General features: G+C 41.8%; 1 protein-coding gene and 2 long non-coding RNA genes across 4 annotated transcripts; all 3 read right to left on the bottom strand.

Annotated features, from left to right (window-relative positions):
• Nucleotides 1-9408: 9408 nt before the first annotated feature.
• LOC123331986 lies at nucleotides 9409-17225 on the bottom strand. The gene is made up of 3 exons (XR_006548790.1): nucleotides 17017-17225; nucleotides 11995-12173; nucleotides 9409-9540 (listed from the first exon to the last, which is right to left on the bottom strand). It is a non-coding gene; the product is annotated as an uncharacterized LOC123331986 (long non-coding RNA).
• Nucleotides 17226-20665: 3440 nt separating this feature from the next.
• Nucleotides 20666-21683, bottom strand: LOC123331985. The gene is made up of 2 exons (XR_006548786.1): nucleotides 21499-21683; nucleotides 20666-21082 (listed from the first exon to the last, which is right to left on the bottom strand). It is a non-coding gene; the product is annotated as an uncharacterized LOC123331985 (long non-coding RNA).
• Nucleotides 21684-45149: 23466 nt separating this feature from the next.
• Nucleotides 45150-143519, bottom strand: CDK15 (cyclin dependent kinase 15). 2 transcript variants are annotated; one of them, XM_044937298.1, is made up of 14 exons: nucleotides 142740-143519; nucleotides 141877-142026; nucleotides 141581-141675; nucleotides 131834-131913; nucleotides 123253-123347; nucleotides 122057-122119; nucleotides 116322-116445; nucleotides 114420-114540; nucleotides 98851-98944; nucleotides 87256-87319; nucleotides 65793-65841; nucleotides 61774-61913; nucleotides 50572-50713; nucleotides 45150-46946 (listed from the first exon to the last, which is right to left on the bottom strand). In XM_044937298.1, exons 1-13 carry the CDS (start codon nucleotides 142860-142862, stop codon nucleotides 50604-50606), a joined length of 1308 nt encoding a protein of 435 aa, XP_044793233.1. In that variant the 5' UTR covers nucleotides 142863-143519; the 3' UTR covers nucleotides 45150-46946; nucleotides 50572-50603. The 2 variants fall into 2 exon arrangements, with proteins under 2 accessions (XP_044793233.1, XP_025133790.2); XM_025278005.2 differs by having other exon boundaries at nucleotides 45150-47815; nucleotides 142740-143518.
• Nucleotides 143520-144179: the final 660 nt, after the last annotated feature.

The raw sequence follows: 144179 nt of genomic DNA, 5'->3' as shown, positions 1-144179 counted from the left end.
CTCCAATTCTTTGGCCATCTGATGCGAAGAACTGACTCATTGGAAAAGATCCTGATGCTGAGAAAGATTGAAGGAAGGAGGAAAAGGGGACAACAAAGCATGAGATGGTTGGATGGCATGACTCACTCGATGGACATGAGTTTGAGCAGGCTCCGGGAGTTGGTGATGGACAAGGAAGCCTGGCATCCTGCAGTCCATGGGGTTGCAAAGAGCTGGACACAACTGAGCAACTGAATTGAACTGATAGCTTCTCTCCTCATCTGCCAACACAGTGTCTAACAAACTGGCTTGCAGGGAAATTAATCCTCAGGTTCCTGAGACCCAGCTGGAGTAGGATCTGTTTCCTTCATGGGCATCTGTTCATTTGTGAGGTTGTTGGGTGGGGGCCAGGGTACAACTGCATGGAACTTAGTGGAGCTAAGTCCAGAGGTCCTGTGGGAAACTTACAGGGGCTCAGAGGACCAACCATCCTAAAGAGGGGTTGTCAGCTTCTTGGAGGGAAGCTCTAGCCTTTTGTTAGGGTCCAGGACAAGCAGCCTAATCTTTTTCTGGGTCTCAGATTCTTCCCATGTAAAAATGGGTAATAATAACAACTGTTACTATAGTGTTACCTACAAATAAGGATTACATAATGTTGTCTATGTGTGACGCGCCTGGTACCCATCACTAGGGCAGTGATGAGACTGGATAAGCAAATGAAGTCCTGTTGCCCAAGGCAGATGTTTTCAGCCCTCAGTGGACAGTGAAAGTATTAGTCGCTCAGTTGTGTTCAACTTTTTGCGACTCCATGGACTGTAGTTTGCCAGGCTCCTCTCTCCATGGAATTCTTTGGGCAAGATTACTGGAGTGGGTAGTCATTCCCTTTTCCAGGGGTTCTTCCCAAGCCAGAGATCAAACCTGGATCTCTGCATTGCAGGTGGATTCTTTATCATCTTACCATCAGGGAGGGAACTGTAAATGATGGGCAGTGGGGAGAGGGCATGTCTCTTAGTGGATGGGAGGCAGCTGTGAAGTCAACCCAGCTGGAGCAGAGTTGAAGCTTGAGTTTTTAAGGAGACAATTACTGTCACAAGGGAAGGCATCTGGGGGTGGTCCAGGTGGAACATCCCTCCTCCCAAGTTTATTCACTTACTGACTGTGGCCATAAGAAGGACGGCATCTATCCAGGCATCCTGATTGTCATTATCATTATCCAGATTTGGAGTGTGGTTTGCACACATCTATGTTCATGAATGCATTTGATCCTCAGAACAACCTATGAAGTTCACATTTCCAGATGAGACAATGAGGCTCAGAGAGGTTGTTATTTGCCTCACTTGGCCACAGGCCTGGGTGAGAAATGGGGATTTGAAGTCCATTATTTTCTGAGTCCAGCAGTGCATTATGCCATCGTGATGACAGACACCTCTAACATTGCTGAGGGCATGGGTTGCTTATGACCCTTCTAAACATTGCTGGGAGAAGTTGCCATCGATGTCTGATTTAACTCTCTGTCCATAAATGCGCAAGTCACCAAACTCCACTGCTGGTGAAAGAAAGTGCCAGCCCTGCCATAGATTGAATGTGTGTGTCCCAGCAAAATTCATATGCTGAAGCATAATCCCCCAAATTATGGTATTTGGAGGTGGAGCATTTGGGAGGGGATTAGGTCATGAGGGTGGAACCCTCACAGGGGGATCAGCGGCCTAATAAAACAGACCCAGGAAGGAGCTCAGTCCTCACCTCCCAGAGGTATTACTGGGAGGTGGATGTGACACACTCCTCCAACTGGACTCTGGGAGTCTGTAGAGACATCTTGATAAGCCATACTAATATCAGTACTGATTTTGAAGAAGCATTTCTTCTGTTTTCTAGGAAGGTGAATACTCATTATAGTCTTTTCACAAACTCCCCACCTTTAATTCAATATGTGAAATGGCCTCTGGGTAGACTTGGATTATGACAACAGAGCTGTGAGATTCCATGATGTTTTCAAAGGTTCCCTTGTATATAGTTTCCTTCCTTCCTCCTTTTCCTCCTCTCTGAAGCCTTAGAGCTCCATAATTGTCAAGTTCTGTGACCATTTATTTGAATTTCTCCTATGAAGAAACTGCTGTCCTAAACCCCACATGTGAGGCCACGTGACTCAGACACATAACTGTCTCTAAGCACATTGTAATTTAATGGAAGATAATGTTTGTATGCCAAAGAATGTTCAAACTACCGCACAAGTGCACTCATCTTACATGCTAGTAAAGCAATGCTTAAAATTCTCCAAGCCAGTCTTCAACAGTACGTGAACCGTAAACTCCCAGATGTTCAAGCCGGATTTAGAAAAGGCAGAGGAACCAGAGCTCAAGTTGCCAACATCCTCTGGATCATCAAAAAAGCAAGAGAGTCCCATAAAAATGTCTATTTCTGCTTTATTGACTATGCCAAAGCCTTTGACTGTGTGGATCACGACAAACTGTGGAAAATTCTGAAAGAGATGGGAATCCCAGACCACCTGACCTGCCTCTTGAGAAATCTGTATGCAGGTCAGGAAGCAACAGTTAGAACTGGACATGGAACAACAGACTAGTTCCAAATAGGAAAAGGAGTACGTCAAGGCTGTACATTGTCACTCTGCTTATTTAACTTATATGCAGAGTACATCATGAGAAACGCTGGACTGGAAGAAGCACAAGCTGGAATCAAGATTGCCGGGAGAAATATCAATAACCTCAGATATGCAGATGATACCACCCTTATGGCAGAAAGCAAAGAAGAACTAAAGAGCCTCTTGATGAAAGTGAAAGAGGAGAGTGAAAAAGTTGGCTTAAAGCTCAACATTCAGAAAACTAAGATCATGGCATCTGCTCCCATCACTTTATAGCAAATAGATGGGGCAACAGTGGAAACAGTGTCAGACTTTATTTTTTTGGACTCCATATCATTGCAGATGGTGACTGCAGCCATGAAATTAAAAGAGGCTTGCTCCTTGGAAGAAAAGTTATGGCCAACCTGGAAGCATATTAAAAAGCAGAGACATTACTTTGCCAACAAAGTTCTGCCTAGTCAAAGCTATGGTTTTTCCAGTAGTCATGTATGGATGTGAGAGTTGGACTATAAAGAAAGCTGAGCACCAAAGAATTGATGCTTTCAAACTGTGGTGTTGGAGAAGACTCTTGAGAGTTCCTTGGACAGCAAGGAGATCCAACCAGTCAAACCTAAGGGAAATCAGTCCTGAATATTCATTGGAAGGACTGATGCTGAAGCTGAAACTCTAATACTTTGGCCACCTGACGCGAAGAACTGACTCATTTGAAATACACTGATGCTGGGAAAGATTGAAGGAGGGAGGAGAAGGGGATGACAGAAGATGAGATGGTTGGATGGCATCACCAACTCTATGGACATGAATTTGAGTGAACTCCGGGAGTTGGTGATGGACAGGGAGGCCTGGCGTGCTGCCGTCCATGGGGTCACAAAGAGTTGGACACGACTGAGTGACTGAATGGAATGTTTGTATGTTTATAAAATGGCATGACCATGTTGAATGTAGAAATTTGTTAATTAAATTTTCTTTAATTAAAAAAAAGAGAGAGACCCCCCCCCCCAAGAACTCCTGTCCCCTTCTACCACGTGAGGACATAGTGAAAAGACCAGCAGCCATCTATGAACCAGGGATGCGTCGGTCCTCCTCAGACACCAAATCTGCTGGAACCTTGATTTTAGACTTTCCAACCTCCAGGACTATGAGAAACAACTGTCTGTTTTGTATATACCATCAGTCTATTTTGTTACAGCAGCCTGAATAGACTGAGACAAGCCCCCAATCCCGACTGTCTACCCAGACTTACAGGCTGAATGTGGAATGCGTGGACTACACTTGAACACATTTCCCTCAGTTTCACTACTGAACCTCAAGCCGCTGAGTTACTCTCACAAGATGACATGAAGGAGCTGGGTCTTTCTAATCTTGGCTCTTCTCTCCTACCAATTCCAGTGGTAGTCGAATTGGAAGTCTGTTCCACCAGGAGTGGTCAGGAGAAAGATAAGTCCAAAGGAAAATGACTTGTTTTTAGATAATTGGGAAAGAATGTTCTTTAAAAAATAGATGTCCTTTTCTCTTTTGTTTGAATTTGGTAAGGAGACATGAAAACCCAGAGGCGGTCATCAGTCCTTATCCAGCCCTCAAGAATTAAGAGGAATCAGCTAGATGAGGGTGGCTGGTAGAAATAGTGATCAGATGCTCAGTGAAGGTCTCTGGTTTGCTGGAAGGGGTGCCTGCTAGTTCCACCTTGCCCCCGACCCCCTTTACTTTGGTTACCAGGTTAAACAAGTGTTATTGACTCCCACACACTAGGAAACTGAGCTGTGGGGTCTGAATTCTCCATCTGGGAGTGGATTTGAGCTCTTATCCTTTCAATAGGTCTTCCCTCCAATCAGAAAAAGAAAAACAAATATCATATATTAATGCATATATGTGGAATCTAGAAAAATTGCATAGATGAACCTATTTGCAAAGCAGAAATAGAGACACACACACAGAGTAAATGCATGAATACCAAGGGGGAAAGGACAGTGGTGGGATGAATTGGGAGATTGGGGTTTATTGATACTATATGTAAAATAGATAACTAATGAGAACCTACTGTATAGCACAGGGAACTCTACTCAGTGCTCTGTGGTGACCTAAATGTGAAGAAAATCCAAAAAAAGAGGAGATATATGTATACATATAGCTGATTCACTTTGCTGTACAGCAGAGGCTAATACAACATTGTAAAACAACTACACTCCGGTGAAGGAGAGAGCGAGAAACCAATCATCTTGATTTAAAAAGAAAGTTTGTTTTAAAAAGTTATTGAGATGCTTGGGAGCCGTTTGAAATGTCTGGGTATCTGAGGAATGTGCCTTTTCTGGAGAATTCAGCTGTTTTCAATATCTCTAAGAAGGATCGGGTAAGGGGTGGAAGAGGCTCACAAAGGGGTGGAAGGGGTTCACAAAGTTATCACAGATCTTGGAAATTTAAGGTAAATCTCATGCCATCACTTCTTTTCAACTTCCTCCTCAAACATTTTTACCAGGGTTGGTAAGAAGCTAAACTGGCTGATTAAGAGTTCCATTTTCATTTCTTTTTTTTTTTTTTTACCCTATCTTTTCAGGCAGGTTTGTTAATGAGCAGGGGTTGACTAAAAGGCAGGCAGGATGTGGGAAGAAAAAAGGAGGAGCCCTGATAATCCACAAACTAGATAATTGGGCTGTGATTAATCAAGGGCAATATTTCAGCACTGCTTCTTTTAGGGGACATGCAGAGCTCACAGAGGGAAGAGTTGGCATCTAAAAGCCTTGTAGCCTTAATGAAAAAGAAATCTGGTCACCGGGGTGTTATGGAGTATGTGATATTATAAGTACTAAATTAAGGAAGACCTCGCAAGATTATTTACTCTGAGGAAGTATTAAGGGTAGAACATTTGTTCATTTAAGATCAAAACAACAACAAAATCCTATCAGTTTTGTAGACATTTCATAGACATTTTTTTTTTTTTCTGGTTTGGATCTCCAGTATCATCCATTCTTCTCTTCCCTTTCTTCATGACAACCCCAGTTTCCTGTGGGGAATCACACTCCCCTTCTCAGCTATGATTCCTCCCCCAGTGCTATATAGGGAGCATGTGATCAGCTCTAAAACATCAGTGCATAACAATTCTCCTGGCCTCGACTGGCTCCCAGTTGGCAACGTCACCCTAGCCTGCCCATAAGAGCCAACCAGACTCAGTTTTGGGTACTGCCAGCCACTCTAGGGGGTCATGAGAAGAGAACTTCATATGGGTAAGAGTCTGATGAGGAAACAAAGCTGAGAAATGGAGAGAAAACAAATGGCCTGGCTGCATTGCTTGAGGCACTAGAACAAGCCTCCCTAGAAACCAGCCCTACTGCTAGACTTTTTCAGTTAAATAGAGCCAATAAAATACCTTGATTATTTGAGACAGTTTGGATTGGATTTTGTTATTTGAGACCGAAAATATCCTATGTGAAACAACCAACAAGAGAAGACCAAACAGGACACAAAGTCAGCACCATTGATGGGAGAGGACGAAAGAGAGAGAGACATCCAGTCAAAACTCAGAAGAGCCTTCCGGGTCCACACCTGAGGGACGGAGCAGTTGATGCAACTGCAAGTCTTAGGCCCTGCACTGGTCTCCCATAGAGCCTAAAGTCATAGAATAAGTCCAGGTGAACTCTGGATCAAGTGTAGCAGGTGTGATCCACTGGCCACAGACTGTGTCCCTAAACTGATCATTAGTCAGAACTCACCCCTGGTGGGTGGGGGTGAAAACCTATGTGCACCCCCAGGAAGGTGCCCTGAGTGCAAGACAGGGGCATTCCTTGTTCTGACAAGTCACCAACAAGGCCAAGTTTTGGCTCCTTCCTGGGAAAACAAGAGAACTCTCCTTGTGGACTGTGAGTGAGCCTTTGTGCCAACCGTCCTTGCCTGAGGTGGGCCGTGGGGTTTTCAGAGGGAAATGACAATACGACTTGTGTCGTAAAAGTCTGCTCCTGGCTTGTAAGTCGGAGAAGGCAATGGCACCCCACTCCAGTGTTCTTGCCTGGAAAATCCCATGGGTGGAGGAGCCTGGTAGGCTGCAGTCCATGAGGTTGCGAAGAGTCGGACATGACTGAGCAACTTCACTTTCATTTTTCATTTTCATGCATTGGAAAAGGAAATGGCAACCCACTCCAGTGTTCTTGCCTGGAGAATCCCAGGGATGGGGGAGCCTGGTGGGCTGCCGTCTGTGGGGTCACACAGAGTCGAAGACGACTGAAGCGACTTAGCAGCAGCAGCTTGTAAGTGGACTGCAGCAGATTGTCGCTTCTTTTCCTCCAGCACAGGACCTAACAATTGGGAGGTGCTGGCTAAGTGTTTAGTGAATGAATGAATGAACGAGCTCCTCGGAACTGTAGCCACAGCAACTGCCTGCCCCCATCTCTCACTGTGGAGGGTCCTTAAGGAAAGGGCACACAGGGCGGAGGAGTGGGAGCAAACTTCCCTGGGGAACTGCAGCTGATGAGCTGTGACCTTGGACAAACGACCAGAATGTCAGCTCAGTGCTCTTCACCAGAACCTGGAGTCCTAACATCTACCTCACCAGGCTGCTGTGAGGCTTAAATATGGTGCTCAATAAACGCCAGTTCTCTTCCTCCACCCCTGCCCCATGCATTCCCAGCATTGGCCAAAGAGGCATGGTGTTTAGGCTGGGGTGTATCTGCCCAAAAGTGCACTGACCCTCCTTTTTGTCTTTCAGGAATTTCTCTGCCATAGAAGAAGGCCCTGCCACTGGGGCATCCCCTACTCTTGGGAACGTTTGCAGTTTCCTATTGCTGCTGAAACAAATGGCCACACGTTTAGTGGCTTAAAACAAAATGAATTTTTACTCTTACAGTACTTACCAGAGGCCAGGAGTGGGAAATAAATTTTATTGGGTTGAAATCAAGGTGTTAGTAGGGCTGGGCCCTCCTGGAGGCTCTAGAGGAGAATCTACTTCTTTACCCTTTTGGTTTCCAGTGGCTGCCTTACTCCTTAGCCTGTAGCCCTTCCTCCATTTTTTTGGCCATTATCATGTGGCATGTGGTATTTTAGTTCCCTGACCAGGGATTGAACCTGCACTCCCTGCAGTGGGACTGTGCAGTCTTAACTACTAGACGGGAGGGGAAGTCCCCTTCCTCCATTTTCAAGAAGCGTCACTCCAATCTCTGTTTCAGGCCTCGTATCACCCTCTCATCTTCTGTAGTCAAATCTCCCTCTACCTCTCTAAGGACACTTGTGATGACATTCAGGGCCACCCAGATAACTCAGGGTAATCTCCCCATCTCAAGAGCCTCAGTTCAATTGCATCAGCAGAGTCTTTTTCACCAGGTAAGGGGATGTTTTCAGGTTCCAGGGATTAGGACCTAGATATCTTTGGGCGTCACCCTTCTGCCTATCACAGGAAGCAAGTCATGGGGAAGTCTGGTTGACCCAGGCCACTCTTGGGGGCCTGCTTCTCTCTGCCTTGGTGATGGCCACACCACTAGGGGAGAAAAAAGGCACTTCTTAAAGGGCTCCATAGCTGCCCTGTGAGTTGTGTTTTCTTTGCTGGTGAATTCATTCTGCTGACCATGGTCATATGTCAAAGGCAGTGGGCAATAAATGTCCTGGCCACATTCATCTTACTCCTCCCCACCCCTGGATGCCGGTCCATGAGTGCCACCCCTGCCGGCCCTGTGGCTCTCCCACACCCTCTTGACGTCTCTGAGGATACCCAGTCATTGGCCTGGCTCCACTTCAGGTTACCAGCCCATCCTGAGCGGCAGGGCTGAGCTCTCTCCAAGGCTTGGAAAACACTGTTCTACTGGTTGGATGAGACTGGTGGTCTTTTGAGCCTGTGGTATGTGTTCAAACTCCAGGAAAGTCTTTCTGACACAGGCCTGGGCTGGGCTTCCCAGAGCATGTCACTGGGCATTCATGTCAGTGAAAACACAGGGCCCTGCTTAGTGGGGCTTTGTTCTGCCAAGTCCTTCAGGCCACACAGCTCTGCCCCACCTCCCCTCTTCATTGGGCTGGGATGTTCTGACATTCAGCAGGAGCAGTACAGCTGGTACACAGGTGGTCGGAGAAATGGCTTCAGAGAGCCATCCTTTCTAGAAGGATGGGGAAAAAGAAAGGGAGAGAAAATTCTCCTCAAATTCTGCAGGAGGGAGATGGTTCTTGTCAGGACCAGGATTAAATTGAGATGTTGCTCTGGCTGTTATTTCTGAGAGACTATATGGGTTGAGATATTAATTTTTAATAGCAAGAAGGATGTACATGTTATAACCACCTCTAAAAAAATAGAGCTAGGTAAGAACAATCCTAGGTGCTGGGAAATCACATTTTATATGTATTTCTCATGGATGAATACAATGTATTCATCCAATGTTTTTATTCAATGTTCTCATCTGGAAAGAAATGAACACATTTTACTAATTCAGACTAATTGGGTGGGAGGCCTAAATGAGATGTCTGAGTTACTATTTTTAAAAAGAAATGCAGTTCTATTATTTTCAAGGGCTTTGAGCAATGAAGCTAACAAGATGTTACCTAGGAGACATATTTACGGATTCATTCTTGAGTTATAAAAGCCTCTAATTTAGAATTCAGCTACTGGGAGGGCAACAACGGTGAGTTGAAGATATGTTCTTATGGCAAGTGGGATGTATTGGGTGTTTTGACTCAGAGAAAACATTAACTCCTTTTGTGTTAATCGTCCTGGAAATCAGTGATGCAGATGTAGGCACCAGCGACCAGGCACACACACCTCATACTCCAATTCTAATTCACAAAGCATTCCATGACATCTTAGAGCAGGAAAGATCTCTGTAGTCATCTGGTCAACCACCATCTCTTGATCCATGAAGAGTTTGAGGACCAGAATGGTGAGGTGATTTATCCAGCAGGAGAACCAGGACTGGGATGTGAATTTCCTGCTCCCAAGTCCATTTTCTTTCCTCTTTTACTGTTCCCTCTTAGACTTCTATGGCCATTTTAGAGATGGGCTGATAGAGAAGAAAAAAGGAGGTACAGATTTTGAGAAAACCATGAATCATCTGAGTGTGATTTCTAACTGGATTGGGAGCATGTTACTGTTTATGCTTGCTCTTTGCTGGGAAGCAGACCCTGGACTGTGGAGTGAATACAGCAGTAACAGCAGCAGATGCCATTTCTCCAGTTGCTTGCTCTGTGCCAGGCATTTTACTAAGCACTTTACATGTATTAACTCATTTGATCCTTAAAATAGTCCCATGAAGTACATACTGTTATTCATCCTATTACACCTGTGAAGAAACTGAGGCAAGGAGAGATTAAACAACTCACCTAAGACCATTAGTGACTGAGCCAGGACTCACATTTAACCCATCTCAGAAAACTAAAAATAGAATTACCATATGAACCAGCAATCACACTCCTGGGCATATAGCCAGACAAAACTATAATTCAAAAATACATGCATCCTTATTTCACAGCAGCACTATTCACAATAGCCAGGACGTGGTAACAACTTAAGTGTCCATCAACAGAGGAATGGATAAAGAAGATATGATACATATATACAATGGAATACTACTCAGCCATAAAAAAGAATGATATAATGCCATTTGCAGCAACATGGATGGACCTCGAGAGTATCATACTAAGTGAAGCAAGTCAGAAAGAGAAAGACAAATACCATCTGATATTACTTATATGTAGTATCTAAAATATGCCACAAAGTCATGGGTTTATCTATGAAACAAACAGAATCACGGACATCGAGAATAGACTTGTGGTTGTCAAGGGGAGGGGAGTGGGAGATGGATGGATCGGGGTTAGCAGATGCAAACTGGTATATACAGAATGGATGAACAATAAGGTCTACTGTATAATACAGGGAACTACATTCAATATCCTGTGATAAACCATAATGGAAAAGAATATGGAAAAGAATGTATGTATATGTTTATGTAACTGAGTCATTTTGCTGTATAGCAGTAATTAACACAACATTGTAAATCAACTATATTTCAATAAAAAAAATCCAACTCATCTAACTGCATAGCTGTCCCCCACCTGGTACCACTCTGCTCTAACCACTGTGCTCTCTCCAGAGCCTCCCAGTAGGTGGCACAAAATATTGGTCCTTCACCCATTGCAGGTCCAGGAACGGCCTGGAGTGGCAGGAGCCACCTGATTGCTTGCAAGCAATCTTATCTGCTTTCTCTGGATTATTATCATGTTATCGTTATGGTGCGTGATTGTTTCTATATGCCTGTTTGTGAGAAACGTTGGGAGACGCTGCTCTATTGTGTACCAGAGTTTCAGTCAGTGATTCGATTCATTTCTATATCATTCATGCTGTCTGGTTAGCGCAGGTTAAAATCAAGCCACAGGTTCAGCCCCAAAGGCTGGCAGTTTAGTTCCCCACTTGCTCCTCAGGGAGCTGTCTCACAAGAATGAGGGAGGGAGGGCCAGAGTGTGTCTGGATCTGTGTAAACCATCACCTCCCAGAAAGGCTATGGAGCACCTGCCCTCCGGGTACAGATCAGCCTCATCTGTGCGTACGAAGGGCAGGAACTTCCAATCCATGGAGGACAAAGTATAAAGTCAGCGTCACAGAGCACCTTTTATTTCTCTCTTTGTTGGGTGTTATTTCCATTAAAAAAAAAACAAAACTTCTCTATCTGTCATGCAGGGTCATCTGCATTTTGTACTGGTGTTACAATGATATATTCTTTGAAGGAGAACTACTTGTTCTGGAGATGTCAAGGTTAGAGGAGTCAGCAATTATGAGCTTATGAGATAATGACATGTGTGTTTAGTGTGATGGTAAATTATACTGTAGGAAAAAACTTTAAGATTTGGAGTAAACTCTTTTCCCATATAAACTTACTGCCTCAGGAAAACTGTGGTTAAAATGATAAATTACCAGGAAACTTCAAATTGCCCCTAGAGAGCCAAAATAGAAGTACAAGAAGAATCATTGTTGAAATCATCCCAAATTAGAAGTAACGATTATTCAATTAAAAATAAGTGAGTTATGCTTTTTGTTTATATGGTATCTTCTAGCAGTTGTTGGCCATAAGGCTCAAAGGGAAATCTAATAATCCTAAACTTCAGTTTCCTCATCTCTATGATGGGTATGCTACCCTACCCAGCAACTAACCAACTTGCTACAAATCTCCGAAGAAGCAGCATCCTCTCCTCTTTTGAATGAGTCTATTTTAGTGGTCTTCATGGTCAGACCATTCTAATGTCTACCCTATTTCTTTGCGTCATGACATAAACCCACAACTTCTTGCCTTGTCCTAGGAAAATGACAGACACAGTTAACTCTTCACATTCTTAGAGAGTATGTCTTAGGTCAGCCTCTAACCTCCCTTAACCCCCGACCCTATCTAACAAGACAGCTAAGGCTTACTTCCCATGGCTTCTATTTGGGGAGAGAGTTATCTCCATGCCCTCTTCAAACCCACCTCACAGTGGAGTTCCAGGGTCCACACCCAGATATAACGCGGTGGTGGACAGGGTGGCCTCCATGGGTTCTACTTGTCTCCGTGATTCACTGTTCCGTCTGCAGATGGCCAGTGCCAAGTAACGTGGGAGAATAAACTTGTGGCTGCTTCACTTCACAAACACCGAGGAGGTACGAGGTCTGCAGGAAGAAGTAGAAGAGGCACCCTTCTGAAAGGGCAGGACTGGTCCGGGTACCACTGCATGCTAGCCTGGGATCTTGGGCACCTCAGGCATGCCTTTGGAACCTCTCTGTATCCTTATCTGTGTAAGGGAAAATAGCACCTACCTCACACAGCCTCACAGGGTGTTGTTAACATCAGAGATGTGGATGTCATTGAAAAGCTCACGGTTCCCTCAGCTCAGCCCAGAAAGGTTAAACTGGTACTCTTTGGCCAGAGCCACTCAGCCAGAGCCCAGTGCTGAGTGTAGTTGGGGGAGAAGATGGAATTAAATCTAGTATAGAGTGATCCAATTATTGGGCTATGCTTTATTGAGTTAAAGATTACTAACTTTTTTTTTTTTTTTGGCCACACTGCTTGCTATTCCCAGACTAGGGATTGAACCCAGAACCCCAGTGGGGTAGTGTGGAGGCCTAACCCCTGGACTACCAGGGAATTCCTGCTGACAGCTTTATAATTGTGTGATATCTTCCCTTCATTTCATGTGGTCATAGCCTCAACGTGTGTAACAAGTCTTCCACAGAGAAGGAAAAGCAGTCACCTAGAGGGTTATTCTAATTCCCTCAGCATAAGACCAGAAAGTAATTCCTTTGTGTTCTGTTCAGTTCAGTTGCTCAGTCGTGTCCGACTCTTTGCGACCCCATGAATCGCAGCACACCAGGCCTCCCTGTCCATCACCAACTCCCGGAGTTCACTGAGACTCACGTCCATTGAGTCAGTGATGCTATCCAGCCATCTCATCCTCTGTCATCCCCTTCTCCTCCTGCCTCTAATCCCTCCCAGCATCAGAGTCTTTTCCAATGAGTCAACTCTTCACATGAGGTGGCCAAAGTACTGGAGTTTCAGCTTTAGCATCATTCCTTCCAAAGAAATCCCAGAGCTGATCTCCTTCAGAATGGACTGGTTGGATCTCCTTGCAGTCCAAGGGACTCTCAAGAGTCTTCTCCAACACCACAGTTCAAAAGCATCAATTCTTCCAGTCAATAGAAGATCCTCATCCAAATACAAATATTTACCTTGGGAAGGGTAAGCTATTGACAGCTGCTTCTGCATTGTCACAGGTAAATTGGTTAATTTCCTAGCAGACAGCCCTGGAGAGATGGGAAGTGTTGTCTCGGAGAGGGGATGTGTATGTTTTCCTTCTTTCATGGCAGGGTGCTGAGCAACAGGGAGTTTGCAGTGGCAGAAAGGGCACTGAACTTCAGTCTTGGGTCTGCCATTTGTACAATGTGTGACTTTGGGCACCTCACTTACCCTAAGCCTTCACTTTCTCTTCTGAAAATAGTATGGATGCACATATACCCAACAAGGCAGCTCTGAGAATGGAGAAGTGGGATGTGGATGTGTGTGCTTCATAAGCCAGGAAGGGAAACGCAAATGCTGGTTGTTGGCATGACTACAATCTCCATCTGGTTTGGATACGGGGTCAGCATGGAGAGAAGTACAAATCATAAGCCAGTTACTTTGCTAGGGACCCTGGGCGTGTCAGGCATGGTGTGTGTGTGTGGAGGAGGGGACGGGCTCTGTGAAAGGCATCAGCCACCCGGCACAACGTAACTGTAACGGCTTCCATTATGGAGCCCCTACTGGGTGCCAGGCACTGTGCTCACCACCTGCTTACATTACTTTGAGCCCTCATAACAACCCTGATGTTATTGTGTTTTGGATGAAGCGACTAGCTTAGAGAGGGAAAGTAGTGGTCCAAGGTCTCACAGCTAATGAAGGCTGAAGCTAAGACTCAAACTGAGGCTGGGTGAACTCCAAGGCTCATGCCCTTAGCACTCCCTCCTCCTATGTCTCTCTCTCTTTATTTTTAGATCTTGTGCTTCTCAAACCTTCCTCAGGGCAGCCTGGGTTTATACAGGATACAGGGATCCTGTATCTGCCGATCCCAGCACTGTTCCAACTCTGTCAACAGAGGCAGCAACATGGCCCTGAAATCAAACGGGTTCCCTGGATATTCACTGGGCGGGCGGGAGCTCCCAAGTGAGAAGTAACCATCCGTGCTTGATGTTACCCTAAAGCGCCTGTTCCTCATTTGGGGCATTAGTGGTTGTAACAGAAGTAGTAATATTTCAACAACACTGGTGATTAGTTACAGAAGGAGCCAAGTGGCAGCTCATCTCCATGTAAAAAGTGCTGCGGGCCTGTGAGGCCCCCTGGCCTGTGCTGGCCCATGTCAACAGGGTGCATATTCCCTGCCTGGTGCCCAGCTGGCAGTGCAGAGCCTGGTGACACAAACCTCTTCTAACTCACCGAGTTCCTAATGAGCCTTCAAGATAGAAGAAAAATGGAAGAAAAGCAACAGGAAAACAGCAACAAGCAAACCAGTGGGGGTGTAGAATTCCAGCCTCCCTCCATGAGGGGAGTAACCCTTTGTGCATGCAGGGACTGTTCCCAGCTCAGTATCTCCCCACAGAGAAGAGTGTGGCAATGGAACCGGAAGGAGACAAACAAGCCTGAAAGTCCAAACACCTATTTTTAAATTCTGGGGTCTTAGTCCAGCCTTAATTGGATGTCACTTGCTTGCTAACTCAGGCTCTGGGCTGGGCGTGTGTGACTTGGGAAGAGGAATGGGGGGCGATCTGTTTCCATCACATAATCCTTCACCCACAGGAAATGGAGGGACTGCTGGCTTCCTCCTGAGGCCTCTTGGACCAGAAGGCTGACTTTGGAGGTGTGCACTTTCACACCCTAGGCGTCTACCATCAGGGAACCGTGGGGCAGACGGGAAGGATAACATCCCGCCATCAGCTGGGCTTGCCTCCGGCTCTGTGGGAGGGGTGGGGACCAGCCCAGGCAGAGGCCTGGCCAGGACACGGAGGGGTGTTACTGTGTGGCAGAGCCAGGAACAAATGTGGGTGAAGTGGACGTGGTTTAATTTAGCAAAGGAAGTGTCATAACTGTCTCTTTAGTAACCACAAGGTACAAACTCTGGGAAAAATGACTGCACGTCTTATTTAAAGATATATATATATATATGCACACATACACACACACACACACCCATGAGTATGAATAATGCAAACAAGATTCTTTTTTTGCTTCATGCTAAGATTTTTGACCTACAAATCACTGTTCACGTTAAAGTTTCTTTTGAAGGCACCCAGTTAATCTCAAGATTAAAACAATAGTCTGCCTTTATTTTCCCAATTTTGAAGCTCCCTATCTCTTCTCTTAAACCTTGATCATGCCTGGGCTACAGTTTCTGTACATTTCTGCCTGTGGAGAAAGATCTCAGATCAATCAAGTGACTTTATTGATCTAATAGACACTACCAGGTCTGCTACCTGTCAATGCAGAAGTATGCCTGTATTATAACAAGGTGGTCCCTGTGCTCCTAGTGAAAAGATAAAACAAAGTGCCCGAAGTCAATGCTGAGAGGGCCAGAAGTCTGGGAAGATCTGAGCTCCTTCTCTCAACCAGGGTGCTTTCTCTATGTCGTTCTTAGAGACTACCTACATTTAACGTCTTTTCTGTTCTTGTGTATATTATTAATGCCAATTGCTAATATTATTGAGTGTTTTCCTGAGCTAGGCACTGTGATAAATTGATTACATTTCCCCTACATGTCTTCCTGTTAAGCTGGTATTCTTCTCCCATTTTTCAGATGAGGAAATAGGGCCTCAGAGGCACTGACTGCCTCAGAGGCCCACAGCTCATGATTGGTGAGGCCTGCGCTTGAGCCTCCACAGCTTGTCTTCAAATCCTATGCACTTTTTACTGCATAAATAACTGTCTTCAGCAACCTGTAAAACAGGTGTGGTCATGGAACTCAGCTCAATGTTATGTGGTAGGCTGGATGGGAGGGGAGTTTGGGGGAGAATGGATACATGTATATGCAAGGCTGAGTGCCTTCAAGCTCACCTGAAACTATCACAACATTGTTAATTGGCTATATCTCAATATAAAATAAAAAGTTAAAAAAAAAAACAAAACAGATGTCATTCATCCTGTTGCCAATAGAGAAATTAAGGCTGATGGAATGCAAGCGATTTGCCTCTTTCCCAAAGTTTTGCCACTGGGAAATAGCAAAGCTGGAACTTGAGTGTTTTGACTCCAAATTCAGTGCTCTTCCTCTGACCCTTGCAGCAGCCCTGGGTTGCTGGCAAATTCAGAAAGGATAGAAAGCTGAGTTCCTGGTTCCTCCAGGGTCCCTTGCCTCGGCCTGTCACTACCTAAAAGCCCTGGATTCAGGTGCTTAGGTCTCTTAGGCCTTGGGCTGAGCAAGCTAAGTCATGTGACCCTCCAAGTCCTCTTTCAGCAAAACCACTTTCCAGTGCAATGTAACCACAAGTGTCCTCACCTGGGTTTGGCTACATTATTTCTCAGGGTCCCTCTTGGGTTTTCTTTCCATTAAGATCCCCCTTCAAAGTCCCACTCCTACAGGAGGCCTTCCTTCTGTCTTTGGCTCAGGTTACTCTACTTATGGGCTTCCCTGCTGTCTCAGTGGTAAAGACTTTGCCTGCAATGCAGGAGATGCAGGTTCCCTGGGTTGGGAAGATCCTCTGGAGAAGGGACCAGCAACCCACTCCAGTATTCTTGCCTGGAAAATCCCGACAGAGGAGCCTGGTGGGCTACAGTCCATAGCAAAGAGCTGGACACAGCTGAAGTGACTGAGCACGTGCTCTACTTAAAACCTTCTTGTCTTTTGAGTTGACTGTTTTCTCCTTCACTTTTCTGCCCTGGGTCCATGAGAGTCTATGGTAGATTCCAGATGTGGCTTCTCTAGAATATGAAAACTCCCAGCACCCCTGGGAGGCACCCCCCCCATCTATGAGGAAGTTGATCACCCAACAGTACCTTCCCCTGTACACGCTCCAGGCCCAGACCCTACTCCTGTTGCTCCCACTTTGGGTTCAGCATCCTGGAAAAGGTTCAGGGTGGTGATGGAGTTAATGCAATCCAATCGGAACCTGAGAGAAAGAGCTTGGCACTAGTATAAACCTCCCCACTGCCAGGGCGGCCCTGTTATCCATCATCTTCTGCTCCCTCTTCCCAATAAAATGACCCATTTAAACCAGATTTTTCTTATTAACAAGCTTCCTACTAAATGGCTTCAGCTGTGCTTGTTGATTTATAGGGCTTAGGAAGCCCTGCTCAGCTGTGTCCCTCCCTGTTGGTCAAGGGCCTGAATCGTCTTGTCCTGGTGACACTGGGGGAGGGCAGAAGCCATCTTCCAAGTGGCAACTCCAGAAAGGGCTTCTTCTTTCCTTCTTAATATTTTAATTTTGGAAATGTTTGAACACACGAGATTAGAGAAAATCTAATAGTATAGTGGAAACCCTTGAACCATCAGCTTGCTAATCTTATTTGATTTGCTTCTCCCTGCTTCCCAAACCTCCAGATAGATTATTTTAACTTGAATCCCGAACATTTTATCATTCCACCCATTTCAGTATATTTTCTAAGAGATAAAGACTCTCTGTCCTTTTAACATAACCACAATGCCATGGACACATCTAAAAATATTAACAATACGTTTTTATTTTTTCCCTTCATTTATTTTTAATTGAAAGATAATTACAATATTGTGCTGGTTTCTGCCATACGTCACCATGAATCAGCCACAGGTATACATATATCCCCCCCTTCTTGAGCGTCCCTTCCACCTCCCTCCCCATTTCACCCCTCTATGTTGTCACAGAGCCCTGGTTTGAGTGCCCTGAGTCATACAGCAAGTTCCCACTCTATTTTAGCTATGTTAGTGTATATGTTTCCATACACTCTCTGTATTCATTTCACTTTCTCCTTCCAACCCCTGCCCCCGTGTCCATAAGTCTGTTCTCTATAACAATCTGTTTTTAATATTATCTAATATCCATTCAACGTTCATATTTTCTTGATTGTCTCATAATTTTTAAATACTTGATTCATTTAAATCAGGATCTAATCAATGCTCCCAAGTTCATTTGATTTAATATGGCTCAAGTTTGTTTTTAATCTATAATGGCTCCTCTTTTTTTCAGGGACATCTTGATGTAGACAAGTTCCTGAAACATATGTACACTGTGCCATCACCAGCACGGATACACTGAAAACACCCTTGCCAGCACAGACCTTTCCTAAAACAAGGGTGATTTATGTCCTTGGGTATGGCCCTAACCCACAAACCTCTGCCTGCTGTCCCTCAGAGTATCTTAAAAAGGCTAAATTGCATGTGAAAAGATGATCAATGTCGCTAATCATCAGGGAAATACAATGAGATATCACCTTACACCTGTCAGAATAGCCATCATCAAAAAGGACACAAATAACAAACGTGGACGAGGTATGGAGAAAAGGGGGCTTCTCTACACTGTTGGTAGGAATGTGAACTGGTGCAGCCACTGTGGAAAAACGTACGGAGGTTTCTCCCAAAACTAAAAATAGAACTACCATATGACCCAGAGATTATACTGCTGGGCATATATCTGAAAAATAGAAGCACTAATTTAAAAAGATAAATGTATCCCAGTGTTCATAGCAGCATTATTTACAGTGCCAAGATATGGAAGCAACATAAGTGTCCATCAACAGAGGAAAGGATAAAGAAGACATGACATATATATATTTGCACACACACACACACATATATGATGGAATATTACCTGCCCATAAAAAAGAACAAAATTTTGCCATTTGCAGCAACACGGATAGACTTTGAGGTCATTATGCTAAGTGAAATAAGTCAGAGAAAGACAAATACTATCTATCACATATAGTGATAGATATATCTTTAGATTGCTAGATGTATAGATAGCTCGCTCTATCGATATATTTATCTATTGATAGATCTATAGTGATAGGTAGATAGTGATAGATAGATAAATATAACAAACTAGTGAATAAAGAAAAAAAAAAAAGCAGAATCACAGAAACAGAGAAGAGATTAATGGTCACCAGCAGTTGGGGGGGAGGGGAGGCCATATAGGGATAGGAGATTATACAATTTAAAAAAGGGTTATTATGGCATTATATGAAATCATGTGTGTGAAGCTTTTGAAAATTGTAAAGCACTACAGAATTGAACAAATCTTTCATTCAATAAAAAAGGAAGGTTAAATCATCTTACCCCAACACTGGTTGCAATAATAGGATTCTACAGTGCTGATTAGTACCAACCCATTCACCCCAATAACTCATATTTATTAGTACATGGCGACTGAACAATAAAGCATTTACCACAGCTCACCAGGGTTGGTCCTCTACCATCTCTGTTTTCCCAGATGAGGAAATAAGTAGAGGGATAGAAGAATCTGGTCTACTCTTTCTGATCAGTGGATGTGGGCTTTGAAATCAAATTATCTGATGGATGCACCCACTTCTTAACCTCTGAAGGGCCCTGTTTCATGGCACAAGGTCTCAGGGCCTTTGTTGAGCTTCCAAGCTCCTCGCGCAGGGCCAGAGGGGAGGGTGAGAATCTGGATCACGAATGTGTTTGCAGTCCTGGGGAGAGGTGAGGACAAGGAAGCTGCAGAGAGGCACGGAGCTCTGGGTCTGCTGCAGATGGATTCCCTTTGTCCAACGTGGGCTTGTGCCCAGCCCCAGCAGCTCCCCAGGGAGGCTGTGAACAGGCCTCCCCACCTCCTCTCTTTCACAAGTCCACACAAACCATCATTACCACATCTCTCAAGCCCACACAAATACCACATCCACATGCCCTCAGATCCATACCACTCAGCTCACAGGCCAGCCCCCACACAGCTCAGGCCTGCAAGCACATACTTGTCCCCGCTCCACACACACACACACACTTCACTGTGCGGAATAAACACAGACCCTGTAGGCTCTGGGAGGGCGGCGAGGGGTTGGGAGTGGGAGCTGGTGTTTTCCCTATGGCAGCCAGAACTAAAGGCTACCTGACTTTAGATAGAAAGATTGTTTATCATCTATCTATCCATCCATCCATCTATCTATGATTAATGAAAAAGAAAGTGAAAGTCACTCAGTTGTGTCCAACTCTTTGCGACCCCATGGACTGCAGCCCACCAGGCTCCTGTGTCCATGGAATTCTCCAGGCAAGAATACTGGAGTGGGTAGCCATTCCCTTGTCCAGGCGATCTTCCTGACCCAGGGATGGAACCTGTGTCTTCTACATTGCAGGCAGTTTCTTTACCGTCTGAGCCACCAGGGAAGCCCATCTATGTTTAATAGATCTTTTTTAGTTCTGGAAAAGGCAAAAGCTTTGGAGCTCCCGGTCGCTGTAGGTCCAGGGAATCTAGAAGGAGCTTGACAGTGGCCAGGGTGGAAAGGTTACAAGCAGGTGAGCAGCCGGCTAGATAAATAGGGCTAAATGGAATCTCTCCCCACCCTCCCAACCATCTGAAGGAGGGGAACACTAATCTGTGGTTCTAAAAGATAGAAAAACACCAACTGCTAGCAAGATAATCCAATTTCCTTTTTCCCTGGCTCTGAAGGGGACTGCCCCAGCCCTCCTGCTCCAACTTCACGCTGAGTTTCAGTCTGGCTAGAACTCTCTACCCCTGCAGCAGAATTCATATCAAAGCCTCAGCCCCCCAGGGTTCATTAGGAGGCATTTATTTCTGCATATTCTTGGAGAGCAGGAGGCAGGATAACTTATTCGCAATGCAAATTGCTTGGCTGTAATTTCAACTCTCCCTCCCTTCTCACAGGGAGATTTTGCAGGTCATTAAAAATATATGATTGCTTCCAAAATAGCAGGGAGAGCCGCTCTGCTGGGCTGGATCAGGTGCTGGTGCTGGAAGGCCCCTGAATGATGTGGCGTGGATGCCAGGCCCTCGCTCCTGTTCCAGCCTCTAGGCCCCAGTCTCAGCGATGGTGGCCCAGGTGGGACGCAGACCCACTCTGTCTTCACTTCTGTCTTGCCTTTTAAGTGCTGTGGGGCATCCGAGCTCTCAGTTTCCTCCTTTATAAAAAGAGGAATAAATAAGCACCTGGACCCAGAGCACATGGTTCGGAGTAGCTCTTTGGGCTAGGCCCTTCCCTACCCCATTGCTGTCAGGCTCAATGACCCCTTTGTTCATTCCATTGCCTTCCCCAATGTGGGTTCCTGGGACCCAGGAAAGGAACTGTTGCTTGGATCTTCTGGTCATGATGAGGGTTTCACTTGGTGTTTACAGAGTTGCTGTGAGAATTCAAAAGCCCCACAAGTCTCTAGGGCTTTGCCTTCACCCCAGTTGATCCCATAGACTTTGGTCAGTTACAGGGAAAGGGAGATCTAAGAGATATGAAAATTGCTCAAAGCCATTGTTTCTGTATAAAAGCAAGAGATTTTAGCCAGGCAGGCAGGAAGCCACTCCTGCACGAGTCTGAGGCACTGACCTGCGATCTCCTGGCAGGATGGAGATCTCTTTAGTCCTAGTCCCCCTGAATCTCATTTGCTCTAGCCTTGAACTGCAGGTCTAAGAGATGCCCTGCTTGGGACTTACTGGTCCAGTAGGTAAAAATTTGCCTTGCAATGCAGGGGTCACTGGTTCAATTCCTGGTCTGGCAACTAAGATCCCAAATGCCTTAGAGCAACTGAGCCCGTGAGCCACAACTAGAGAGTCTGTGGGCCACCAATGAAGATCCCATCCCGCATGCCGCAACTAAGACTCGAGACAGCCAAACAAATAATAAATATTTTTAAATGTCCTGCTTATACATGTGTGCTAAGTCACTTCAGTTGTGTCCTGCTCTTTGTGACCCTACGGACCATAGCCTGCCAGTCTCCTCTGTCCATGGAATTATCCAGGCAAGAATACTGGAGTGGGTTGCTATGTCTTCCTCCAGGGGATCTTTCCAGCCCAGAGATCGAACCTGCTTCTCTTAATATCTCTGGTCTCTTAGGTCTCCTGCATTAGCAGGCGGATTCTTTACCCCTAGTGCTACTTGGGAAGTCCCACTCTGCCTAAGTAATGATAAAGTTAGTTCATGGATCTGGACTCACAGAATGGAGGCTGACCCAAGGCCCAGCTCAAGCCAGGAGTTTCAACCCTAAATCAACCTGCACTTAACAGGAAACACCTTTCCATCAAGGCAAGCTATCACCAATCACAACCCTAGTTCAGCTTCAGCTGGCTCACCTTACCCTGGAAAATCAGGCCTGAGCCTTATAAAGAAATCCCCCAACCTCCCAGCCAGTCATGCCCTATTTCCAAGTCACTCCTTTGTTGCCTCTAATAGACTAAAGCCTCACTCTTGACCAAAATCCCTTGAGAAGAGCACTGTATTCCTCCAAGGCATGGGTTGTTTTCCCTTGAATAAAGGACATCAAACTCATTACTAACTTGTTTTAGTTTTGTCATTTGACAATAATATGCGCATAATCCTTGAGAAGCACAGCTATATAATTCTTAGAGGAAAGTCATGTATTTTGAAAGTTTTAAATTATCTTTTAAATTCAGATTTAAAAGATATCTGGGAAAACAGTTTGGCAATGTCTCAAAATGTCAAACAGAGTTGATTTGACCCAGTATTTCCACTCCTACGTCTATAACTTAAGGAAATGAAAACACAGGGCCCCTGAAAACTTGCATGTGAATGTTCATGGCGGCGTTACTCATAATTGCCAAAAAAGGGAAAACAATCCAAATGTCCATCAAAGAATGAATGGATAAATAAAACATGAGTCTCTCTCCTCTCTAGACGCTTTCCCCCATACACACCTGCCTGCATTCAGCATTTAATTTCAACCATTTGATGAAAAAATCAGTCTTCTCCACATAAAGGGTTTGGAGCCAGGTTCTCTCCAGGAGCCTGAGAGGAGAGGCCACCTTCCCTCCTCTAAAGTCCTCCCTCCTCCACATACATCTTCTGCTTTAGCATCTTCACCTTTTTGCATTTCTGGAAGCCTTCCGTGCCTTTGTGCATCCTCATCATGGAATGCTTTCTCTTGCATCTCTGCCCATGGACCACCTACTGGTCTTCCAGAGCCTTTCCCTGGAACCACTTGGTTACTGCCTCATCCTGGGTTGGGAAGCAGCACAGGCCCCGTGGGACTGAGCTCTTTGGGTGCAGAGACTGTGGCTCACTCCCCTGAATTCTGGTGGGATGCAGGACATATGGTGGGTCTCTAGTAATGATGGGAAGAAAAGGGAAAAAAGAGGTAGAGTGACAAGAAGGAGAAGGAAGATCATTTTTGTATTATATCTGTTTTTATATAATGATATTTAAAAAGAAAAGGAATTAGTTACAAAAGGTCTCTGATTTCTTCCATGTAATTTTTTGTTAGTATCTAATTTAATTCATTAATTAAGTGGAAAAGGAGAAAGACATATTTTACATCCTAATGAACAGATTTGAGAATTTTAAAAACAGTTATCTTTTATAGATAATATTCATTTCTTCCCTATAAAAAATCATTTTTTCTCCCTTAGAATCACCTTGACCCTTACTGAATAAGGGCTGAATATGGAGCTTCTTTGTTCAAGTGGAAAGCGCACACACAATTGTTGCCTTTCAAATCAGAAGTGGCTTAACTTCTTTGTTTTGGTCCAAACCCATCCCCCTCAACACTCCCTGTGTACAAATGCATCAAATTTGTGGACTTCAAAGGGCGTTCCACATGAGTGCTGGAGATATGGGGGTTCGGGAGGTGGGAATGGCCCCTCTTTATTAGTTAGCATTTACTAAGCCTTTATAATCATTAACTAGTTTGAGTTTTGGAGTAATTCTTTTTTAAATTTTATTGTAATTGATTTACTCTGTTGTGTTCATTTCTGCTGTGCAGCAGTGACTCACTTATACACATAGATATCCTTTTTCATATTGATGGAATAATTCTTGCAGACATTGATGAGAACTGTCTGAACATAGGAGGGTGGAAACTGATCTGCTGACTGGTAGATGTGGTCCTGTCCCTATGCAGGTCCCTTTATGAGACACGTTTCAGAACTGGGGGCTGTATGGCTCAGAGGAAAAAAATGTTGAAATGATTTCTTGCCCTGACTCTGTCATTAACCAGCTGTGTGACCTTGGCTGCAGCCTCAGCTGTACTACGGCTGGCTTCAATCAGGGAAAGCAAATAGGTAGCACATGTGCCATGACTGGTGCCCTCCTGTCACCAGGGCAGACATCGTTAATCAATCCCAGCCTATCTCCTGAGCCTGGACAGGCTTCATAATCCCATGTGCCTACAATTGAGCTGATTGTTGCAGCTTATTTACCATGCCTGGCCTAAATGATCTCTTGCCTGTCCCTTCCAAGGCTAACATTCAATAATGTTAAGTATTATAGCTATTCCTTTTGTTGTGGCAACCACCACCAACAGACTCTACAAAATTGTGCTATTCCATTCCAAGGATCACAAAGAATTTCCCTCCTCAAAATACTCCTGAGAAACAGGAAAATAAGCATTCCATCCTAACCGTCCCAGAGGTTGAGTCTGCATGAAGCCAAGGAGGGTGGCCTGGATACTCTAAAATAAGTTCCAAGCAGGGCTGAAAGCAAAGGCAGCCACAGCAAATACTTCTTCTTCCTTCAGCATTGAGGGCTGGGAGCCAGTCCTTCTATCCAAAGGGAATTCCTATAGGAGTTAATGAGAATTTGGCATTAAAATGAATAGGTTGCTCTCATTCACTGCTGGTGGAAATGTAAAATGGTGCTACTGCTTTGGAAGACAGTCTGGCAGTTCCTCAAAATGTTAAATACAGAGTTACCACATGACCCAGCAATTCTACTCCTAGGTATATACCCAAGAGAAATAGACACATACATCCACATAAAAACTTGTACACGAATGTTCATAGTAGCACTGTTGATAATAGCTAAAAAGTAGAAGCAATCAAAATGTCCATCAGCTGATGAATACATAAATACAAAATGTGCTATATCCATAGATGGAATATTATTCAACTATAAAAAGGAATTAAGTATATACATGCATGAACCTTGAAAACCTCATACTAAGTGAAAGAAGCTAGTCACAAAACACCACAAACTGTGTGATTTCATTTATATGAAATATCCAGAATAGATAGATCTACAAAGAAAGATTAGTGGTTGCCTACGGTTGAGGGGGCTGGAGGGTTTGGGGGTGATGGTTAAGGGCTACAAGGTTTTGGGGTGATGAAAATGTACTAAAATGGACTGTGGTGTTGGTTGCCCAACACTGTCAATGTGCCAAAAGCCATTGAATTGTACGCTTTAAATGAGTGGATTGTATGGTACGTGGATTGTATCCAAAAAAGCTGTTAAAAAGCAAAGCTGTCATATTAAAAACTTTAAAAATAAAATTAGCAGCTTCCAGTTTTGAGGAAATCTTCATGTGGCAAGTTAAAGATTGTGTTTGTACGTTGATGTGTTTATGCGTCCTAACAGTGATAATAGAATGAAGTGAAGTGAAAGTCGCTCACTGGTGTCTGACTCTTTGCGACCCCATGGACTATACAGTCCATGGAATTCTCCTGGTCAGAATACTGGAGAGAACCCCTTTCCCTTCTCCAGGGGTTCTTTCCAACCCAGGGACTGAACCCAGGTCTCCCGCATTGCAGGCGGATTCTTCACCAGCTGAGCCACAAGGGAAGCCCAAGAATACTGGAGTGGGTAACCTATCTCTTCTCCAGGGGATCTTCCTGACCCAGGAATGGAATTGGGGTCATCTGCATTGCAGGAGGATTCTTTACCAACTGAGGCACCAGGAAAGCCCAATAATAGAATAGCGTCCTACAAAATGTCCTATGATCTTCCAGTAATTAACATGGCTAGATACTATTCTGATTTTTTAAGGCTTGACTAATGGGTCCCAATCCATACCCAGTGCCTTTCATTTACTGACAAGAAACAAGAAATATATATATATTTAACCCCCAACATCATGCCTGTCTCCTCCTTATAAGACTTTAACCCCTCTCCTTGGCTTGTAAGATAAAGTCAGAACATATGCAGCTCTCAACAAGCTGCCCTTCCTCAGCAAAGTAGGGTATCTCCTGTGGAGAAAGCAATGGCACCCCACTCCAATACTCTTGCCTGGAAAATCTCATGGACGGAGGAGCCTGGTGGGCTGCAGTCCATGGGGTCTTTAAGAGTAGGACACAACTGAGCAACTTCACTCTCACTTTTCACTTTCATGCATTGGAGAAGGAAATGGCAACCCACTCCAGTGTTCTTGCCTGGAAAATCTCAGGGACGGGGGAGCCTGGTGGGCTGCTGTCTATAGGGTTTCACAGAGTCGGACACGACTGAAGCGACTTAGAAGCAGCAGCAGCAGCAGCAGGGCATCTCTTGATGCCTTCTCTAACACCCTTGGTTCTCTCATCATTCAGAATGGCGCACCCTTGCTCTGCAGTCCACCTGAGCAATTCTACACCTTCGTGCCTTCAGAGATGAGATTCCCCCGTCCTTTACACCTTGCTCCATTCACCCTGTTGTTCCTTATCTGGTAAAATGCAACTCACTTCTTAGGAAACGAAGCCTTCTCTGGATCTCCCGACAACCAACTTGTGCCCATAACTGTGTACAGATCTCATCGCTAACACATGCTTTATGGACTTGTCTGCCTCCTCCCCATCAAGGGCAGGGGTGATGTTGTGGAGACTTATGAAATCCCAGGGCTTAGCAGCATGCCTGACACAGAGTGGGCCTTCAGAGCACAGGCAGACTGATAACACTTGATGGCCCTGAGCTCGTGACAGTGAAAGTGCATTATCTGAGTAGATAATGTGCTGGGTTTTTTCTTTTGGAATGGAGGAGAGGCAACCTAATTCAAGCATAAACAGAACCTTTGAGAGTTCATTTTTGTTCCAGTGATCTCTGATAACTTTTTTCTGCAAAAATACAGTTGTGTGAAATTATAGACACATTACCCACCCTGATAGCTCAATTGGTAAAGTATCCGCCTGCAATGCAGGAGACCCCGGTTGATTCCTGGGTCAGGAAGATCCCCTGGAGAACGGATAGGCTACCCACTCCAGTATTCTTGGGCTTCCCTTGTAGCTCAGCTGGTAAAGAATCCGCCTGCAATGTGAGAGACCTGGGTTTGATTCCTGGGTTGGGAAGATCTCCTGGAGAAGGGAAAGGCTACCCACTCCAGTATTCTGGCCTGGAGAATTCCATGGACTGTATAGTCCATGGGGTCCCAAAGAGTTGAACACCACTAAGCAATTGCCGGGAGAAATATCAATAACCTCAGATATGCAGATGACACCACCCTTATGGCAGAAAGTGAAGAGGAACTCAAAAGCCTCTTGATGAAAGTGAAAGTGGAGAGTGCAAAAGTTGGCTTAAAGCTCAACATTCAGAAAACGAAGATCATGGCATCCAGTCCCATCACTTCATGGGAAATAGATAGGGAAACAGTGGAAACAGTGTCAGACTTTATTTTTCTGGGCTCCAAAATCACTACAGATGGTGACTGCAGCCATGAAATTAAAAGGCACTTACTCTTTGGAAGGAAAGTTATGACCAACCTAGATAGCATATTCAAAAGCAGAGACATTACTTTGCCAACAAAGGTTCATCTAGTCAAGGCTATGGTTTTTCCTGTGGTCATGTATGGATGTGAGAGTTGGACTGTGAAGAAGGCTGAGCGCCGAAGAATTGATGGTTTTGAACTGTGGTGTTGGAGAAGACTCTTGAGAGTCCCTTGGACTGCAAGGAGATCCAACCAGTCCAGAGATGAGCCCTGGGATTTCTTTGGAAGGAATGATGCTAAAGCTGAAACTCCAGTACTTTGGCCACCTCATGCGAAGAGTTGACTCATTGGAAAAGACTCTGATGCTGGGAGGGATTGGGGGCAGGAGGAGAAGGGGACGACAGAGGATGAGATGGCTGGATGGCATCACTGACTCAATGGACGTGAGTCTGAGTGAACTCTGGGAGTTGGTGATGGACAGGGAGGCCTGGCATGCTGCGATTCATGGGGTCGCAAAGAGTTGGACATGACTGAGTGACTGATCTGATCTGATCTGATCTGAAGCGACTTTCACTTTCACACACCTAGTTAAGGATGTCTCCTCCTTTTGACATGGTTTGTGGAAGGTGGAGAAGACAGTCCAGCTTCTCTGGGCCTAATTCTGACCAGTGAGGAGGAAGTGGTTGGAGAAGTAATGGAAACTTGAGAGAAAACCCCCATATGGACATTGACTCACCACCACAGTGGGTAGTGTAAATGTTCTGCCACGTCTGTGCTGTGTGGCACCCCTGGCAGCTAACCCCAGGGCATGTATAGTTGTAAGTTTTGTGTGTACTGCTGTGCTAATTGCATACATGTGAAATCACTCGAGGGTTTTATACACACACATGTATATGTATTATATATATATATACACACACACACACAATATCTATATAGCCCTTGTGTGATTTTAAATTCATCTCCAGGCAACAACACTGGAGTGGGTAGCCATTCCCTTCTCTTCGGGATATTCCCAACCCAGGGATTGAACATGGGTTTCCTGCATTGCAGGCAGATTTTTTTTTTTTTTTTTTTTTACCATCTAAGCCACCAGGGAAACCCAATAAATATTTATATTTATTAACGTGTATATGGAGAAGGCAATGGCACCCCACTCCAGTACTCTTGCCTGGATAATCCCATGGATGGAGGAGCCTGGTAGGCTGCAGTCCATGGGGTCGCTAAGAGTCAGACACGACTGAGCGACTTCACTTTCACTTTCCACTTTCATGCATTGGAGAAGGAAATGGCAACCCACTCCAGTGTTCTTGCCTGGAGAATCCCAGGGCCGGGGGAGCCTGGTGGGCTGCCGTCTCTGGTGTCGCACAGAGTCGGACACGACTGAAGCGACTTAGCAGCAGCAGCAGCAACATGTATATAATCATATAGTAATGTTCAGTTCAGTTCAGTTGCTCAGTCGTGTCCGACTATTTGCGACCCCGTGAATTGCAGCACGCCAGGCCTCCCTGTCCATCACCAACTCCTGGAGTTCACTCAGACTCTTACGTTATTGTACATTTAAAGTTTTTCCCCAGGAGTTTATTGGGGTATAGTTGCTTTACAGTGTTGTGTTAGTTTCTGTGGTACAACAAAGTGAATCAATTACACATATACATGTATCTACTCTTTTTTCAGTTTCTTTCCCCTTATCGGTCATTTCAGAGCATTTTTATAGAGTTGCTTGTGCTATACAGTAGGTTTTATTAGTCATCTGTTTTATATATAGAAGTGTGTACATGTCTATCTCAGTCTCCCAATTGATCCTCCCCATCTCCCCTCCTCTCTCCATAACCAGAAGTTTGTTTTTTAATCTGTGACTCTATTCTATTTCTTCCCAGCAGTTTAAAGAGCCTTTCTCTGTGTTGCTACTCCCTTCCCACTCTGCTTTCCAATTTGGGGATAACTGATCTAACTAAGCACAATTCCAGGAAGCAGAGTTCCTTCTCCCAACTTGAGGATGAGAAGAATAAGTTCAGTGAGTTGAAGGAATCACCCAAGCCCCACAGCTGGGGAATGACAGACCCATTCCCCCAACCCCTCCTAGATAAAGTCTCCTGCTCACTCTACTTAGTCAGGCTGCAGGGAAGGGTGCTGGGACAGGGGCAAGAGATGAGTGAGAAGAGTCTGAGAAATCAGAAGGGCATCTACAAGTTGTCCAGAGCCAGAAATGCCATTTAATCATTTAGGAACAAATAGGAACTGATCCTCATTCCCCTTTTAAAATATTAAAACAGGCAAGAATAAGTTTTTTTCATGAAGCCTCTCCGCTTCATACAATTTCAGGGTTTGAAACCTTATACACAGCCTGCAAGGTCTGATGGAAAAGCCGCCTTCTGTGGTGTATATACAAAATAAGTGATGGCCCCATAAAACATGGATTTCTTTAATCTGTTGAGGGAGCAGCCCGACAAGACACCGTGAGGGCACAGCTGTGTTTACTCCAGGGTCACCTAGTGTTATTTATAATAAATGCTTTCGCTTTTGCTCTCTGGTGACCACCTTCCCCTTCCCAGGATATGAAGTATGTTACTGCAGAACCAGACGCTGTTAATGGGCCCACATGGCTATGAACACACCAGCCGGTCCAAACTTTATAGCATCCATCACGGGACACCGGGCTCCTTATTAAAGAGCGAGCTTTTACAGCATTTTCCAGAGCACCATATTTTCTAGACCCAACCCGCAGGGAGACCGCTACAGGGAGTGGTATTGCATTATAGGCCGTTAGATGGGGTCTGGGCCTCGGCAGTCAGGCAAGAAAATCATCGAATGGTATTTATGATGTGTGGTCCCGTGTTGACGTGGTGCTAAGGGCCATATGAGGAAAGGTAGACCGTCTCGAGGCTTTTCCCTTAGGAGCTTCCATTTGGAAAGTGAACACTGAAGCATACGTAAAAATTATGACCCAATTCACCATGTACAGTGTGGAGCAAAAATGTAATTAACTTTGATTTATTGCGTGTAGTACAAACCTCGATCTACTCAACCTTTCTGGGCCACCAGAAGTTCTTTTTTGTTTCAGTCATTTAATATCTTATAGATCGGTCTTGGGCCCCCTTTCCTATTTAGGAAGCAGAGTTTACCAATTATAATCTTATCTTTCTTTGATGGCCAAGGATCTTGCGGTGTCAGACTGATGTTTGTACATGTTCTTTTGCTCCCTGAACTCCGTGGTGGACTGGGGATTAAGGCGACTGGCTTTGATGTCAAAACCTGGCTCCGTTGCCTATGGCTCCCTTGCTTAACTCAACAAGCTGGGTGGTCTGGGGCAAGCTGTGTCGCCAGGCTGAGCTTCTGAGCCTTAGTGTTCTCATCTGTGAAATGGAACTGATAGTAGTTCCTTGGCTAGGATTAGAGATGATGAGTGTAGATCCTTAATCATAGTATCTGCTACCTTTGTTGTTCATTCACTAGGCTGTGTCCAATTCTTTCTGTCCCCATGGACTCCAGCATGCCAGGCTCCCCTGTCCTTCACTGTCTCCCGGAGGTTGCTCAAATTCATGTTCATTGAGTCGGTGCTGCTATGTAACCATCTCATCCTCTGCTGCCCTCTTCTCTTTTTGCCTTCAATCTACTACACAAGAAGCACCAAACAAATCAGAGTTCTTATCCATTGTGTCAGGATAGGATGGAATGCGAATAGAGCTCAGATAGATCTCTCCTACCCTAGAAATATTGACTGCTGGTAGTGAATACTATTATGCCTGCCCAGATCCCCTCCTTAGGGTTTGGCCACCTGTCCTTAGCAGCTGGGAACATCAGCTGCTGACCATTCACAGTTGTGTTCTTGGCTGGATACGGCCCATAGCCAGCAGGCACTGTCTGGCCCAAGGTTATACTCCCTCCCAGGCTGGATGACCTAGAGACAAAAATTCAGTCCCATTGCCTCAGTTTGGTACAATTTTGAAGGGCTGCCCCGGCTCCTGAGTTGCCTGTTGGATCAGCTAAGGCCTCAGATGCAGGTCAGTGTCTCCTTCTGCTGTGAGTTTACCCCTTTTACAGGTGCACTTGCTGAGTGCTCTCCCCAGGAAACCTGCGGCCCCCAACTTTTCTAGTTGAGAGTCTATCTCAATCTAAGATCTTGCTTGAAAGTACATTGTTGATTTAAATTTTTCTTGAGATTTGTATGTTTCTCTTAAAAGTGATAAGCAGAAAAAAATATTAGTAAATTGTATTTTCTGGTTATTTAGGTCTCAGTTATCTGTATTTGTTTCCTATTGCTACTGTAACAAATCATATCACCATCAATTTAGTGGCTTAAGACAGCACACATTTATTATTTTAAATTCTATAGTCTGTAAGTCTGAAGTGGGTCTCACCAGGCTAAAATCAAGGTCTCAGCAGGACTCTGTTCCTTTTCAGAGGCTCTAGGGGAGAATCTATCTCCTTGATCTTTCCAGTTTCTAGAAGCTGCCCAGGTTCCTTGGCTCTTGGCCTTCTTCCTCTATTTTCAGGGCCAGCAGTAATGGATCTACTTAAATTTGACATCACTCTGACCTCCTCTTCTGCCTGTCTTACACTTTTAAGGACCTTGGGATAACATTTAGGCCTACCTGGTTAATCCAGGGTTATCTCCCTATTTTAAAGTCAACTGATTAGCAACCTTAATTCCATCCGAAACTTTAATTCCCCTTTGTCATGTAATGTAACATATTCACAGGTTCCTGGATTAGGATGTGGACATCTTTAGAGGGTCATTATTCTGTCTACCACACCAATCAAAGTTTTACTGTTTAACTTGATAAGACAAATGGGAAGCAGAGCAAAGTGAGCCAAGATGGACTTACTTGGGCAATTACAATGTGTATACATTTTGTCGTCTGGGATGTTTCAAGGTTACGAACATCTGGGAAGCACAGTCTGGTGAGAGGGGGAGCTTTGGGAGGAAGTGGGCAGTAGCATAGGCAAAACTAAAAGTGACAAAAGCTTGAAGGTACCCAACTTATGCAATGCAAAAAACTAGAAGGTTGTGCTTTGAATATATTTGAAAGGAGAGTCTGATGTAATGGCTAAGCCCAGTTATGTCTTTGGGCTATGTTAGCTATCCTGACTTATCAAGAGTTGGAGGCCGAGAAAGGCTATGGAAGGATGGTACACTTTGTCTGACATGAAACTGATTGTCACATGGCCAGCCACATGAAGAAATCTTGTCTAAATTTAACCAGCACTGTTTGGGATCAAATGCAACACCAGATTTCTAGCAATTGGGAGGCATTTAAATTCAGGGTAGTTCCATCAGTGAGAGAATTGCTGACTTCCAATACTCTTATTTGTGTCTTTAGAGCCCAAGACTCTCTAGTTACTATTAGTAACTGCCATCTCTGGCTTATTGTTGTTCAGTCACTTAGTCATGTCCTACTCTTTGTGACCCCATGGACTGCAGCATGCCAGGCTTCCCTGTCCTTCACCATCTCCTGGAGTTTGCTCAAACTCATATCCATTGAGTTGGTGATGCCATCCAACTATCTCATCCTCTGTCATCCCCTTCTCCTGCTGCCTTCAACCTTCAACCACCTTCAACAGCATCAGGGTCTTTTCTAATGAGTCGGCTCTTGGCATCAGGTGGCCAAAGTATTGGAGCTTCAGCTTCAGCATCAGTCCTTCCAATGAATATTCAGGCTTGATTTCCTTTAGGATTGACTGATTTGATCTCCTTGCAGTCCAAGGACACTCAAGAGTCTTCTCCAGCACCACATTCAGAAGCATGCATTCTTCAGCTCTCAGCTTTCTTTATGGTCCACCTCTCACATCCATACATGACTACTGGAAAAACCATAGCTTTGACTAGACAAACCTTGGTTGGCAAATTAATGTCTCTGCTTTTTAAATATGCTATCTAGGTTTGTCATAGCTTTTCTTCCAAGAAGCAAGCATCTTTTAATTTCATGGCTGCAGTCACCATCTGCAGTGATTTTGGAGCCCAAGAAAATAAAATCTGTCACTGTTTCCATTGTTTCCCTGTCTATTAGGGCTCAGCATTGCAGGACAGAGAGTGGGTTCAAGGTGCGTATGAGGATGGTGTCCGTTTCCTTAGTGAACCCTTTTTTTCACATTTATAATCTACTAAATAAGAGCTTAAAAGTCCAGGCAAGATGCAGTTGAAAAAGGCTGGATGATCTGATCAGGTTCCTCTGCCTTAGCAGAGCTGAATGTCTGGGGCTTCCAGGCAAGTTACTTGTGAATATATATAAGGAAATCTAAGATATGTTTTAAATAAACATACCAGAGCATATGCATCCCACATGACTCTCTCCTTTAACACAGTCCCCTTGGAAGATGAATCACTTATTCCAAAGATACTGTTAAATACAATCTGGATCATTTCTTTTTAGACACTTAAGTGCATACTTTGGAATATCTTGATGGAGGCAAATGCTTATCCTTTAAAAGTAGATTTGATTTTTACCAACAGTCAAAACTCATTTGTATCAAAGTCTGGGAAATCAGGTGACTAATCAAATGAAGTTATACCATTTTAGATTAAAGATGAGTCTGACATAATTGAATGAGACTAGTTTTCTCCTGAGGATTGTAGATGGCTCTGAGTAAGAACAATGGCCTCATTGAGGGGGTTATTTGGCACTTTTCAAAGTGATTTCATTAAGACGTTGTGCACAGTTGAGAGTAGTAACTTCTAGAATTTGTCTTAAAGTTTATTACTTCAAAGAGACATTGTATCTTAGTGAGTAAAACCACAGATTCTAAAGTCAATCCTGGAACCAAAGTTCAGCTCCATACTTTTTCAGCTATATGACCTCAAGCAAGTCACTTATCCTCTCTCAGCTTCATTTTCTTCATCTGAATAGGAGGCTACCCTCAAGATACACACACCTTCCAGGGAGAGAGCAGTATCGCTGCTCTGAAAGCCTCTGGTGATAGCCTAAGTATGGAAAACAGCCTCACTGATAGTGGGAAATTCTCCTGAAAGTGGGCAAAGTGTTTCCATCAGATTGTGGCCAAATTCCAGTGGAGGCGGAGGAGGTGACAGACAGAACCACTTAGTGTTCCTTCTCGGCCCACAAGTTGACACTCTGATCGAGCACTTTTCCTAACACATGTTCCTGGAGAGCAGTTTGTTATCTGGGGTGGAGGGGGCTGCTGGCTGCCCACCCCCATTCCTGCCTGGAACTGCCCCCCACCTCCTCATGTAATCCCTTCTCACACGGTGACTTAAGAAAAACCCCGAGTGGCCAGAGGAAACGTAGCATCGGTTGCAGCTTATTGTCCCGCTGGTCTTCATTTTTTCATTCATTCATTCATCTTATGCAAGAGAGAAGTCAGCAAACAATCTTGCAGCTAAGAGGCCTATTATGGACTGAACTGTGTCTCCCCCAAATTCACATGTTGAAGTCCTACTCTCAATATGTCAGAAAGTAAGTGTATTCGGAGATAAGACCTTTGAAGAGGTAATTAAGGTAAAGTGAAGTCATGTAGGTAGGTCCTAATCCACTGTAACTGGTGTCCTTATAAGCAAAGGGAATTAGGACACAGATAACAGGCTGAGGATACAGTGAGAAGGTATCTTCTGGAAGCCAAGGAGTGGCCTCAGAAGAAATAAACCTTGCAGATGCCTTGATCTTGGGTTACTAGCCTCTAGAACTGTTGAGAAAATAAATTCCTATGTTTATGCTACCCAACCTGTGATATTTTGTTAGGGCATCCTAAGCAAACGAATACAAGGCCTAAGCTTCATTTTCACGCCTGAACATAAGGGTTAGGGAGGGTGTGGAGGCCTCCCAGAAGAGTCCTGCACAGAGATGCTTCCAGGAGATCTGGATGCCAAGACCAAGTGGTGCTGGGTATTTGGTACAAAGGGCCTCCTGGGTTTTCCATCCGCACATCTGTGACCAATGCCCTGGTTGGTCCGTCTGTACCTGCTGAGCAGCCTTCTTGACTTCCAAGCCAGTCCAAGGCAGCTCACCCAGGTAACTCCACACTAGACTGCCCTGAAAACTGAAAGTGGCTTTCAAGACCTCTTGGGAGTGACTCAGACCAGGACACTCTACTGAAGCGATTAATTTTTTTTTACAAAAAGAGGCTTATTTACATGATCCTATCTGCTAATTGCTTTTATCCATTCTTTGTTGTTGCTTGAATAAGAACCTGTTAAATGACCCAATGCAGAAGGCAATGGCACCCCACTCCAGTACTCTTGTCTGGAAAATCCCATGGACGGAGGAGCCTGGTGGGCTGCAGTCCATGGGGTCGCTAAGTCGGGCATGACTGAGCGACTTGACTTTCACTTTCACTTTCATGCATTGGAGAAGGAAATGGCAACCCACTCCTGTGTTCTTGCCTGGAGAATCCCAGGGACAGAGGAGCCTCGTGGGCTGCCATCTATGGGGTCGCACAGAGTTGGACACGACTGAAGTGACTTAGCAGCAAATGACCCAAACTGGACTTTCTGCCTGCCTTTTGAAAGGTCAGAGTCACAAACTTAAATGCATATTGAGTAAATGTGCTTTGTTTTCCAAGAGAGCAACTATATGATCTGGAACTGACCATACTCAGAGGTGCCACCCATGATTTTTCTTCTGAAATTCTTCTCCATCTGTCAGTTTCTCACCTCATGGAAAATCAGGTGCTGTCCTAGTCCTAGTGCTCACTCAACAAGTCACCGTGAGCATCAACTGTTATGAATACAGACATATTCCTACAGGGTCAGCACCAATTTGTAACCCAGGAAGTCTATGTTAAATATTGAAATGAAAATGACTTCCCTGTGGTGGTATTTCCATTTCCTCATCTGTAAATAAGGAGCCTTAAAGTGATTTCTAAGATAGCTTCCCTCTGCCAAGATTGTGATTCTGTTCTATAAGATGGGCAAATGTATAAGTCTTTCTCTGCCCTCACACAGCAAGCCATCATTCTAACCCAAATACCATTTATTGCATTCATTAGCTTAATAAATGCTGCTGAGTGAGGGACTGAATTAATTAATGAATGCCTACTGAGTTTGCAGCCCCAGGGAACACACAGATAAATAAGACAGTTTCTGCCTGTCTGGAGCTCACGCTCTGAAGGGGGAGACAGATGTGTAAACAGATGTGCTGCTCAGTTCGACTTTCTTTTCCGTTAGTTTTACTTATTATGATAATAAACGCTTTAATTTATTTCATGCCTTCTCTGCATCAAGCAATCTGATGGGTGTTGTACAATGAGTCCTCATACTCACTTTCAAAGTATTATTATTAAAGGTTAGAAAACAAAGGTCAAGAACCTGTGTCTGGTTAACTCCTCGTCCACAGATGTGAGAAGAGCTATATGAGCTTTACTGATTCTGGAAAGAAGAGCCAAATGACACCATAACTCCATCTCAGTGAAAGGCAGCAAATGTGGTTGATTTTATTTTCAATTCATTCGCTTAATCAATGTTTATTGTGCATCTTCTCAGTGTCTGTAAAATTTTAAAACTAAGTAATCTTCTCTCCTGCTCCTGGTGCAGATGGTTTTAGTAAAGGAGAAAAAGAAATGTCAGCTAGTGATTACACCAAAATGGGACTAGTGATTACACCAAAACGGAACCGAGTGCTCTGGGATCCCAGAGGAGAGAGCAGCAACTAACTCTGGGCTGGAGCAGTCAGGGAAGTTGACCTTTGAGCTGAGTTTTGAAGGATAAGTAGGAAGAATTCATTAGGCAGAAGGAAGAGGTGGGATGCTTCAAGCAGAGGAAACAGAAAATACAAAGCCTAGTGATTTGAACAGAACACGGCATTTGGGGAATGATGAGCATGTTTGGTTGAGCATGGAGGGAGTGAATGAGCCGTGAGGATGGAGGAGCCAGATGGATAGGTTGGAAGGGGTGGTGTTGAAGGGTCCCGTTCAGAATTTATCTTTTGACTGATGGAGTCTTTTCCCGGGGGGATGGTGACATCATCTGATTTGCTTCAGTGCAGAGCAGTGTTTATCAGTCCTGGCTGCACATCAGAATAGCATGGGGAGCTTTTAAAAAAAAAAATTCTGATGCCAAATGCTGCACATCAGTTCAATTAAGCAAGAATTCCCAGAAGTAGGATTCAGGTATTCGGTAGTTTTAAAAAGCTCTCCAGGCGATTCCAATGTGCAACCAAGGCTGAAAACTACTGGTGTGGAGAATTACTCCAAAGAAGAAAGAAGTTGTGACCAGAAGGCCAGTTAGGGGACTACTGGAGGCCTGGAGAACTGCTCCAGTGCAGTGGTTTTCCAACTTCAGTGCATCAGGATCACCTGGAAGCCTTGTGAACTTGCTGAGCCCCAGCCCCAAGCTTCAGGAGGTCTAGGGTGAGACCAGAGAACTTACATTTCTAGCCATTTCCCAGGTGGTGCCAATGCTGCTGGTGTAGGGGCCTCACTCTGAGAACCACAGGTCTGTGGCCAGGCTGCGGGATGGAGAGGAGAAAAAGGACTGGGAGGTATTTTGGAGGCAGGGAGAGGGGGATCTGGCAACCATCTGAATGGTAAGGCACTGATACTAACCAAAATGGGAGCGGAGAAAGCCTTTTTGTTCTGTTTATGATATGGGAGAGAAGATGATTGGACGTGTAGGACTAGACTTATTTGTTGGGAAGATCTAGGCGAAGGCAACTAAGCAGCAGCTGGGAATACTTCTCTAGCTATCTGGAAGAAGTGAGGCAAATTCTGGGACAAATCAGGACCTCGGATTTAACCTAATTCAAGATAGTTATGAACTGTTGACTCTGTATTGCTTGAGAGTATATACTACTTCTACTGGAACCACTTTTTTCTGGTTATGTTTAATTAATAAAAGACTGTGGTGATGTCTTTGGAACCACTGTATAAAAACAAAGATCCACATTACGCAAAACCCATTAAACCTGGTAGTTAAATATACCTAAGTCAAAGGTTAAAACCACCTCCCTCAATTTTTTTGCATTTATCTTCACACATGAATGTGAAAAGCCAAAAAAAAAAAACAACAAAAAAAAAACCCACCAAAACCCTTTATTTCTCTATTATATTGGTAATTTTATGTTTTCCTCTCATTTGCAAGCAGAATCCAGGACCCTTGGCTGAGCCTCAGTTCTTCAGTGGGTTGGATTTACTGGAGTGGGTTGCCATGCCCTTCTCCAGGGGATCTTCTTGACCCAGGAATCAAACACATGTCTCTCATGTCTCCTGCATTGGCAGGCATGAGCTTTACCACTAGCGCCACCTGGGAAGCGCAGCAATGGCTAAGGATGCTTTTCAACTCCAGTGTTCCTCCAGTTTTCCTTTGAGTCAGTATCAATTTTACCAGAAGGATCTCCAGGAGCTGGTAACACTGGTAAAGTTTCTGGGTTTTTTTTTTTTGCCCATATGAATTTAACTTTTTCAGAGTACATTTCTATCAAAAAATAGTAAGGCCCTATTGTCAGAGCTCTGTCCTTAAAGGTATTTCCAAACTTGTTTCTTATTCCTTACCTGACAAGTGCTGTCACCGAGCTCCATCACTCCTGGCCTAACAGCTACCAATAAACAGAAAATTATTTCCAACCAGCTAACATGCTGTTTACTTTCCAGAGAAATTGCACTTTCCAATCTGACAGTTGATCAAGGGGTATCCCGCTGCTGTCAGCAGGGAGAATGTTTAAACACAGAGATGGGAGTTTAAACATTTTCTCATTATCACAGAATAAGGGGGGAAAAAACACAAATAAATAAATAAGTAAAAATGGCAACCAGACTCTCTAACCCCCCGCTGGGAGCGTAATGAAGCTGCATCATGTGACCAAGAGGAGCGGGCTTTTATCTCTGGCCCCAGTACCGTTACTCAAGTGACACCTGTCACATGACCCAACTTCCGTCTTTTATCTGCCTTCCCCAGCCACCCTTGTGGGGAATTGTCTTTTCCAGAGATGCGTGGCCCGTGGTGGCCATTGTAGTGGGTTCTGTCAGTGCCATCAGCCTGGCCTTTTGCATTTCCTGCCTTGAATCCCCTAGATGTCTCCTCAAACCTTATTTAAATATGATAAATCACAAAAAACCTCCAAACCTAAAAGACAAAAAAAAAAAAAAAAAAAAATCTCAGGGAGGGCAAAGCACATCAGTGCTGTTATTCTATTTCATACAAGTTTGCAGGATTTGGAATTTGGAGAGAAACAAATTGTAGAACACTAATCTTCATTTCTGAGTGTTTATTAGAGCAGGGGGTTAATAAAACCCAAGTGCACTTTGTTTATGGGCTTCCCTGGTGGTTCAGATGGTAAAGAATCTGCCTGCAACGTGGGAGACCTGGGTTCGATCCCTGGGTTGGGAAGATCCCCTGGAGAAGGGAATGGCAACCCACTCCAATATTCTTGCCTGGAAAATTCCATAGAGGAACCTAGCGGGCTGCAGTCCATGGGGTCGCAAAGAGTTGGACAGGGCTGAGCAGCTCACACACACACACTCCTTAGAACGCCTGCAACTTGAACTAGCAAGGCTCCCACAGAGAACCACAGCCACAGCAACCAGCGCTGGGCGTTGTGGCCTTTCCTCCCCCAACTTCACTCCAGACCCCAATTTAACTCTTTTACTTGATTTCTTTTTAAACAATATTTATTTGTTATTTATGTATTTGACTGCACCTGGTCTTCACTGTAGCATGTGGGGTCTTTTAGTTGCTGCATGTAGGACCTAGTTCCCTGATCAGGGATCGAACCCAGCCCTTCTGCATTAGAAGCTCAGAGTCTTAGCCACTGGACCTTCAGGGAAGAGGAATGAGAAACCTCTTTAACCTGGTTTCTTATTGTCCTTCTGGCCTCCTGCATCACCTTGCTAGCTAGAACCCTATGGCTTTGAACCTTTCATCTCCCTGGTCCTTTTATCTTCCTCTTTCTTATGACCATGATTGGAACCAACCTGACATCCATCACAACCACCATCCCTGATCAGCACCACCACCACAAGTTAGCTGATTTTTATAGTGTTTACTGTCTGCCAGGCACTGTTTAAAATACATTAAATGTATCAACTCATTGGATCCTCCCGAGCAACTGTGACATAAACATTATTATTATTCCCATTTTACAAAGGAGGAAATGAGAGCACAGAGAAGTGTAGTAACTTGTCCAAGGTCACACAGCCATATCCAAAAGCAGTCTGGCTCTTACTCCTGCTCCACATGGAGTAGTCTTCAGTCTTTTCTCAATCTTCACCCATGCACTTTTCTTTTTTCCCTGTCATAGTGGATACATGTTTCTTATCCTCTTCCAGGCAAATGTAAGTTCTTAATCTCATTTCCTTCAATCTCTGATTCTTCACTGATTCATTTGTTATATATTCCACAAATATTTATTAAACACAGATTATGTGTCATGCACAATTCTAGATGCTTGTGATACATCAGTGAACAAAACATTAAAATCCTTGCTCCTGCAGGACTCATTTTCTAGTACGGGGAGAGAGAACCCTTGAACAGCCTGAGTTTGAACATGGGTCCACTTATATGCAGATTGTTTTTTTTTTTTTTTCAGTAGTCCATAGTATAGTGCTATAAGATCTGCGGTTTGTTGAATCCGTGGATATGGAGGAACCACCAACATAGAGGACTGACTATAGTTTTATTCAAATTTTTGACTGTGTGGGGGGGTTGATGCCCCTAACCCCTGAGTTGTTCAAGGGTCACTTGTAAACAATAAATATAAAACATCAATATGTCATATATAAGGAAAAAACCCAGAGTCAATGGGCTAAAGAAGGGTGGGGTCACAATTAAACAAGTGGCAGAGGAGTTCATTCATGCAAAAGATATTTATCAAGGACCTACTATGTACAAGGGACTATTCAAGGTGATCAAAATACATCAGTGAATAAAACAAAGTCTCCTATCCTCATGAAGCTTACATTTTAGCAGTGGTCAGAAAAACAATGAACACCATAAATAAGTAAACCATAAATTATAGAGTATGAAATCCTGTGATAATTTGCTTTAGAAAAACCGGACAGGGTCAGAGGGATTTGTGTGCAGGCGGCTTGGGTGTTGAATAGGGTGGCTGGTGTAGGCTTCACTAATAGATGGCATTGGGGCAAAGGCTTGAAATTGGTAAGAGCACTGACTGTGTGGGTAATTGCGGGAAAGAGTTCCAGACAGAGGAGCCAGGCAGAAGCCTAAGGAGGGAGCACATCTATGTATTTAGACTAGCTACTGGTTCTCCCAACTTTTTTCTTTTTCCTTCACTTCATAAAGTGCAGAGATCTCTCCTGTGCTTAGAAAAAAGAAGGACCCTCTCAGGGCTTTCGTATTCTACCTAGTACTCCATCTTATTTATCTTTTCATGACAGAGTTTCTAAAAGATATGTCCTGCTGCTACTTTCTTATCACTCCTTCTTTAATCCATTGTATTTTTCTACGATCACAATTCTGTGGAAACTGCCCCCCAACCCTTTGAGGTAACCCTGACCAGTAGCCATAAAATCCATGGACTGCCTTGGATTACACCCTCCTGACATTTTCTCTGTAGGCCCCACAGTCTACAGAGAAACTGTAGACTGAAACAGTCTTCTTGACTCTTGTCACTCAGAATGATTCTAGTTGCCTGCCCTGCCCCTCCAGTTTCTAGCCATTAATATCCTGTCTCTTTTGCAGATTCTTCCTTCTCCCACCCTTGTGTTTCTTCTCTTTGTATATGTTCTTTGGGGTACTCATATCTTTGGGACTTCAGCATGTAGGTGATAACCACATGTAGCTACTCTTCATTTCCTTAGTCCCAGGTCAACAGTTCCAATTATCTGATGCACACCTACAACTCAAGATGTCCAGAAATGAGCTCACAGCCTCTTCTGCTGAACTAATTGCTTGACTTAAGATGATATAACAAGTCATCCAGGTTCCCAGACTGGAAGCCTTACAATCATTCTTCCTCTGCTGCCTGTACCACTAGACCCCACAGCCAATTACTTGCTGCGGCAGTTCCTTTGGTTGACTGTCCAACAGCCATTCCCCCCTCCTCTCCAGCTAAAAGAAAACTGATTATTCAGGAACTTGCCTCTCAGGAAAGGTGATTCGCTGCTTCAGATGAGTAGCAAATCCTGACTATTTTAAAGCTGTCATCTCATTTCTGTTGCTAGCAGTTTAGGAGTGGATATGTGACAGTTTGATCAGTAAGATATGAAGAGGGTTCTGCTTTCTTTGAAAAAGAAGCAGACAGGAAGAGATACCCTCTCTTCAACTGGGCATTGTCAAACCTACATATGATCCCTGGGGACCGTGGCAGCATCTTGTAACCATGATAGGAACCAGCCTGAGAATTAAGGCAACAAAGGACATGAAGATGAATTAAAGAAAGATGGAAGGAAACTGGATTGTTGATAATGTTGTTGACTCATCAATTAATCAATCATTGAACCATATACTTCTGGACTTTTTATGTGAACTAATATTCTCATGGATTAAGCCATTGGATGGGGTTTTTCTATTCCTTACAGTCAAAACCATCTGTCCTTTCTTGTTTTCACCCTTACTCCCAATCGCCTGCCTGGCCAACTTTTATTTGAAGACAAAGATTAATTGTCATCTCCTTTATGACGGGGAAGACTGAAATGTCATTAGATCTTGTATTGATTTCCAGCTAATGTCCCATTTGACTACAAGATCCTTGGGGGAACCTTAATTTTTATATTTCTACTGTCCAGATGTTTGTGGAATAAATCAATGAATAGATGGTTCAGTTTTATATTTCAGTTCAGTTTGGGGCTCCCACAAGATTTTCTTGTAATACCCAATGAAAATTCTTTCAAAAGAAATAGTTGTTTACAAGGATGCTAATAAACTTGGATGAATTCATTATCTAGTATGTCAGATCATTTACCAGGTGCCCATGAACCTACTTAGGGATGGAGAGGAGTTAGAAGGAGAAGATGTGAATAGGTTTAGATAAGAGAACTAAAATAAAACTACTCTGGGAATTTATTTATGAAAGGCGTTGAGAGTAACAAAAAGGTGCTAGTCAACATAACCTTCAGGAAAGTCTAAGCACTTTGGTTCTAAGAAATGTAACTTTTCAGAGTCACTTATTTTCTTCCAGAGGTAACCTCTATTGGATGTTCCCAGGTATTTTGTTATAAAAAAGGCAAAAATTTTTGAGAATAACTCCAAGGTGGTATTAAGCACAAGCTGGAATCAAGATTGCTGGGAGAAATATCAATAACTTCAGATATGCAGATGACACCACCCTTATGGCAGAAAGTGAACAGGAACTAAAGAGTCTCTTGATGAAAGTGAAAGAGGAGAGTGAAAAAGTTGGCTTAAAGCTCAACATTCAGAAAACTAAGATCATGGCATCCGGTCCCATCACTTCATGGCAAATAGATGGGGAAACAGTGGAAATGGTGTCAGACTTTATTTTTCTGGGCTCCAAAATCACTGCAGATGGTGACTGCAACCATGAAAGTAAAAGATGGTTACTCCTTGGAAGGAACATTATGACCAACCTAGACAGCATATTAAAACGCAGAGACATTACTTTGCTAACAAAGCTCTGTCTAGTCAAGGCTATGGTTTTTTCAGTGGTCATGTATGGATGTGAGAGTTGGACTGTGAAGAAAGCTGAGCACCGAAGAATTGATGCTTTTGAACTATGGTGTTGGAGAAGACTCTTGAGAGTCCCTTGGACAGCAAGGAGATCCAACCAGTCCATCCTAAACGAAATCAGTCCTGAATATTCATTGGAAGGACTGATGCTAAAGCAGAAACTCTAATACTTTGGCCATCTGATGCGAAGAGCTGACTCATTTGAAAAGACCCTGATGCTGGGAAAGATTGAGGGCAGGAAGAGAAGGGGATGACAGAGGATGAGATGGTTGGATGGCATCACCGACTCAATGGACATGGGTTTGGGTGGACTTTGGGAGTTGGTGATGGACAGGGAGGCCTGGCGTGCTGTGGTTCATGGGGTCGCAAAGAGTCTGACACAACTGAGCAACTGAACTGAAAAATACCAAGAAATGTTAGAAGACAACATTACCGACTCTCATGAAAATCCTACCACTCTATGTCCCACATCATGCAACGAAGACCCTATGTGCCACACTAAAACCTGAAGCAGCCAAATTAATATTTTTTTTAAAGTGTGATGAATAGGGTTAAATTAAACAATAATTTAGATGTGATCTGACTAATTCCCTTCTCTGGGACACCATCCTATTCCTTCATTTATATCACCTACAAAAGTGAAACTGAAAGTGAAGTCGCTCAGTCGTGTCCAACTCTTTGTGATCCCATGGACTGTAGCCTACCAGGATCCTCCGTCCATGGGATTTTCCAAGCAAGAGTACTGGAGTGGGTTGCCATTTCCTTCTCCAATCACCTACAAGTATTAGCATTATTTTTGTGGTCAGTCAAACCTACTACTGGGCTTCCCAGGTGGCGCAGTTGTAAAGAATCCACTGCAATGCAGGAGACAGAGGAGACACGGGTTTGATTCCTGGGTTGGGAAGATCCTCAGGAGTAGGAATGTCAACCCACTCCTGTATTCTTGCCTGGAAAATCCCATGGACAGAGGAGCCTGGTGGGTTACAGTCCATACAGTCACAAAGAGTCAGACACAACTGAGTTCACAAACATACAAACATACTATTAATTCATATTATACTTTAAATATGAATATCCACTAAGCCAATATCCAGTATCCAATATCCACTAAGTCACAACTTTATTTAACTTGTTGACATTTTAAACCTAAAGTTTAAGAAATTAAACCATGAAATTTGGTAGAAATGTATTGGCTTGCTGTTCATTAGGTTTTTATATTTTCTGTTAAAAAATTTTTTTTTTAGTATTTATTTTTCAGAGCAACTTTAGGCTTGGAGGAATATGCAACAGAAGTTACAGATTTCCTGTATACACTCTGCCCCCACACATGCACAGCCTCCCCCATTATCAACATCCCCCACAGAAGGCTACATATGTCACACTGTATGAACCTACACAGACTCATCATTGTCATCTAAAGTCCGTTTCACATTAGCATTCAGTCTTGGTGATAGTCTATGGGTTTGGACAAATTTATAACGAATGACATGTATCCACCATTATGGTGTCATATGTAGTTACCCGGTCCTAAAAATCCTCTGTGCTCTGCCTATTCATCACTCCCTTCCTCCTAACCCCTGGCAACCACCAATCTTTTTCCTGTCTCTATAGTTTTGCCTTTTTCAGATTGTCAGTTGTAATCATGTACGATGTAGCCTTTTCAGATTGGCTTCTTTCACTTAGTAATATTCATTTAAGCTTCTTCCATGTCTTTTCATGACTTGACAGCTCCATTTCTTTTTCCTGTTGAATAATATTCTATTTTCTGAATGTACCACAGTCTGTTTATTCATATGTTGTGACTGAACGGCATATGGCCTTCTAAAGGCCATATAGAGGTCTTTGGTTTCTAGGCTACTACATTTCCTGAGTAGATGATCCTCAACCCGAACAACATCTTGGTTGTTTCGAAGGTTTGGTGATTAGGAATAAAGCTGCTATAAACATCTGTGTGCAGGTTTTTTGTGCACATAATTTTTCAACTGCTTTGGGTAAATAGCAAGGAGCATGATTGCTGGATCTTAGAGTGTGGTTAGTTTTGTAAGAAACTGCCAAACAGCCTTCTAAAGTGGCCTCTAGCATTTTGCATTCCCACCAATAATTAGAGTTCCTGTTGCTCCACATCCCTGGCAGCATTGGTGCTGTCAGTGTTCTGGAATTTGATCATTCTAAATCCGGAACGAATGTGTAGTGTACACATCAGCTTTTGGCAATATCTCAGTCTTTTGAATCATGATCCAATGCTAAACATCAGCTGCTTCTTCGAGAGTTGTGTGTTCTACAGATTTGATAGGTATATGATGACTGGAAGGATCATAGACCTTGGAGAGAGCCAGGCCTAAGATCTGTACCTTAACTCTGGTGTGCTACTATGGAGGAGTTAGTTAACTTCTCTGAGCCTCAGTTTCCTTCTTCTGTAAAATGGAAGTAATAAATGAATGGCAACAGTACTTACTTTAATGAGTTGTATGAATAAATTGCATGCCTTCTCTGATTTTATTCAAGTGATTAATAAAAACATTTGACTAGAATAGAACTCAGGGCTGAACCTCATACCACACCACTGCCAGCCTTTCTCCAGCAAGGCCACTGTTCTTTGAGCACACACATCCCATCATCCAGCCCACACAGTTCCCTCTTTCAGGTATATCTGAACAGGCTTTGCCAAATGCCTTACTAAAATTGAATACTCAGTAAGGAAGATTTCTCTGGACTATCTGTATGTAGTTTCATCTCAGACTTCGAGTGCATAGGTACTATTTTTAAATTCTCTCTTAATTAGTTCTTCCTTGTTCTTCTGAAGGCCATATAGAGGTCTTTGGTTTCTAGGCTACTACATTTCCTGGGTAGATGATCCTCAGATGAAGTAATTTGAGTTTCCTAGCTTCTTTCAGAAGGACCAAGGACCTATTGTAGAAAATGAAACACGTGTTAGCTGAGACAGATCTCTCACTTTATTTGAGGCTTATGTGTGTGCACACATGCATGTGTGTCTGATGGTGCAGTAGGGCTTGAATTACTACTTTGGAACTCTTGGCCTTTATTCCGTATCTCTGCCATCAAATCAGAGCTGAGATTCCTCATCACTCTTGCTATCATCACAAACAATAGAGTTCAGCAGAAGAGGACAGCCTGAAATTTAATTCTAACCAGCATCTCAATCCAAACTCCTACTGAAGTCTGGCTGGGATGGAGTGGTCATGTGTTTTGATAATCCAGTTAGCAAAGGAAGAGGCGCCCCCTAGGAAATCATAACAAAGAGTCTTCAGCAAGTAATTTTGTTGACAACTTTATCCAAGAAACCACCTTCCCTGGAGGCTTTTTTAAACTTTAGCCTAATCCTCTCCTTGGCCACAGAAGTCCTTTTGTTGGGGAAAATCGTAAGTGAACACAGGAGTGACAGGCCTCTGTTAAGCCTGAGCTCTGTCTCCAAAGTCTTTCAATTGTTGTCCCCATCTGTCCTGTTCTCCTTCTGGCCCAGGGATCTCTCTATCAAATAATGAAATGGATGAAATTATCCAGAAGTTCTCTTCTCAGATGATTTCTGTCTATGTCTCATTTTTGAGCCAATCTCTGTTAAATTCTAGGCAAATGACAATAGCGATAACTGTTCACTGCTTTTTCTTCAAGTATTATGCGCTGTTGCCTTGGACATTGTATTTAAAATGTTCCACATCACAGGTGATGGTATAAAACCCTTGGTCCAGTGTGGAGTTAGATTTGTAGCTTCTTAGTAAGCTGAAGCAAATTAAAACTGAAGCAACAGTAAAATAGCCCTGGAAGTGAACAAAGAATAAAAAAATGAAAATCATGAGTAACATCTTACAGATTGAGTGGGGAAATTCTGTGCAATATTGTTGCAAAGTTATTGATGGAATTACATAGATATTGATAGAAAGCTTGATAACAGATATGAACAGAGGTAGCATCTTACCCTGGTAATAAGAACTAAGAAAGCTTTCCCTGAGAAAGCTTTAAAAATAATCAAAATTTATCTCCAAATGTACAAACTATAGTTATACCTCACCACACCCTAACTGTTCAAAACACACAAAGCTTTGAAACTATTTGTAAAGTGCTTGGCACATGTTATGTTCCCAGTAAAGTTTAGTCCCATTTCTCTATTGTAGATGTTAGTGTACATTTTTTCCATACCTGAAACTGACATTTTGAAGATCTTTTCAGAGTCTTAATTTTCAGGCACTGCTGCTAGTTATAAGTCCTAATATCCCAATTTACATTTTGAATCTCCTGAAAAGTGAATATTTTAACATAAATTCAATTTAGTGGAAAAGATTTACAGGCCCCAAGTGTCTATGTGATAACCACTTTTAGTCCCTCACTCTGGCACTTCCAGATTTTGATCATCCCAACCCAGTTATTAAACAGTTTAATTGCTCCAGCTTTTCCTTATTGTGGTTCATCTCCTACGGGTTTATCTCCTTACATTAGTACCAGAGGCCTCGGGACATCAGATCACTCCAGTGCATACTCCCTCAGGACAGCAGATCACTCCAGTGCATACTCCCTCAGGACAGCAGATCACTCCAGTGCATACTCAGTCTGCCTTCTCCCTTCCTCAATTGCTGGCACAGGCATCACGTCTGTCATGCTGCTTTTAATTGATTTTCTATTGTGACCAATTTACACCTACAGGTAACAATTCTTTGACTGTAGTTCAGAGAGGCGGGTAATCTCCCTACCTTCTGGTTGCTTAGTAAAACAGAATAACAACTCAATAGAAATAATTATTAATTCTTATGCAGCACTACCATCCAAGACCATTTCCATCAATGTCTTTGATAATTTTATCAAGGGCAAATCTTTCATGCTATAGAATGTAGCCAAAGTACATCCTACTCTCATAACTAGTGGGTTTAAAAATGGCATAATTACATAGTAAAATCTCTGCTCTAGAAATATTTTACTCACAAAATAACCTTATTATTATTGTATTGCCCATTGTAATTCCAGTGGTATATTGTCAAAATATAAACTTCAGAATTATACCTGAGGAAGAACTATAATTCTAAACTTTCCTGATTCCCCCAAATTTCTAAACACAATGATCTTAGAAAATCCAAAAGACAGACATTCTTGATGTGTATATGTCTTTAACAGAGAAACTGGCAAAGAACTGAATCCTGCTATGTGAATGACATTGGGGCGAGGGTGGTGCAGGGAGCATGCCAGTCATTGCCATCTAGACCCCAAAAGTTCTTTTGGGAAGCATGACAAACTGTAGTTGCCTGATGTATGGTCAAACCTTAGGCTTGTTTGTGGTCTGGGAGATAGCCAGAGTCACCTACAGGGATGGCTGGCTCTGTGCATGGGTCTCACCTTGACTCCTCTGTCTGGATTACTGTCCCCTCTCCTCACCGTGGAAATGCTCTTATAAGATCTACGAATGTCTGGACTGTGGTGGCTTTAGGAGTTGTCCCTCCTGGCTTCCTGTGCCTGCCAGCAGAACTCTAGGGTATGGAAGCTTTAGGAAAAACCTCAACAGCACCCTTCTCCCTCAGGATTGCCTTGGAAGCCTGGGCTGCCCTAGGCTGATGGAGGAGACTCCTGAGAGCAGCCGAGTCTGTGACATTTGTGGATGGCTCCTGTCTCCCAGGACCATGAGGTCCTGGTGGTTCCCAGAGCGCACCCTGCAGAGGACACTCTGTAACCAGTGGTGCAAAAGCCTGCAGCGGTGATGACTGGGTTTTCACAATCCTCCAAAACCACCTCCTAGGTGGGGCTAGACTCTGAATCAGGTCTTCTCTGGCACCTGGGGGCAAGCCAGGTGGTAATTTGCACCGCTATGGTGACCAACCATCCTGGCTTATCCAGGACTGTGTCAATTTTAGCACTGAACATCCCACATCCTGGGGCACCCCTTGGTCTCGAGCAAATGGGGAAAGCTGGTCACCCTGACGTCTGATTTTTGTCTTGTCAGCTGACAGAATTACATAGTTAAGGGAACTTAACATGCCAATGGCCCTGGAGGAGGAAATGGCAACCCACTCCAGTATTCTTGCCTGGAGACTCTCATGGACAGAGGAGCCTGATGGGCTACAGTCCATAGGGTCGCAAAGAGTGGGATACGACTGAGCGACTTCACTTTCACGCACTGGAGAAGGAAATGGCAACCCACTCCAGTGTTCTTGCCTGGAGAATCCCAGGGAAAGAGGAGCCTGTTGGGCTGCCGTCGATGGGGTCGCATAGAGTTGGACACGACTGAAGCGACTTAGCAGCAGCAGCAGCAACAACATGCCAATGGAGTCCTGTATTCCAGTGCACCAGCTCAAGGCCTTACAATGACATGTACGGGTCATCTTAGGAGTCTTGTCCCTCCCCTGGGAGGGGGAGCTGATGCACGCTGATGCCACCTCCTCTCACAGCCTGTGGAGCTTAGGCCTCTGTGCCCAGAGTGAGAATGAAGAGCCAGGCACAGGACAGAGATCTCTGAACCCAGGAACCAGGTCTTCACTGGATAGTGAATAACTTTCAGTTCCATCCTAGGACCCACACTGTTGGAACCACTTACCTGGAAGATCTTGGTAATCTCACCCTTTCTTTTTACCAGCATTTGCTAAACCCGGCTGGGTGGTGACCTTTCCCGTAGGAAGCCAAAAGGTCACACATTTCTGGCTTCAGCCTCACTCCTGAAACTGTAAACAATGATTCCTCTGTAGGGAACAAAAGAGAAAAGCACCAACATATTATTTCCTGGGAATCTTTCATGGTGTGTTTTTTTATGTCTGTTGTAATATTTGTCACCCAAAGAGATGTCAAAATGTGAGCCGGATTTATCCACCAATAACTTATACTGACTCACGGATAACTCACTTACTGAATAGCTGTTAAGTGCCTTCTGCTCGATTCAATTCACTTCAATGCACAGTTACCAAATGAACACTTGGGTAAGGCACTAGGCTTGGTGTTGAAGGTGGTAAAACTAGGAGTGGAACTGGGAGGCGCACACACACTAACAACAAGGGCCAAAATCAAGGCGAGGAGTCCCAGCGACAACAGGCAGTGAGCCTGGTGCTAGGTCAGATACATTTTGGAAAGTTTCAAATTTCTGTTACATTAGATTCCTTTGGCAATCTATTTAAATAGACTCTAAACTGCAACTTTTGTAAATTAAAAAATGGGGAGGGGGCAGAATATATGTATATTATACATTTGGTTAGCTCAGAATGCTGGCAGTTTGCATTTTTATAAATGAGTTAAATGGGTAATATTTGTTTGTTTGTTAAATGGATATTATTCCTGGGTGCTTATTATGCTAAAGATATGGGCCAAGTTCCCTAAAAGTTAACATTTTAAGGGGCTCACCTGCAAAATGGGGATAATAAAACTTCTGGGCAGATTGCTGTAAGTTTAAAGAAGATAATACATGCCAAACATCTTGGGTTGTTCTGATACTATATATGTGTGTGTGTGTGTGTGTGTATGCTAAGTCACTTCAGTCATGTCCAACTCTTTGTGACCCTAAGTAATGCAGCCCACCAGGGTCCTCCATCCACGGGATTCTCCAAACATGAATACTGGAGTGGGTTGCCATGCCCTCCTCCAGGGAGTCTTCCTAACCCAGGGATTGAACCGATGTCTTCTGCGTCCTTCTGCATTGGCAGGTGGGTTCTTTACCACTAGGCCCACTTGGGAAGCCCATTTATATATATAATTAATTCAATTAAATTCCCTTATTATAGTTTTTATTGGGGTTTCCAGAGTAGTGAAATAAGATACACATGCTATACCTTGCTGCTTGTGGCACCTTAGCTCCCTGATCAGGGATGAAACCTGGGCTTCCTGCAGTGGAAGCATGGAGTCTTAATCACTGGACCACCAAGTAAGTCCCACACCATGTATTCTTAATAACTAGTAGCCACTGTTATTAACTAGTTAACTAGCCACTGTTATTAGCTAGTAGCATCAGCACAGATACCATCTGAGAAAAATATCCAGGGGCAACAGCCACAATGTCACAAAAGCACGTGGATAAAACCTGCTCAGGACATCTTTCTACCTGGGCATCACTTTTTCAAGGCTCACAAGCTGCACAAACAGGTTGCTCTAAATACTGCACAATTTCACAAAAAGAGAAGCTCCAGCTTTGGTGCACCACAAGCATAAAACGCATCAATATTGTTTGCTGGAAGCTCCTCACACCAAAAGGGGAGAAATAAACTTGCAATGCCTGCTCTGCCTTGGCTGCCTGGGGTAAACCCTGACTCCTTGGGTTTGGAATTACATATTTGCCAGACTGGAAAGGGGAGGCATCAAGTCTTGTTGATATACATAATGTATTTTCCCAGGCACATTATAATGTGCAATTTTGTATTCTACTTTCTTTTTAGCTCCTGTTGTAGCATAAACAGTTCAAATAAGCAGTGCATATTAAACTTTACAGATAACTCTCAAATTGGCTCAAGTCCAGACCATTTTGGGAGCTTCCCTCAGGGAGATACATCCTCTTGCCTTGGGGACAGTGACATGAAAAATGTCCCTCAAAAGCAACAGTTCCTCAGCGGCAATGAGGGAGATGGGGGAGAGAGAGCAGAAAAAGAGGGAGGGGAGGGAGAGAGAGGGAGATAGAGGAAGAGAGAGACAGACAGGGAGGGAGGGAGAGGCAGAGAGAGAGAGAGAGGGAGGGAGAGAGAGAAAGAGAAAGACAGAGAGGGAGGGAGGAGACGGGAAGGAGGATGGGGGTGGGGGGGACACATGCGGCAGAACAGTGCTGGGAAAGCAACCAGTTAATCAAAGGGATTCCAATTTGGCCATGGACTGCCCGACTCTCCTTCCCAACTCATAGAAAAAGAAAAAGAAAACAAGAGGGAAGAAAAAAAGAAGGAAAAAAGCAGCCGAGTGGTTCTCCTGTAGCAATCGCACAAATGCAAAACCTTCCATTCGCTGACTGCTCATTAGCTTACTGAATCTGACAGCATAATTATCGAAGCTGCTTTGCACTTAGAATAAATAAATACAAAAGTGAGTGTTTAAAAATTTTTTGAGAAGGGAAATTTAGTCATCTAGACAGTAGGACAAGTTTATTTAAAACTTTTAGATTCTTATGTATTTAGATCATTTCGGAATGAGATAATGCCATAGCTGTCTTTCAGTCTAATTGAGTTCTAAGCTTTTGGCTGTTGCCTGTCACCACTTTCAAACTTTGCTTTAACTTTCCTTCCTTTAGAAATCTGATCCTGGTGTCTCCATTTACTCTTCCTGGGCTGATAACCTGGTGGAGTCTCAGTGCACTGGAGTGCAGAGAGTGACTTAATGGGATTGAGGGGCTAAATAACCTTTCACAGGAAACAAGATAATCAAATCTCTTCTACTAGCCTGTAATGGCTGAAAGAGAAAGCACAAGTAGAAAAGAAAGCTTGGAAATTAAACCATCATTTCTAAATGTCTTGTAATTTCCCTTGTCACGTGGTTTTTGCGCTGCTCTTACACATCATCAATCCATCAGCTGGAGTTGCTTAGTGCATTTAATTATTCAGAGTGCACACAGCCTCCGTGACTGCGCGGTAATTTTAGCTCATGTGTATGTATATAGGCTTCATATCTTCAAAGCCCAAAGGATCACACAGTACTTTAAATTGAAGTTGCTAACTAACACGGAGTGCACTTAAAACTCTGACTAGGGGCACAGCACATATGCATTTCCGATTAAAGCAGATGATCTTTCCTTTTAAAATTAATTAGTGCCTATTTATCTTTTCCTCTCCCTCCCTCCTCTCATTCTCCCAGGACCACATTTACATTGAACTCTTGAATTCAGTGAGTTAAAAGCTGTATAAAATAAACATTCTGTTAATATGGGGTACAGGAAACTAATGTTAACCCATTGTGCAGACTGAGAAACTGAGATTTATGAAGGCCAATAATACATGTGATGCTGGAGGAGAAAAGAAGAAAACTTAGGTTCTTTAACTCTCAATTCAGAGCTTGAACTCCCTGTACATTTGTCTTACCTCATTCCTTTAAACACTAAAGGCAATATAACATCCACATGAAAGAAAACTGAAAAAAGGAAAAAATTACCCACCATTCCCTTTAACTAGAAGAGCATTTTTATTTTTGTACTCTACATTCCAGTTTTGTTGATATGCATAATACATTTTCACTGGTGCGTTATAATATGCAATTTTGTATCCCACTTTCTTTTAGCATAAACATTTCCATACTACTCCACACTCCTGCGAATTACCGTTTTAAATGGTTACATAGTACTGTATGCTGAGTCAATATAATAATATCTATCCAACCAGTTCTTCTGTTGAATATTTAGTTTCTTTATTTAAAAAAAATTATAGACAACACTGCAATGAACACTTTTATGCATCTAGGTTTTTTTTCCCCCCCCCTGTTCAATTGTTTCTTTGGATGATTTCCAGGAACCTAAGTATAAGGTTGAATGTTATTTTTATGGCTCCTGGTAGGTATGGCAAAATGCTTTGCAAAGGTTGCCCCAACTAAAACCACCGTGTGCAGAGAATCATCTTACTACAACCTCCCCAGCACGGGGAGTCATTAAGTTGAAGTGAAAAATAACTACTTTAAGAGTTATTTGTATTTATTTAATCACTAGTTCGACTGCCTATTTATCCCATGTGTTAGGGTGCTCTTTTCATTTCCTTTGTGTAATTTGCTATTTTATATGTTTGCCCAGTTTTCCGTTGCATTTGATTCCTGATATTTTTCTGACAAAACTGAATAAGTAATGCTGCTGCTAAGTTGCTTCAGTTGTGTCCGACTCTGTGCGACCCCAGAGACGGAGGCCCACCAGGCTCCCCCGTCCCTGGGATTCTCCAGGCAAGAACACTGGAGTGGGTTGCCATTTCCTTCTCCAATACATGAAAGTGAAAAGTGAAAGTGAAGTCGCTCAGTCATGTCTGACTCTTAGCGACCCCAGGGACTGCAGCCTACCAGGCTCCTCCGTCCATAGGATTTTCCAGGCAAGAGTACTGGAGTAGGGTGCCATTGCCTTTTCCGAATAAGTAATAGTAAGGAAAAAATAATAACCACCACTGATTAAGAAATCTTAAAACCCAAGGGTGACTGTGTTACTCCACACCCCCACCGCCCTGCAATAAAAACCCAACAAAACAAAACCCTAACAAACACAAGATGACATTAAAGATTAAGGAAGAGATCAAGGGTTTGAGTCTTTATTAAAGATAAGATTGAGTCCTCTTAGTTGTGAGATATTAAATATGTTACCTGGGGGCATGTGACATCTTCCCTAGGATGAGGAGTGGAAGAGAGTGGCTTGGGAGTCTGACCTACAGTCAAATCTTGCCTCTCCCACTTACTAGCTGTATAACTTTGAGTAATTGGCCCCAATTTTTTAATATGTAATATTAGGAAAACAGCTCCATCCTTGCCAGTTACTATCTATACTGAATGAAAATTTATGTAAAACACATAGATGTCCAAGAAATAGCAGACACTATTCTTCTTCTATGGGTATTAAGGACTCATCCATATAATGAAGATATGGAACAGTGAGTCCCAAGATCCTTTTCTTGTCAAAAGGTCTCTAACTCCTTCCTGAAGCATTTATCTTTATTTGGAGATTCAGTTCATGATGCTAACAAATTTAACCAACTTAAGAGCTTGGTAGAGCTGAGGAACTTGGTTAAGTCAGACTTCTCCTACCAAGGCAACTCTACACAACACATAAGCCAAATCACAACCCAACAACTTGTATTCTAGTGTATTAAAATGGGCTGGGGATAACACTGAGCATGGAAGGTCAAGAAGTGTGTTATAGAGGATACTTTCTAACTTGCTTCTTAAGTACTGGTTAGTGGAGGATTTAAAAAGTAGACAGAGTCAGTTCAGTTCAGTTGCTCAGTCATGTCTGACTCTTTGCGACCCCATGAATCGCAGCACGCCAGGCCTCCCTGTCTGTCACCAACTCCTGGAGTTCACTCAAACTCATGTCCATCGAGTCGGTGATGCCATCCAGCCACCTCATCCTCTGTTGTCCCCTTCTCCTCCTGCCCCCAATCCCTCCCAGCATCAGAGTCTTTTCCAAAGGGTGTAGACAGAGTGGTCTGAGTTAAATTACAAACTCCTAGAAACAGAATAGGATTGAGAGACTTGGCTTGGAATCTCCCTTCCCCACCAAACCCAGCCTCTAAACCCTGACCTGTGGAATGACAAAATATTCTGGTTAAACTTTGACTAGACTAGACAACAAAAGCAATAAACAGAGTAAGATTTGATATCATTAGCACACAAACAGTTAAACTAAGCTTTTCTAGTACATGTTAAAGAATGTTTAAATTGAATGTCATTGCAAGAAGGCATACAGTGACAAAGAGTAAAACTTAGGATGGAATATGAGTCAGGATTGCACTATTTTAACAAAGAAGACACCTGTGGATGACATTAGATGGCATTCAGAGGAGGATGACTTTCCTCTCCCTGGATATCCTTCCTCCCCATCATCTTTCAGGGCTTCCCTGATCCTCAGTTGGTAAAGAATCTGCCTGCAATACAGGAGATCCCAGTTTGATTTCCTGGGTTGGGAAGATCCCCTGGAGCAAGGATAGGCTACCCACTCCAGTATTCTGGCCTAGAGAATTCCATGGACTGTATAGTCCACAAGGTCACAAAGAGTTGGACACAACTGAGCGACTTTCACTTTATCATCTTTCAAGACCTCACCAACCCATCCTGGGCCCCTACAGCTGGAGTTTAATCTCGCCTCCTTTGAACTCCCAGAGCACTTCACACTTGGTCTATGGCTGTTTATCTTCTTGTCTCATTTCCTTAAGGACTGTAAGCTCTTTGAGGACAGAGTCTAAGACTAATTCATTTTTGTGTCCTTCAATCTCCTATCTAATCTTCAAGTGCTTAGTCGCTCAGTCTTGTATGACTCTTTGCAACTGCATGGACTGTAACCTGCCAGGCTCCTCTGTCCATGGGATTTTTCAGACAAGAATACTAGAGTGGGTTGCCATTTCCTTCTCCAGGGGATCTTCTCAACTCAAGGATTGAACCCGAGTCTCTTACATGTCTTGTATTAGCAGGTGGATTCTTTACCACCGAGCCACCAGAGAAGCCCCTCATATCTAATAGACCCTCAGCAAATCTTCCATGAATGAACTGGAAAATAATTCTCCCACTCTGTTAGAAATCTGAGCCTATGGTGGGTTCATAGTCTCGAGATAAGCAGAATAGTTGGAATAGGGTCAGAATAGAATAATGAAACAAAATAATTAAAAGGTAAAAGAAACAGAATCTATATTGGGGGTTTGTGTATGTGGAGAGAGAGGTCAAGGGAACCCAGCTTTGTAATATGATATTGAGGAACCTTCAAACATATTAAGGAGATATTATTAAAAGAAGGCTGGAAGTTCTTTTATTGGAGCAAAACAAAAAATTTCTCAGATTTTAAGGGGGCAAAATGAATAAGGCTTGCTGATGAATTGCCAGAGTATAGATAGTAGAGTGATGTGATGAAGTGTTAGTTTCTCAGTCAAGTCCGACTCTTTGAGACCCCATGGACTGTAGTCTGCCGGGCTCCTCTGTCCATGGAATTCTCGAGGCAAGAATACTGGAGTGGGTTGCCATTTCCTTCTCCAGGGTAGAGGTCAATGCCATGCCTACAGGTACCAAAGTATGTGATGACAAAAAGGACTCTGGTAAATTGTTTTTGCAAAATTACTTGTGAAACAATTGCAAGCTTTTAAGTTTTAATTTTTTTTAAGATGCTGAAACCTGTTTTAAAGGAGAAGGGGGATTTAGTCCAGGAAGGAATGGGAGAGGCTCAAGCCTGGGATTTGGAAAGCAAAATGGGACCAACCCACAGAAAGAGACAGCCTTTGATGTTCTGACGATCAAGGACCATGGCTTAAGCACCAGACTCTTAAATCACGTGGCATTTACTGCCCGAGATAAAAAAAAAAAAAAAAAAACACAACTTTTCTGGATCAGTGTCTGTGGTTCCAAATGGCTCCGTTCCAAAATTAGTTTTAACTTTCCAAGGGTAACATTTGGAAGCCTGGCAAGAACTGAGTGGAGCCAGTTTCTAGAAGGGGCAGCTTAATGATTTTCTACTCCCCTCACTTTCAAATCATTAAGCAGCGTTCTTTTCCCAGAGCCCAAGTTCATGCTGAGGGCAAAGGGAATTAAACGAAGAAGCTGAACCTGCAGCTAAGATTAGAGAGTTGCCAAGGGCCTAATTTTAGGTCCTAGCTGCCCCAGCTGACGTCCTGCACTGCGGGCTCAGCTGTGAGGACCACAAGTGTGGCCATAAGCCGATGGCTGTGTGGGTACAGCGTCTCCCCGGCCATCTGCAAAAGCAATTAGCTTGCTGTTGGGTGTGTTTTGAGAGAGACTACCAATAATTTCTCCTTCCACAAATGTTTCTTCAGGTGTTCAAGAGTCAATAAGGGAGGATGTCAGCGCTTGGCAGAAATTTCCCCATGCTTGCCATTCTAGTAATCACGCTTTTCCACTTAAGATTGCTCTCCGAAGGGGAACTAAGCCTAGAATTCCTGGATTTTGTGGCAAGTGACTCCTTCCCCATTGATTTCTTCTGGCCATAAGCTTACTGCCACAGCCTCGGGACAGTGGTATCTGGGACCTCTCAGCTTCATGGAAACACACATGGATGGATAGGAACAGCCCTGGCGTTTGGGGGGCGGATTCGTGTGCCACGCTTTTGCTGGGATGTAGGCTGTCCTTCCACTCTTCTCACAGTTCCCAGACTCAGGCTTCATGCTTAAATCGTCAGAGGGCAGACAATAAGAGCTGGCATCTCCCAGATCAAAGGGGAAACAGAATATATTTTAAAGTGACAACTTTGTTATCCTGCAACCGGAATAAAGCCAGAATAATAAAATGATACAAATATAACCCACTAAGTGATTCCATACTGCCACCAGAGAGCAAAATTTCTTGCATAATTATGGCAGGGACACTCTCTTTACAAAGCACTCACAAGAGCATATCTGACTTTTGCACAGTCCTTACGCCTGGAGGAGCCCACCCCTGGGATGGAGACTCTGGGTCCCTGAGGGTTGGGAACTGAGAGGACCCTTTGGTGCACCCTATCTGCAAAGGAGGCTCTTAATAAAGGCTCATTGCCATGAACAATGAAAACATAGACTGGCACTGCCAGGCCAAGAGAGGGCACCCTTAGAAGACATGGTGACATCATGTCACACGTGGTGGTGGCCACTGTTCTCAAGGTGCCCAAACTGGCTTCAGTGCTGCTTTCTCTTCCTCTGTTTTTCTTTCCAGTTTCCCTGGTAGTTAGTTGTGCTTTCCCCACCTTCTTGTCCACGTCCTATCTGTCAATCTGTATCTAAACCTGTTTCTGCACACTGCACCCCCACAAGCACGCGCACACACACACACGCACACACACACACGCACACACACACACACACACACACACACACAATCTGCCCCCCTTCCCCTGTCTCTTGGCGCTGGCCCTTTCATCTTCTCCCTTGGGGATTCGAGATGTCGCTGCAGGAAGTGCTTGTCGGCCGAGGCAGCAGCAGCAGAGCCCTGTGGCTTTGACAAACCTCATTTAATTGGGAGGAAGCCAGGAGAATTTGAAAGAACTGAAACATCCACGAAACTCCTTTTATCAGGCATAATTTAAACTCTGCATGGAAAAACCCCTATATGTATAAAGAAAAGTCAACTTCCCTCCTGCTGTGAGCACTCCTCATCTCCCCCCTTAGCGCAGGCAGGCTCCTGCAAGATTCCATCTTTTCATTTTTCTAAAAGTGTCAAAGTAGATTTGGGCTCTGTGGCTGGGTGAACAGAGAAGGAATACAGATGGGTCCCTCTCCTGTGCCCGTGTGTGTATGCACACACAGGCACACACACGTACAATGGAGCCCCTCTGTTGGTGGCTTTGCTTCAGATGACCAGGAAGAATCAAAACCCGAGTTTCTAACAAACACATCCCGTTTGCACAGTGATTGTTTCCTGCTAATTACTCTAAAGGAAAAGCTGGTACCCAGAAAACTCTGAAGGTCCTCAGTAGTTCTCAGGACCTAGAATAATAAATCCTGGAGGAGGATTTATTTATATTTATTTATTTATATATATCTCTCATGGGAGATACGTTGTTAAGTGGAGAGAAGGGGTGTGAATGTGTGTGTGCACACCCCCAGTGCGTATATTTGCATGAAGTGGGAGTTAGAAAAGTCCCAATCTCAAGAGGAGAAAGCTAAGAAGGGGGGATCTTGGGGCTCAGACTGGGAAGAGGGTATTGAGATGGGAGTGGGGGATGGGGATAAAGCTTGGGAGGAGGTACCAAGAAGGGAGTAAGAATTGTTAAGTCGCCTGGAATGTCTCTTAGTCTACCCATATGCCAAGCCGTGTCCCTCCCCTCCTTTCAAATTCCTCTCCGGAGTCACCTCCAGTCTCATCCGTCTTACTGGAGTTATTCTACAGCGGTTCCTCCGAGAACTGCCTTCAGTGCACACATATTCTCTGAACATCTGTAGCTGATTATGCACAGACTTTAGCTGTTTAGATATGATTTGTGCTAATATGTGTACCAGGGTGTCCTGTTTCCTCTTCCTCACCCTCTTTTCCTCCCACTTCATAGGCTCCTTGAGGTCAAGGACAAGCCTCCTTTTTCCCTCAAATGTTCTAGCACTTAATATGTTCTCGACACTTAACGGCAACTTAATAAATACTGATGACCGACTCTTCTTACAGGGTTAAGTATGACATTAACCCCGATTGTATGATTATGGTTATTTTTGGAGATTCTAAATGACTCACTTTAATAATAAAATACCTTGAGAAACCCCAAATTAAAAGCTTTGGATGGATGCAAAATCACATCCCAGGTACTGTGGAGCTGTGCCTGCAAATCCTGGAGACATCAGTCAGACCCTGCGTCTGAGCCTCTTGGACAGTAGTTCCTGACCACACCCCATTCCAGTTCCCTCCTCTCAGTCAGAAAGCTAACCTTCCTTAGCTTTCTTTTCTCTGGCTCAGGACTTGTAAAAACTGTTTTCACTTGAATGGTGGGTGTTTTGAAAGCAACCCCACCTAAGGAGGGTCCCAGGCAAACAGCCAGGGCCATGGTTGGAGTACCTACAACCTCCGCACAGCCCTTCCTTGCCACATTCTGAGAAACATGAGGAGTGCTCCAGCCACATGACCCCTCAGCAGTTTTCAGATTTGGAGGATGACTTCATGCCCAGGCAGCAAGGCTGATTTCAGAATAACTTGTGCTTTCCGTGTGCATCCAGCCTGGGAGGATGCTCCCCTCTCCCCATGCCCCACCCGCACTTCCTTGGGCAGCATCAGATTACCAATCACGACAGGCCCAGCTCTCCTCTCCTGATGTATCCATGTCACCTATCATCTTACTCAACGGAAAGAGCTAAGGGGGTTGTTAGAAACTTTGGTTTGGCTTTTCCTGGCAGATGCTAGCGAAAGCAAACTCAAAGGCAACTTACATCTCTTCTACTTTCTAGGTGTGTGTATAGGGGAAATGTTTGGATGGTTACAAGGAGGCCTATGTCACCTCAACCCTCAACTTATGAGTTTTAGAAAGCCACAAACAAAACTTGGGCAAGATTTTGTCCTGTCTTGCTTTTCCCAGCTCTAAGCATGTTTCTGGTTGCAAATTCTGTGATTCTCCAGTGCTTCAAGAAAACAGACACCAAGACTTATGTGTGTCCATGTATACCCCACCCCCCGCCACCACACACATACACACACACACTCCTTTACTCACCATCTGGAAGCTGGTGCAGCTGAGCCGGCAGGACACTGAAATAATTGTGAACCAGCGCTTCCTGGGCTGAGACACGGTCTCTCGGAAAGCCCTTCAGCATTTGGGAGGCCAGATCTTCCGCTTCGGGAGCCCTGCCCAGCCTGGAAAAATGAGAGAGACACAGAATTTCTCCAGAGGCCTCGTTTCTGAAAAGTCAAGGGGGAAAGAAGAAAAGTAAAGAAAAGAAGGTGGCTAGAAAAATTTCAGATAGATAGAGTTTTCCTGGGACTAGTAAAGTTGATGGCAATGGAAAAATAGCCCCCACGCTGAAACTTTACCTGTCCTGTGACTAAGATGAAGGGAAAACTTCAGCATTCCATCATTCAGCTCCCAGCCCACCCCCTCCACCATGGCTCTGGGTACCCTGTGTACATAAAAGACCTGAAAATTGTAATTATAGAAACAGAAATATATAATTAAGGATTCTTTCTTTGAGGGATACAGCAGCCCCTTGCAAGCAGAAAAGCCCAGTTGGAAATAGGCTCCAACGGTGGTGAGCACAGAATTCTGGAATGGGAGGAAGGAGAGAAGAGATCCTGGAAGGTGAAACTTGAGTGGGAAAAAAGGCTTGTTTACAGCATTTTTGAAGCTCAGCTCCCAGGGCTTTCTCTAAGAAGCTCTATTGGTTTCCCCTGAGATAGAGCACAAGCAAGAAAGATAATTAAATACCCAAATTACAGTAAGGACAAATCCTCAAGTTGACCTTATGCTGAATTATAAATTTGGAGTAGAGCAAATCCATTAGTTGAGCAACTACTATGTAGGTGGTTGGATCTGGGGGATACAGGAATGCTCTCTTCTGGCAGCTTAATCCAGTAGAGGAATCAGACACTAATTAAATGGTCATACAGATGCATAAACACAACTGTGAAGAAGGTCCAGATACTTGACTTAGGAGGGGGTCAGGGAAGACTCTCCTGAGGAAGCAGCATTTGGGCTGAGAACTGAGGATCTGGGGCGGGGGAGGGGCAGGTGTTGCAGACCCCCAGGGTGAGACGGAGACAAGGATTTTAAAGAAAGAAAGAAAGGCCAGCTGGTGGGCCTGGGATAAAGAGAAGACGGGCTTGCTATGAAGCCATGGAGAGTGGCAGGGTCTGACCCTGAAAGCCCAGTGGGTCTTCATGCTTCCTATTTACTTACAAAGTCTGAAAGTCTTTGCTAATCTAGTGCCAATCATTCAAGTACACCCGTCTCTAGAGGCCACAGACAGGTTTACAAGTGGAAAGCCCAAGACAGAAAACTGCTGATTCTGAGAGGCAGTTAGCTGCAGAACTAATGCCTGACTTTCAGAACTAAGTTGCATTGCCATGCAACTCCCCAAATAAACACAAACAGATGGGCTTTCTTAATGCTGAATGTACACACCAACCTGAAGCCATCCACAGATACCCTTTCCTCCCCAGGTACCAGGATGCAGCGATGCTGGAAGCCCTGACCCTGACTCGGAATTTGCCTAATTTTTGCATAAGATTTGCATAAAAACTCAGGTATTTGATTCCCATGACATAAAACTGTTTCTGCAACCAGAGAACTTTACTCTCAAACTCAAGAGTAATTGCTTCACAGACTTAAGGCAGAGAAGAAATTTTCAAACCCCCAGTCCTTGCAAATTTCCAGGCCAGTTAGGAGAGAAGGGAACCAGAGGTGGAGGCTGCTTTAAGAGATTGTAACCCAAAGTGCTGGCGGATATTTTCTCCATCACGGGTGCCCTGCCCAGGCACAGGTTTTCAGGTCAATGAAATAGGAGTCTGGAGTGGGTAAGCGGGTACAAATCAGTAGGACTCAGTATCAGTCTCAAAGGAGAATCAGGGGAAATCGTCTAAAAAAATTTTTAGCCAGTCCATTTTCACTATAGGATGGTGGAGTTGGATATGTGCTCAAACCAGGGCATCCGTCCTAACGTTAGTCCCCTTTCCACGACAAAACCCTTCTCAAAGCCAAGAGTTTTCTCATGTGATAATCTAGGCCAGTGCTGTCTAACAAAACTTCCGGTGATGATGAACTAAGTAGCTTCAGTCATGTCCAACTCTTTGCGACTCCATGGACTGTAGCCTGCCAGGCTCCTCTGTCCATGGGATTCTCTAGGCAAGAATACTGGAGTGGGTTGCCATGTCCTTCTCCAGGGGATCTTCCTGACTCAGAGATCGAACCCACGTCTCTTGTGTCTCCTGCATTGGCAGTCAAGTTCTTCTACTGCCAGTTCCACCTGCTCCATGATGATGGAAATAGTCTATTTTTGCCCCATCTCATATGGTAACCACTATTCACATGTGCCTAGTGAGCCCTTCAAATGTGGCTAGTGCAACTGAGCAACTCATTTTGTTTTTTTGAATTGAAGTACAACTGATTTACAATATTGCACTTGTTTCAGGTATATAGCATTGTGATTCAGTTTGGGGGGTTTTCTTTTGAAGATTTTACTTCATTCTAGTTTATTATAAGATATTGGATATAATTTCTCATGCTATACAATCAATCTGTAGAGTAACTCAATTTTTTATCTAATTTTAAATAATTTAAATTGAAATAGTCACATGTGGGTAGTGGTTATGGTATGAGATAGCGCATCTCTAGACATTACTCCTAACTTTGAGAATCTGAGCAAAGACAGTCTGAGCTAAGGCAGCTGGGCTAAGGCAGAGGTGTTGCATACGGTCAGAAAAGCCAGAGGGATATTGGGCCAATCCAAGTCCCACTCGACCTTGAAGGAAGGGCTGGTAGGGTAACTTCGGGGGGCTTGCAGCGATTTTCCTGCCATGTGACGGTTCCAAGAGCAGCAGCATAGAGTAGTAAGATGGTCTGCAGGTTTGGAGCTACCATTATTTTGGAAGCCAGTGGTGAAATGGAAGGAAGCCACAGGACAGCACTAAAGTCTAGATTTCTCTAGCTAGGGGTTGGGGAGCCTGACTATGCTAGCAAGAGAAAGTTTGTGCTTCTTGGATGAAATGATAAACAGCAGTTCCCTGGAACCTGTCTCCAAACAGGAGAGTTTCAGGTGATATAGTGCGTTTGAAAATAAGAGTGGAGCGCGGGGATACCCTGGGGAGAATCGTCCCTCCCAAAAAAAGATCCTTTGCTAGTCCACAGTTCTGTGTTCCGACCTATTTTACTCTTTGTGCTCTGATATTCACTCTCTATGGAGGCTTTTTTAAAGCACATGAACAGTAACTATGAAAAAAAAAATCAAACAAACTTTGGCTGGGTTAAACCCTACCACATTTTCAGGGAAGAACAGCATTCAAACGTTCAGTTGGGATGTCTTTCCCTTCTCCCCACCTGCGAGAGTGTGTTTTTCTTTGACATTTGAGCTCCTTTCCCCTGTCTCTGATGTTTTCCTCACTGCCCTTTTTGCCTCCTCACTGAAGCAAAAAGAACAGAGCCTTGGCTAATTACTCTCAGATCAAATAATACTGGTTATTGTAATTGGTCATTGTCCGAAAACACTGAGTTCTTCTTAGCCCTGAGGTTGCCTGGCACAGCTTAGTTAGCTAACTATTCCGGGAATGTCTCTATTATCTGTTTTACTTTGCAAAAGAAACTAGGGATTTGTTGAAAGCTGGTAATAAAAGTCTGCCCTGGTCTGAGCTGAGACTGCGTAGAAAGGGCCTGGGAAAGCATGACCTCCATGAATCACGTTGCCCCCCTCTTCCAATAGCCACTCAATGATGTTATTTGGTTTCTCTGTGTTGAAGAATAATAAACCCACGAGGTTTTCTTACAGGCCAACACTCCCTCGTTCTCAGGGCCTCGGGCATGGTTAAGGGGCACAAAACAATTTTAATGACCAAACTCACTGAAAGTAAAATGGTTCATAGAGAAAAACTAACAGACTCACAGGTGGCTGCCTCTTCAAGAGGCATCTTCATGGGGTTTGGACCCCCAGATCAAGGTGCTCAGGGGCTGAGTGTTCAGGGGACTGAGGCTGAGTGAAATGTCCCTTCAGCCCTGCTGAAAGGTAAGCTTTCCAAGGCGGTTCTTACCTGTTGAAGACATTCTGAAGGCTCAGAGGCTTAGGCAGCGGGAACCATTCTGAAAAACATACACGGACATGTTAAAAGACAAAAACAATCCTAGAATCCTGTTGCCAAAAATACTATTAAAATTCTAAACGCTCCTCTTGGCTTTGGGTAAGACAGAATCCAGTCATCAGATGGGCAAACTAAATGACATTAAGGGCTTGTCTCCCTCTGAAATTTTATGATTCTGTGGATGGTCACTATTCTGGGTTGAATTGTGTCCTTCTCCCAAATTCATATGCCAAAGTCCGAGCCTCAAATACCTCAGAATTGAGCTTTATTTTGACATAGGATTGTTATAGATATAATTAATTAAGATGAGGTCATTAGAGTGGGCTTTAATTCAATATGACCAGGGTCCAAATAAAAAGGGAAGCTTTGGATAAAGACATGGACATGTATGGAGGAAGACAAAGACAAGGAAGAGACAGAAGGAGACAGCCATTTACAAGCCAAGAAGAGAGGCCTGAACAAATCCTTTTGTTAGAGCCTCGAAGGAAGGAATCCTGACAACACCTCAGCTTCATATCTAGCCTCCAGAGTGTGAGACAATACATTTCCATGGCTTAAGCCACTCAGTTTGTGGCACTTCGTTATGGCATTCCTAGCAAACTAAACTAATACAGTCACGATACTCGACATCTGGTGTGTGCAGAACACGTGTGAGTGCTGGGAGAACACACAGGTAATCGTGAGAAACTTCCCCACTCTTACCAAGCTTATAATTCATTTGAGAAAACAAAAGTGCTCCCCTCCAAGAAAATTCATGTGACAAGTGAGGCGGCGAAGTCTCAAAGACTCAAAAACGGTAAAAAGGAATGGGACTAATTTTATTTGTCAGGTACAGTATACTTCACGTACAGAAGTGAATCCTGGCTTGAATAATCCAACATGGATGATAATAAGATTTTTAATTTTCATTGGAGCACTCCTTACTACATGTACATGTGGACGCGTGGTTTTCTATTTTTTTTTATATATTGACATTGTTTAATCCAAAATGAAATCTGTAAAAGGAGACGATTTTGTATTCATTCAAGAAATACTATTAAATGCTTACTCTGTGTAAAGTGATAAAAGGGGCTGCAATGACACAAGCCGGGGCTGCTTCAATCCTACTTCCGACTCCAAATTGAGAAAAGAGTATTTCAACTCTCATCCACAATTATATCTTTGCTTTATACTTTCCTTGGGTCTGAAATGTAATCATTTTGGTTTTAAAAGTTTTCTTCTTCCAACTCCAATAGGAATGGGATACACCAAGACTGTTTATTCAACAAAGAATCTAATGTAGCCAGGCAAAAAATGGTTTTGATAATACCAACCTATTGGTGTCTGTAAGTGTACAGAAAAGAACCCAGGAAGACCACTCACCTGATTGTGATAACGGTTATGGGGGCTTACCCTATTCACTTCTACGCTTATTTTCTTACATTTATTTTTAAACAAAAATCACATATTACTGTGTAACTTCAAAAGGAAGTTCAATTAAAGATGGACTTTATGGTGTTAAGAGTTGGGGAGTGAAAGGCATGATCAAAGAACATGATTTAAGCTGAGTTTTCAAGATCAGATACAATCAAATGTGAGCCACTTGGGAGACTGAGCTTGACCTCTGCACACTGCCATGTGTGAAACAGATCACTAGTGGGAAGCTGCGGTATAGCACAGGAACTCAGCTCAGTGCTCTGTGCTGACCTAGAGGGGTGGAGTGGGGGGCTGGGGCTAGGAGGGAGGTCCAAGATGGAGATCTATGCACACAAATAGCTGATTCAGTTCATTGTACAGTGGAGACTTAACACAACATTATAAAGCAAGGATACCTCCCCCACTCAAAGAAAAGTGAGCCACTCTGCTGTCATTTTACAGTCCCAGGTGGGCACTAAGGGAAGTCCTTGTCTATACTGGTTATTTACTTTCTCTCGAGTGATTGTGCCCAAATTCAAATAACCAGTAAAGATCAGAATACCTGGCATTCATTCAGAACTTTCATTTCCAAACCACTTTCTGCTGCCTATTGATAGTTTTCCCTGGCCAAACAAAATTAAAATACGTCCTCACCAGTCATATCTCAATTTGCAATCAGTGTAGTGAAATCCAGTTCAAAGCTTTCCCATGTTGTATTTATCCCTTCGACGAGCCCTAGGTGCTGGGGGTTTGGGCATTTAGTTTTTTAATACAATTGCTGGCTTTAGTATTCTTGTTGAGCATGGGTTTGAAACTGCTGCTTCAGGTTCATGGAGACCTTAAGCAAGACATTTTCACTATGGCCAGCCTGTTTCTGTACCTCAAGTTGGAAGTCATGGTCACCTCACAAGGACAAAGTGATTTGTTGAATTTATGGATATATTAAGATAATGAATGGAATGTGCTGGCCTCAGCATTAAACAAAATAAATCCTCTTGGCTTTTCCTTCTTTCTCTTCCTTTGAAAAGTGATGGGAAATGTAAACTGTATGTAGTTGGGACTCTGACTTGCGTTTTGAATCCACACTAATGCCACAAGATCAAACCAGTCAATTCTAAAGGAGATCGACCCTGAATATTTGTTGAAGGACTGAGACTAAAGCTGAAGTTCTAATAATTTGGCCACCTGAGGTGAAGAGCCGACTCATTGGGAAAGACCCTGATGCTGGGAACGACTGAGGGCAGAAGGAGAGGGGGACGACAGAGGATGAGATGGTTGGATAGATCATCGACTCAATGGACATGAATTTGAGCAAACTCCGGGAGATGGTGAAGGACAGGGAAGCCTGGCGTGCTGCAGTCCATGAGGCCACAAAGAGTTGGACACAACTTGGTGACTGAGCAACAACATGCCATTTAACCAGCTGTGTGACTTGAGGGTGTTGCTCACTGGGTCTCAATTTTCCCATCTGCAGAAAGGAGACAATTAGAGCTCCTACTGCACGGGGTTATTGTGAGAATTAGAACAGTGAGTGTAGTATAAGTATTTCCTTACCCTTTGCTGCTTTTCTTTCTGCCTCTTTCTCTCATGTAGCGTATCACATCTTTCTCTTTCCTCCCAGGTATCTCTGCCTTATTGTTCTCCTTGGAAACCCATAACTTGCTGTTTCAGTCTACTGAAATTCTAATGTGTTCCAAGCTTGAGTTCTTACAAGCCTGGCTTAATTTCTGAGTCTTTGGTGTGGGCCAGAGGTGTGTGCCTTAGCTTTGTGGTGTAGCAACATGAACACAGCCTGGGCTCACACATCTTCTTTCTGCCACTTCTGAGCTCTGGGATTTGGGGGAAATTACTCCACCTCTATAGTTAAGTGACTCAGAAGTTTCTCATCTGTAAAGTTGGAACTCTTTTCCAGTTGCCTGGAAGGATAAGACAAGATTAAGCACTTGGCCTGTAGTAGGTGCTCAATCAACGTCAGTCTTATTTCTTTTACTTTTTCTCCTTGGTTCTACCTTTCATTTTGGAGAGACACCTAGTCTCACACAGTGGTCCTCAAGCCAAGCAGCACACTAGCATCACCTGGGAGAGTTTTTAACCAAAAGCAAGCCTCAGCTTCACCCCACAGAGCCTGCGTCAATGAGCCTGGGCGAGGCCCACATTGGTCCATTATTGTGTTATGATGATATTTAATGGGGTCTTCCCAGGTGGCACTAGTGATAAGAACCCACCTGCAATGCGGAAGACATAAGAGACACAGGTTCAATTCCTGGGTTGGAAAGATTCCTTGGAGGAGGGCATGGCAACCCATTCCAGTACTCTTGCCTGGAGAATCCCATGGACAGAGGAGCCTGGTGGTCTACAGTGTATGGGGTCACAAAATGTTGGACACAACTGAAGTGACTTAGCACACACAAATGCACAATGTTTAATGACCTCCAGATGTTTATAGAGTAGCACTAAATGAAGGAGAGGACACTGGTCTAGTAAGGAGGGCAGGGTGGACCACTCACCAGCAACTCCCACACACTTCTCTGAGGCCCATTTCCTTACGTGGGCTTGTGAAAATTCAACTGATCAATGGACATAAAAATTGCCGAACATCATGTCTGATGCCTACTTCACATGTTTTTCAAGGATGTGAAAAAGGAAGCATTATGAGAGAAAAATCAGCCCCTAAAAAGTACAGGATGACTTGAAAGAGTGGCCCCAGGAGGCTATGACACAACGTTGAACTTAAAGTTCTGTGTCTTGTGTAGACTGGGCTTGACTCTCTTCCCACATCTCTTCTGTAGCTACGTGAGCCCATAAAGAGGGGCTGAGGGGTCCAGGGTCAGCCAGGTTGCTGTTATAAAGGCAAGTCCTGTGCCTGTCTGTGGCCAGCCCTCCATGCTTATGCAGATAATTTGCTGCTGAGTGACCTTGCCTTGCCCCCATTGATTTTTCCCAGTAGTTAAACTGCAAGCGATCAATGAGAGAGTGATCCGCAAACAGTCATTTTCAGTTCAGTTCAGTCGCTCAGTCATGTCCGACCCTGCGACCCCATGAACCACAGCATGCCAGGCCTCCCTGTCCATCACCAACTCCTGGAGTTTACCCAAGCTCATGTCCATTGAGTTGGTGATGTTATCAAACCATCTCATCCTCTGTCATCCCCTTCTCCTCCTGCCCTCAATCTTTCCCAGCATCAGGGTCTTTTCCAATGACTCAGCTCTTCACATCAGGTGGCCAAATTATTGGAGTTTCAGCTTCAACATCAATCCTTCCAATGAACACCCGGACTGATCTCCTTTAGGATGGACTGGTTAGATCTCCTTGCAGTCCAAGGGACTCTCAAGAGTCTTCTCCAACACCACAGCTCAAAAGCATCAATTCTTTGGCACTCAGCTTTCTTTATAGTCCAACTCTCATATCCATACATGACTACTGGAAAACAGTCATTTTATCCAATGCCATTTCAAGACAAGTCTGTTTCTCTGGTTTCAATAACCTCTCAAATCATAGATCTGTAGGTAGCTTATTATCCTTTTCCTTCCAAAGATGATAGTAAATCATTAGATCAGATTCTTCTCCATCTCCCTGGTGACTCAGAGGTAAAGCCTCTACCTACAATGTGGGAGACCCGGGTTTGATCCCTGGGTCAGGAAGATCCCCTGGAGAAGGAAATGGCAACCCACTCTAGTACTCTTGCTTGGAAAATTCCATGGGCTACAATCCATGGGGTCACAAAGAGTTGGACACGGCTGAATGACTTCACTTTCACTTTTCTTTCCTCCATCTTCTCCTTCTGCAGTTCTCTTTAAAGGAGTTCTCCTTTGAGTTCAATTGGAATTTGAGGCAGGAGGAGCAAAGTACATTGTAAGAGGCAAGTTTGAAAGTTGAACATTTTCTTTGAGAAGATAAACAAAGTTGACAAACCACTAGCCAGACTCATCAAGAAAAAAAGGGAGAAAAATCAAATCAACAAAATTAGAAATTAAAAAGGAGAGGTTACAACAGACAATGCAGAAATACAAATTATCATAAGAGAATATTATGAGCAACCATATGCTAATAAAATAGACAACCTAGAGGAAATGGATAGATTCTTAGAAAAGTTCAACCTTCCAAGACTGAACAAGGAAGAAACAGAAATTATGAACAAGCCAATTACAAAATCAAAACTGTGATCAAAAATCTCCCAAAAACCCAGGGCCAGATGGCTTCAGAATTCATAGGGGAATTCTATGAAACATTTAGAGAAGAGGTAATGCCTATTTTTCTGAAATTCTTCCAAAAAATTGCACAGGAAGGAACACTTCCAAACACATTCTACGAGGCCACAATCACCCGGATACCAAAAGCAGGCAAAGACAACAAAAAAGTAAATTATAGGCCAATATCACTGATAAACATAGATGCAAAAATCCTCAACAAAATTCTAGCAAACAGAATTCAACAACATGTTAAAAAGCTCATACACCATGATCAAGCTGGGTTTATTCCAGGGATGCAAGAATTCTTCAGTATATGCAAATCAATCAATGTGATACAGCATATTAACAAATTGAAAGATAAAAACCATATGATCATCTCAATACATGCAGAAAGAGCCTTCAATAAAATTCAGCACCCATTTATGATTAAAACATTTCAAAAAATGGGCATAGATGGAACCTACCTCAACATAGTAAAGGCCAGATATGATAAACCCACAGCAAACATTATTCTCAATGGTGAAAAACTAAAAGCATTCCCTCTAAGATCAGGGACAAGACAAGGGTGTCCACTCTCACCACTATTATTCAACATAGTTTTGGAAGTCCTAGCTATGACAATTAGAAGAAAAAGAAATAAAAGGAATCCAGATTGGAAAAGAAGTAAACTCTTACTGTTTGCAGATGACATGATACCATACATAGAAAACCCTGAAGAAACTATCATGAAATTACTAGAGCTAATCAGTGAAATCAGCAGTCATGGGATACAAGGTCAATACACAGAAATCACTTGCATTCCTATATACTAACAATGAAAAATCAGAAAGAGAAATTAAGGAATCAATCCCATTCACCACTGCAACAACAACAAATATCTAGGAAAAAAATCTACCTAAGGAGAAAAAAGAACTACATACAAAAAATTATAAGACACTGGTGAAAGAAATCAAAGTTGACATAAACCGATGGAGAAATATTCCATGTTCCTGGGTAGGAAGAATCAATATTGTGAAAATGACTATACTACCAAATGCAATCTACAGAGTCAATGTGATTCCTATCAAATTACCAATGGCATTTTTCACAAAACTAGAACAAAAAATTTCACAATTCATATTGAAGCACAAAAGGCTCCAAATAGCCAAAGCAGTCTTGAGAAAGAAGAATGGAGCTGGAGGAATCAACCTTCCTGACTTCAGACTATACTACAAAGCTATAGTCATCAAGACAGTATGGTACTGGCATAAAAACAGAAATACAGACCAATGGAAGAAGACAGAGAACCCAGAGATAAACCCATTCACCTATGGGTACCTTATTTTTGACAAAGGAGGAAAGAATATACATTGGGGCAAAGATACCCTTTTCAATAAATGTGCTGGGAAAACTGGACAGCTACATGCAAAACAATGAAATTAGAACATTTTCTAATGCCATACACAAAGATAAACTCAAAATGGATGAAAGACCTAAATGTAAGCCCAGAAACTATAAAACTCATAGAAAACATAAGCGGAACACTCAATGACATAAATCAAAGCAAGATCTTCTATGACCCACCTCCTAGACTAATGAAAATAAAGACAAAAATAAATAAGTGGGACCTAATTAAACGTAAAAGCTTTTGCACAGCAAAGGAAACTATAGACAAGGTGAAAATACAACTCTTAGAATGGGAGAAAATAAGAGCAAAGGAAACAACTGACAAAGAATTAATTTCCAAAATATACAAGCTCATACAATTCAATACCAGTAAAACAAACAACTCAATCAAAAAGTGGGAAAAAGACCTGAACAGACTTTTATCCAAAGAAGACATACAGATGGATAACAAATAAATGAAAAGATGCTTAACATTGCTTATTATTAAAGAAATGAAAATCAAAACTATAATGAGATATCACCTCACCCCTGTCAGAATGGCCATCATCAAAAAGTCTACAAACAATAAATGCTAGAGACAGTGGAGAAAAGGGAACACTCTTGCATTGCTGGTGGGAATGTAAGTTGATACAGCCACTATGGAAGACAGTGTGGAAATTCCTTGAAAAACTAGGAATAAAACTACCATATTACCCAGCCATCCCACTCCTAGGCATATACCCTGAGGAAACCAAAATTGAAAAAGACACATGTAACTCAATGTTCATTGCAGCACTATTTACAACAGCTAGAACATGGAAGCAACTTAGATGTCCATCAACAGATGAATGAATAAAGAAGCTGTGGTACATATATACACAATGGAATATTACTCAACCATAAAAATGAATGCAGTCAGTTGTAATGAGTCAGTTCTAATGAAGTGGACAAACCTAGAGCCTATTATACAGAGTGAAGTAAGTCAGAAAGAGAAATATAAATATCGTATACTGATGTATATATATGGAATCTAAAAAGATGGTACTGATGAATTTATTAGCAGGGTAGCAATGGAGAAATAGACAAAGAGAACAGACCTATGGATGGGGGAGGGGGACAAGGGGAAGGGGACGAGGGAGAGAGTGAGATATAGGGAGAGAGTAACATGGAAACTTACAAACCATATGTAAAATAGATAGCCAATAGGAATTTGTTGTATGATTCAGGGAACTCAAACAGGGGCTCTGTGACAATCTAGAGGGGTGGGATGGGGAGAGAGATGGGAAGGAGGTTCCAGAGAGAGGGGACATGGGTGTACCTATGGCTGATTCTTATTGATGTTTGACAGAAAACAACAAAATTCTGTAAAGTAATTATCCTTCAATTAAAAAGTAAAGTGGCAAATAAATAAATAAAAGCTGAACAAATTAATTTCCCAACTGAATGGAGTAAAAGTAAAATGAGGGCCCAACTGTTGCTACCACAGTAAAATAATGCATTTTTCATAAGCCTTTAAGAAAGCTCATTTCACAAGTGATTCAAGTCAATAGAGGTTTGTTGGTTGGTTGATAAAATATCACCATGACCATTTGGAGCCTTAGCTCAAAGTGAAACATTTTCTAGTTACTATAGTCTTAGCACAATTACCCTACACTTATCTTACAGCCCGGTCTACTGATCTACACCTCTGGAATTTCCCAAACCCAATGCATTCTTAAGATACCATATATTTAGATAGTTGATAACGCTGTTAGCCTTATTTTGGTATCTCCAGCAGGAACTTTAAAGTGGCTTTGCAAAAAGTCTGTAGCTCTTCTGTCTCACCCTCAGCCTCAGCCCACATACACACACTCACACCCTCCCAACTGCTCGCCCTCCTTTCTCAGGTGGCTGGCTTAGAAATTGCCTTAGTCTTTTGCTCAAGATGTCTGAGCTTGGCTTTGCATTACCAGGCTCTTGATTCCTGTTTGAGAATCATTGGGATCCCAAAAGTCAGTGCTCTCATGCAGGGCGCTACTTGGCACTTCAGTTTGCATTGGAGGCTTACCACTATTCTAGAGAGAGAAAGTGAAAGTCGCTCAGTTGTGTCTGACTCCTTGCGACCCATGGACTGTCAGGGGTCCTCTGACAGGTTCCTCTGTCCATGGAATTCTCCAGGCCAGAATACTGGAGTGGGTAGCCGTTTCCTTTCCCAGGGGATCTTCTCAACACAGGGATCAGACCCAGGTCTCTAGCATTGGGGGTGGATTCTTTACTGTCTGAGCCACCAGGGAAGTCCCACCCACTATTCTAACCGTGCATCAAAACTTTTTGTGGATTCTCTAAGAAAATATTCCATCCTCAGAAGCCTGTTCCTATGGTAATGGTCTATATAGCAGAAGGGGAAGCTAGGCTTTGCTCCCGGTGCATGGATGGAGAGGGTGGAGGTGACAGAAGGTGTTAGGAGTCTCCGCTCTCCTGGAGGCTGTGCTCTGTTTAATGTCTGTCCACCTTCAAAGTCGATGTTTGAGCTATAGCTTGATCATGCCATTCAGTGTTTATGGTATTTAATGATTCATCATTTGGCAACACGTATCATTTCCCCTGTAGTCTCTACAAACGTTTACGGGCCCCCACATGTAGCTGTTGTGTTCAGTGCTGGAAATGCACAGACATGGTAGTTGGTGCACCCCCCTAATTTATGATTTTCATGGGATCATGGTCTTTGCCAGCCCCTCTGGCTCTTCTTTCTCAGCTTTCAAAGAACCCATCCCCTCTACCAGATCCTTCAGTATTGGTTCCCATGAATTCCATTGTAGTCTTTCTCTACACACTCTCCCTTGGGCAACTAAATTCACACCTGGAGTTTTAAATACCACTTTAAGCTGATGACTGCCAATTTTGTATTTCTATATTAGACCCCTATAATCACAGGCTTCTATTTCTTTCTTTCTTTCTTTTTTTGCTATGCTGAGTGGCTTGTGGGAAACTTAGCTCCCCTATCAGGGATAGAACCCGGGCCCTAAGCAGTCAGAACATGGAGTCCTAAACACTGGGTCACCAGGGAGGTCCCCACAGGCTTGTCTTTCTATTATAATAGCTTTTTAGATATCCCCACTTGGTGGTCTCACAGACAGCTTAAACTCAGAATGTTCAAACCTTTTACTCATTATGTTCCCCACAATCTGTTCCTTCCCCACTTTATTTCCTGTGCCAGTAAATGGCACTATCCTTCTCCCACCCACTGGATTTCAGTTTCTCTTTCACAGGTCAAATCCAGTCAGCTACAGTCTCCCCTTGACTGTACTTCCCTCTTGATTTTTAGATTTGCCCCAACATTCCTCATCCATTGCCACTGCTTTGGTTGAGACTTCCTACTTATCTTCTAGAATCTAGAGCATTGCCATACTGACTACCACCAATTTAATTCTACATATAGCCTTCCAAGCAATTTTTTCTAAAATTTAAATCCTGCCATATCTCTTCCCTACAAACAACCATCCAATGCCTTCTCTTTGCTTATTAGTCAAATCTAATGCTTAGGATGTTTACAAATAATTTTCCAGTCTGGTTGCTGTCTACCCTTCCAGGTTAATCTCCAGCAATTGTTGTTTTAGTCACTAAGTTGTGTCTGATTCTTGTGACCTCATGAACTGTAGCCCCGCCAGGCTCCTCTGTCCGTGGGATTTCCAAGGTAAGAATACCGGAGTGGGTTGCCATTTCCTTCTCCAGGGGATCTTCCCAACCCAGGGATCAAACCTGTCTCCTGAATTAGCAAGTGGATTATTTACCAATGAGCCACCTGGGAAGCTCCAATCTCTAGCAGTAGTCACCACAAAGCCAACATTCTAGCTTCCCTGGGCAATTCACCTACTTTTATATTAAGTAAACCTGCTTCCCTACTCCTCTGTTGAGTTCCTTTGTCTGGAATGTCCTTCCCCTCTTGCTCACGTAGAGAAAGCCCACTTCATGATTCTTGAAACCCAGTGTATGTCTCTTTCTCCCAAACAGTCCCTAGATTCCCCAGACAACCAAGGCATTTTTTCCTAGTGTTCCTAGAGGTCCTCAGGGGACCCTGCTATAGTAATACTTGCCACACTATTATTTATTTGTTTCTCCCTCTAGACTGTATGCCTTGAAGGCAGGTATCAATGTCTTATTTATTTTTGAATCCCAGTCCCAGCATCTAGCATTCAATAAATATTTGTTGAACAAATGAAAAATCGATGCTTGGGTAAAAAAATAAAAAGTGAGATAAATTTACTAAACCTTATTTTTAAAATGTAAAAGTAATTCAAGACAGCCCACTTGTGATTCCCACTGTATATCTTACAGAGATCCATAATGCCAGGCACTGGCTATGGGGCTGGGGAAGGAGCCTGTTTTGAACCAGATCCAAGATACTTATGACCTTAAGGCTTTTTTCTTGAACTGGGAAGAAACACAGCAGGATGTTGCTTGGAAAAAAATTATTTTTAACCTGCTTTCTTTCATTTGCAATTTTTCATAGTCTTAATTACTCTGAGATCATCCAGTTCCCCCAATAAAAACTAATTATTGAAATAAAATAAATTAAAGATGAGAAAACTAAAAATAAATGTAGAGACTATTAATGAAGATCAAAGTGGGCCATGTATACAAACTAATTTCACTGCCTTATTTGGGGGACAGGTTAATAAAGATGTTAATTGTAACTCCCAGGAGCTTTTGCCATACTCCAGAAGTGTGACAGCGATGAGCCTGATGGTGGTTCAGACTCCGTGAATGTCGTGGATTCGTTAGCTGCAGTGAGGGGTGGAGGGGTTGCCTCTTGGGGTCCCAGGGCAGGGGTTCCACTCACATTACACTCCAGAAACATGTTGCCAAGCTCACAGATTCTAAAAGCCAATCTGGTTTAAAGGACATAATCATTTGAAAATGAACATGGAAAAATGTTATTGGCTAATGTCAGCCTAGGGCATTGCTTTATTACCAAATTATATTTGTCCTTGGAAATTATATTTGCTTTTGGAATCACCTATGAGCACCAACTTGGAGTCCAACAGATTGGATATTCTGGGTCACTCTGGCCAGGTAACCCTGGGCAAGACACATACCTCCCCAAGCCTCAGCTCTCTCATCTGTAAAGTAGAAATGATAGCACTGCCCCTATCTGATAGGGCTGTAGTGAAGCCAAGTAGAATTATGTATGTAAAGTGCCTTGTTGCTCAGTTGCTCAGTCATGTCCAGCTCTTTGTGATCTTATGGACTACAGCACACCAGGCTTCCCTGTCCTTCACCATTTCCCAGAGCTTGCTCAAACTCATGTCCATCGAGTCAGTGATGCCATCCAACCATCTCATCCTCTGTTGTCTCCTCCTCCTCCTGCCTTCAATCTTTCCCAGCATCAGGGTCTTTTCCAAGGAGTTAGCTCTTCACATCATGTGGCCAAAGTATTGGAGCTTCAGCTTCAACATCAGTCCTTCCAATGACCATTCAGGGTTGATTTCCTTTAGGATGGACTGGTTGGATCTCCTTGCAGTCCAAGGGACTCGCAAGAGTCTTCTCCAACACCACAGTTCAAAAGCATCAATTCTTCAATGCTCAGCCTTCTTTATGGTTCAACTCTCACATCCATACATGAGTATAGGAAAAACCATAGCCTTAACTAGACAGACCTTTGTTGGCAAAGTGATGTCTCTGCTTTTTAATATGCTGTCTAGATTTGTCATAGCTTTTCTTCCAAGGAGCAAGTGCCTTTTAATTTCATGGCTGCAGTCACCATCTGCAGTGATTTTGGAGCCCAAGAAAATAAAATCTGTCACTGTTTCCATTGTTTCCCCATCTATATGCCATGAAATGATGGAACCAGATGCTGTGACTTTTGTTTTTTGAATGTTGAGTTTTAAGCCAGCTTTTTCACTCTCCTCTTTCACTTTCATCAAAAGGCTTTTTAGTTCCTCTTCACTTTCTGCCATAAGGGTGGTGTCATCTGCATATCTGAGGTTATTGATATTTCTCCTGGCAATCTTGATTCCAGCTTGTGCTTCATCCAGCCTGGCATTTCACATGATGTACTCAGTATAAAGTTAAATAAGCAGAGTGACAATATACAGCCTTGATGCACTCCTTTCCCAGTTTGGAACCAGTCCGTTGCTCCATGTCTGGTTCTGATTGTTGCTTCTTGACCTGCATACAGGTTTCTCAGGAGGAATGAAAAGGCTACGCCAAAGTAGAAACAATGCCCAGCTGTGGATGGGTTTTGTGGTGAAAGTAAAGTCCGATGTGGTAAAAGAACAGTACTACATAGGAACCCGAAATGTTACGTCCATGTATCAAGGCAAATTGGAAGGGGTCAAACAGGAGATGGCAAGAGTGAACATTGACATTTTAGGAATCAGTGAACTAAAATGGATGGGAATGGGTCAATTTAATTCAGATGACCATTCTATCTACTACTATGGACAAGAATCCCGTAGAAGAAATGGAGTAGCCCTCATGGTCAACAAAAGAGTCCAAAATGCAGTACTTGGGTGTAATCTCAAAAATGACAGAATGATCTTGGGTCTTTTCCAAGGTAAACCATTCAATATTACAGTAAAGTGCCTAACTCATACTAACTTATACTGTCTTCTGGGGTCCATTCTGGTCAGAGAAGCACAGTTTTATACCTGAGAAAATGAAGATCATGGCATCCAGTACCATCACTTCATGGGAAATAGATGGGGAAACAGTGGAAACAGTGTCAGACTTTATTTTTTTGGGCTCCAAAATCACTGCAGATGATGACTGCAGCCATGAAATTAAAAGACGCTTACTTCTTGGAAGGAAAGTTATGTCCAACCTAGATAGCATATTCAAAAGCAGAGACATTACTTTGCCAACAAAGGTCTGTCTAGTCAAGGCTATGGTTTTTCCTGTGGTCATGCATGGATGTGAGAGTTGCACTGTGAAGAAGGCTGAGCGCCGAAGAACTGATGCTTTTGAACTGTGGTGTTGGAGAAGACTCTTGAGAGTCCCTTGGACTGCAAGGAGGTCCAACCAGTCCATTCTGAAGGAGATCAGCCCTGGGATATCTTTGGAAGGAATGATGCTAAAGCTGAAACTCCAGTACTTTGACCACCTCATGTGAAGAGTTGACTCTTTGGAAAAGACTCTGATGCTGGGAGGGATTGGAGGCGGGAGGAGAAGGGGATGACAGAGGATGAGATGGCTGGATGGCATCACTGACTCGATGGACGTGAGTCTGGGTGAACTCTGGGAGTTGGTTATGGACAGGGAGGCCTGGCGTGCTGTGATTCATGGGGTCGCAAAGAGTCAGACACGACTGAGTGACTGAACTGAACTGAAAGAGAAGCTTTCTCTCAGGTCCACACAGAGGCATTTCCTAGGTTGGGAAGTGGGTCAGTCCACTGCCAAACCTTGTTCTCCTTCTGCTAACCATGTTAGCAGGTAAACAACAGTTATTTTACCCAGAAAAAGGTGAATAGGAACTTACATGTACTTTCTTGATAAAGTAGGCAGAACAAGGATTATTAGTTCAGAGGATACAATTGGAACTGGAAGCCAGGTTTCCTCACTTCTGGTTATTGATTTCATTTAACAGATATCTATTTACTCTTATGTGACAGTTACAGGGGCAAGTGTAAGATACTAGAAACACTGGAAGTGGTCAGGTTTGCATTGCAGAAACCTTTAGTGCTCTTTCCACTGTATCAAGATTTAGGTGAAACCAACAATGACAACACGATTGCCGTCTGTGATGTAGCGGTCCTTACTGGACACCCACCAAGATAATAAAGGTCTCCAGGGAAAGAGCCGTATGGCCACAGCATGGGCTGGCATCTCACAGTGGTTCAGGATGAGGAGAAAAGAGCTTTCACCAGAAGGGACAGTTTTAACAGGTGCTCAGACTGACTCAGGTAGGTGTTGGAAAATTGCAGGTCAACTCTTACAGTGTGAATTCAGGCAGTGTTTAAGCCCAAGCAAGCAAAAATCAAATCAGTTCTGGCCTAGGAGGTGTGCCTGACATCTAGAAGGAAGTCAAGAACTCTAAGGGAGCTAAACAGAAAGAAGGGGCTTCTTAGGTGGCACTAGTGGTAAAGAACCCACCTCCCAATGCAGGAGACATAAGAGATGTGGGTTCGATCCCTGGTTTGGGAAGATCCCCTGGAGGAGGAAATGGCAACCCACTCCAGTATTCTTGCCTGGAGAATCCCATGGATAAAAGAGCCTGGCCAGCTACAATCCATGGGGTCGCAGGGTTGGACACAACTGAGCAACTGAACACACATACAAACAGAAAGAAACCAGCATAGCATCATCTCTCACACACCTGTCATTGAGTCTAAACCCTGGCGTGTCACTGAGCAGCTGAATGAACTTCCACACTGTGTAAAAAAAAAAAAAAAAGGATGGGAACTACCTTTTGGTGGGCACTGCCTAAAAGTTAGACATTGTGGATGTTAACTAAACTTATGGTGGTAATCATTTTGCAATATATACACATCAGATCAGATCAGATCAGTCGCTCAGTCATACACATATCAAATCATTATGTTGGCTGCAAAATGAGACAGGGACATAACATAGTTAGTAGAAGGAGAACAAGGTTTGGCTTTGGATTGGCCCATTTCCCAGCCTAGGAAATACTTCTGGGTGGACCTGGGAGAAAGCTTCTCTTTCCTCAGGTGTAAAACAGTGCTATTCTGACCAGCATGGACCCCAGCAGACAGTATGCTGTGCTATGCTGTGCTTAGTCTCTCTGTCTCTTTGCGACCTCATGGACTGTAGCCTGCCAGGCTCCTCTGTTTATGGGGATTCTCCAGGCAAGAATACTGGAGCAGGTTGCCATGCTTTCCTCCAGGGAATCTTCCCAACCCAGGGGAACATATTTTAAATCATAGGATCTTTCTCACTTTTACAGATTAGGGAACTGGAAAAGAATAACTTCCTCAAGCACCCCCAGAGGATGCCAGATGGAGCGTGGACCTGCCACTCCTGAAATTGATGCCGATAATTAAAATCTCTCTTATCAGTATCCTTTCCCTTAGTTCAGCCCACTGAGCAACTCCCTTGTCTAACAGTTCACTGAATCGAGTGGATGTGATGCACACAGCTTAGGCTGTGTTCACAGCAAACACACAAAGACATACTGAGCCTAAAGCATGGTAGCTCTTGGTCACCGCAACACGGACAAAGATCATTTTAAACTTTTAATCATCCTCTGTCCTGTAGCGGTGTCACATGAAGTGAAGTGCTCAGGCTGGATTTCAGGTCAAAAGAAAACATTCCCAGGGTGGGGCTAGATGGCTGTTTTTATGCTGTCTGATGCCAGTATTCCGTCCATGTTATTTCTTGCTTCCACCTGGTGGTCAAAAACTGAAAAAGCAGATGTGCTGAAAATAACTAGGTGTCAGCAGGATCCATTTGCCTATCGTTATAGGACATCTGAATCTGGGTCCCTGCAGGGCTTTTAGAACCGCTTTCCTGCCTTTTGATTTCTACTAAGTTCTTCCAGTGGAAAGTCTTTCCATGTGCGGCGTTCTTTCCTGGGGCTGAAAGAACCAGGATAATCCCGGATGCTTCCCTGCAGCTGAGCTCATGTCACAAATCAGGCATGATTTTCAGCAGATATTTCTTTAAAAGTTTGAAGGCCTCTGTGGATTCTATTCCCTTCTCAACAGGAACAGGCATCAAAGAGACAGGAATAAAATGCTTTGCACGCACATCAGGAACTAATTGCCAATTTGGCAAATGCATTGACTAATGTCATGCACTGTTATTTCTAAATCCTCTCCTGTCCTTGACCCCCAGTATCTAGATGTAAACTTGGAACCATTAGTGGAGAAGGATAAAGTCTTCTGGTGCCTCAAATGGAATTGAGAGGGATTTAAACTAGGCGCTTTTGAGCGTGGTGAAATGAACCCAGCAGTACATTAATGCTAGGATTTGAGCTCACACAGCGTGAGCGCTTTCAAAAACCGTGTTTAAGGAAGCAAACAGAGCCACGACAGACCCTTTCAGGGGAGCAAAAGGAATTGGATGAAACAATCAATGACACATTAAAAAACCACAACTGGGCTGCAATCATGTGGGCAGGAAAAAAAGTTTTTCTTTATCACAGGATCTTTGCATCTAATGAGATGGAGACTGGACAAGGTCCAGAGGAGTAAGGCCTCCGTTTACTTTACCTAAGAAATGTCTAAATATTTAGTTGATTCTCTTAAAAGCCTTATGTGAGCCTCTAGCAAACTGGTCTTTAAGGTATGATCTTATTGGCTCTATACTGCCATTGGCAGAACTTTTTAAAGGGAATTTGGAAAAGTCAGAAGATATTACCACTGAAAGTACAAATGTTAACTTTTCTTTTCCTCTCAAAATTAACTCTTTTTAATGTCCTCCAAATATTTAATTTAGGACCAATACCTTGCCAGTCAATACTTTCTCTTAATTATTCCTGAAAGGTTCATCTGTTCCTCGCTGTTGCTATTTAGTTGTTAAGTCATGTCCGACACTTTTGCAACTCCATGGACTATAGCCCACCAGGCTCCTCTGTCCATGGGATTCTTCAGGCAAGAATATAGGAGTGGGTTGCCATTTCCTTCTCCAGGGGTCTTCCTGACCCAGGGATCTCTACCCCTTTCGTACATTTTATTCTTACTTGGTCCAGCTGGGCCCAAAGTGCTTGAGGCTAAAAACGGGAGGGGTATTTTCTTGGGAGCCGGAGGGGAAGCTAAGAGGCCTGAGAAAGCTCTGTAAGAATGTCTATAGGGGTCCACCCTTTAAATTCACACTACTGCTGCATCGGCAGACTTCAGTCAAGACCAATACCCAGTTTGCGTTAAGCTTCTGGGATCCTCTGTGTCAAAAACCCAGTGCATCCCAGACATGGCATCAATTGGGGCTTTAACCTTTTTTAGACTTTCTCCAGCATGCCTTCTTTATCATTGCTTCCTGTGGACTCTTACTAAGGGTCACTGAACTTCTCCCCTCCCCCCTTGCAGGAGGCCAGCACAGACCCCTGTTCCCGCCAGTTTGATTAATGTGTCTTGGCTGATTGTGTGCAAGATGGCAGGCCTTTAGCAAGTGTGACCAGTTTATTGTTCAGCCAATCACAGGCGCCTCAGTTAGCATGTGAAAAGGGGGTGTGTTGCTGGGGAGGGTGAGTGTTCTGGCGGCTGAGTCAAAGGAGGAGCGTTTTGGGGGGTCACGGAGCAACACCCACTTCTTTGAGGGGATGTTACTATGCTCTACTAAACCTGTAAACCTCTTACTCAAAGCACTTTTTTTCTTCCTCCCTCTTTTTTCAAGGAGATCTTTTTTTCCCATGGTGCAAGCAAGGCAAGACACTGGCTACTCTGCAGATGGAGTTCACGTTCCAGGGTTTTTAATATTTCACTTTTATATTTCTGTTAGAGAATGATCCTGCTGAGAGTCTGGGAATCCGTGCTCGTCAGAACCCCCTCACTGACACTTGGATATATTGCTCTGAAAGCTATCCCAGGAGAAAAGATTAAACAAAAAAAGCCTACTTTTCAAAGACTACTTCTCAATCTGCCCACATCAAAATAAGACAACTGGCCCTTTGAAGTGGAAGACACGGAGTTCTCAGTCAGCTTGCTTAAAACGGGGGGTGGGGTGGGGGAGAGAAGGAAGGAAAGAAAGAAGGAAAGAAAGACTAGGGTATAAAATTATATACCTCTCTTTCCTCGGCCAGATTTAATCTGACGAGGGAGTCTGAATCGATGGTGAGAAAACTGACAACCTGCTTATCAGCACCCCAAGAAAAGAAGTAACTGGTCAGAGAAACCTGTCCAGCTGGGTCAGTACCAGGTGTTTTTTAAAAAACCTGTATAAACAGAAACTGTGTTGTTCATACACAGTCCGGACAAGGTCTGGAAAGGGCAGAGTGGACACAAATGGACACTGGATGGCTATCTAGGCTCTGAGCTCTCCAGCTCCCTCAGAGTGATTGTACTGCTGAATTCAAAGTTTGGGGGCCTATGGAATGAAAAGGAAAGGAATGGAAATCTCATCAAGAATAGTGTTAACAGTTCTCTGTGATGTTTATCTGGCTCCCATCCCCTCTTCTGGTCCCTTAACCACTGGAGCTCAAGTGCCTGCAAGTAGCAGCAATGGCTTGGGGATGGAGGTAGGAGGGGTATGGCTTGAAGGGACTTCTTAATTCACATAAGGGGGTGTTCCTGGAACACATATGTGGGTGGTTGTTTTACAACATACTCCTTATAATTGAGCTATCAATAGTACTGACCCCACTCTCAGGATATGCTGGACTTCTAAGATTTACAAGCTCAAGTTTACACATCTTGGCTGTGACTAAGGTTACAATTTGCTTCCCTCCATAAGCCTAGCCAGGCCCATGGTCTATACACTGTCCAAGCCCATGGAAGTGGGGTTTGCAAATGAACACCCTCTCATAAACTGAGCTGGTGAAAGACTGCGGTTGAGTGACTACAAACCCAACCTCTTAGAGATCCAATAATGTGCCAAATTCATCTATGCAGGCCCAGTATATAACACAATGCCTGGCAGATAGTAGGTGCTCAAAAATTTTTGACTTATTTGAATTAAATTGAATCCTTACTAGAAAAACAATGCAAAGTATGAACCCTATTGATGTTGGGCCTGAAGAATTTTCTTCATAAATAAAAAATTGCATATTACTTTGAAATGACAGCAAAATGAAAAATGCAACATACTTCTCACTGGTTTATTGGAACCCAGTTATCTTATCTAGTACAGAATCTGGCAGGAAAGCATTTTGGACAAGTTCCTTTCATTATTGTTCTCACCAAGGATCACTGTTTATTGCTGGAATCAACCTGAAACCCAAATAGTTCAAGTTTGAGGGAATAGCATATGCTCACCGTGGCAGCTTTGTGTTGAGATCATTCCAATTATTTTTTACAACCCATCTGTGACCCTAAACTTCTGCCTGCACCTACTTTAGGAAGCTGAGGGGTCCCATTTTCACCTGGAGAGCAGAGTAGGTAGGGAGGGGTACAGGCAGGGTGGGAAAAGATGAGACCCAGTTCTCCTAGAAACTGAAGCACCTGGAGATAGGCTTTATTGTCAACTGGACCATCATCTCTACGAGAAGCCTGGTCTTTTTTCTTTCTGTCTCAGACCAAATGGAAAAGGCATTATTCCAAGCCCTGAGGTGAGAGAGTGACATTTTTCTCAAGTGCTAATTAGAAATGGCAAACTATTTGTAATGATCCAAACCCCATCTAGCAATGCATATAGATCATTCACAAAGCAACTGAAATGATTTTAGAGTTGGTCTTTAGCTGCTGTAGGTGTTCCATAATCTTAGTCAGTTCAAGATGACTGAACCCTATATACAGCTGTTTGAGTAAAAGTATTAGATGCTGGAGGAAAAATGAAAATTAGCCTTCTATGTCTTTTGTTTTCCACTTAAATTGCCTTTTAAATTTTCTTACAATTTCTTACTCTCATAAAAACCCCCTCATACCAAAGTTAGTAATACAACAATTTGGGGAAATTCCATTTTTAGTTATGGGACAATGGAAGGATATAAAGACTGAAAAATCAAACTTGGGCCACATTCTCCCTAATCGTGTACATATCTGAAAGTGAAAGTGAACGTCATTCAGTCATGTCCGACTTTTTGCGACCCCATGGACTATACAGTTCATGGAATTCTCCAGGCCAGAATACTGGAGTGGGTAGTCTTTACCTTCTCCAGGGGATCTTCCCAACCCAGGGATCAAACCCAGGTCTCCCGCACTATACATATCTACCTCCCCTTTAATCCTGCCTGCTAGAGTCCAGCTCTGGTATGGCCATGATGTGGTCCTTCATCCTATAGCTCATTGCTTGCCTTCTCTCTTTTGTTTCAATGTCCTTGAAGTGACAACTGGGTAATCTGACCTCTCTGGCATGTCCTTGGGACCATTTCTCAAAAACATCCCCCTTGGAATACTTGCAACACTTCCAAATCCATCCCCAGGAGCCAGTCTTGGAGGGCCAAATACGGGACAGAAAATGACAAAGTGTTAGGTCTAGAGACAATGGATGAACTCTTGTATAATCTAGAGACATCTTACCTGGCCTGTCCTAGGCCCAGGGAGCCTCTACTTCCCCTATAGCTTTCTTTTTATACTTTATGAAGTACAATAATCTAGCAAATAGACTCAATGATAGTCATTGGGCTCAAAAATGAGACCTTCTTTTGAGTTTTCTATTTAAACCATTGGGTGTTTGGAAATGGATGTGGAGTCCACAGTAATAGTCATTCCCAATTGTTATTCCGCTTGTTACTTGTGTTTTACAGAGTTGGAAAACTGATCTAACCTCAACTACTATTTCAATGTTTTTCTCATAAAAAGATTAGTCAGGGAATATAAGAGTCTAAATATCTGTCTACACTGTTAACAATTAAAGGAAAATACCTTGTCTGTGTGGCCAGTGCTCTTACACTGATAACTCACAGAGCTTTTGGAAGCTCAAATCAGTATTACCTGGGTTGTAGTTAGGTAGCTTGGAAACTCCAGGCCAGGTATCCTCTGTAGGGACTCCCAGCACCTATATAAAGACAAAGATGCGGGGAGAGATGAAGTGGATGGAGCAGGTGTGGAGACATGGAGGACACATCGGGGAGGAACAGGGAAAAACCGAATGTATATCACATTGTGCCAGCTGATGTGTACAAGAAAGAAATTTTAGTGTTTCCAACATTTGTAGTTTCCCAGGCAAAATTGCAGTATATTTCCATTGTCCTGTGTGTCAACTTGACTGCACTAAAGGATGCCCAAGACAGTCGATAAAACATTATTTCTGAGTGTGACTGTGAGGGTGTTTCTGGAAGAGATTAGTATTTGAATCCGTAGACGGAATAAAGAGACCTGCCCTCACCAATTTGGGTGGCATCATCTAATCGATAGAGGGCCTGAAGAGAACAAAAGAGTGGAGGAAGCACAAATTTTTTATCTCTCTCTTTGAGCTGGGTCATCCATTTTCTCTTGCCTTTGGAGCTCCTAGTTCTCTGGTCTTCAGATTCTGGGACTTATACCAGTGGTCCCCTTAAACTGACTTATACCACCAGCTTTCCTGGTTTTCCAGCTTGCAGAGGACATATCTCAGCCTCCATGAAATCACATGAGCCAATTCCCATGATAAATCACTATATATATATGTATATAAAATATCATGGGACTTGGCTCATGTGTATACACATACACACACACACACACCCCTCCATATCTCCCATTGGTTCTGTTTCTGTGGAGAACCCTGACTAATACAGATCATATAACCCTACTTAAAGTCATATTCTCATCCCTAAATATCTACAGGTATACCTCAGAGATATTTTGGGTTTAATTCCAGACCACGACAATAAAGCTAATACTGTAATAATGTGAGTCACACAAATTTTTTGGTTTCCCAGTATATATAAAAGTTATGTTTACACTATACTATGGTCTATTAAGTGTGTAACAGAACAATGTGCATACCTTAATTTAAAAACCAATGTACATACCTTAATTTTAAAAATGCTTCCTTGCTAAAAAATTGCTACCCATCATCTGACAAGACAGTGTTGCTGCAAACCTTCAATTTGTTTTAAAAAAGCAATGTCTGCAAAGTGCAATAAATTAAAGCGCAATAAAATGAAGTATGTCTACTGTATGTAGTGCATGATCACCATACATTGGGATGCTATCTTCGGAGTTGGAAATATAGAAAGACGTGAGTGGCAAAGTGTCCCTTTGCCTTACATCAGATAACTCTCTGTATATATATATATATATATATATATATATCTCAACAGGAGACACTTGACAGTTTAAATGATGCCTCAGCATGGGCATTCAGCTGTTCACCAATGTGCTCAAATTAAAAAGGATTCAGATTACTGACCTTTAGACAGTGGAATGTTGGCTAAAAATGATTCTAAACCTAACTCTAGTCTTTTCTACTGAATTCATCTTATCTGCTTCTTTTCTCTGTGGCCCAGCAGTTTGGAATATAGTGTTTGGTTTTTAACTGGTGGATCATAATAGTAACAACATTGCTTGAAAAAGAGCTCACTTATGCTTTGGATTACTAAACTGAAGCTTTACTTTTTAATTACTATGAAAAGAAAAATCTTTTAGAATTTAAGTCAAAATAAGTCAGATTTTAAATGATTCTGTTACTCTGAGTTCCCTTGTAGACAAAACCTTACCATTCTTTTAAGATAATCATAAATGCTCAGTATCAGTTGGGAGCTAGAATAATATTGTTTTTGTGAAATACTAATGAAACATTAGTAGCTTTCATACACCACTACAATATAGCTCTTCTGGGAAGCATACCTCAATACAAGCATCTCTCATAGAAGAAGCCTAGTGAATCCATTTGTAAAATGCTGGAGACAGATGCTGGCCCAATTGTTATGGCAGGAAATCAACTGCCCAACAATGACTGATTTCCTACTCCAGGTGATCTTACCAATGAACCTGTGTCTCTTGTGTCTCTTGCACTGGCAGGTAGATTCTTTATCATTGCACCACCTGGGAAGCCTCGACTGATAAAAATTTATAAGGAATCTGGAAGCCTCTTAATATCCACCAGTTAGCTGAGTAGGACTCTGGCTGAGAAGTATAATTTGTGGTACCTGTTAAGCTTGTCCTCAAACAAAAGATACCAAAGTGCCATTTTCCCTCATATAATAATAATAATAATAAATCAAGCCACCCAGTAGAAGCTTCTTTCTTTGATCCATTCCCTAAACAAATTGAAAAGCTATTGAGAGGATTATGAGCTTTTCCTATCGGCCACCCCGAGCCAGAGGGAACACTGAGAATCCTGGAATCCATTTTCAAAAACCAACTGGACTAATTCTTCTTTTGTGGGAGAGGGCCAAAGGATGGGGAGTTAATTCTTCTTTGCTAAACTGCCATCTTATGTATTTGCACAGATGTGTGTGTAAACAAGTGGGCAGAATGATTCACAAATACCCCTACATCTCTGTTGCCTAGCAAGAAAATGACAAGAAAGCAAAGATAATGAAGAGAAAGCAATAAAGGAAATAAATAATGACCGCATCCATATTTTCTCTAAGGCAAAAGTTACCAGAATTGTTGGCTACTTGGTATTATATTATTGTGTAATTAAAGCCAACAATGGATGCCAACAATTTTAGAAGATTGTGCTAAAAGCTTTAAGCTTTGAGATTTTAAAAGTTTAAACAAAAATTCAATATCCTTTATTTGGAAATTTGATGCTCAGTTTTTATTTGAAAATTATTGAGTTCATTTTCACTTGAGAAAATTACTAAATCTCCACTTCACTGACTGGGAAACTGAAAACCAAAAATAGTTGATTTACTCTCTCCCTGAAGGCTCTTAAAAGGCAGTTAGTGAGTGCTATGTTTGAAACCACAGTGGGCTGCAGAGGTTGTTTTCTGCCTTTGTTGAAATGGAAACTGAAGGCATTTTGATTAATGGCTTTAAAGTCTGCATAGTTTATTTTATTTGGATTTTAGAGCTACATCTGGTATTATTTGCTAAAAATATTTATTGAAAGAATTAGATTTCTAAAAAATTGATCAAAAATTGATAACAGCCATTCAGGTGTAAACATACACACACACATACACACCTAGGGGTATTTCAGAAAGATGATAAAATAAAGCTTCAAGACTTCCCAAGAATGAGATCTCAGAATAAATGTAAAGAAAAGTTGTGATTAGAGGTTGGGAGATATCCACTAGTCCCTACATCAAATATCACAGAGACTGAAGCAGCTTTCCTTTTTTGTCTATGTACACCATTTTTAGTAAAACACAATTCAGGAGTCATTTGTAGTGTTTGAATTTCCAAACTACTTGGGATGTAATAGTATAATAGACAACACACTGATGAATATGTTTTTTCCTTGTTCTCAGAGCATGAAACTATAGATGTGGTAACAAAACTGGGGTCTCTACCTGCTTGGACAGAAGAAGGGGGGAAATGAGACATAATGAATCTGACCTCCTGGTGCCCAGTAAGGACAGCTAAGCAATATGGAACTATCTCCTGATCAGTACAGTCTGAAGCTCAACAATGAGCTGCTGCTGCTGCTGAAAGTGAAGTCAATCAGTCGTGTCTGACTCTACGTGACCCCATGGACTGCAGCCTACCAGGCTCCCCCGTCCATGGGATTTTCCAGGCAAGAGTACTGGAGTGCAACAATGAGCTAGGCAAGTCTATAAGCTTGAGAAATAACTTCAGAAGTAGAGGAGGGGGAGACTTAATAAACAGAGAAGAATGTTATGATTAAAAATGATAGGAGCTACAATATTCTCATAACACTTTGTTCAAAGAGGTCACAAGTTCAGGAGTCAGAAAACCAAATACACCAGAAGACACTAAAGACCCAAGAAGTTAGGTTGTGAGGCTTGCTTTACCTCCTAACCTCAAGTTAGAGCTGAGTTCTGAACTCGCGACTCTAACACCATGCCAGTGTTATTTCTAATGTGTTTACTTGTTTTAAATTTGTAATGAGTTGTCATAAATGTCAAAATAAAGTCCTTCTGATTTATTGCAGTGTGATAAGCATAATGTTCGACATGAACATGGCTTCCTGGGTAAGACCTGTTGGACCCATTTGTTAAGATGTGCTTGCTTTGGTTGCATCACTCATGTTTGGGTATTTTATGTCCAGATACAAGTCCAAACTTCTCACTTACCGAGTTATTAATACCTAAAACATCCTTCACATGGTCAGGGACAGTCACCAAGACCAGTCCTGGAAACCTGAACCAATAACTAGAAAACCATCAGATTCTGGGAAGTGTCGTAACTCATTCTCTGTGTTCTATGATTTCTAAGGGCTGCACTAAATGCAAAGAACTATAAAATGATTGCTTTAAGAACACAATCATTTAAAAATAGGAAGTAATGTTTTAAAAAACCAATTTATATACAACTTTTCAAATATCCTGATGGCATACCTTATCTCACTATTATAATTGTTGTTAACTATCTAGTTATACATTCATCTTTTGCATCTATACATAGTTCATGTTTGTTTTACATGTATTTACTTATATACCACCCATCACCCCACCTAGACCGAACAACAGTTGAAAGCACAGATTATGTGTTTTTCCATTCTTTCCATTTTTCCAATGTTTTGTAACATCTTATAAGATAATGAGTACCCAATGATATTGCTTCCTGATTAAATGAATGGGAAAAACTTTTCAAGTGTGTAAAAGATCACTTTTACAGGGTCAGATCTAGGCAGGGTTAATTCTGCTTCCTCTAATGTGGACAAGAAACTAACAGAGAGAATAGAACAATTAGGTTAAATATTAGGAAATGCCTGTCAACCGTTTGGTTGGTCTTTGAAACATCACTACGAAAATAATTTCTGAGAGAGAGAAAGACAGCAAACATTTGCTAAGCACTTAGGGCACATGGTGCTTGTTACTCATGTGCTCTTTTAAAATTCTCAAAGCAAAGTTATAAAATCATTATCACCAGCCCCATGTAACAGAAGAGGAAACTGAAGCTCAGAGGGACTATATAACTTGCACACATTCATTTAGCTGAAAAATGGCTAGAATTCAAATGTGCAACTTAAAAGCTGTTATTTACATTAGGCTACCTCCAGTATGAAAAGGCAAAATGATAGGATACTGAAAGAGGAACTCCCCAGGTCGGTAGGGGCCCAATATGCTACTGGAGATCAGTGGAGAAATAACTCCAGAAAGAATGAAGGGATGGAGCCAAAGCAAAAACAACACCCAGTTGTGGATGTGACTGGTGATAGAAGCAAGGTCCAGTGCTGTAAAGAGCAATATTACATAGGAACCTGGAATGTCAGGTCCATGAATCAAGGCAAATTGGAAGTAGTCCAACAGGAGATGGCAAGAGTGAATGTCGACATTCTAGGAATCAGCAAACTAAAATGGACTGGAATGGGTGAATTTAACTCAGATAACCATTATATCTACTACTGTGGGCAGGAATTCCTTAGAAGAAATGGAGTAGCCATCTTGGTCAACAAAAAAGTCTGAAATGGAGTACTTGGATGCAATCTCAAAAACGACAAAATGATCTCTGTTCATTTCCAAGGCAAACCATTCAATATCACAGTAATCCAAGTCTATGCCCCAACCAGTAACACTGAAGAAGCTGAAGTTGAATGGTTCTATGAAGACCTACAAGACCTTTTAGAACTAACACCCAAAACGATGTCCTTTTCATTATAGGGGACTGGAATGCAAAAGTAGGAAGTCAAGAAACACCTGGGGTAATAGGCAAATTTGGCCTTGGAGTACGGAATGAAGCAGGGCAAAGGCTAATAGAGTTTTGCCAAGAGAACACACTGGTCATAGCAGACACCCTCTTCCAACAACACAAGAGAAGACTCTACGTATGGACATCACCAGATGGTCAACACCAAAATCAGATTGATTATATTCTATGCAGCCAAAGATGGAGAAGCTCTATACAGTCAACAAAAACAAGACCGGGAGCTGACTGTGGCTCAGATCCTTATTGCCAAATTCAGACTCAAATTGAAGAAAGTAGGGAAAACCACTAGACCTAAATCAAATTCCTTATGATTATACAGTGGAAGTGAGAAATAGATCTAAGGGACTAGATTTGATAGAGAGAGTGCCTGATGAACTATGGACGGAGGTTCATGACATTGTATAGGAGACAGGGATCAAGACCATCCCCATGGAAAAGAAATGCAAAAAAGGAAAATGGCTGTCTGGGGAGGCCTTACAAATAGCTGTGAAAAGAAGAGAAGCAAAAAGCAAAGGAGAAAAGGAAAGATATTAGCATCTGAATGCAGAGTTCCAAAGAATAGCAAGGAGAGATAAGAAAGCTTTCCTCAGCAATCAATGCAAAGAAATAGAGGAAAACAATAGAATGGGAAAGACTAGAGATCTCTTCAAGGAAATTAGAGATACCAAGGGAACATTTCATGCAGAGATGGGCTCGATAAAGGACAGAAATGGTATGGACCTAACAGAAGCAGAAGATATTAAGAAGAGGTGGCAAGAATACACAGAACTGTACAAAAAAGATCTTCACAACCAAGATAATGACAATGGTGTGATCACTGACCTAGAGCCAGACATCCTGGAATGTGAAGTCAAGTGGGCCTTAGAAAGCATCACTACGAACAAAGCTAGTGGAGGTGAGGGAATTCCAGTTGAGCTATTTCAAATCCTAAATGATGATGCTGTGAAAGTGCTGCACTTAATATGCCAGCAAATTTGGAAAACTCAGCAGTGGCCCCAAGACCGGAAAAGGTCAGTTTTCATTCCAATCCCAAAGAAGGCAATGCCAAAGAATGCTCAAACTACCACACAATTGTAGTCATCTCACACGCTAGTGAAGTAATGCTCAAAATTCTCCAAGCCAGGCTTCAGCAATACGTGATCTGTGAACTTCCAGATGTTCAAGCTGGTTTTAGAAAAGGCGGAGGAACCAGAGATCAAATTGCCAACATCCAATGGATCATGGAAAAAGCAAGAGAGTTTCAGAAAAATGTCTATTTCTGCTTTACTGACTATGCCAAAGCCTTTGACTGTGTGGATCACAATAAACTGTGGAAAATTCTGAAAGAGATGGGAATACCAGACCACATGACCTGCCTCTTGAGAAACCTATATGCAGGTCAGGAAGCAACAGTTAGAACTGGACATGGAACAACAGACTGGTTCCAAATAGGAAAAGGAGTTCATCAAATCTGTATATTGTCACTCTGCTTATTTAACTTATATGCAGAGTACATCCTGAGAAACGCTGGACTGGAAGAAGCACAGGCTGGAATCAAGATTGCCAGGAGAAATATCAATAACCTCAGATATGCAGATGACACCACCCTTATGGCAGACAGTGAAAAGGAACTAAAAAGCCACTTGATGAAAGTGAAAGAGGAGAATGAAAAAGTTGGCTGAAAGCTCAACATTCAGAAAACTAAGATCATGGCATCTGGCCCCATTACTTCATGGGAAATACACGGGGAAACAGTGGAAACAGTGTCAGACTTTATTTTTTGGGGGCTCCAAAAAGCAAGAGAGTTCCAGAAAAACATCTATTTCTGCTTTGTTGACTATGCCAAAGCCTTTGACTGTGTGCATCACAATAAACTGTGGAAAATTCTTCAAGAGATGGGAATACCAGACCACCTGATCTGCCTCTTGAGAAATTTGTATGCAGGTCAGGAAGCAACAGTTAGAACTGGACATGGAACAACAGACTGGTTCCAAATAGGAAAAGGAGTTCATCAAGGCTGTATATTGTCACCCTGTTTATTTAACTTATATGCAGAGTACATCCTGAGAAACGCTGGACTGGAAGAAGCACAAGCTGGAATCAAGATTGCCAGGAGAAATATCAGTAACCTCAGATATGCAGATGACACCACCCTTATGGCAGAAAGTGAAGAGGAACTAAAAAGCCTCTTGATGAAAGTGAAAGTGGAGAGTGAAAAAGTTGGCTTAAAGCTCAACATTCAGAAAACGAAGATCATGGCATCCGGTCCCACCACTTCATGGGAAATAGATGGGGAAACAGTGGAAACAGTGTCAGACTTTATTTTTCGGGGCTTCAAAATCACTACAGATGGTGACTGCAGCCATGAAATTAAAAGACGCTTACTCCTTGGAAGGAAAGTTATGACCAACCTAGATAACATATTCAAAAGCAGAGACATTACTTTGCCAACAAAGGTCCGTCTAGTCAAGGCTATGGTTTTTCCTGTGGTCATGTATGGATGTGAGAGTTGGACTGTGAAGAAAGCTGAGCGCCGAAGAATTGATGCTTTTGAACTGTGGTGTTGGAGAAGACTCTTGAGAGTCCCTTGGACTGCCAGGAGATCCAACCAGTCCATTCTAAAGGAGGTCAGTCCTGGGTGTTCTTTGGAAGGACTGATGCTAAAGCTGAAACTCCAGTACTTTGGCCACCTCATGCGAAGAGTTGACTCATTGGAAAAGACTCTGATGCTGGGAGGGATTGGGGACAGGAGGAGAAGGGGATGACAGAGGATGAGATGGCTGGATGGCATCACCGACTAGAGGCACATGAGTTTGGGTGAACTCCAGGAATTGGTGATGGACAGAGAGGCCTGGTGTGCTGCGATTCATGGGGTCACAAAGGGTCGGACACGACTGAGCAACTGAACGGAACTGAACTGAACCTTCAGCTTAGATGATGTTATGGAATCCAGTGATAATTTTTGAAGGTAGCATTTATCAGTAGCATTTATCAGTCTTGCAGGGAAATTTTTTTTTTTAATTTAAAACTTCTTTTTTTTTCTTTATTTTTTAACTTTACAATATTATATTGGTTTTGCCATATATCAACATGATTCTGCCACAGGTATACACGTGTTCCCCATCCTGAACCCTCCTCCCTCTTCCCTCCCTGTACCATCCCTCTGGGTCATCCCAATGCACCAAGCATCCAGTATTGTGCATCGATCCTGGACTGGCGACTCGTTTCATATATGATATTATACATGTTTCAATGCCATTCTCCCAAATCATCCCACCTTCTCCCTCTCCCACAGAGTCCAAAAGACTGTTCTATACATCAGTGCCTCTTTTGCTATCTCATATACAGGGTTATTGTTACCATCTTTCTAAATTCCATATATATGCGTTAGTATACTGTATTGGTGTTTTTCTTTCTGGCTTACTTCACTCTGTATAATAGGCTCCAGTTTCACCCACCTCATTAGAACTGATTCAAATGTATTCTTTTTAATGGCTGAGTAATACTCCATTGTGTATATGTACCACAGCTTTCTTATCCATTCATCTGCTGATGGACATCTAGGTTGCTTCCATGACCTGGCTATTATAAACAGTGCTTGCAGGGAAATTTTGAGAAAGAAAAATCTTTTGGCTTGAAATTTTTTTAAGTGTGTGAATGTTTCCCAATTTGTCCTGTGTTCCTCCATTATATCCTCCATGTTTCCAAAAGAAAGCTTAATGGCAGTGATTAATCTCTATAAAACATCTGAATTTCACAAAGGACATTTTATTTTAGCATTCACAACACACTGTGTTTTCTGGGTCATGAATCTGTAGCACTAGACTGGTTTGCACCGAATATCTTCATAAATGTGAGTCACTGACCCTCCAGACACTAGCAACTAACTCTTCCCTTTTCCTCAAAGTTTCCTAAGGATTATCCTCACCTTCGTGTTGTAAAATTCAACTTAAAAAAATGATATAAGTGTTCTTTACATGGGCTTTTACAAATATTTATTTATTTATTTTTATTTGGCTGTGCCAGGTCTCAGTTGCAGCACAATGGATCTTTTGTTGTGGCATGTGAGATCTAATTCCCTGAACAGGGATCAAACCTGGGCTCCCTGCATTGGAAGCATAGGGTCTTAGCCACTGGACCACCAGGGAAGTCCCCAGCTTTTTAAAATTTTTAATAAATGAAGGACTCCACAGTGGAAACATAATTCAAAAATGAAATTTTATATTATTCCTGCAAGGCAAAATGTTTGATGACATTAAGTCAAAATCACGAAGAGTTTGAGAAAAGATAAGTTTCCTCACCTGCACACAAAAATCCCACTTTGCATTATTTCCCCAGATACCTGATTGGGAGGCTGTTAGCAAGAATGCTCTAGATGCTTGCTTGAAACAAGCAAACTTAAAGGAATCAGAATCCAGGATACAAGGAATACCCTACCCATCCCAGTTTAAAGTACTTGATACATGCTACAATATGGATGGATCTTGAAAACATTATGCTAAGTGAAATAAGCCAGACACAAAGGACAAATACTGTATGATTCCACTTATATGAAAACCTAGAATGGGCAATTTCATACAGACAGAATGTAGATGAGAGGTTACCAGTGGCTAGGGGCAGGAAAATGGGGGCTGGTTGAATGGATACAGAGCTGCTGTTGGGGATGATGAAAAGTTTTGGAAATGGATGCTGGTGATGGTTGCACAGCAAGGTGAATGTATTTAATGTTATGAACTGTACTCTTAAAAATGGTTAGAATGGTAAATTTTATGCTCTCTCTATATATTTAACCACAATTTAAAAATCATCAGAAAAAGAGAGCCATATGTAAATGACTATCACTATTGTTGTTTAGTCGCTAAGTCATGTCCAAGTCTTTTGTGACCCCATGGATGGTAGCCTGCCAGGATCGTCTATCCTTGGGATTTCCCAGACAAGAATACTGGAGTGGATTGCCATTTTCTTCTCCAGGGGATCTTCCTGACCCAGGGATCAAACTGTCATCTCCTGCATTGGCAAGCGAATTCTTTACCACTGAACCACCAGGGAAATCCAAAAATATAAGCTACAAGGGACATAAAAATGAAGTACATAATGTGCAACTGTGTGCATGTGCGTGCTAAGTTGCTTCAGTTGTGTCTGACTCTTTGCAACCCTATCTATGGACTATAGCCAGGCTCCTCTGTCCATGGGATTCTCCAGGCTAGAATACTCACTGGAGTGGGTTGCCATGCCAGCCTTAAGGGAATCTTCCCAACCCAGGGATCGAATCTGAGTCTCCTGCATTGCAGGCAGATTCTTTACCACTGAGCCACCAGGGAAGCCCCAATGGTGCAAATGAGGGAGGGATAAAAAATGAATAAAGAAGTGGAAACACACATACATAAGCATCCTGTCACCTTAGAAATCTAGTTTTGGAGCATAAGTAGTATATTTCTCTCACACTAACATGGGAAGCTAACATTTTGTTTTATCAGGGCTCTGTGAAAATGTAGTGTTTTATCTTCAGTTGACAAAGATCCATGGCCAAATATGTGGTAGAATTAGACCTGGGGGTTGCAGGGAAGGTTAGTAATGGCAGAAATTGCCCTGGGATGTTAAGATAATAGTCATCAGGAGCAGGAGGATTCAAGGGCATCCATGGGACAAAAGGGGGGGGGGGTTCCTAACCACTCATTCCCTAGGTGCTTAAGCCCCTGGCAAACACCACAGTTTCCACAACCTCAAAATATGGCTTAATTTCTCAAAGCAGATGGACTGCTTCATTTGTTTCTAAGGCAAATTTGGTTCAAAGTTTTATATGCATATATTTTTTCTTCCTAAGAGGAATTCTTCTCTTACCTCCCAGATCTTCTCCAGCTGTTCAAGGATGTTGGAAACCCCAGGAAACAATGGTTGACCCTGGAACATTTCAATAAAGATGCAGCCTGCACCCCTAACAAAGGAAATAAGAGTCAACCTGATACTTTCAAGGAAACCATACATGCAAAACAGAACTACTAGCATTTCATCTCTTAAGAAATATTTTAAGGATAATTAAATATGGGCCATGCACTATGAAAAGTCTTGGCAAAAAAAGTCCCTATGTTAAACAAAGATAAGAACAGCTTGCAGCTTTTTGTTAAAATGGAACGCATTGGGCATTTAGGATCACAGTATAGATAGCAAACATTTTAGTTCATTCAAGCTCATTCACTATCTATTTTATGAGAGAGGGAGAAAATACTGAGTCTCCAAACTGAATACCCTCTTTCACTGAATCTAAGGTGCTATCATTGTAAGAAGCATCATTATTGTATGTACTTTTAAGAAACCAAAAAAAACCCCAAAACCCACAAGTTAAACTATGACATGATCAGAATGTCTCTTTTATACTCATTGGAAGGGCTGTTACAAATTTAATCAGACAGATTATTTCATCAACTATCATACTTGTACAATGAAAAATATTAAATGAAAGAAATTGATTCAGGTACTCGTCAAACTTTCTCACATTCAGCATTTGACAAAGATTGTTTAATGGCTGTGTTTATATCCATGATATCGTCCTTTGATGGTATTGTCCAGGAGTTTTTGATGATACAGCATTTCTTAAAATAATCCTTATTTCTTAAAATAAAAGAGCTAAGAGTTATTGGTGCTGGGCTCCTAGGCTGACCTTGCAATTACAAGTTACACTTTTGATTCCAACTTAAAAAATATTCCTAAATATGTCTGATTCACTTATTCTCCACAACCATTTGGTTTCCTAAGAGTTAAAAAATAAAGAAAGAAAGAAAGCTCTTCTGTCTTCAAAGTCACTGACTCCCATTCAGCAAGTTTTGATGCTGACATGTTTGATGTCCACACACATACAAGGGTAACTATAGTCACAAGGTTGATGGCTATCCTAAGATGTTACTGACTGAAATGCATCCTGATTTAAACAGAGAATGCACATTTTAAAGGACTTCCCAGGTGGTACTAGTGGTAAAGAACCCATCTGCCAATGAAGGAGACACAGGAGTCCTGGGTTTGATCCCTGGGTTGGCAAGATCTCCTGGAGAGGGCATGCCAACCCACTCCGGGACTCTTGCCTAGAGAATCTCATGGACAGATGAGCCTGGCGGGCTACAGTCCATAGGGTTGCAAAGAGTCAGACATGACTGAAGCGACTTAGCACTCAGGCACATGCATCTTAAAATAAATGGTCTTTCCTGCTTAGTCAAACTGGAGGGTAATTCCTACGGAACAGTAAGAAGTAAGATTTTGCTGGTAACACACATTTTTACTCTCACAAAACTTTTTTGAGAATGCTTCAAGGGGCTTCCCTTGTGGCTCAGCTCCTGTGTCTCCCACGACTCCTGTGTCTCCTTCATTGGCAGATGGGTTCTTTACCACTAGCACCACCTGGGAAGTCCTTTAAAATGTGCATTCTCTGTTTAAACAATCTGCCTGCAATGCAGAACCCAATGAGACCTGGGATCTAGCCCTGGGTTGGGAAGATCCCCTGGAGAAGGGAAAGGCTACCCACTACAGTTTTCTGGTCTGGAGAATTCCATGGACTATATAGTCCATGGGGTCACAAAGATCGGACATGACTGAGCAACTTTTACTTACTTCAAATAACTGATTACAGAGATTATTCCCATGGTCTAATACTTTCTGATTTTTGACTCCAAATCTCTTTCACCATAACACATAATTTTGCAAACTTCCTTAATCATCTTGATGTTTTGCTGTAGCATGATAAAGAAGAAAATTTAAGTAAAACATTTTAGTATAGATCATCATATTCAGTTCAGTTCAGTTTAGTAGCTCAGTCATGTCCAACTCTTTGTGACCCCATGGACTGCAGCACGCCAGGCTTCCCTGGCCATCACCAACTCCTGGAGCTTACTCAAACTCATGTTCATTGAGTCGGTGATGCCATCCAACCATCTCATCCTCTGTCGTCCCCTTCTCCTCCTGCCTTCAATCTTTCCCAGCATCAGGGTCTTTTCTAGTGAGTCAGATCTTCGCATCAGGTGGCCAAAGTATTGGAGTTTCAGCTTCAGCATCAGTCCATCCAATGAATATTCAGAACTGATTATCATCATATTATTAAAGGTTTATAATGAAATTAATTTTAAATGGTTTTTAATATTATTTATATTAATATAGTAAAGAATCTGCCTTCAACTCAAGATACCCAGGTTCGATCTCTGGCTCGGGAAGATTCCTTAAAAAAGGAATAGTTATCCACTCCAATATTCTTGCCTGGAGAAGTCTATGCACAGAGAACCCTGTATAGTCCATGGGGTCTCAAAGAATTGGACACAACTGAGTGACTAATACTTTTTCATGATACATTTTCACTTTTCCATCTGACTATAGACACATGCTATTTAATTTATTTTGTGTAGCAGAAAGAAGATTTCTTGATAAACAAGCTTAAGAATAATTTTTATGTTGTGTCTAGTTTGGGGAGAGAATATATATTTTTAAAAGTATGCACATTTAACTATATCTTACCATTTCAAGAGACAATTTTCATGACTTAATATTTGGTTTGCATGTAAAATAGTCAATTAACTTATTCTTAGAATTTTGTGTACACATAAATAAGAGGTATCAAACTGAGTTTTGTAGGTTTTTATTCTTCCCCTCAAACAACAGGTTGTCTTTATCCCCAGTTGCTAAAAAACTAATTGGATAAAATGTCCACTGTATGTGTTTTACTGATTTCTCCTGTACAAGAGACATCCTGATGTGTGATACAAGCATTTTGGGAGTTCCCTGGTGGTCCAGTGGCTAAGACTCCACCTTTCTGTTGTCAGGGCCCGGGTTCAATCCCTGGTAAAGGACTAAGATCCTGCAAGCTGTTCTACATGGCCAAAAAAGGAAAACAGAATTTTGATGAGATGAATGTCTCTTAAAAATCTGGTGAATAGTATCTTGAGGTGAATTTTTAGAATTCAGTTCAGTTCAGTTCAGTCACTTAGTTGTGTCAGACTCTTTGCGACCCCGTGAACCACAGCACGCCAGGCCTCCCTGTCCATCACCAACTCTCGGAGTTACCCAAACTCATGTCCATTGAGTCAGTGATGCCATCTAACCATCTCATCCTCTGTCATCCCCTTTTCCTCGTGCCTTCAATCTTTCCCAACATCAGGGTCTTTTCAAATGAGTCAGCTCTTCGCATCAGGTGGCCAAAGTATTGGAGCTTCAGCTACATCAGTCCTTCCAAAGAACACCCAGGACTGATCTCCTTTAGGATGGACTGGTTGGATCTCCTGGCAGTCCAAGGGACTCTCAAGAGTCTTCTCCAACACCATAGTTCAAAAGCATCAATTCTTCGGTGCTCAGCTTTCTTCACAGTCCAACTCTCACATCCATACATGACCACAGGAAAAACCATAGCCTTGACTAGACGGACCTTTGTTGGCAAAGTAATGTCTCTGCTTTTGAATATGCTATCTAGGTTGGTCATAACTTTCCTTCCAAGGAGTAAGCGTCTTTTAATTTCATGGCTGCAATCACCATCTGCAGTGATTTTGGAGCCCAGAAAAATAAAGTCTGACACTGTTTCCACTGTTTCCCCATCTATTTCCCATGAAGTGATGGGACCGGATGCCATGATCTTCGTTTTCTGAATGTTGAGCTTTAAGCCAACTTTTTCACTTTCATCAAGAGGCTCTTTAGTTCTTCTTCACTTTCTGCCATAAGGGTGGTGTCATCTGCATATCTGAGGTTATTGATATTTCTCCTGGCAATCTTGATTCCAGCTTGTGCTTCTTCCAGCCCAGCGTTGCTCAAGATGTACTCTGCATATAAGTTAAATAAGCAGGGTGATGATGTACAGCCTTGATGAACTCCTTTTCCTATTTGGAACCAGTCTGTTGTTCCATGTCCACTTCTAACTGTTGCTTCCTGACCTACAAGAGGCAGGTCAGGTGGTCTGGTATTCCCATCTCTTTCAGAATTTTCCACAGTTTGTTGTGATCCACACAGTCAAAGGCTATGGCATAGTCAATAAAGCAGAAATAGATGTTTCTCTGAAACTCTTTTGCTTTCTTGATGATCCAACAGATGTTGGCAATTTGATCTCTGGTTCCTCTGCCTTTTCTAAATTCAGCTTGAATATCTGGAAGTTCACGGTTTACATATTGCTGAAGCCTGGCTTGGAGAATTTTGAACATTACTTTACTAGAGTGTGAGATGAGTGCAATTGTGTGGTAGTTTGAGCATTCTTTGGCATTGCCTTTTTTGGGATTGGGATGAAAACTGACCTTTTCCAGTCCTGTGGCCACTGCTGAGTTTTCCACATTTGCTGACATATTGAGTGCAGCACTTTCACAGCATCATCATTTAGGATTTGAAATAGCTCAACTGGAATTCCCTCACCTCCACTAGCTTTGTTCATAGTGATACTTCCTAAGGCCCACTTGACTTCACGTTCCAGGATGTCTGGCTCTAGGTGAGTGATCATACCATTGTGATTATCTGGGTCGTGCAGATCTTTTTTTGTATAGTTCTTCTATGTATTCTTGCCACCTCTTCTTAATATCTTCTGCTTCTGTTAGGTCCATACCATTTCTGTCATTTATTGAGCCCATCTCTGCATGAAATGTTCCCTTGGTATCTCTAATTTCCTTGAAGAGATCTCTAGTCTTTCCTATTCTGTTGTTTTCCTCTATTTCTTTATTATCGTTTTAAGACTCCTTACTGGCTTGCTTTTAAATATTCATATTCTTTTTACTTCTTGTCTTTAAAGAACAGATATAAAAGGTGTAAATTAAACAATACATGGAGAATAATGGAAGTAATAGCAAACTGTCAGATGGTTTAAAAACATCCTGGTTGCTAGCAATGTCAACTGTGAGACAAGCCAGCTGAAAAACTGAGATGGTGAACACCATCAAATGGTCTCCACCCACTTCCCTTCATGCTTTCTCTGTGTTCTTGAAAGGTCTCAAGCCATTTCAATTTGAAGTGAAAAAGAAACACACACACAAATATATATTTATGTATCTATGGGTATAAAACACAAGTGATTATTTATTAACTGACACAAAATAGAAATGAAAATGTACTGGCTTTTGAAGATTTGAACCAACTCTCCATCCAGTATCACAACACCTCCAGAAACCCCAGGAGCTCACAAATTACCAGAAGGCTTGAGGGTGTTCTAAGCGAGGTTCAAACCATAGTCATTGCTAGTTTACTGAGCCTTCCCTCCCCTCAAAAGGCTTTCATGGCTAAGACAGAGCTTGTTGCCTTTTTATGTCCTTTTATAATGGTGGCTGAGAGGAACCAAAAAGGAAGTCCTTTTCATTACACAATTTCTTAGTGTCCTTTATCTTCTACACCACTAGGACAGTGGGCACAATTACGTAAAATATACTGGAGAAAGCTGGACTTTAAGGCTACTGTGTAAGTACTACAAAATAACACGAGATGTTTGCATAAAAGAATAAAATGCTAATATTGGTTGAAATTCCATTTATATCTGCATTTGTGTGGTTGGTGCCATATAGACATTTTCTTGAGTCTTTCTTCTTAAGTTTCACTTAGGGACAGATTAAACCTTCCTCACCTACCAATCTAGAGTCTAAGGTTTTTTATAAGGGCTTCCCTGGGGGCTCAATTGGTAAAGAATCTGCCTACAATGAGGAGACCCAGGTTTGATCCCTGGGTGGGGAAGATCCCTTGGAGAAGGGAATGGCTACCCACTCCGGTATTCTTGCCTGGAGAACTCCATGGACAGAGGAGCCTGGCAGACTAATAAAATATATGTGTGTGTGTGTGAATGTGTGTGTGTGTGTGTGTGTGTGTGTGCATGTGCGATGCACTTATGCACTTAGAATACTTACAAGATGCACAACATTCCTAAATCAATTGTATTTCAGAAGCTGGACTATTTGTATCATAAATATCAGTGCACTGGAAAGAAAATAAGTCTGTGCACCTTAAGTTTGAAGAAGGAAAGATTTTTTTCAGATAAGTACTGTTCTTTAAAAAATGTACAACTCACTTTCTTATTTTTTCCATTTATTCCTCAGAACTGTTTTTTTTTTAAATTTGCTTTGTGAACAAGTTGTGTGACTTTCATAGTTTTTATTTGTTTCTTAAGCAAGTTGTGTGGCTATCATCTATTTTGTCCACCCCAGACTAGTCTTAAAGCAAACATTTTAAGTATTCTGAACGTTCATGTCCAGATAGGGAGCCAGCTCCTATTTCTTTTTATTCCTCTGTTTTGTTCTTAAATCTTCATTCCTGTGGCTCTTCTTACCCTACATATCTTTAGGCTTCTCAGAGGATTTCTGCTCTGTGGAGATACCCTTGGGGCAGCCCATGTAGATGAAGGGAAACTTCACACGCAGGGGAAAAAAGAGCTGGTGACATCAAACAGTGAATCCTTCCAGAAGGGAGAGATGCACTGGGTCATTTTCGTGCTCCAACTGTGGTTCTTCAGTCACGTTAGAAGAAACAGCTAACATGTTTTCTGCTTTTTCTGGCTTTTTTCCTGGTCTTTTCTCTGTTCTGAGCATGAGCAAATTCTTCCCATAAGAGAGAAAAAGATTCCTCAAATTCTTCAGGCATTCTCTGGAGAAATAAACCATCTCAGGAGTTTTAGGTTTGGGGAGATGCAAGGAGTCTATAAGAATATTGTTGGGAGAAGTGAGTCAATATTTCACTTTTCACTATTGAAGTTAATTCAGAGCAGCCTGATATATGGCAGTGACATGATATTTCTATTTGCTTTTCCCTGGGCCACTCTTTATATTTGGAAGTTTGCAGCAAGAGATTTGACCATAAAGAATCCCTCAGGCACTGATAACTTTCTGTAGTTCTAAATCCAGCATCTGCCTGCAGTTAGTTTTGAATAGAGGAGTTGACTATCAAAGGAAATTCTTGTTTACAACCCAGTTTACCATAATATGAATGAACCTTGGAAATATTATGCTAAGTGAAAAAAGCCAGACATGGAGGGACAAATACTGTATGATTGCATTTATATGAGGTACTAGAGTGGTCAAATTCACAGAGAGAGGAAGTACAATAGGAGTTGTCAGGGACTGAGAGGAGGGAGCAAAGAGAAGTGATTGTTTAATGGGTACAAAGAGTCATACTGGGATGATGAAAAGTTCTGGAGATATGGATAGTGGAGGTGGTGGTACTTGATGCCACTGAACTGTACATTTGAAAATAGTTAAAATCGTAATTTTTGTTATATATATTTTAACACAATACAAAAATTAAAAACAAAAAGTGTAATCATCCTAAAGCATTGAGGTGTTTTTTTTTTTCTTTTTTCCACTGAAGTTGCTAATGAAATCTTTTTAGGTCTGAAAAAGTATCAGAAAGAGAGGAAAGGATGATGGGAGATTAGAGGATGCTGGTTGTAAGTGCTGGGAATAACCAATGTGTTTTACTGGTGTATTTTCCATATTTTAAGTGTTTGCTTTGGGCCATGGACTCTGTTGGTCCCAGGGTTTATCATGAATGAGAGGCTCTTGTTATAATTAGTTTCATTAGGACAAAGGCTCTAATGCTCAACCACTGTCACCTGCTTCCTTACAAAAGCGTTCAGTTTGTACCCTATGGGGTTGCATGGCCTTTTCTTCCATTGTGAATTGGAAATCTTTTCCTTGCTCATTTTCCTCACCCTGAAAAGAAAAAAAATAGGAGAAGAGGATTCCCAATGTTGCTGCTGCTGCTCCTGCTAAGTCGCTTTAGTCGTGTCCGACTCTGTGTGACCCCATAGACGGCAGCCCACCAGGGTCCCCCGTTCCTGGGATTCTCCAGGCAAGAACACTGGAGTGGTTGCCATTTCCTTCTCCAATGTATGAAAGTGAAAAGTGAAAGTGAAGTTGCTCAGTCGTGTCCGACTCTTAGCGACTCCTTGGACTGCAGCCTACCAGGCTCCTCCGTCCATGGGATTTTCCAGGCAAGAGTACTGGAGTGGGGTGCCATTGCCTTCTCCTCCCAATGTAAACACGTAATATCTAACAGTTATGTAGAGTAAACCATTATAGTAAATACTGAAAGATAATGATTATTCTATTTCTACATTACTTTTTGAGTTTTACTGGACAAACAACAATCATCAAATTAATAACAGTAATGACAATAATTTGAACTTATGACTGAGTTTTTATTCTGTGAGTACCACATCATTATTCATGATTAAATTAATGAAACACTTATCAGTGGAATAACATACACTTTAGTATATTCAGCAAAAACTAAGGGATACATAGTTTAAGAGGGGTTTAAAGAACTGGTAGATGAAGAAATTACCCAAAAGTAGCACAGAGAGTTAAAGGGACTGAAAATATGAAAGAGAGGATAAGAGCCAAGGATGATAGAAAGATAATCTTTCATTGGAGCTCCAGAAAGAGAGACTGGAATAGAGGCAACACTAAAAAGAAAATGGCTGATGGAAAACATGAATTCATAATTAGAAGAAGCACAATATACACCAAACAGGGTAAGTAAAAAGAATGGACACATTATAGTGAAAACTGCATAATAATGAAGGCAAAAAAAATTCTTTATCGTATCCAGAGAAAATGGGAGATCACCTGTAAAAGAGAAAGACAATAAGGCCAAAAGCAAACTTCCCTACAATTAGGCTAAAAGCAATCTTCACAAGAGCAGCACTGGAAGACAAAATGGGGAAATATCCTCCAAGTTCTGAGAGAAAATAATGTCAATCTAGAATTACATCCCCAGCAATGGGATACCTTTAACAATGAGAGTTTATCTTAAGAAACAAAAGCAGAGTTTGATACCAACAGGCCAACACTAAAGAAAGCTTTAAAGGGTTTGTATCAAAAGAGGAAAAGTATTCCAAAGTAATATTTAAAGTGCATGCGGGAATGATGAACAGTTTTAAATTTATTTTCACTTGATGAAAATAGCTTCAAAGTAAATAAAGGAAAAATGAATAGAAATATGACAAATCAACAACTTCAATATATCTTCCCCTGATAGCTTAAACAGACAAAAATTATATAAAGAAATTGTGAATAACACAAGTAACAACCTTGAAATTTTGAACATATGTAAAGTCCTGTACCCAACAATTTGGGAATACACATCCTTCTCAAACACAAAGTAAATAACTGAGAATATTGACTATGTACTGGGCGGTGCTTCTAACAAAGCCAGCGCTGCTTCATTCTCTTTGGTGAAACACCAGGTTTTTCTCAACTTTTTTTTTTGCTAACCTTTAATTTTGAAATAATTTCAAAATTAAAGTTACAAAAACAGTAGAAAGAATTGTCTTATATACTTCAAACAGATTCCCAATTGCCAACACTTTGCCTTTTTGGTTTTACCATTTTTTCTATCATCCATCTATCTATTATCTAATTTTTTTCTGAAGCAGTGGAGAGTAAGTGGCAGATACCATGGTTCTTCACCCTTACATACTTCCACATGTATCTTCTAAGAACAAAAGCATTCTTTTACACAACAACAATGCAATTATCAAAATCAGGAAAGTTAATACTGATCTCAATACCACTATCCAATCTACAGTCCATATTTAAGTTCCACTGATTGTCCCAGGAGGGTTCTTTAGCTCCTTCTTCCCCAGTATCCAATCTAGGACCATGCATTATGTTTAGTAGACATGCTTCTTTAGTCTCTTTAATCTGGAACATTTCCCTAAATTTTTTTTTTTTTGTCTATTCAAACATTGACTCTATACAAGAACAGAAAATACCACCCGAAAAATATGCCATTCGGGTATAAGGATTAGTATGAGCTGAAGGCAATTGAGAAAAAGCAGACACAGGATGAGATTTTGCTTCTCTTGGGCTGTCTGAAAGTGTGAAAGTGTTAGGTGCTCAGTCCTGTCTGACTCTTTGTGACACAATGGACTGTAGTCTACCAGGCTCCTCTGTCCATGGAACTCTCCAGGCAAGAATACTGCAGTGGTTTGCTCTTCCCTTTCCCAGGGGATATTCCAAGCCCAGGGATCAAACCTGGGTCTCTGGCATTGCAGGCAGATTCTTAACCATCTGAGCCACAAGGGAAGCCCATAAGGAGGACATAAAATCCCCTTGTGAAGATGACCCCTTTCCCAGCCCCGGAGGGGAGAAAAACCTTATCACCAGATGCAGAGATGGCACCAAGAAGAATGTATGTAAACAGTTGTTGATAAGTCATCCTTATCCACCACTAGGGTTCCCCATACACATATTTACCTTCCCACAGTTATCACCCTAAAGAGTTCAGAAGCCCCTTTCCTTTGTCTTGTTACTTCTCTTTACAGAGGAGTATATCATCTTTTGTCAGAATGGTATAAAAGCCTCCAAGTCTAGCTGTTTCTTTGGGGATTTTCTCTCCTTTTTATGAAGCCACTTACCCCATGTCACATAAAACTTTTAACATAAAATAAAACATGTATGCTTTTCTTCTGTTCATCTGTCTTTTGTCAGCTTATTTCACAGACCCATCCACTGAACCTCAGAGAATAGAAGAAAATTTTTTCTTCCTCTACAGCTCTTTGAAGGAGTACAGTCTAGGGGCTTCCTTGGTAATTCAGTGATAAAGAATCCATCTGCCAATGTAGGAGACACAGGTTTGATTCCTGGTCTGGGAAGCTCCTACATGCTGTGGAGCAACTCAGCCTGTGTGCCACACATAGTGAGCCTGTGCTCTAGAGCCCGAGAATTGCAACTACTGAGCCATGTACCCTAGAGCGCGTGCTCCACAACAAGAGAAGCCACCACAATGAGAAGCCTGCCACACAACACAACCAAACCCTCCACACATCACAGCTAGAGAGCAGCCCCTGCTCCCTGCAACTAGAGAAAGCCCAGGAGCAGCAATGAAGACCCAGTGCAACCAAATAAATAAATAAAAGTATTAAAAAATAAAATGAAGAGTACCGTATAGTTATGTCATAGAATGTTCCTCAAAATGAGTTTATCTGATGCTGCTTCATGATTTGACTCCGGTTATGCTCTTTTTTCAGGAAAACCACATTCGTGATACTGTCTCCTCTGATTCGTATTAGGAGGCAAATGATGTCAGTATGCTCAGTTGCTCAGTCATGTCCAACTCTTTGTGACCCTATGGACTGTAGTCAGTCCCATTATTAATGATACTGACTCTAATCACTTGGTTAAGGTGGTGTTTGCCAAGTTCCTCTGATATAAAGTTGTTATTTTTTCTTTTGTTATAAGTAATTTGTATAGAGGTACTTTGAGACTATGTAAATAAATATTTTATTTCTCATGAAAACTTCCCCACTAATTTAGGATTGATGATTCTCATTTGAACTGATTACTACTATATATATATTACAAAATAGTGATTTTTCTAATTCTGTCATTTCTTCCCCAGTTATTAGTTGGCATTATACTGTAAAAAGGAGCATCCCTCCCTATGTATCTATGGGTCCATCCATCCATCCATCCACCCATCTATCCATCCACCTGTTGTTGCTCAGTTGCTAAGCCGGGTCTAACTCTTTGCGACCACATGGACTGCAGTATGACAGGCCTCCCTGTTCCTCACCATCTCCTGGAATTTGCCCAAGTTCATGTCCATTGAATCGGTGATGCCATCCAATCTATCCATCTATTATCTGTCTATCTTCCATATAGACATATATTCTTATGTTATTCAGTGTTAAAATACATTATCTGCACTATCTATTAGGATGCTCAGAAGGTATTGGCTTTGGCCAGTGGGAGTCTCTTCAAGCTGCTTCCCACATCCTTTTGACATATTCCCATCATTTTTTGATCACTTTATTAGAAAATATTCTGGCCTAACAGGATGTTCCTAGCTCATCTTAAACTTTTCCTGCCCCAGTCCCAGTACTGGCTACTTCTCCAAAAAGGCATAGTTATTTTCAGTAGGGAATGGTATTAAGAAATAATATCTTAGTAGGAGACCCACACTTATGTAAAATACAATAATAATTAAAAAAAAAAGTACCTAGCAGAATCAAATGCAAATCCTCTCTGACAGACTACACTTTATTCAAGGCCTCAAAAAAAAAAAAAAAAAAAATCCCACAAATAAAATTCCAAGGAGAATTAGCATATCATTGTCAAAATCAACTAAATACGCATGGAAAAAAGATACCATATGCAAGAACCAAAAGAAACAATAAACAACAGAAATCAACTTACAAGAAAAGAACATTTACTTTAGATATGTAAGATGAACTAAACAGATGGAGAACTATACTGTTTTAAAATTGGAAGACAGTATTATAAAGGTGTTAACTATCCTCAAAATGTTCTATAATTTCAATGTAATTCTAAAGAAAATCCCACTAGGGTTTTTACATTCAGTAAAATTTATATGGAGAACCAAAGGGGAAAAATAGCCAAGATACTCCTGAGGAAGAAGATGAAGTAGGTGGTGAGACTTGTCCTAGCAGAAATCAAGTATTATTAGAAAGCTACAGAAATGAATACAGTGGGACAGTGGTACAGAGACAGAGAAACTGACCCCAGTCAGAGTAGAGAGCCCAGAAACAGACCTATGCCTCTTTAGAAACCTGATACATGAGATATTTGGCAAGGCAGATCACTGAAGAAATTGAGGTGAGACAATTGGTTAGTACAGAGAAAGTCAATTTCCCATATATTACAGATTTGAAGTGAAAGGAAAAATTCTACAGCTTTTAAAAGAATGTATTAGATAATATCACTTTGGTCTCGGAGAGAAGGATTTTTAAAATAAGGAACAAAAAGACTAACTATAAAGGAAAAGACTGCTAAGGTCAGTAATATTAAAACAAAGCACTCTTGCTTAAAAAGACAACATTAAGATGAAAATGTAAGCCAGGAGCTGGGGAGGCTTCTTGCAACACACATAACTGATAAAAGATTAGTATTCAGAGTATAAGAACTCCTATAAATCAATAAAGAAAGAAAGGGAGAGACTGTCAGAGATATAGAGACCAAAAGAAAATAAATGAAAGACACACAGAGGTATTTCATAGGAGAAAACCCACGAATAATCCATGAAAAGACTTCCAACCTCATTAGTAATTAGGGAAATGCACATTTGATCACAGCATGCTACCATTCTTCCCACAAGATTAGCAAAAATTAAGAAATCTGATTTTATAAAGCTAGTACAGATGTGGATAAGGGACTATGATATACTGCTGATGCATAAATTGTTACAACCACTTGGAAAACAGTTGGACACTGTTTCATGAAGTTGAACATTCATATACCCCATGACACAGCAAATCTACTTTGAAGTACTCTAGAGAAATCCTTATAAATAAGTACCAAGTATATTCAAAATAGCAAAACCAAAAACATCAAATTAGATAACTGAAATGTTCATCAACAGAAAATAAAGTGTAACTTAGATCAAAGTAGATAAATCCTATAAATACACAGAGTTTAAAAAAAGCAAATCACAGAAAACTAAAAGCAATATAGTACCATTTTTATAAAAACTCAAAAGTAGGTAAAATAATATTTTTAAAATACATAAAAATGTAAAAGTATTATTTAAAAAAAGGTGAGGGACGGACAACAAGAATAAAAATTCAGGGTAGAGCCCCTCTGGTGGAGGGGCAGGCTCTGGTGGATGGAGAAAGGACACAAGCGAATGTGGAAATATATTTTTTGGCCATGCCACGCAGCATGTGGGATCCTAGCTCCCCGAGCAGAGGTCAAACCCACACCTCCCGCACTGGAAGAGCAAAGTCCTAACCACCGACCACCAGGGAAGTCCAATGTGGCAATACTGACCATGCTCTGGTTGTTTTGTTGGGTAGTGGGTTCATGGAGTTCGCTTCATTATGCTTCTCAATCTACATCAGGTTTCTCAATCTTGACACTATCAACATTTGGGGCTGGATACATCCTTGTTGCGGGGGGCTGCCCTGTGCACTGTAAGATATTTAGTAGCATCCCCGGCCTTTACCCACTAGATGCCAGAAGCACCCCGCCCCTACCCAAGTGTGACAATAAATGTCTCAGACATTGCCAAGGTCCCTGGGAAGTAAAATTGATCCTGGTGAAGAATCACTGATGTATATGTTTATGTATTTTGAATGTTTTAAATGCTCAGTAATAAAGCAAAGTTTAAAAGTGATGAGCAGAAGTTTCACTGTCTGTGAAGCACAACTAGGAAGTGATCATTAAAAACTGAGAAAACCAGAGCCTGCTGAAAGCCTTTGAAGTGACAGCATGGAGCAGTGAGGACTGACAGTTTCAGGGGGGTTTTGACTAGCAGGTGATATTCTGAGACATGGTACCGGGTATCGGGAAATCAACGACTCCAGATACACGGCAGGAAATTTTCTCCAACTTTTCTCAAGACTTTGGGAAATTCAAAAGCTTAGTTTAGCTTCTTAGTGTTTTTAAACAGGGCCTTCAGTGTATATAAGACCGTCTAAAGAATTGAAAGAAGTCCGTATACTTTGTTACCTTTGAGGTGCTGGCTGTGACTGTAAATTCACCACACAAATGACTGGGATATTTCCAGGAATCAGAAGCAGACAACGTAACAGTGCAGGTCTGGGATGTTGAGTGACTGATATCCCACACTCGCCACTGCACCTCTTCAATCCCAGAGCCTCCCCAACAATGTGTTTCTACTTGACAGCATCTGTCTGATTTCTTATATTCACACCACTGTCCCCCTTAACCTTCATGGGAAGAGTATATTGCCCTTATTTTAAAAACAAAGAAACATAAACACAGAGAGGGTACATGGTTTTTTGAAGATAACATAATCCAGAAGAACTGATTAGAAATAGAACTGGCATGAAAATCAGGTCTACAGAATCTTGGTATTTATGTTTTTTTTCCACCAGGCTCTGAACTGTGTTTGGCCATGTGTAGACAAGCAGGTGTGTGTGTGTGTGTGTGTGTGTGTGTGTGTGTGTGAGATCTGTGGTTTGGGAGCATATGTATGTTTCCCTGGAGACAAAGGAAAAGACAAAGGATTAAGAGAAGAGCTAGAAGAAGGAGCATTGACAAAAAAGGATAGAATCCAGAAGATGCCTTGGTAAGACCTCTATGAGCCTCAACTTATTTAACTGTTAAAACTTATTGTAAAAATCAAATGAGATATGTATTGAAAGTACTTTATATTTCTGTATACAAATGTGATTGTCATCATTAGAATGTTTGTGTGTGCATACTCAGTCATTCAGTCATGTCTGACTCTTTGCAACTCCATGGACTGTAGCCTGCCAGGCTCCTCTGTCCATGGGATTCTCCAGGCAAGAATACTGGAGTGGGTTGCCATTTCCTTCTCCAGAGGATCTTCTCAGCCCAGGGATTGAACTTGGGTCTCCTACATCTCCTGCATTGGCAGAGGGATTCTTTACCACTGAGCCACCTGGGAAGTCATTAGAATGATTATCTAAAATGTAACACAGTTAATAAAGCAATCTTCATGGGTAGGATGACTCACATTTTCTTGGCACTTGCTCTTACCATATGTCCAGTTCAGAGGAATACTCAGTGGCTCCCAGCAAGGCATCAGGAGGGCGGTACCAGAGAGTCACAACTTCTGAAGAATATGTCTGGCTGGGAATGGACTTGGCTCGAGCAAGACCTGAGCGAAGGGGGAAAGCACAGAACTTGTTGTCCTGAGACTTCCTGGAGAGGCACAGTGATACAGTCTGCCAAGGAGAGTGCAACTGGCAGAGTAAACAATATTTTAAAAATAATACACAAATTTCAGTGCTTTTAATAGAACTACTCAACTATCTTGATTCTTGTGTACCTCTTCATTGCATTAATTTCTCTAAATTTAGCCTACTTTGCAGCTAAATGTGGCCTTCCTGGCAGCTAAGTGTTGCAAGGCAACTAAATTTTTGCCTATTTGATATGAATAAAAGTGACATGTGAACTTCCTGGAGGGGTTATGTGTTGGTCCCTTTTCTCCTTCCTCCAGGCTGTGGTGAGGAGGAGGTGGCTGCCATCTTGAAATATGCCAGTGGGCAACACCTAGGGCTGGTGGGGCTCACGTGTCAGAAGGAGCATGAACCAAGACATCTGGGGGCTTCCACAAAGCTCTGACTGCCTAGGTCAGATGTTATACGAGAGAAAATTAAGCTTCAAGCATGTTTACACCTTTGTAATTGGAGGTTTCTATAACAGCAAGGGAAGATCAATTCATGACTTAACGTGACCACCCTCCATTTCTGCAGTTCAGGAATCCCCAGTTTAGTAGATAAAGGGTAGGGACTGTTAATCCACCTTAGCTAGTTTGGCAGGAACTTAGATGAGTCATTCTCAAGCGCTCCTCTGCAAAACAGTACATTTGTCAGTTAGCTATTTATCTCACAGAATCACATGATCTATAGCTGTATGAAATCTCAATAGATGAGTTTACTTTTGTAGGGAATTTGATAAACGAATGTCTGTTACATGCTTACGGCAGTTATAGCAGGGTCATTTGACATCTGCCAAAGAGAGAAGAGGGTCTTCTCAGCTTATATGGAGCCAGTTTTTCAACAAAAATTTACTGAGCTCCTGTGATGGTGTCAGGCACTAGGGATATAATGATAAGCAAAAATGGATCCAGGCTGCCCTCATAACACTTATAGTCTAGTGGAGGAGACAAAACCATCATATAAGTATGTATGTATGTATAATTAAACAGTGATAACTGCTGAAGTGGAAAGATACAGTGACACTCAGGGTAAATCTGCATCACTCTGATGGGAATGAAAAGCCTCAGGTACCTGGTGGCTCAGTGGTAAAGAATCTGCATGCAATGCAGAAGACTCCCATTTCTGTATTCTCCCACTTCTGTATTCAACCCACTCCCGTATTCTTGCCTGGAGAATTCCATGGACAGAGAAGCTTGGCAGGGTACAGTCCGTAGGGTCAAAAAAGTTGGACAGGACTAAGCGACTGAACACACACACATACACACACCATGCAGTCCCACCTGTATAGATACATAGGTGTTCTGGAACCTCCATTCCAGCAAGAGTCCAGCCTAGAGTCTGGGGGTGACCTCTTTATCTGGCCATCCTGGGATAACTTTGATCTAGTCTGATGGAATTTGTACATCCACCCAGATTTAGGGAAACCTAAGAAGTACCATTCACTCTACAAAAGTCTGCATCAAAAACAGCAGTGAGGTAATAGGGGTGCCCACATTTTAGGATCTGATTACACTGAGGCTTGATGGGACCCTGAGAAGCCATCAGTCTCTCTCAGTGTCTTGCCTCACTCTTACTGTATGGTTGTTTGATATCCTCAAAAAATCTCATGTTCCCTGGTCCCCACTTTTCAAAGTCCAGGCCTAATTGATGCTTTAAACACGTGCACACAAAAGCATCATTGTTCATAGCCCAGAAAGAGACTCAGGGGGTGACTTACCAAAATCAGCCAGTTTGAGCTCTCCCAGGTGACTGATGAGTAAGTTCTGAGGTTTCAGGTCCCTGTGAAGAACGTGTTGGTGGTGGATGTATGCCAGGCCCCGCAAAAGTTGGAACATGAAAAGCTGGAAGGAATGAACACCTTATCTAAGCAGATTTGAGCCACTATGTGTTGATTTCTCCTCTAAATCAAAACCAGTCATCTGAAAGAATATAGTAAAAGTGTCTCTTAAGAGACCAAAAAAAAAAAAAAAAGAAGATTTTACATTCAAACAGGAAAAAAAAAAAAAGATAAGGAAAGTCAAATAAGTAGACCATGTCCTAAACAAAGGGATTCTGGTTTTTCCTGACATCTCATTTCTTTGATACTGAAGGAATTACCCTTCCTTAAAAATCTAAAGTGAAACTTTGAAGTTTCCTTTGGAACACTAATTATTGATTTAGATGTGAAAGATTTAATTTTTTTCCCACCAATGAACTTGGCATACAAGATCAAAGTTGACCTGGAAATGATATTCTAAGGTTTACAACTGCTTAAGTTTTCCAGGCTCTCTGATATAAAACCCTTTTAAAAACAGAACACAGGGAGTCCAGACTGGGAAGTATATCCTTAGATGGTGTTAGGAAATACAGGAACCATTATCTTTTTAAGCATATTTTTAAAGTCTTAAGTTCAAAGTGAAAACAAGGGAAATATACAGTATAGATTCAGAGGGAAAAGACACCAAAATAAATCAGACCAAGAAAAAAATTGAAAGAGAATAAGGAAAAAATAGTAGAGAGAAGAAAAAAAAAAAGGTGGGGGGGGGGGAGCAAAAGGAAAAATACATCCTGGATCCAAATTTTAAAACATTGCTGGTGATTACAAGGCACAGAAACCAAAGACATTAGTAGATTCCCACCAATATAGAAGCCTAAGGGGAAAAAAAGAATGCTTAGTATTCTAAGTGTCTTTTGCTATTTTCCAGTGCAACTGGCAACTGAGAATGCAAACACCAACGTTAGTGTTTACAAAGACTTATGCCAACTGAGAACATGTTCTGGCAATTTTGAAAAGAAAGAGCCAGCCCCAGCATTTCTGGGACATGGACCTAATAGAAGACACAAAGTTGTGCAGATAAATTCACTTTTTCCATTACATCTTGGAAACTAGGAACTTCAGAGATGCTTTTATAGAACCTGTAATGACCTAACAAAGACTTGGACACATTGGAATCAAGTTGATATGCACCATGGTCTGAGCAAAGCAGGATCCTGGAGAGTTTGCCTCCCACGGCACAGCTGTGGCCATGTGAGCTCCATGCAGGTCCCATATCAAGGTCCCCAAACCATTTAAGAATGTGTTTATATGTTGGTATAGGACTTTTATGCCTTGACAGTTGAGTGATGGTAAAAATGAATAACAAATGAATAAAAAGTGAATGGTAAAAATGAATAACAGTGTGTATGTTTGAAGTACCAGAAAGAGAAAGAACGGTGATGAGAAAGACTCATAGAAGCAGCAAACATCTGAAGTAGGAGCCTCAAGAAAATTTTAACATTCTTAAATGGCTTGGGGACCTTGATATGGGACCTGTATGGAGCCCACACAGCCACAGCTGTGCTGTGGGAGGCAAACTCCCCAGATCCTGCTTTTCTCAGACCAGACCCTGGTGCTCATCAACTTGATTCCAGTGTATCCACCCTCATGTAAAAACCCTTGTCCTTGGATTTTCATGCCATCTTTTTCTACCCCTCTTCTCACTGTCATCCACACAACTCCTACCACTCTCCATCATTCACTCAAGACTTGGACACCTGGATCACAGCTGTTGTTCCCTTGACATCAGTGCTCACGTGAATATGTCCAGCCAACCTCCATGCTCCAACGATCTGCTTCTCCAACCCACTTTAGCCCTTGGCTCCCATGGTCACACATTGGGTCCCACCATCATATAGAACTGTTTGTCCTCTGAAATGTGAAATTCCTCCCCCTACAAAATGGTTTCTGCTACGATCACTTTATTCATAATGTTTTCACGGTGCTCACCAATGTCTTTTTAAAATATTCATTTTTTTGGCTGTGCCAGGTCATAGTTGTGGCATGCAGGATCTTCAATCATTGCTGTGATGTTTGAAATTTAGTTGCAGCATGCGCAATCTAGTTCCCTGAAAGGGATCAAACCTGGTCCCCCAGCATTGAGAGCTTGGAATCTTAGCCACTGGACCACTAGGGAAGTCCCACCAATGTCCTTTGCTACAAAAATCCAATGGATCCTTCACTTTACAGGATCTGGCTTTGTTGCTTCTGTCTTCCTTCCTGATGCTCTTTCCCCCACTTGGTACCAAAATCTCTTAATTTTTCTCCTACTTCTCTGACTGTACTTTCCATAGGCTCCACTTTCTCTACTGATATCTAATATGGTGATATTCCTTAGGGCTCCATCATTGACCTTCTCTTATCACCATACATGCTCCCCTTACCCATCTTATCCACTAACATTGCTTCAATTAACAACTGTATTCTGATAATTTGAAAGTCTTTAGCTTCACTTCAGATCTCTTTCCGGAACTGTTGGACCCATATAGTCTGACGTTCACCTGGACATCCCATAACATCTCAAACCCAGTATGCCAGAACTTAACTCTCTGTGTTCCTCTAGAATCTATTTTCCTATTTCTCTATTTCAGTGAATGGCACCATCATCCACATAATTAATTAAAGCTAGAAAAAGCACTGCTGATTCTTCCCTCTCCCAACAATTCTGGTGAAGTAATCAATTGCCCATATGTCCACTTTCTTCCACCACCAACTCACATCTACACCACTGCTGTCCCCGTGTCCTGGCCGAACCCTTCTCTGTCATTGTTTTCCACAGTCCTTTCCATTCGTACCTTCACTGTCCTAATTTAGGCCTTTATCACTTCTTACCTGGAACCTTGCCACTCAAAGTTTAGTCCTCAACCAGCAGCATCTGTGTCACCTTGGAGTATGTTAGAAACACAAACCTTGAGCTTTGAATCAGACTTACTGAATCAGATCCCCAGGTCATTAGTGTGCTCACTGAAGCTTGAGAAGCACTGGGCTAGCCCACATCGACAAACTCCTAACTGAAATCCTTGACTCCAGTCACCTCTCTTTAATCTCTCCCACAGACCACAATTACATAAATTTCCTTCTGATCATGCCATTCTTTTTCAATCAAGCCCTTTTAATGACTCTACTGTCTAAGAAATAAAGTCCACATCTTAGAAAGTAAGGCTCTCAGCCACCTACCCAATCTATTCCCCCAGACTCATGTACTCCATGTCACTAAGACAGGATCTGTTTCAGGCCGACAGGACCAGAGATTCAGGATGGCACTAGTGGAAAAGAACCTCAACCAAGAATCTCTTTGAGCAATGGCAAAAGCTGGTTCTATAACTTCAGGAAAAATATTTCTTTTCAAACTTGAATTCTAATTCTGCAAAATAAGCAAGTTAGACCAACCCAGTGTTTTAAGGTTTTTTTTTCATACTGCATTACACAATAAGAAATAGATACGCTTCCAGTTTACACATTCATACATAGATATAAGCACAGTTTCTAATGGAAAAGAATCTGCACAAAATAAAACTTGTTCTTACTAAGTGTTGCATACTATAATATTTTCTATTCCTTTCTCTAGAGGGTTTCCCAGGTGGCACTAGAGGTAAAGAGCCTGCCTGCCAACGAAGGAGACGTAAGAGATGCAGGTTTGATCTGTGGGTCAGGAAGATCCGCTTGAGGAGGGCATGACAACCCATGCCAGTATTCTTGCCTGGAGAATCCCATCGGCAGAGGAGCCTGGTGGCTACAGTCCATTGGGTCGCAAAGAGTCGGACATTACTGAATTGATTCAGCACGCAGATACACATTCCCTTCTCACCCATTCCATTTCATTTTTTAAAAAAATGCTGGTTGCTGATTACCAATTGATTTCATAACCCACTAATGGACTAGCACTTGGAGAGTGAAAAACATGATAGTCCGTTTGACCCCAACAGTCCGTGTGGCGCTGGGATCTTCTTCCTTGAACACACCCTCTACTACCCTGATCTGAACCTTCGCTGAAAACATTCCTTCCTCCTCTAGCATCTTCCCCTATTCCAGCCTCTGAAAAGCATTGCAGCTTGTAAGGTCTGGCTTATCAAAACCTCTGAAAATGATAAGATATCTTTTACTTCCTTGCACATCTACAACATTAGGTCTTATTTCTTACTTGATATTATTCACAAATGTCCTGGAATAGTGGTGGTGTGTATGTCTTACCTCCTGTTTTCGGCTCTACATCCTTTGAGGATAGGAATCATGTCTTCTGCATCTTTCTATCCTGCTAAACACTTAGCATAGTGCTTGCTACAAGAGTCCCTCAAGTCTGAAAATGTTCTATCTTTCACACAGTTACTCTTTCTCCAACTGTTCTATTTAATTAGACCTCTGGTTCCTTGACTCTTCTGCTCTCTCCCTAGCTATCAGTAACCTGCCTGTCTTCACTTCCTTCCCTCAGATTGGACTCACTGTAGAAGCCTCTGACCATCCCTTTAGCCTCTCTCTTGATAGTCTCCAAATATGTGGCCCAACATGTCTGGCACAGCCCCAGTGTCTCAATCAGTCCAACTTTCTACTTTCTCTGTTCCTCTATTTGAACTAAGTGCTGCCATTAAAAAAAATAAAAAAAGAAATCCCATGATCATGCAGATAATTCAATGGATTCTATCCTCATCAGAGTCCTTAACACACTACTAGACATTCCTTCTTGGTCCCCCTAGTTAGTTTTCTATTTCAGTTTCCTCTAAGTATTTTTAAATGTTTTCATTCTCTTCAAAACCCTGTCTTCAAACTTTCTTTTCCTCTTGCCTCCATGACTGGAGTCCCCTTACTATGAGTCCTCATAGTATTCCTAATTAACATGGCCATAGCCCTCATCACCTTGCTTCTCACTACCTATCTAAGTCCACATATCTTGCTGGGCTTCAGCTCATTGAAAATAAGAAACACAACTTTTTCATTATTGAAACCTTAGGATTTAATGTGGTACTGAGTACTCAAATATATCTTGAATGAATGAATAAATGAACACATAAATATTAGTTAAATGAATGGGTACATCATATACAAATCTCATATGGTTCTGTTAAGGGCCAATCAATTAATGCCAATAAAACCTTAGAGAATGAAAAATATGACATACAAATGGTTTCTAAAATTTATAACAGATGTGGAATTATAGCTAGTTAAGAGTTTAATATTATTTCTACTCCAATAACTAGAAAAATGGAAGTTGGTCCCGCACGTAATAGGATTTTATAGAACAGGCAAAAAGATAACTGATAAAGAATCAATCAAGGTAGTTTGCTAGTTCTAGTTGGGAACTTTAAGTGCAACATGAACTTTATCACAGAGCACAGTAGTCTGCTATGAAGAAAGTATTTATTTTATGATAGCTTAACTTCACTTCTTTCCTTTTAAGGCAATTCTTTTTAATTGGATTATACTTCTAAAGACACATTTGCTTGATGGTGATGACTGACAGGGTTAGCTTGCCCAGAAAGCAGCTGGACTTTGCTCCATATCTTGAGGGCAGATTTTTTTTTTTTTAAACTTTTCTCTAGAATATCAATGGTGTCCATCTTCTTACCTAGTATCATGGGCTTTCAGTTTGTGATGGCAGTCTGTTTCCGAATTCTCCTGCTGTGGGCAAGCCAGAGGGGAGTCCCAGCCCTCAAAGTACTTACCCTGACATTATGAGGATGAAGCCCTCCTGGGTGCTGAGACATATACTGAGCCAGGTCTGTGTGCTACACAAAATAGTGGAGAGAGTGATGTTAGTAGTGCTTGGTCAGTGTCACAAAGCAGACCACAGACTTGACTCTCAGAGGCATTACAAAGTTCAGAATTTTTGAGAATAACGTGCAAAAGGTACACAACCAAGTTTTCTGAGACACCACTGTTAAAGTCAAACACAGCGTGTCTTTCTAGTTAGCTGCTCTTAGAAGGAACCCTGTTTCTTGACACAAGAGAGGCTCATTTAACTTATTTTTTATTTTTTTTTTAAATTATGAAAGTATGATAACACATTTACAGGAGACTTGGAAAATACAGAACAAGGTTACATAGAGTTCCACTATATATTATAATTTTTCTAAGTAGATAAATTAAGATTTTTAGTTGGATTTTCAATATCATACTCAAAAATTAATAGAACAAATATACTGAGAAGCAGTAGGATATAGTAGGCCTGATAAGCCCTGTCAACCAATTCAACATAATTAAGATTTATACAATTTTCACATACCAGTAGGATACAAATTCTATTCAAATCTCCATAGACTGTAAACTGGAGACACTGGAACATATCCAGGAACGTAAAACAAGGTGTAAAAACTTCATGGTCTAAAGGTATTGAAATCATACAAGAGAGGTTCATTTTAAATGACTGCCACTGAACACAATGATGTGGGGATATCTGTACTCTCCAAGTGTCCTGAAAAGCAAGTTGTATACACATACCTTATGCTTTCTTTCTGCTAATATTTGAATGGCTTTTATCTTTCAAAAATACAAAATGATTTATTCTTTAGTAAACTCGTATGGAGTTTTTTAAAACCCTGTGGTTTATGTCATTATTGTCAATGAAAAAAATTTTGGTCTCTCCTCACATAGTGATTAAAACTAGATTAAAAAATAAGTGCAAAAGTTTTATTTAGGAGGCAAACTCAAAATGTTTATTCTTGTTGGTGAGAGGGAAAAAGGCAACAAAAATAGTGGGTAAAAAAGCATAAGAACAATAGAGAAATTTCCAATAATGAACATTTCCATGACACTTTTCACATGGTTATGAAAGTTTTGTCATGCCATAAAATATTAACAGATTCATCATACAAGCACCAGGCTTTTCCCTTACACTTTGTAAAATGCTGGGACAACTCACCACATATTCAAATACGAATGTCAGTGTCTCTTTGGTGTGTATTATGTCATGCAGCAGCACAATGTTGGCATGTTTCAAACCCTTCAGGAGTGAAGCTAGAAAAATTAAACAAAAATTTAATTAAATCTTTGATCATGAAAGTACTGCTTTAAAAATATCAAGCACCATTTGTTTTTTAAACATTTCAAATCAAGCATTCTGATTTTTCAAGCCTGGAAAAAACTTGTTGTGAAACAATATTTAAAACTATTTTTAAAACTTCATTATTTAGTAAATGGTCAGTCAATGATTGCATTTATGTAACTTATTTTTCTTACAGGCTAGAGAAGTTACAAAAAAAAAAAAAAAAAGATTCCATTTTCCCAGTCAACTCAGAGCACTTTGAACATGCCTTTCTCTGGAAAGCTTATCAACTCTTATCAACTCTGTAGGTTCAGAGCTACAGGAGAGGAAGCCTGGAGAGAGAGAGGCCATTGGAGGTCCGGGAAAGGGATGTTCTGCCTTCTGGACCAAGACTTTGCAAGATGTGACCATACTCTAAAATTCAAAGTCCCACAAGAGGTCAGCAGGGCCTGTGGACGTGATCGATGGAGGGCAGGACCATGGAATGAAGGATTGCTGAAGCATAATACAGAGAGTGGAGGGGATTTCCATTTCACAATGGGAGAATTGAAAACCTGTGGAAAGGAGGAAATTCAAAGTTAAAAAGAGGAGAGAGCCAAACTTGGGGAGCCCGGATGAGTGGGAAGGGCTGAGGACTGGCTCTTGTATCTTCAATAACAGGTTATTATTAGGTCACTAAAGGCCCCTCTGGGTTTCTCTGGTAGCTCAGCTGGTAAAGAATCTGCCTGCAATGCCGGAGACCCTGGTTTGATTCCTGGGTTGGGAAGATCTCCTAGAGAAAGGATAGGCTACCCACTCCAGTATTTTTGGGCTTCCCTGGTGGCAGAAGAATGCTGGCTGCGATGGGCCTCAAAGAAGCGTGGCTGAGAGGAGCTACCCCACGTCTGAGGTCAGGGGCGGCAGCCGAGAGGAGCAACCTCACGTCCAAGAAGCGGTGGCTGCGCGGGCGCAGGAGGGCCAAGAGGAGCTACTCCACGTTCAAGGTCAGGAGGGGCAGCGGTGAGGAGATACCCCTTGTCCAAGGTAAGAGAAACCCAGGTAAGACAGTAGGTGTTGCTAGAGGGCATCAGAGGGCAGACACACTGAAACCATAATCACAGAAAACTAGTCAGTCTAATCACGTAGACCAGAGCCTTGTCTAACTCAATGAAACTAAGCCATGCCCGTGGGGCCACCCAGGATGGGCAGGTCATGGTGGAGAGGGCTGACAGAATGTGGTCCACTGGAGAAGGGAATGGCAAACCACTTCAGTATTCTTGCCTTGAGAACCCCATGAACAATATGAAAAGGCAAAATGATAGGATACTGAAAAAGGAACTCCCCAGGTCGGTAGGTGCCCAATATGCTACTGGAGATCAGTGGAGAAATAATCCAGAAAGAATGAAGGGATGGGGCCAAAGCATAAACAATCCCCAGTTGTGGATGTGACTGGTGATAGAAGCAAGGTCCGATGCTGTAAAGAGCAATATTGCATAGGAACCTGGAATGTTAGGTCCATGAATCAATGCAAATTGGAAGTGGTCAAACAGGATATGGCAAGAGTGAATGTTGACATTCTAGGAATCAGCGAAATAAAATGGACTGGAATGGGTGAATTAAACTCAAATGACGGTTATATCTACCACTGTGGACAGGATTCCCTTAGAAGAAATGGAGTAGCCATCATAGTCAACAAGAGTTTGAAATGCAGTACTTGGATGCAATCTCAAAAACAACAGAATGATCTCTGTTCATTTCCAAGGCAAACCATTCAATATCACATTAATCCAAGTCTATGCCCCAACCAGTAATGCTGAAGAAGCTGAAGTTGAATGGTTCTATGAAGACCTACAAGACCAAAATTTTAGAACTAACACCCAAAAAAGATGTCCTTTTCATTGTAGGGACTGGAATGCAAAAGTAGGAAGTCAAGAAACACCTGGGGTAATAGGCAAATTTGGCCTTGGAATATGGAATGAAGCAGGGCAAAGGCTAATAGAGTTTTGCCAAAAGAACACACAGGTCATAGCAAACACCCTCTTCCAACAACACAAGAGAAGACTCTACACATGGACATAACCAGATGGTCAACACTGAAATCAGATTGATCATATACTTCACAGCCAAAGATGGAGAAGCTCTATACAGTTAGCAAAAACAAGACTGGGAGCTGACTGTGGCTCAGATCATGAGCTCCTTATTACCAAATTCAGACTTAAATTGAAGAAAGTAGGGAAAACCACTAGACCATTCAGGTATGACCTAAATCAAATTCCTTATGATTATACAGTGGGAGTGAGAAATAGATTTAAGGGCCTAGATCTGATAGATAGAGTGCCTGATGAACTATGGACGGAGGTTCATGACATTGTATAAGAGACAGGGGTCAAGACCATCCCCATGGAAAAGAAATGCAAAAGAGCAAAATGGCTGTCTGGGGAGGTCTTAAAAATAGCTGTGAAAAGAAGAGAAGTGGAGAGCCAAGGAGAAAAGGAAAGATATAAGCATCTGAATGCAGAGTTCCAAAGAATAGCAAGAAGAGATAAGAAAGCCTTCCTCGGCGATCAATGCAAAGAAATAGAGGAAAACAATAGAATGGGAAGGACTAGAGATCTCTTCAAGAAAATTAGAGATACCAAGGGAACATTTCATGGAAAGATGGGCTCGATAAAGGACAGAAATGGTATGGACCTAACAGAAGCAGAAGATATTAAGAAGAGATGGCAAGAATACACAGAAGAACTGTACAAAAAAGATCTTCACGACCCAGATAATCACAATGGTATGATCACTCACCTAGAGCCAGACATCCTGGAACGTGAAGTTAAGTGGGCCTTAGAAAGCATCACTACGAACAAAGCTAGTGGAGGTGATGGAATTCCAGTTGAGCTATTTGAAATCCTGGAAGATGATGCTGTGAAAGTGCTGCACTCAATATGCCAGCAAATTTGGAAAACTCAGCAGTAGCCACAGGACTGGGAAAAGGTCAGTTTTCATTCCAATCCGAAAGAAAGGCAATGCCAAAGAATGCTCAAACTACCGCACAATTGCCTCATCTCACACGCTAGTAAAGTAATGCTCAAAATTCTCCAAGCCAGGCTTCAGAAAGACATGAACCGTGAACTTCCAGATATTCAAGCTGGTTTTATAAAAGGCAGAGGAACCAGAGATCAAACTTCCAACATCTGCTGGATCTGGAAAAAGCAAGAGAGTTCCAGAAAAACATCTATTTCTGCTTTATTGACTATGCCAAAGCCTTTGACTGTGTGGATCACAATAAACTGTGGAAAATTCTGAAAGAGATGGGAATACCAGACCACCTGACCTGCCTCTTGAGAAACCTATATGCAGGTCAGGAAGCAACAGTTAGAACTGGACATGGAACAACAGAATGGTTCCAAATAGGAAAAGGAGCTTGTCAAGGCTGTATATTGTCACCCTGCTTATTTAACTTCTATGCAGAGTACATAATGAGAAATGCTGGGCTGGAAGAAGCACAAGCTGGAATCAAGATTGCCAGGAGAAATATGAATACCCTCAAATATGCAGATGACACCACCCTTATGGCAGAAAGTGAAGAGGAACTAAAAAGCCTCTTGGTGAAAGTGAAAGTGGAGAGTGAAAAAGTTGGCTTAAAGCTCAACATTCAGAAAACGAAGATCATGGCATCCGGTCCCATCACCTCATGGGAAATAGATGGGGAAACAGTGGAAACAGTCTCAGACTTTATCTTTTTGGGTTCCAAAATCACTGCAGATGGTGATTGCAGCCGTGAAATTAAAAGACGCTTACTCCTTGGAAGGAAAGTTATGACCAACCTAGGTGGCATATTCAAAAGCAGAGACATTACTTTGCCAACAAAGGTCTGTCTAGTCAAGGCTATGGTTTTTCCTGTAGTCATGTATGGATGTGAGAGTTGGACTGTGAGGAAAGCTGAGCACCGCAGAATTGATGCTTTTGAACTGTGGTGTTGGAGAAGACTCTTGAGAGTCCCTTGAACTGCAAGGAGATCTAACCAGTCCATCCTAAAGGAGATCAGTCCTGGGATATCTTTGGAAGGACTGATGCTAAAGCTGAAACTCCAGTACTTTGGCCACCTCATGTGAAGAGTTGACTCACTGGAAAAGACTCTGATACTGGGAGGGATTGGGGGCAGGAGGAGAAGGGGACGACAGAGGATGAGATGGCTGGATGGCATCACCAACTTGATGGACTTGAGTTTGAGTGAACTCCAGGCGTTGGTGATGGACAGAGAGGCCTGGCGAGCTGCAATTCATGGGGTCTCAAAGAGTCAGACACGACTGAGTGACCGAACTAACTGAACTGGTGGCTCAGATGGTAAAAAAATCTGCCTGCAATTAGGGAGACCTGGGTTCGATCCCTGGGTTGGAAAGATCCCCTGGCGGAGGGCATGTCAACCCACTCCAGTATTCTTGCCTGGAGAATCCCCATGGACAGAGCAGCCTGGAAGGCTATAGTCCATGGGGTTGCAAAGAGTTTGTCATGACTAAGCAGCTAAGCATCACTGACTCAATGGACATGAGTTTGAGCAAGCTTCGGGAGATGGTGAAGGACAGGGAGACCTGGCATGCTGCAGTCCGTGGGGTCACAAAGAGTAGGACAGGACTGAGTGAACAAAAACAACACTTCACTGTATCACCTTGTAGAGGTGCCTTTGTCTATTTTTGGCTTTTTCTTATATATGGACTGAAAATAATTACTCTGTAATGTTTTCTACTAGAGAATGATATTAAAAGATTCTCAGCTGAAACCATTTTCTAACTTAAAGATTTGGAATTATAGTGCTATAGAGCATATGAAAGAATCAGAATTGATAAATATACAATATTGTATATTTTCTTTAAAATGTTTCTCTTGCATTTACTTAATGTTTATACAACATGTTTCATAAAATAGATTTCTATTTTTTAGTTTTACTTTTGCAAAAGGAAAAAATCCTTGAGTTAAGGATTTCTAACTTTACTGTAATAAAGTAGAAAGGCTTTAGAATAGAATAGAATGGATTTGGATATGTAATGCCTCTGAGTACTAGCTCTGTGACCTCTGACCAGTTATCTAACCTCTCTGAAGTTCAAACTCCTTAATCACTATGACAAAAAACACACTTTACCAACTAGAGTTGACGTAAAGGTTCAAAAAAAAGATTGAAGTGGGGGGAAGATTATATTATGTGCCCAGTTCTCAAAAAAGATTATTTCTTATGAATGCTTCCTAATGAATCCCGCTAATGGGCTGAAAGTCCTGGAAGTGCTTTTTAAACAGTTTCTATTTTTATAGAAATATATTTAAAATAATGTACATTATTAAGACATTGATACATAGGTTAATAAAACTAGGGAACATGTTCTTATATAAAAACATCATATTAGCCTATTCCAGTGAAAGTGCTATCTCCTAGTTACAAAAACAAACATTTAAAATATAGAGCCCATTGGGAAAGATTCTGTAAGTTTCAATGAAGGTGGTTAATCTTTTTAACTAGCAAAGGAATAAGGATGGGCAATATGCCTATTGTGTCCACTGTTGTGTATATAGCAGCCGGCAAAATACCTGGCCATAGTAGGTGGCCAGGTGTTTGTGTATGAAGTCAAAATCCACACACTCTCCCATATGGATTTTGACTCAGATTTTGCTTGACTCACAGCTCTGTACAGGAATCGTAATAATATCTACCTCCAAAGGACTGGAAGAGGTTAACACATGAAAAATATCTGGCACATGTATTAAGGTATATTGCCCTTAGTACTGTGCATACTTTTGCTAATTTCATTATATTACATGTTACAATCAAATAATATTCCAAATGACCAGATTAATAAATTGCCACATGCTTTCTACCGATACATATAGAGACTGCACATGGAGTAAAATCCTACTCAATGAATCTTTGGCTGATACACCATTAGAGCAGCCAAACTGTTCAGGAAAAGTAATTCCTACTTCAAGGCTTTTTAGAGAAGTCTGCATTGCTCATTTAGTTTTTCTGCACGTGGCTTTCGGTTGCCTTTTTAGCTAGTGACCCTGGATTTTAACTAATGAACTCCAGCTGTTCTTCTTTTGCCTTCCAGCCCTTCTCATTTAACCTCCTGTCTCCCTGGCCTCACATCCTTAAAGTTCTTACAGGAAAAATGGGACAGTGCCAAAGTTTTCAAATGAGGCCTTCTGTCTTCTTGAAGAGAGAGGGCTCCTCTATCAAGGGCTCCCAGCATTTACATTGGTGGAAAAAGAAACATGCTTTGTTGGAAACTGGATGCCTAACAACCTCCAGTGTGTCAAAAAAATCCTTTTGTGGTTTTTCATATTAAACAAGCAAAGCATTCAGTAAGGTAAGTCCATAAAACAAACCAAGAAAGTCCACAGTTGAATAGTAAATGTAATTGCAAACACCTGTGATGGAGAGGCAATTTCTCAGTAAATAAGAAATAAAAGAAACACTTAGCATACAGAACAATGCAGATCCAGCATTTCTGAACCATGCTGAGAACCATCTGTTAGCAAAACCAGCAAAGTTTTCACTGTTAAAAGTCAAGTGTCAACCTGAAAAAACACTTGGCTGCAGAGAAAATCTGAGCAAGGCAGGCCTGTAGCAACAGGCAAGTGTACCTCGCAAAGGAAACGCTGTGAGCAGAGGGCAAACCTGGGCCTAGAGACCCACTCCTGGTGCTGGCCACCTGAGGATGCCTATTATGCTCAGAAATGCTCCTTAGCCTGTCCACACTTCTCTTTCTAAATCTGATCATCTTTTCATGGGGATCACTAATATGTCCGTCAGTAAATACAGTGTCCATTATATTAAACACTTAAAAACATGCTTTCCTCCAGAATGCACCTGATCCTACCAGGTTGAAGCCCTGACTAACCAGATAGCCATTTGGTCCTTCTACTGAAATTCAGAATGACATATTTCCCAGGGGCTCTGGAAGGCTTTTGAAAATGGCATCAAATTCAGTTATAAACTCATTTTCTGAATTGCTTTTCCCAAGCCTGTTTGCATGACCCATCCTCCAAGCTCACTTCAAAATCTATTGACTCAATTAGCCATACTGAGACTGATTGGTTCTCATCTCAGTTTACAAGGTCTTTTTTACCTTCATCATAACACTGCTAACAACCTGAACCATCTGCTCTGTTACAACTGAAAAGATATATAGCAAAGATCAGATCTTTCTTCTCATCTTTCACAACACCCTGCAGTATGCTTTGTGTACAGTATGTGCTCCATAAAAAAGGGAAGATGAAGTTGTTAAAAGGGGACAAAAAAGACCAGAGAGGAGCCATTTCTCTGGGTTTTTGATGAAAAGGATAGTAATTCTATTATCATTTTATTTCAAATGGCTCATGTAAGAAGGCTAATAAGTTGCATTTTAATGATTTATTTTCACTGTACTGGCTTCTTGATTTTTAAATTATAAATTTTTAGTTATCTTGATAGTGAACGAGACATCACCAAAAGAAAGGAGCAAAAAGATAATGATATTTGTCAACATGTTGAACTCTGAAGATGAACCCTGTGATTAGTGTTTTCTATGCATATTGTCACTTAACCCTCATAATAACTCAAAGAAATAGGTATTGGAGATCAAACCAGTCAATCCTAAAGGAAATCAACCCTGAATATTCATTGGAAGGACTGATGCTGAAGCTGAAGCTCCAATACTTTGGCCATGTGATGGAAAGAGTCAACTCATTGGAAAAGACCCTGATGCTGGGAAAGATTGAAGGCAGGAGGAGAAGGGGATGACAGAGGATGAGATGGCTGGATGTCATCACTGAGTCAATGGAGAGGAGTTTGAGCAAACTCCGGGAGATGGTGAAGGACAGGGAAGCCTGGCGTGCTGCAGTCCCTGGGATCACAGAGGCAGACATGATTGAGAGACTGAAAAACAAATCCTCTTTCTGCAATAGATGTCTTAAATAGGAAAAGTAATCTACCCATGGTCACAGCACTAGTAATCTGTAGATCTCTAAGATTCAAGCCCAAGTCCTACCGACACCAGACTTCTCATCTACTTGCTCTACCACCTGAGGTTCAGAGAAAATATAGGCACAACACTAAAAATACATGTTTTTTCCAGAGAGTTTTTCAAATACTATCTAAAGAACTTATTTTCAGGTAAGCTGCTTACTGAGGATTTGTAAGTATATTAATTTTCTCCTTTGTATGGATATTTCTAGGGTTATGTAGATATGGCCTTAGCACGTAGCATGGGACCAAGCTCACAGATGATATTTAGTAAATACTCACTGAGTTCATAGTTTGGGTCAATTAATATAATAGTTTTGAATTCTAATTTCTTCAAGAGTAAGTAATAAAATGATTTGGAAAACTGGTGTGAAGAATAAAATTGCAATTACAACATTACTTCTATAAAAGCTAGATGCTGAATGGATAGATTGAATGTGTTTTTATCGAATCAAAAACTTAAAACATCTCTTGGGTCCACTCTACTGTTCTTACCTTCCCGGATGGCTGTAAATGGGACTCCTTCCTCTGCATTCATACTGATGACTTTTAAAGCCACTAGTTGTCCATTTATCCTGGAAGAGTTGGGGGAAAGGGCATACATTTGTCGACATGCCTCATAGTAGCAATTTATACTAGAGATGGCTTAACAAAAGTAACTTTCCTTCAAATTTTATTCCAGCATATAAAATGTACAATTTTCTCAAAATAAAAAGTTTTAAAAGTCACATGTATATATCAAACCATTGCTTTCTCTTTACCAAAGTGATATATATTCATTACAGAGAATATGGAGAATTCAGGAAAGCACAGAAGACAAACCCAACAAAGCCATCCTCATACTCCGATGTATATTGTTCCTTTTATTTATCATTGTGCACTGATTTGAGCCATCCTTATCTTTCATCTGAACTATTGTAATGAACTCCTAACAGCGTTTCTGCTTGTATGTTTGTACCCCTACTATCTACTCCCAACGGTAGTCCAGGGAATCTTTTTAAAGTGAAAGTCAAAACAAGTCACTTTTGTGCTCAAAACCCAACATTGTCTCCACATCTCATCCTGAATAAAAGTCAAATTCTTACAATCGGATCCTAGGTGCTACCTGACCTGCCCAATTCCCACCATTCTCTCTCTCTTCATCGCCTCCTACTCTCCAGTTATTCATGGTTCTGTTTGCTGATGTGAGCTAAATGCCAGAAAACAGAGATGATTTTAATGCAAGTGTAACTATACTGTTTTTTTTTAATACAGTGGTTTTTATATCATATTATTGGTTTTTTCTCCATTTAACTTCTAGTCATTCTTGTATTATGTGATATTTAATAATAACATTTTATCAGATAAATATGCTACAATGTGTTTCGCCAGTTCCAAATATTTTAATATTGTCTCTATTAAAAATACTATTATAAAAATATCCTGACAATCATATTTGTTTGTATTTGCACATAAGTCTTTTCACACAGCCTCTGTCATTTTTTCAGGGTTGAGATAGAATTGCTAAATCAGAGTATGCCACACACAAGTTTTTATTGTTTTGCACACATGTTCCCAAATTGTGTCACAGAGTGGTCGCACCACTAACTGGTCATGAGGCTGGCCATTCTAGCACCCACTCACTGACACCAGACAGATTCCTTGCTTTTCATTGTTGTTGCTTCAATATTTCATTTTTTAGAACAGTTTTTGATTTACAGAAAAGTTGAGAAGATAGTACAAAAGGTTCCTATATACCTCACATCCATTTTCTTCTATTGTTATCGTACTTATATTAGTATCATACATTTGTTGAATTAATGAGGCAATATTGATACATAATTATTAACTAAAGTCCATAGTTTATTAGGAATTCTTTAGGGTTTTTTGCAGTAAAATTGTATTGCTTCTTGTGGGTTGCACTGTAAATGGTAAAATTTGGGAGAGTATAACTAACTCAGTTGGTAAAGAATCCACCTGCAATGCAGGAGACCCTGGGTAGGGAAGATCCACTGGAGAGGGATAGGATACCCACTCCAGTATTATTGGGCTTCCTTTGTGGCTCAGCTTGTTAAAAATCCTCCTGCAATGTGGGACACCCGAGTTTGATCCCTGGGTTGGTTGGGAAGGTCCCCTGGAGAAGGGAAAGGCTACCCACTCCAGTATTCTGGCCTGGAGAATTCCAAAGGGGTCACAAAGAGTCGGACACAACTGAACAACTTTCACTTTTCAACATGATCATGGGATTCCCTCATAGCTCAGTATTGCAGCGTATGCCTGCAATACAGAAGACCTGGATTCGATTCTTGGGTGGAAAAGATCTCCTGGAGAAGGAAATAGCAACCCACTCCAGTATTCTTGTCTGGAGAATCCTATGGACAGAGGAGCCTGGCAGGCTACAGTCCATGGGCTTGCAAGAGTCAAACACAACTTAACAACCACCACCATAACATGATCATACATACGAAAAGCCATGAGATTATCATACTCAGGATTTTTCCCAATAATGTTAATTAACAAAGATTTTAATAATTCCAAGTAATGAAGGACATTGTTTGTTGTGTTAGTTACAATAGGAAAAAAAAAAAAGAAATAACTGAAACGTTCAACATTAGAGAAACAGCTAAAAAATTTGTGGTATATCAGTATAGTAGAGTATTTTGCATTCATAACAAAAGTTAGGTCCAGAGGCATATAGAAAGAAACATGAGGCTTCCCTGGTGGTTCAGTGGTAAAGAGTGTGCCTGCCAATACAGGGGGAGATACAGGTTTGATTCCTGGGTCTGGGAAGATCTCATGTGCCACAGAGCAGCTAAGCCCACGCACCACAACTATTGGGCCTGTGCTCTAGCACCTAGGAACCACAACTACTGAGCCCACACCTTGCAACTACTGAAGCCCGCATGCCCTAGAGCTTGTGCTCTGCAACAGGAGAGACCACTGCAGCTCGAGAATAGCCCCTGCTCACCGCAGCTTGAGAAAAGCCCACGCAGCAACAAAGACTCAGTATGGTCTTTTAAAAAAATAAATTAATTAAATTTTAAAAAGCCATAAAGTTTATGATAATATGAAAAGTAGAGTACATAACAGCAAGCACACCGTATTTGTGACTAAACAATCTACGTGCATGTGGAAGACAAAATGCACGTGTGCATATTGCTATGCTAAAGTGATGGAATGATTATACAGTAGATGATTTTTAAGTTTAAAAAATTCATCTGCTGTTGCATATTGCCTTTTAAAATAGCATTCCAACTTTCCAATTTCATTTCAAAATGCTTTCTCACAGAAACTATTCTTTCTAGATATGTATAAATTTATGAAAATCAATTTACCTCTTAGTCTTTTCAAAAATTGAGATATATAGCATGGTATATTCATATACAATGTATATACGTATAACCCTGTAAATTTAAGGTATGCAACAGGTTGACTTGATATGTTTAGGTACTGAAATATGATGACCAGGATTTCTTTAGATTTTACCTGATGTCCTTTTTCTGTTCTATGACCTCATCTAGGACAAACATTGCATTTAGTTGTCATGTCTCTTTAGGCACCTCTTGGCTGTGACAGTTCCCCAGCCTTTCCTTGTTTGATGACACTGACAATTTAGAGGAGTACTGGTCAAGTATTTTGTAGCATACCTCTTTATTGGAATTTTTCTGATGTTCTTCTCATGATTAGACCATGGTCGTGGGTTTTGGTTTTGTCACATCGTGTTAGGGCACATGCTGTCATCACAATACATGGCTTTTGATGTGGCCTTAATCACTTGGCTCAGGTAATATCTATCAGGTTTCTTCACTGTAAATTCATTCTCCCCCTAATCCCTTTCCATACTGTATTTTGGGGGAATGTCACTCTCAGTAGCCCACACTTAAAGAGTAGAAAGTTATGCTCTGCCAGCTTGAAGGTAGAATGGTGACATAAATTGTCTGGAAATTGCCTCTTCTCTCCCATTTATTAATTAACCAAGCTACTTATTAATAGCACTTTGGACTCATAGGTATTCATTTTACACTTTGGGTTACAACCCAATACTATTTTATTTTGTTGCTCAATTTCCACATTTGTTCCTTGGGAGCCTTTTCAGTTGGCTTCTGGGTCCCTTTGACATATTTCCACAAATGTGGGGCTTGTTTATCAGGTGCGTGCTTTTATCTTCAGTTTTGGTCTTTTTCAAAGGTGAAAAGGATGATTCCATTTTAATTTCTATTCCTTCAACTACTTGTGGAACTGAATTTTTATAAGCTTATTGGTCTTTCATGTTTTTTTGTAGTTTACCGATTTGTCCATTTTGGGGGGAGGTATTTTGCATATACCTCTTACCAATTTCTTTTGTTTGCCTTATCATTTCTGCCGGGAGCCGGCATATTGCATATTGAGTGCATATTGCATATTGGGTGCAGCACTTTCCACAGCATCATCTTTCAGGATCTGGAATAGCTCAACTGGAATTCTATCACTGCCGGGAGCCAGCGTGAGGAACTCCGCCCATGACAAAGGTCATGAGGAAGGAGGCTCGGCATACGCAAAGGCGGGATCGAGCCTCAGGAGTCCCCCTGGAAATTCTCGAGCATCTACCCCGAAAACCAGAGTCTGCCTACTTTCTGCTTTGTGCTTTCACCTACACCTCTGACTTTACGGGGGGCTGTCCCCCACTACCTCTCTCTGAAAAAAGAGTTGGCTTACAGCTCCAGTTAATAATTCCTGGGTGTGACAGTGTTTCAACCTACAAACTCCTTTGGAAATCCTCTAGCCTGCCTGAATAGGTTTTTCCGGCCACATGTGATTGCTCAGAGCCTCCCAACTGTGAGAGGCATGAGATGTTCTAAACTGTCTAAACACAGATTCCTTTGAGCAGTTAAAAGATTGATTAGAAATTGTATTGGTGAAGGGATTTTCACTTGTTGGGCCAATGTTTGCTGCTAAGTTTCCATATCCCTTACCTGCTGTGTCCCTGGCAGTGTATTGATTAATAAAATTGGTGTAAGTAGTAGCTTTAATGTTTGTAACCTGGGACCCTTGAGTTAATTCTTTTTCTTGTTATAGCCCACCACACCTTTGCTCTGTAGGAATGCAACTTTAGTGCTTTTGGAGGGTGGCTCCTGACCAATCACCTTTAGAGAAAAATAAGCTTTCTGAAGAAAGGGTCTTAAAATGTTAACAGGCCTCCGGGCCAGAAGATGATGCAAATCACCTAAGCTTTTGCATATGATAAGTTTGCAGGAAGAAAGCCTGGCTTGCTGCATGACTCCACCCCTTCCCCCATTATCCTCTATGCATAACTTAAGGTATAAAAACTACTTTGGAAAATAAAGTGCGGGCCTTGTTCACTGAAACTTGGTCTCCCCATGTCACTCTCTCTCCCAAATTCTAGCTGAGTCTCCATCTGGAGCGCGGAACCCACCATGCTTGCTAATTATGCCTGGGCTTCTAAGATCCGACCGGGGAGGCCTCAGTGTCTCCTCTCCTTCGGGAGAACGGAAGGACGCCTGCGGCCTACGTAAGTGGTGCAAACTTCTTGTCTTGAAGTTTTATTGGTCTCCCGCGTAAACCAAGCTACTCAGCCTCTTTTCTCCACTGAATTTTCCTACTGAGCTATCCTCATTCTATTACTCTTTGTATCCTTAATTAATGTGTAATTAAGCAGTTGTTTCCTGACCCTCGCCTATGCCGTCTCTCCTTCGAATACCCTGGATCAGCTGGGGCTGGACCCCGGCAATTTCTTTGAAATTTTAAACTTTCAATTTCTTATGACATTCAGTATTTTCCAAAATGCTTTACTCAGAGAATAGGTCTGTGAAATTTTCCCCACCCCCTATGCTAAAAATTTTCTGGTCAAATATGAAAGTGAAAATGAAGTCACTCAGTCATGGTCGACTCTTTGTGACCCCATGAACTGTAGCCCTCCAGGCTCCTCCATCCATGGGATTCTCCAGGCAAGAATATTGGAGTGGGTTTCCATTTCCTCCTCCAGGGGATCTTCCTGACCCAGGGATTGAACTCCGGTCTCCTGCATTGCAGGCAGACTCTTTACCATCTGAACCACCAGGGAAGTCAAATATGTTTAGAAAATGCTTTATACTTTAAAATTTTTCTTAATCTTTTTTTAGACAGTCATGCTATACATCAACATTTTAAAGATGCTGAGAGCACCTATGATGAAGGATCACATTATATTTTGATCTAGGGTTACCTGTGTCAATTTGACCATGGTAACTGTTTCAGTGAACCTCTATTAAAGTAGCTCAGAATTGAGGGGTCCCTAGAATGTACTTGGATAGATGGGCCACCATGAACATGTCCAATCTTCCCTAACAGGTTCTGACTTCAGTGTTATGTACAGACAGACCTTTCCAGTCCAAAAGTTATATAGACTTCCCTTTTTATTCTTCTAGTTCTTGTATGTTTTCTTTTTCAACTCCTTTCAGCTCAGTTCAGTTCAGTCGCTCAGTCATGTCCAACTCTTTGTGACCCCATGGACTGCAGCATGCCAGGCTTTCCTGTCCATCACCAACTCCTGGAGCTAGCTCAAACTCATGTCCATCGAGTTGGTGATGCCATCCAACCATCTCATCCTCTGTCGTCCCCTTCTCCTGCCTTCAATCTTTCCCAGCATCAGGGTCTTTTTCAGTGGGTCAGTTCTTCACATCAGGTGGCCAAAGTACTGGAGTTTCAGCTTCAGCATCAGTCCTTCCAGTGAATATTCAGGACTGACTTCCTTTAGGATGGACTGGTTGGATCTCCTTGCAGTCCAAGGGGCTCTCAAGGGTCTTCTCCAAAACCACAGTTTAAAAGCATCAGTTCTTTGGCACTCTGCTTTCTTTATAGTTCAACTCTCACATCCCTACATGACTACTGGAAAAACCATAGCTTTGACTAGACAGGCCTTTGTTGGCAAAGTAATGTCTCTGCTTTTTAATATGCTGTCTAGGTTGGTCATAGCTTTTCTTCCAAGGAGTAAGTGTCTTTTAAATTTCATGGCTGCAGTCACCATCTGCAGTGATTTTGGAGTCCAAAAAAATAAAATCTGTCACTGTTTCCACTGTTTCTCCATCTACTTGCCATGAAGTGATGGGACCAGATGCCATGATCTTAATTTTCTACACATTGAGTTTTAAGCCAAGTTTTTCATTCTCCTCTTTCATTTTCATCAAGTGGCTCTTTAGTTCCTCTTCACTTTCTGCCATAACGGTGGTATCATCTGCATATCTGAGGTTATTGATATTTCTCCCGACAATCATGAGAACCCCATGAACAGTGATTGTATATTAGATCTTACTAATACTTGGATTTGTGACTCTTTGGGGCTTTACAAATCATATTTCTTTGACCTGTCTTTTCTTGTACTCATGCTACACTATTTTAATTATTGTAGCGTTTGAACATATTTAGAATACATTAAAATTCTAAATTATAGAATCATTAACATCTTTGTATTACTAGATTTTTTAATCTAAATGTCCTTACAGAGTCCCTGGAATGATCTACAAGATCCTACACAATGGCCCTACTGTATCTGCAATTCCTCCTACCTTCAAGTCCTTCCACCCACTGCCTCCAATGCCAGGCATGCTCCTGCCTCAGGGGTTTGCTGCTTGTTGTTCCCTCTGCCTCCTCTTCCACTACACACCCACAAAGTTCATGTCTCTGTCAGAATCTCTGTTCAAGTGTTCTCTTCTCTGTGAGCCCACCTCTCATCACTCTGTTTAAAATAGTAATTCACCACCCCATGCCGGCACTCCCTTTTCTTCTTCCCTGTTTTATTCTTTTCCAACATTTTCACTCTTTGACAAACTTGGTCAAAGAGTTTTTTTTATTGCCTCTCTCATCATCACTAGAACATACACTCCGTATTTATCACTTTTTTTCTTCAATGAATCCTTATTGGCTAAAGTAGTGCCTGGCACATAGTAAGTAGGGTTTCCCTGGTAGCTCAGTGGTAAAGAATCCACCCTGCCAATGCAGGAGATGCTGGTTTGATCCCTGGGTCAGGAAGATTCTCTGGAGAAGGAAATGGCAACCCACTTCAGTATTCTTGCCTGGGTAATCCCATGGACAGAGGAGCCTGACAGGCTACAGTCTATGAGGTTGCAAAAGAAATGGACACGACTTACTAATTTAGTTGTAAGTTGGTTGAGTTGGTAAGTTGTGACTAACCAACAGCAACAACATAGTAAGTGCTTAATAAATACGAGTAGAATGAATGCCTTTCTGGCTTTTGCAAGTCTTTTATGTCCTTTAGTAAATCTTATATATAAATCCTGCCCATTTTTTAATGCTAATGACTTTTATTGTTGCTACTTTAAGAATAATTTCCCCTACAATATTTTCCATTAAATGCTTATTGCTAATACATAAGGCAATTGTTAACAAGTATATTTTGATTTTATAACTGATGACCTAGTCGTTCTATCTCACTATTTCAAGTTTCTTAGATGATTCTCTTGGGGTTTTTTAAGTAGACAATTCTATAATCCATAAAAATTATATTCAGTCTTTTTTCCTTGTTGCATTAGCTAGAATGCTTCTGATAATCTTTAACAATAGAAAATAATGGGCAGTCTTGCCCTACTCTAACTTAATGGTGATGTCACTAGTATTGAGCTAAGAAAAAGTATAGAAGTTGTTGATCTGAAATTACTCTACATCATGATGGGTAATTATCATTCTATTCCTATTTTGTTCAGAGTTTAAAAACTAGTAATTGATGTTGAATTTATAAAATGCTTTCTTGACATCTATCTTTATGGTATGTTTTAACTTGTTTTAAATTATGAATGTAACACTTTTATGGTAAGAAATACAGTGAAAAGTTTGAGTGATCTTCCTCCATTCCAGTTTCAACCACTAAAAGTAGCTACTTTTAATAGTCCCTTTTAGATTTTTCCAGATTCCTCTAAGCACATACAAATTTATACATGAACAGTGCTTTTTTTTCCTAAATGAGATCATATATTGTTCTGTAACTTGCTTTTCTTCATATATGTCTATGTTATACTCTAGATGTTTGCATACTATTTCACTATATAGTAATAATTTAGCCAGTCCTCCATTAATGGATATTGGTAACCAGGCTTTCACCCTTTCTATTATAAGTCTTGCTGCAATTAATATACTGTTACATACATCTCTGTGAACTTGGACAGAGTATATATTTCTAGTGTATTTTTCATTCTGTTACTAGAATGAATATTTTGAAGGAAATTTTTTATATTCTTAGTTCCTAAGATAGTTTATGGAAGTGAGTTAAATCTTGTTTCTACATAAAATATTTAAAATGGTATCTCCTCCAAACTCACCCTTAACAAGTAAAAACAATACCACAAGTATTAAGATACATAATAAATACTTAGTTTTGTAGTATTTATATTAAATTTTAAAAAATTAACATTAAACCACTTTGAGCCATTATTTTTCTCCACTGGAGTAACGTAAATTAAGGAAATCAGACCTTCTTGACTATCCCACCTTGAAAAAGCAGTGAAATTCATGACTCTCTCAAATATGTTTAACACCCTGGAGAAGGCAATGGCACCCCACTCCAGTACTCTTGACTGGAAAATCCCATGGACAGCGGAGCCTGGTAGGCTGCAGTCCATGGGGTCACTAAGAGTCAGACACGACTGAGTGCCTTCGTTTTCACTTTTCACTTTCATGCACTGGAGAAGGAAATGGCAACCCACTCCAGTGTTCTTGCCTGGAGAATAAAAAAAACTATGTTTAACATAGTTTTTATTAACCAAAATGGGTATTCACTTTCTGGATTAACAGTCTTTTTTATTCTCCAGCCATTTTTGTGTAATTTGCAAGTGTAGAAAACCCAGGATAAATCAATCTTTGCGTACTAGGTCTTACTTTGTAGAAACCAACTTCAGTATCTTCTAAGAAGGCAAAGTAGAAGAAGGAAGGAGCAAACTCAAAGGTGCTACTGAAACCCTTGTCGTGTTTCAGGAAGGATATGACACCTTATCCACTGTACTCCCCACCAAGTGATGGACAGTAATTGAGAAAGTTTAATTTGAATTGACTCAAAAGGAGGAAAAGCTGATAAACATCTTAGTGGGCTGATTTTAATTGGGGCAAGGGAAGTCTGTCTGCTTTCAAGGCTACTTCAGTCATTATGTCGTTCCTTATTGACAGTGGGGTCTTGCATAGGTCCTGAATTTCTACCATGTGTCAGCTGGCTTCATAATGTCAAATCCTGGGGGTGAAATCCTCATCTGTTAAGTCTCTCCCAGCTAATGAGTCACTTACCTGCTAATCCCTTTGTAAACTGTAGCATAAGAACCTTCACCCAGCTTCTCCAAGTTCAAGTAAGATGAAGCTGCCCCAAAGGGGAGGCTCTTCCTCTGCATAAGGGGAATGAGGAGTGAGGAGGGGGGAAAGAAAAGAGCATTTTTTTAGTGCTGACTTTTCTCCCCACAGAAATTAGACAACGTTGCAGAATGTGCTTGGGAAGGTCTGCTCAGTAATTGTCTTGGAAAAAGGGCCAGCCTTCCTAGATAAGTACACATTAAATTCCTCTTGATCAACATCAGCTGCTCACTCACCCACTGAAAACCTTGCCTCAGATCCTCTTCCTGAAAAGAATCGCTGCTACTCCGTGGCCTTTTACTCTTGAACTTCCGGGCATGCACAGCCTGAAGTCCCCTGGGGTGAAATGAAGTCATGGAACATGATGCTTCTTTTAGGTCTGTTAGCTAGAGAAAAAGGAAAGTGCAGGAATAAAATTTATGCAAAGTCAAGACAACGGCTAGCATAAACCGCTTTTTCTTTATTTGCCTGATGTTAACTCTTCAAATGTTTTCTAAGCTTCCCACACTTTCAAAATGTACCTTTCTTGAACATCAGTTCCTTTAAAACACAAAAAAACCCATATTGATATCAACTACTAAAACACAACATTCTTTCTTTACCTAAAAAATCTGTCTTTAGACACTTAGGTTAACCTAAATTTCTCTGATGGATGGGTTCCAATTTTTCTGTTAAACCTAGACTTTTCTTTTTCTTGTCCCTTTAATTTACCTCTTTAGGGGAATAACTTTCCTGTACAGCATTGCTGATAGCCATGGGCTAATTACTGAAATTTTTAATCCATAGGATACCAAATACCGCAGCTTGTTTTTTGAGGTTCAGCTCGCTAATTTAGTACTTCAGAGATGTCAAGAGAATAACTTTCTTTACTGCAAGGCAAGTGAATTTCGTGCAGCCCAAAGCATAGGGTAATTTTCCCCTTTTGGCTTAAAAGAAAATCCCCGAATTTGATAACAACAGCCACACATTCTTTGTGACTTTAAAAGAAGTTTCTTTTTATTGCCTTAGTCCTAATGCAGGAAAAGCAGACCCTGCTACAGAAAGGGAGCCTCTGAACTCTGTTTATCAGTAGAGGGAGATGCTCCTGGGATATGAATACCTCGATCGCAGCCTCCGTCATCACAGGCGCACTCCTCTGACAGCTGTGTGCGTTGCCTCCCTCCCAACAGCGATGGCAGCTGCATCCAGGCTGCAGAGCCTTTGCACACAGCTCTTGACCCATAATCTTCTAGGTTCAAGGAGAACACCGGCACTTGAACCTCTCTCCCTCTGCTGCTCCTGTCCTTGTTCACTCCCTTTTTTGCCAGAGGTCAGCAGTGCGGGAGCTTTCATATGACTCACATGAGGGCTCTGTCTGGAGCAGCCTCATGACTTCAGCAGTTTTTCTTGATCCGTGCAAGAGAGTATACCTCAGAAAGGCAGCTGCCTGCCTTCATATATGCACAATGGACACCAAGACAGCTAATGTTGGATAGAATAAACTTTGACACAACTCAAGTTCTTCCAGCCACAAGTTAGTGCCACTGGTATACACCTTTTTAATGAATTTGCATAGCTTATCCATATTACTGAAGGTATTTATTAGATTTTCCTGGACATGTTGAGGAATATTTTCTCCCTGCCTTTTATGTGAAGGTATTTTGTTTTTAAGACTACAGAATAGATTTGCAACCTAACCAATTTTTAGTAGTCAAAGAAACCACAGAACCCTAGGAAGGAAAGAGAGCTGAAGATATCTAGTCCATCTCTTTGCCTTCAAGTAACAGTGTAACTGATAGTCCCAGAGGGGTACCCATTCATTCACTGATTCAAAAACTATCCAGTAAGCACTTGTGTTGTTCTTAACAATGTTATCCAATAGTGGAGAGACAGGAGTTTGCAAGAAATATTTTCTCTCCCTCTCTACTTCCCTCTCCCGACCTCCTTCTGTCCACATAAAAGTAATTAACATTTACGAGTTCCAGAAAAACATCTATTTCTGCTTTATTGACTATGCCAAAGCCTTTGACTATGTGGATCACAATAAACTGTGGAAAATTCTGAAAGAGATGGGAATACCAGACCACCTGACCTGCCTCTTGAGAAACCTATATGCAGGTCAGGAAGCAACAGTTAGAACTGGACATGGAACAACAGATTGGTTCCAAATAGGAAAAGGAGTATGTCAAGGTTGTATATTGTCACCCTGCTTATTTAACTTATATGCAGAGTACATCATGAGAAATGCTGGGCTGGAAGAAGCACAAGCTGGAATCAAGATTGCCAGGAGAAATATGAATACCCTCAGATATGCAGATGACACCACCCTTATGGCAGAAAGTGAAGAGGAACTCAAAAGCCTCTTGATGAAAGTAAAAGTGGAGAGTGAAAAAGTTGGCTTAAAGCTCAACATTCAGAAAACGAAGATCATGGCATCCAGTCCCATCACTTCATGGGAAATAGATAGGGAAACAGTGGAAACAGTGTCAGACTTTATTTTTTGGGGGCTCCAAAATCACTGCAGATGGTGATTGCAGCCATGAAATTAAAAGACGCTTAC

Source organism: Bubalus bubalis, chromosome 2 (assembly GCF_019923935.1).
Source record: "Bubalus bubalis isolate 160015118507 breed Murrah chromosome 2, NDDB_SH_1, whole genome shotgun sequence".
In the NCBI taxonomy this organism is placed as follows: domain Eukaryota; kingdom Metazoa; phylum Chordata; class Mammalia; order Artiodactyla; family Bovidae; genus Bubalus; species Bubalus bubalis.
Note: the sequence above shows the minus strand (reverse complement) of the source record. Positions and strands in the feature narration are given on the sequence as shown.

Bases quoted from the DNA above. Each gene is read 5' to 3' on its own strand.
- CDK15 (XM_044937298.1), bottom strand. From the start codon at position 142,862: ATGGGTCAAGAGCTGTGTGCAAAGGCTCTGCAGCCTGGATGCAGCTGC. The intron at 142,027-142,739 runs GTATTCATATCC...CTTTTTCTCTAG, and splicing joins TGACGGAGGCTGCGATCGAG to CTAACAGACCTAAAAGAAGC. The intron at 61,914-65,792 runs GTAAGAACCGCC...TCATTTTTCCAG, and splicing joins CTTCAGAATGTCTTCAACAG to GCTGGGCAGGGCTCCCGAAG.